At 37.1% G+C, this 140,159-nt stretch overlaps 16 protein-coding genes across 18 annotated transcripts; 8 read left to right on the top strand and 8 right to left on the bottom strand.

The window, feature by feature from the left end:
- Window positions 1-7,537: 7,537 nt before the first annotated feature.
- On the bottom strand, window positions 7,538-9,084 carry LOC141599350 (uncharacterized). Its single transcript, XM_074419336.1, has 2 exons — window positions 8,341-9,084; window positions 7,538-7,931 (listed from the first exon to the last, which is right to left on the bottom strand). Exons 1-2 carry the CDS (start codon window positions 8,996-8,998, stop codon window positions 7,774-7,776), a joined length of 816 nt encoding a protein of 271 aa, XP_074275437.1. The 5' UTR covers window positions 8,999-9,084; the 3' UTR covers window positions 7,538-7,773.
- A 3,308-nt stretch (window positions 9,085-12,392) lies between these two features.
- Window positions 12,393-15,311, bottom strand: LOC141599349 (uncharacterized). 2 transcript variants are annotated; one of them, XM_074419333.1, is made up of 6 exons: window positions 14,487-15,311; window positions 13,693-13,788; window positions 13,464-13,580; window positions 12,985-13,201; window positions 12,719-12,756; window positions 12,393-12,631 (listed from the first exon to the last, which is right to left on the bottom strand). In XM_074419333.1, the coding sequence occupies exons 1-6, from the start codon at window positions 15,123-15,125 to the stop codon at window positions 12,536-12,538; spliced, it is 1,203 nt and encodes a 400-aa protein (XP_074275434.1). In that variant the 5' UTR covers window positions 15,126-15,311; the 3' UTR covers window positions 12,393-12,535. The 2 variants fall into 2 exon arrangements, with proteins under 2 accessions (XP_074275434.1, XP_074275435.1); XM_074419334.1 differs by having other exon boundaries at window positions 12,985-13,195; window positions 14,487-15,251.
- Window positions 15,312-37,017: 21,706 nt separating this feature from the next.
- LOC141599344 (DNA replication licensing factor MCM4) lies at window positions 37,018-44,060 on the top strand. The gene is made up of 18 exons (XM_074419328.1): window positions 37,018-37,144; window positions 37,670-38,338; window positions 38,427-38,555; window positions 38,649-38,730; window positions 39,383-39,515; window positions 39,605-39,676; window positions 39,769-39,894; window positions 39,985-40,098; window positions 40,192-40,404; window positions 40,716-40,814; window positions 40,971-41,131; window positions 41,396-41,492; window positions 41,754-41,915; window positions 42,375-42,455; window positions 42,543-42,621; window positions 43,087-43,223; window positions 43,320-43,373; window positions 43,744-44,060. The coding sequence occupies exons 1-18, from the start codon at window positions 37,108-37,110 to the stop codon at window positions 43,816-43,818; spliced, it is 2,520 nt and encodes an 839-aa protein (XP_074275429.1). The 5' UTR covers window positions 37,018-37,107; the 3' UTR covers window positions 43,819-44,060.
- Window positions 44,061-44,357: 297 nt separating this feature from the next.
- On the bottom strand, window positions 44,358-46,489 carry LOC141599346 (pentatricopeptide repeat-containing protein At4g21065-like). The gene has a single exon (XM_074419330.1). The coding sequence runs from the start codon at window positions 46,405-46,407 to the stop codon at window positions 44,695-44,697; it is 1,713 nt and encodes a 570-aa protein (XP_074275431.1). The 5' UTR covers window positions 46,408-46,489; the 3' UTR covers window positions 44,358-44,694.
- Window positions 46,490-47,476: 987 nt separating this feature from the next.
- On the top strand, window positions 47,477-57,056 carry LOC141599345 (V-type proton ATPase subunit a3-like). Its single transcript, XM_074419329.1, has 18 exons — window positions 47,477-47,811; window positions 49,518-49,562; window positions 49,994-50,116; window positions 50,262-50,369; window positions 50,630-50,737; window positions 50,821-50,994; window positions 51,142-51,279; window positions 52,303-52,410; window positions 52,528-52,635; window positions 52,730-52,878; window positions 53,474-53,627; window positions 54,547-54,707; window positions 54,791-54,997; window positions 55,212-55,395; window positions 55,518-55,601; window positions 55,691-55,884; window positions 56,059-56,118; window positions 56,574-57,056. Exons 1-18 carry the CDS (start codon window positions 47,665-47,667, stop codon window positions 56,776-56,778), a joined length of 2,457 nt encoding a protein of 818 aa, XP_074275430.1. The 5' UTR covers window positions 47,477-47,664; the 3' UTR covers window positions 56,779-57,056.
- A 548-nt stretch (window positions 57,057-57,604) lies between these two features.
- Window positions 57,605-61,755, top strand: LOC141599347 (purple acid phosphatase 2). The gene is made up of 8 exons (XM_074419331.1): window positions 57,605-58,171; window positions 59,458-59,658; window positions 59,815-59,926; window positions 60,031-60,260; window positions 60,412-60,550; window positions 60,652-60,872; window positions 61,130-61,251; window positions 61,341-61,755. Exons 1-8 carry the CDS (start codon window positions 57,989-57,991, stop codon window positions 61,537-61,539), a joined length of 1,407 nt encoding a protein of 468 aa, XP_074275432.1. The 5' UTR covers window positions 57,605-57,988; the 3' UTR covers window positions 61,540-61,755.
- Window positions 61,756-61,808: 53 nt separating this feature from the next.
- On the bottom strand, window positions 61,809-65,827 carry LOC141599348 (uncharacterized). The gene is made up of 3 exons (XM_074419332.1): window positions 65,107-65,827; window positions 64,169-64,295; window positions 61,809-62,141 (listed from the first exon to the last, which is right to left on the bottom strand). The coding sequence occupies exons 1-3, from the start codon at window positions 65,797-65,799 to the stop codon at window positions 62,068-62,070; spliced, it is 894 nt and encodes a 297-aa protein (XP_074275433.1). The 5' UTR covers window positions 65,800-65,827; the 3' UTR covers window positions 61,809-62,067.
- A 1,460-nt stretch (window positions 65,828-67,287) lies between these two features.
- On the bottom strand, window positions 67,288-71,941 carry LOC141599339 (uncharacterized). Its single transcript, XM_074419321.1, has 12 exons — window positions 71,506-71,941; window positions 70,569-70,678; window positions 70,009-70,078; window positions 69,618-69,762; window positions 69,394-69,531; window positions 68,952-69,091; window positions 68,753-68,800; window positions 68,523-68,633; window positions 68,265-68,446; window positions 68,045-68,166; window positions 67,876-67,952; window positions 67,288-67,793 (listed from the first exon to the last, which is right to left on the bottom strand). Exons 1-12 carry the CDS (start codon window positions 71,788-71,790, stop codon window positions 67,683-67,685), a joined length of 1,539 nt encoding a protein of 512 aa, XP_074275422.1. The 5' UTR covers window positions 71,791-71,941; the 3' UTR covers window positions 67,288-67,682.
- A 1,937-nt stretch (window positions 71,942-73,878) lies between these two features.
- On the top strand, window positions 73,879-80,826 carry LOC141599336 (SUMO-activating enzyme subunit 2-like). Its single transcript, XM_074419317.1, has 11 exons — window positions 73,879-74,099; window positions 74,292-74,381; window positions 75,483-75,566; window positions 75,642-75,860; window positions 76,571-76,672; window positions 76,754-77,224; window positions 77,315-77,544; window positions 78,441-78,534; window positions 78,892-79,074; window positions 79,160-79,257; window positions 80,159-80,826. The coding sequence occupies exons 1-11, from the start codon at window positions 74,067-74,069 to the stop codon at window positions 80,478-80,480; spliced, it is 1,926 nt and encodes a 641-aa protein (XP_074275418.1). The 5' UTR covers window positions 73,879-74,066; the 3' UTR covers window positions 80,481-80,826.
- An 857-nt stretch (window positions 80,827-81,683) lies between these two features.
- On the bottom strand, window positions 81,684-85,647 carry LOC141599340 (bifunctional phosphatase IMPL2, chloroplastic). Its single transcript, XM_074419322.1, has 9 exons — window positions 85,240-85,647; window positions 84,096-84,174; window positions 83,788-83,882; window positions 83,660-83,709; window positions 83,110-83,234; window positions 82,914-82,980; window positions 82,174-82,263; window positions 81,983-82,094; window positions 81,684-81,860 (listed from the first exon to the last, which is right to left on the bottom strand). Exons 1-9 carry the CDS (start codon window positions 85,586-85,588, stop codon window positions 81,790-81,792), a joined length of 1,038 nt encoding a protein of 345 aa, XP_074275423.1. The 5' UTR covers window positions 85,589-85,647; the 3' UTR covers window positions 81,684-81,789.
- Window positions 85,648-90,512: 4,865 nt separating this feature from the next.
- Window positions 90,513-97,137, top strand: LOC141599337 (phosphatidylinositol/phosphatidylcholine transfer protein SFH8-like). The gene is made up of 15 exons (XM_074419318.1): window positions 90,513-90,937; window positions 91,061-91,168; window positions 92,180-92,483; window positions 92,569-92,668; window positions 92,842-93,108; window positions 93,223-93,300; window positions 93,410-93,511; window positions 93,613-93,662; window positions 93,865-93,964; window positions 94,095-94,193; window positions 94,286-94,399; window positions 94,517-94,634; window positions 95,146-95,546; window positions 96,453-96,527; window positions 96,826-97,137. Exons 2-15 carry the CDS (start codon window positions 91,135-91,137, stop codon window positions 96,844-96,846), a joined length of 1,863 nt encoding a protein of 620 aa, XP_074275419.1. The 5' UTR covers window positions 90,513-90,937; window positions 91,061-91,134; the 3' UTR covers window positions 96,847-97,137.
- A 175-nt stretch (window positions 97,138-97,312) lies between these two features.
- On the bottom strand, window positions 97,313-102,611 carry LOC141599338 (phosphatidylinositol/phosphatidylcholine transfer protein SFH3). Its single transcript, XM_074419320.1, has 15 exons — window positions 102,471-102,611; window positions 101,503-101,573; window positions 101,042-101,282; window positions 100,656-100,755; window positions 100,159-100,425; window positions 99,834-99,911; window positions 99,643-99,744; window positions 99,493-99,542; window positions 99,122-99,221; window positions 98,940-99,035; window positions 98,802-98,840; window positions 98,576-98,702; window positions 97,899-98,266; window positions 97,602-97,676; window positions 97,313-97,509 (listed from the first exon to the last, which is right to left on the bottom strand). Exons 2-15 carry the CDS (start codon window positions 101,549-101,551, stop codon window positions 97,498-97,500), a joined length of 1,704 nt encoding a protein of 567 aa, XP_074275421.1. The 5' UTR covers window positions 101,552-101,573; window positions 102,471-102,611; the 3' UTR covers window positions 97,313-97,497.
- A 4,681-nt stretch (window positions 102,612-107,292) lies between these two features.
- LOC141599342 (diaminopimelate decarboxylase 1, chloroplastic-like) lies at window positions 107,293-112,275 on the top strand. The gene is made up of 8 exons (XM_074419325.1): window positions 107,293-107,884; window positions 109,183-109,357; window positions 109,943-110,092; window positions 110,505-110,666; window positions 110,883-111,068; window positions 111,157-111,279; window positions 111,751-111,840; window positions 111,989-112,275. Exons 1-8 carry the CDS (start codon window positions 107,370-107,372, stop codon window positions 112,067-112,069), a joined length of 1,482 nt encoding a protein of 493 aa, XP_074275426.1. The 5' UTR covers window positions 107,293-107,369; the 3' UTR covers window positions 112,070-112,275.
- A 623-nt stretch (window positions 112,276-112,898) lies between these two features.
- On the top strand, window positions 112,899-114,851 carry LOC141599343 (bifunctional dihydrofolate reductase-thymidylate synthase-like). Its single transcript, XM_074419326.1, has 4 exons — window positions 112,899-113,006; window positions 113,200-113,696; window positions 114,282-114,371; window positions 114,540-114,851. The coding sequence occupies exons 2-3, from the start codon at window positions 113,272-113,274 to the stop codon at window positions 114,295-114,297; spliced, it is 441 nt and encodes a 146-aa protein (XP_074275427.1). The 5' UTR covers window positions 112,899-113,006; window positions 113,200-113,271; the 3' UTR covers window positions 114,298-114,371; window positions 114,540-114,851.
- Window positions 114,852-120,133: 5,282 nt separating this feature from the next.
- Window positions 120,134-124,681, top strand: LOC141599341 (putative bifunctional dihydrofolate reductase-thymidylate synthase). 2 transcript variants are annotated; one of them, XM_074419323.1, is made up of 11 exons: window positions 120,134-120,287; window positions 120,481-120,977; window positions 121,416-121,803; window positions 121,888-121,932; window positions 122,159-122,224; window positions 122,712-122,773; window positions 122,867-122,941; window positions 123,275-123,440; window positions 123,529-123,652; window positions 124,198-124,304; window positions 124,375-124,681. In XM_074419323.1, exons 2-11 carry the CDS (start codon window positions 120,553-120,555, stop codon window positions 124,483-124,485), a joined length of 1,569 nt encoding a protein of 522 aa, XP_074275424.1. In that variant the 5' UTR covers window positions 120,134-120,287; window positions 120,481-120,552; the 3' UTR covers window positions 124,486-124,681. The 2 variants fall into 2 exon arrangements, with proteins under 2 accessions (XP_074275424.1, XP_074275425.1); XM_074419324.1 differs by having other exon boundaries at window positions 120,179-120,287; window positions 120,543-120,977.
- A 2,655-nt stretch (window positions 124,682-127,336) lies between these two features.
- Window positions 127,337-128,588, bottom strand: LOC141600681 (uncharacterized). Its single transcript, XM_074420925.1, has 3 exons — window positions 128,553-128,588; window positions 128,265-128,459; window positions 127,337-128,197 (listed from the first exon to the last, which is right to left on the bottom strand). The coding sequence occupies exons 1-3, from the start codon at window positions 128,586-128,588 to the stop codon at window positions 127,337-127,339; spliced, it is 1,092 nt and encodes a 363-aa protein (XP_074277026.1).
- Between the last annotated feature and the right edge of the window lie 11,571 nt (window positions 128,589-140,159).

Below are 140,159 nucleotides of genomic sequence, written 5' to 3'. Positions count from 1 at the left end.
TAGCGACGGAAATTCCGTCGCAGACCTTCCCGCCATGTCAGAAAATTTGGCGGTATGGGAAAATAGGCTGCAACGGAATTTCCGTCGCAAGTCCGTCGCAGCTTATAAGGCCCGTCGCAGCGTCCGTCGCAGGTTTAAATTTGCTACGGATTATTATTCCGTCGCATCGTGTCCGTCGCATCGAGACGTTTTTTTTGTAGTGTATTTAAATCAAATTAAGTGACAATTCCTCAATTAATCACATTAATTTCATTCTTAATCCATATTAAACTTGTAATATGAATTCAATCCGTCAAAATTTTAAACTGATTTAAAATAATTCGGTATCTTATAATTGTGAACCGTTTCACAATAACTAATTGGCCAAAAACAAAACAAAACAAAATCCTTTTTTTTATTAGGTCTCGGCTGGAAAAATAAACAAATTTTTTTTTTTTTAAATCCCAGCTGCTCACGGCTGAAATAAAAAAAACAACCCCTTTTGTTTTTTTTTCTCAATTCGGCAATTAGGCAAAACAAAAGAAAAAACTTTCCAAATTTTCTTTCTTTCGGCAATTCAAAGAAAAAACCAAAAAAAAAACAGAAAACCCTTTTTTTTTAATCCCACGGCAAACCCTAAAAAAAATTAGCCGTCAAATTTAATTCCCTTTTGCGGCAAAAAGCCCTAATTCAAAAACGATGAAGAAAGTGTTTACAGTTGCTATTTAGAACATGATTTAGCAAATAAATTAAAGAACATGATTAATCTTATATCCTAAAACTATATAGCAAAAACAAGTTCTTGAATCATCGACATGACTATTCCAAATACAATTCAATTTAAACCGAATTAAATCAAGGTATCTACAAATTCATTTTATTATCATCTTAACTGATTAAAACAATAATTTGTATGAATCAAATGGAAATTAAATCATCAACAATAAGAGGGAAAAACGAAAAAAAAAACAGACGGTAAAAAAAAATTTACCTCACGGCCCGAAAAAAATTTTACTGCCGAAATTTTTTTTTCTCTCTTTTCGAAATTCCTTATGTTGTTTACATACACTTTCTTTCTTATACTGACCGAAAATTAGGAAGAATAAATCTTTCCTAATTTCGGCCCATCTGACCGAAATAAGGAGTATAATCTCCTTATTTTTGGTCTTTCCAAAAATGTATAAAATGTGTTAAATGGTCATCTAGTGAGGATCGAACCCCTGACCTCTTGGTTTGTGTACCCGCACTATTACCACTATGACACATTCATCTTGTTGATATTAAATATAACTGATTACATTTAATTACGAATTAACAGATTAATTCGTCCAAGCTAACATTACATACATTTAATTAAATATAACTTATTATATTTAATTTACGAATTGACAGATTAATTAAATCTCAACTAATATTATTTAATTTTCATTAAATAATTATCTCATCAACACATTGACTAACTTTTTAGTCATATTGGGCATCAATGTGATTATATTTCTATAACCACATTTCCCAAATACATCCTATAGGTGTGACCTTTAGGGACCAGTTGATCACCGCCATCTGTATGATAATAACTTCAAACTTTCTAGCAAGCCAACCGTTATTAGGTAAACGTTAATCAACTGATTAAATATACGAAGTATACCCTTGTGAACCCGTAAGAGATTTACAAATGTTATCACACTAATTTGTGGAGGACACAAACTCCAACATAGTCCTACAACAAGCAGATAAAATGAAATAACTGGAAGAAAAAACTTGCAAACAGTAGCTACAAGAATAGGGGCATTCTGCAACCTGCTTGGAACATAACTAGTTATTGCTCAACAAGAGAAAGGTGATCAGGAGCCAGGCTGTTTTGCATGCCCTCCACAAATGGGCCGAGCAAGACATGCGGGGGCAAGAGCCTCCCCAACAATTCGCCAACAGACCGCATATTTTGGTACATAGTCTACCGGATGGAACTCCGTCGATTCCGTGGTTTCAGGCTTTATCGCCAAGACCTCTCAACTTTTAAGACGACATATGTTGGTACACGTCTACCGTGATACAACTCGCTAGTGAAGCGTGGGCACGTGGATCGAGTACCCATAGATCGGACGAACGAGGCTCTTGTAGTACTCAGCACCCACGCAAGCGGGGCCCCTCTGAACAGAGTAGGCAATTGAATCCTAGAGGCTCCAATCAACGAAGGCCGGCAACAAAACAACGAAAAAAGGTGCATGCACGATAAAACAAAAGTACGCCAGAAAACGGCAGAATACAAAACAAAAGTACGCCAGAAACGGCAGAATACAAAACAAACGATAGACAACTCGCGACATTATAACACACGCTCAAACTTGATCATTCTCACGACACATTGATAGACATTGCATTCAAAGCATATAAAGGTCACACCGTGTCTAGCCACCATATAGAGTGGATCATGCATTAGTATATCGTCGCATACACCTATGTTGCATCACTGACATTTTTCAGGTACCAGCTGCATACTAATTGCAGGAGCAAGTTCTGCTCGAGGTTCTCACTGCTAGAATCACCCTTGACATACAGAGGCAGAATGGTAAAGTCATGAGGAGGCTGGTCCCAACGGGACCCTGCATCAACCAGTTCCATCCGCTGGACCCAACGTCCATCAGCATCCTTCAGCATCTACTGGCTCGGCCAACATCCATAGGCTTTCATGAGCAGGACTCAGCGTCCATCAGCGTCTACCGGCTGGAATCCATAGGACTTGATGTTACTTCCGGAGTAGGAGAACCGTAGAGAGCCTGGAAGAAGATCCTGTAGGAGGCAGCTTTGCCTACCTGTCAACCTCACTCCACTGAGAATCTACCAGCAGCGCTCCGCCTGGGTACTTACATAGCCTTACTTCCAAACCAACACAAACAAAGAGACCCAGAAATCAGTCTGCCAGAGCAATATACTATGGTCCAGCAAGAGCGAGCAAATTAGACTACCAGGGGCCTGGAGTAAAAATCTCGAGAACAAGTCTGGGTATAGAGAGGGGGTTCAGAACTAAGCCCGGTGTATCCAGCAGACAGCTATTTGTTCTAAGAAAATGACGACCACATCCAGAACCTGAAAGACTAATTTCCCTCCTCATCTTGAGGCTGAGGAGGAAAATTGGGGGCAATTGTTATGGGCAAAATTCACATTTCCATATCGGTACACGTGACAAGCAACGAATGGACAATCAAGGCTTGAGAGGATCAATACCGTGGACGAATCTGAGTCATATGATGGTTTAAGGGAAGATGCGAGTGGGATATTAAAACAAGCGCAGTCAAAGAGGTTAAGGGTCAACTCACCTACTTCCTATTTTTGGGCGACTGGACCTAGAAGTCGGGAAACAAATTCTAGAGGAGCCTGATTCTGGAAGAGCGAGCTTGATTCTGGAAGAGCCTAATTCCAGAGGAGCCTGATTCTAGAGTGACTCGAGTCTAGAGGAGCCTAATTCCAGAAGAGCCTGATTCTAGAGTGACTCGAGTATAGAGGAGCCTGATTCTAGAGTGAATCGACTCTAAAGGAGCCTGATTCTAGAGGAGCCTGATTCTAGAGTGACTCGACTCTAGAGGAGCCTGATTCTGGAGGAGCCTGATTCCGGAGGAGCCTGACTCCGGAGGAGCCTAATTCCGGAGGAGCCTGACTATGGAGGAGCCTGAGGAAACGACACTCTAGAGGCAGTATTAGAGGAATAAAGATTAGCAATAAATGGAGGAGATTTACAACACACTTAATTGACACGTGGCAGGCGCCGGTTGGTGGAGATCAAATAAAAGGGGATTGATGACTTGGCAAAACTAGGACCACAAGATCAGAATAAAGAAAGCACACTTGAATGATAGTAAAAGGGGCAGTCAAAGAAGAAAAAGTCAGCACATTTAATTCCTAAAAATCAGGTAACTGACCCCTAAAAAATTGGTAACGACTCCTGAAAGCTAGGGAGCTGACCCGGAGGAACCAGGAGGAGTAAAACCCTAGGAGGATCAAATTATAAAAGGGGAAAAAAGATCAGTAAAAAGGGGGCATTCCATCTGAGCATAACACACAACAACAAGTCCACAATATCTTCGTCCCAAGAAATATTTTTGTCAATTACTAGAGTAAACATCGTTGTATTTCCTTATTTGCTAAAATATTCCGATCATAGTGCTAATATTGGCGGGATTCCGACTCCCCCCGCGGTTGTTCCCACACCGGATTTTCCGCGTCACCGAAAACTACTTGCGTCGATCTTTCTTTCATTGTCTTTTACTTTGTTTTGCGCCATGATTCCTTGATTCGCTCATAGTTATAGACGATCACTTTGACTCACCAATCTAAACAACTAACCGGTAAATTTTTACCAAAACAGAAATCAACTGAATATCATTGATTGTATAATATGTACCATATTTCAGTCATTTGTTATTTATTCATTATCGGATAATGACTAAGAAAATGACAAAAATGAGAGAAAAATAACGATAAACTAATAAAGACTTCTCGAGTTCCGTCACATATTCAGCTGTCCACTTCTAATATTTATTTCGTTATTTATTTAAATTTATCAAAAATATAAATAGATAGCAATTGAATTATAATACACTCAAAAAACAAATACATAATAATTTATCGAGACTAAAGAAGTATCAAACTTCACTACATTCATTTCAGTCTTGTTGAACCAAACAACTCCATCCATTAATACTGATTAGCGATAGTAATGGATCGGATTCGGTTCGAGTGAAAATTAATAAATAAGGGGGTGGATAGATGGCCGGTAAAATTTCATCATTCATCATTCATCATTCATTCATTTCAATCGAGTTTTTATCCGTCTTTTAGAATTAGGTGGATCAAATTTTGATCGGCCGCGGGTAAAATTGACTTACTAAGTAGTGACGCACTTGATTACTTAAAATTTAAGGAAAATGATAAATACAACCCACCGGGTTGTATAAATATTTAATACCCTTCTATATTTAACATTAATTTAAAAATTAAAGAGCAAACAATTGGTCTCCCTTGTGACGGGTTACCATTTGTGACGGATAATTTGTGAGTAAAAATGGTAACAAAATGGGTTAGTGGAGAAAGGGGACCACATGAACAGTGTTGCAGAGAGAGAAAAAGTGGGTACTTTGTGAGGTAAAATGGTATCCGTCACTCCAAAGTGACGGATATTTCATGTCACAAATGAGAATTTGTGAAAATTAAAATGGTGGAACATGTGAACACAAAGATCTCGAGATCTTGATTGGACTACTTAGACAGTCACTACAAGACAAAATACACCTTTTTGCGTTGAATGAATGAGATTAGGCGTTGAATTCTTAATTGAGTGCTAAATAAAATAGAAATAAAAATGATAATTGTCTAATTATCAATTGTGAAATGCTGATATTCTTTCAAAAAAAAAAAGGATTATCTTCTCCGAAAGAGGCTGTTAGTGCAGCGGTGGTCGGCAGCCACTATACGACAAACCTTGCCTTTTTGAGTAAGCAATTGAATCTTGTTGAACCAACACAAATCAAAGGAAATCCTTAAGAAGGCTTAGAGCCTTAAATGCTCCCAAATGGGAAAGTCTTAACATATTTTGTTGATATTGTGATTTGTGATTAGTACCCTTAGATTAACGTAACACACTCTATTTTAGTAAATTTGTTTGTTAAGTTTAAAGTAAGACATAAATATACAAAATGATCTTTACTTTTTCACTTCTGATTTTTAAGAACACTAAAACTTAGAAGTAGAGTTGTCAAAACTCGACCCGACCCGTTTTTAGGGTTTCAAACCCAGTTTTTTCGACCCGCGGCCCGTTTGATCCGAACCCGAAATGACCCGTTATTTTAGGGTCGAGACCCGACCCGAACGGGTCGACCCGTTGGGTCAAGGAAAAATCATGAATTTTATTAAAAATATTGATATTTAGGTATTATATTTGAAAATATAGTTAAAAAATTATTTTTTTATTACTTAAAATTAAAATGTCAACTAAAAAGTCAATTTTATATAACTTTTATAATATTTAATAATAAAAAAATTATTAAAAAAATTATTTTAATAATTATATCAATATAATTATTGTATATGATGAATATGATTAAAATAATAATTTTAAATATATTTTACTTTTTAAAAAAAAATATTTTAAATTAAAAAAATCGTTTAAAAAAGACGTTAAAAATTATTTCTTGACCCGTATTCTGACCCAAACCCGACCCGTGACCCGTATGACCCGGCCCGTATTCTAACCGGACCCGTATGACCCGACCCGAGACCCAACCCGTTTGACAGGTCTACTTAGAAGAGATGGTCTTTCAATAAATTATTGAGAGACCAATCTTCCGTACTCTTTTATTTGTATTTCGTAACCCTTTTGTCATTGATCGTCACATAGTAATTTCGTATCTATTTACGTAATAAATGTACCCATTTTATTTTTGATCATGATTTGTACCTATTTTATTAGGTTCGGTACCATTTTTTCTTAAAATTGTAAAATAGTCTCTCAATAAACTTATTAAGAGGCTGTCTTTCAGAAGACCTACCTTTTTAAGAATTCACCCGTAGATGGATTTTGTAGGATACTTTTCCGTTATATAATAAAGTAAAATTATGTTGAAAATAATAAAGGGAACTAGGATATTAAATGAGACACCTATGAATAAAAAAACGTAAAAAAAATTATGAGGCAAAAAGAATATATGTCCTTGATTCAATGTTATGAGTTATGACGTTATGTCAATTATTATATCACACTTATTAGTGGAGATGTTAATTTAATGGTTAAGACGGAGGTGATGTGGACTTTAGATTCGAAGTTCGAATTCCCTCTTGGCCTTTCCTTCTATTGTAATGCAGCTGAATCTGCTCTTCATTAGACCAAAAAAAATTATATCTTACTCATAGTCTAATATAAACAGTTGATTTGGGTTAATGGGCAAAAATACAGGTACCGTGACGAACTAGTGTTTTAAAAGAGTTTTAGAGAGGAGGGGAATTTGTGTATGGGTTACGACTTATAAAGTAGAGAAAGGAGGAGGGAGAATCTGGAGTTTTGAGAAGGGAGAATAGTTTCCGATGACCAGAGTTAGTGAAAGATGAGGGTTTTGGGGTTGGCTTAAAGTTGGAAGGAGAGTGTTTCTAACATCGGAATCAGTTTTGGACATTGGAGTGGGAGTGTTCAAGGATGCCTAGAGCCTAGAGGCTCGTATATTCTTTCATTGATTCGTCCCTGGTCCCTGGATAACATGAATATTTACGTTCATTGTTATGTACTATTGTAATCGTAAGTTTTGTGGGGTGTAGCGCACATCTAGCATTCCCTACACCACACACATAAAATGATGATATAAAAGCAAATGTAAATTATTCACTGTTTCCGGGGACAGACAATCTACTACTTATCTAAGGGGTCCAGCTTCGACACAGCATATAGGAGAACCTACACAGGTCAGATGTGCAGTTCCTTACACATCCGCTAGAAATACGGAGGACATGCTTCTGGTATTCTGAACGACACATAATTAAAATCGCAGAGTAAAATGCATTGACAGGCAACAACTTTACGAAGTTGCAGTAGATACGACAAAATATGTGTACTAGCTGCACCAGATACCTGATGGAGTTTCCTGCAGAACTCAATGAAAGGGAAAAATACAACAGTGATCATACAACAATGTCTCGTGTCAGCAATTTTTCGCACAAAGTGGGATGTACCTGCTCCTTAAGCTGTGCCTCTTAAATATAACATCAAAATTCCATCAGAGAAAAATAAAAGTTGTAGACGTGTAGTGGAGTTTACCGATGCCTGTATATTGGAACTTCGTTTTTGATAGTGACATTATTGGTCTGAGTTCCAGAGCCATTGGAGTTGTTGCCAGCATTAATAATTGTGGAGATAGTCGGAGCTTTGGAACTGGAACTCGGGCTCAACGTAGCATAACCAGCCTCTGTGACTGCACAGGCACACCACCAATGATAGGGATCATATGCATAACCAGAAAATGGGGAAAAAATTCCACATTTTCTTTTCTTTTCTTTTTTTGGTTAAATTGCGGTAATCATACAAGAAATTGTGGATCATCAAGAAGACTTCATGTTAAAAATAAATTTTGAGAAACAAACAAATTCCCTCGCCAGTCGCCTCGAAATCCCTTCCATCCCCATTATGTTGCTTTTGGGGTTAGGGAAAAGGGAAGGCTGGGGTTGGTAGGATTGTGACTGGGAGATGGGGGGAGGTCGAATAAGAGGAAGCTTGTACTTATTTCGAAAAAATTGGGGAAATAGGTTGGGTATAGATGAACTAAAGTGAAATGCGTAAACAAACGATTCAAATAAAAGAGAATCAAAGTCGGAGATACGGACCTGAAAATTTGTTTTCAATTTTAACATCTCCAATGTTCTGATTTCCAGAGCCATTAGAGTTCTTGCCGGCGACGAATTGCTGGGAATAATCGGGAGCTCGCCACTTATAACTGGTGCTTTCCTGATAGTGAATTGGAGGAATCAAATTACCTTGCTGCTGTTCTGATGCACTCTTCTCCACAACCTCGATGAACCACCAAGCCCCGGGGTCTTCCAAAGTGTCATCAAACGATGGTTTGGTAGTGATGGTTCCATCTTGAGTTGCACAAAGTTTGTGAAAATCGGAGATCCAATCTTGACTATCACAATCACATGACAGATAGACCCCACCCGTGAGGGGCAGCTGACTATTATCAACTCTCCAGCAGAAAGGTCTGTCTGAACCAGGGTTTTTTTGATAGACCACGATTTCCCCATTCTCTGTTTTTTGAGCAGCGAGCTCTTTGCCATAGACACTCCGTAGATTGAACTCGGTAAACTTTGAAGTACCTGAGCTCAACTTTACAGTCCATTCTGTACTTTTGGGTATGGACCCAGCTCCTATGTGACTTACCAGGTTGAGCGACCTCCCATCGTCGCTCGCCGCAAGGTAAGTATCATGATTGTTCCTTAGATTTGCAGTGAATTTGGATTCTCTCTTCTGGAAGGAGGCCTCCATTCACTTACAAGGTTTGGTGTGGAAACAACAATGGTAGAGAATACATTTTTATATAATATATGAAAAGCAAGGTGAGAATTTCAAAAATTTAGTGCTACTACTTTTTACCCTTTTCATCTTTTCACCGTAAAAAACACTATTTTATGTCGCAAAATCTCATTGAAGACGGGCGATATCCGTCACAAGCTTGTGACGGATACTATTTTCTCTTACAAAATACCCATGAGAGGTGAGTGGGGAAGCACATGGGGGGCGCCCCACCTTGTCCCCTCTCCCTTTTTGTGAGAGAGCTTGTGACGGGATTAGCCCGTCATAAGCAAGACGCTTTGATTTTATGTAGACGTTGAATTAGGCCCTGTTTCTTTTACGGCTTTTTAGAGCCGAATCGAATCGAGCCGAATAATAACCGAATGGAGCCAAAATCGAATCAATGGAGCCGAGCCGACTGAAATGAATAGAGTTGAATCGAATCAATAAAGTCAATCAACTAAAATAATCATATTAATATTAATAATATTAATAATAATAATAATATTTAATATTATTGTTATTATCAACTATAATAATACTAATATTCATAGTATAATACTATTTATACTAATACTAAAAATTTTAAGAAAAAAATTATAATATTATATATGAATAATCATAAATTATAATAATGAAAAAATAGTAATTTTTTACTAATAATATTCTTAATAACAATAATAAATAATAATGTCAATATTAATTGATGGGGCATATTCTGCACCCGCTGACCGAGTCAACATATTGAACAAGGTCAAAGTCAAAAGACAGCAAGTCAACGTATTAGAACCCCTAACCCGACGCACTGTCGGCTGTCATGGGTCTCGGGTCTCGGCTAGGCAACTAACCAGCCGGGAGGCATATCCGCGTACTCACATCGAGTCCCCTCGGCATGGAGTCAACCAGGCCAGCCGGCCTGCCATGGGTCCCTCGGCCGAGGGTAGAACAGTCTTTCCACCTGCTAGCCACTTGGCCACTTGGCCACTACGTGACAAAAGGTGAAAGTCTATAAATACTCCTCAATCCTCATTGAGAAAACGATCCACAATTCATCCAAAAACTCACTATTAATCTGGTATAAACTCCCTTATCTCTCTACAATATACTTGGCCAAGTAACAAGCAACTTAATCTCTTTAAGTTTACTGACTTGAGCGTCGGAGTGAGTACGCTTGGTACCAAGCCGAGCCATCAGTTTGTTCATCTTAAACAGGAAAGAGCGAAAGGAAGAGACAAGCAAAGACATCATTCTACAAGCTTACGTGGTCACAAATCCTGCTCCGGAATCACACCCGGAACATTAATAATGATATTAGTAAAAATAGTTGTTTCGAATAAAAACACTCAAGTAAGAGTTGCTCGAATCCGGGTCGGGTCAACGCGCTCCTCACAGACGATGGCACCTCGAACCTATGCTTGCTCTCTCCGGATGGATCTTTTACGCGTAACAAATAGGGCCTCGAAGGGTTCGCAATAGGTCCTTCTCTGATGCCTTACGGTACTGGTGGATAGTTGAGACCTTGCTTGAAGCTAAGGTTTCCGTGCCCTCTCATAGTACCTCGAGTAGTCTTACTTCTAGAGAGACGAAGTTGTTGGTGAGAAGTATTTTACCATTGATTGGTCAATAATGAGGTATTTATAGGTTTCTATGTGTACCTCAAATGATGGCTTGGAAAGCATGGTTACCATATTCGCTATGAATACGCCTTACCGATTCGCGATTCGCTTATAGAAAATGTGTTATATGTATTTTCAGTAATCAATTTGATAGAATTCGCTTTTAACGATTCGTGATTCGTAGGGTATCAAGCGAATCCGTAACCATGTTTGCAAGCGTGTTGACTTGTATGACCCCGTATTGGCTAGTGGGTCAAGTCGGTTGAGCGTGCCCCACAACAACAACAACAACAACAATAATAATAATAATAATAATAATATTAAAAAAATAGTATTATTGATGACAAAATTAATAATAACTATTAAATTTAAGATGAGTAAAGCTGAAATGAGCTGAACTTAATGGAGCTGAGCTGAACTGAATGGAGCTAAACTAAATTGAACTGAGCTGAACTGAATTGAACTGAGCTGAACTGAATAGAGCTGAACTCAAATGGGCTGAAAATAAGCCAGAAAGAACAGGGCCTAAATCCACTCTTCTGGACTTCACGACAGACCTTTGTGACTCAGAAAGCAAAATAGTTGTGGACTCTGTTAGATTAGGTGGGTCATTGTTGAGGCGAGGTACTTTGTTTAGTCAAGCAAAGACTGGTCCGGTTAGATTTTTCAAACACTGGCTGAGTATATAAATGTGTTCCAGTGTCCCTCAAAAGAAAATCAGTAGTGATGCTGTGATGGGTATACTACCATGAGCTATTAAGCTGTGATGAGACATTGTGAGGATTTGGAATTTTGGATACACTTTTGAAGATTTCAAGTTAAAAATTCACGTCATATCAAAGACGAGTCATAAGCATACCATCCACATGCAACAAATTGAGATGCCAAACTAAAAGAATTTTAATGGAGCGATACAGCAAATCAGGTAATCGAGAAACAGGTTCGTAAATAATTTTCTTTAACTAAAATATGTCTCCCTCAAAGATTATATACAATCGAAATTACTGATCACAATATGAACCGGTTCATCAATATGGCAATAGAAGTCAGCATGGAAATTGTGAAGTTTCCAAAGTTGGTGTTCCAACAGTTCACACTTCCAACTAATGTCATCAGGTTTTAAGTTTATCAGGCCTATCTATATCTATAGAAAGCACTGGTAGAAGTACAGTTGATTTACAATATCAGAAATACAGCGAGTGTAACCGAAGCATTTTCCCTCATCTTAGTGCCATGAACTTTAATACAAAGTTCATCACTTACTGATGCTAATTGCTAAGCATCTTTGCAATGTTAATCCAGCTCTGCATTTCACCAAACATATCCATCTCGGATGCTACGCACTTAAGGGTATGGACACTCGAGTGGAATTCGGGAAACATGTACTGATATTGTAAGTTTTCCTTTGTAACTTCACTTGGGAGCAGTGAAGCAGTCGACTACTAGCCGCAAGATTTCTATCATGTTGTGTCATAAATACGAAGGTTGCTAGAAGACTGGAGGACAATATGAGCATGTATGCAATGCATGCTTAACCACTTAACCATGTCATTATAGGGTTAAAGGAGTTGTTTACATCTATAACAAGCTTGAGAATTACAAATCACAAAGTAAACTAGGCTTTCTACACTAGCTTAAAGTTGGAGCATCTGCAATTAAGGAGTCTCTAAATTGACAAGTCAGATGTTATTTTCATTGTGACACTAGGATTCTAAGATTATTACTAAGTGAGAATGGAGGGGAAAAGAACGTTGACGACAAAGGCTTCTATATTAAATTTAGAATTTATCAGTAGAACACACGATTGATAGGACAAATAAGATGTACAAGTACCTGGTAAAAGAGAACAGTTGAGAAAAGAAATATACTCTAATCTCCACCCTCCAGACCATGACTATAGAACAAGTGTCCCGTGGCAAACGTCACAAACATTATATCCAAGACCTTCACAGTAGGGGCAATTTGCTCCTTCCTCCACCCAATCCAAGAACTGCAATAGATTGTAAAGCTGAACATAAGTTTAAGGAAGAACACGGGAAAAACCGAAAACCATATAGAACAAAGAAATTCAAACCACCTGTTCCTCAACATTTGGTTCCCCAGTCCCGTCACATTCTGCAGTAGAAAGGAGTCTTGATATTAACAAAAGTGAAAATATTTGCATAAGACAAAGTTCAAATACAGAACTAAAGTACTAAAAAGGCAACTTTGTTTGCCATGCACTAATCCAGCCACCATCCCAAAATGCAAGTCATGCGAGAGATGGACATCGTGCTTCAGGATCAGATAACAAAATTGAACGCCTTTGGTTAGTTAAGGTAAGCTTAATAAATTTACACATACCCATGCACAGCAATCGACCCTCCCCTTTACAGGTAAGACATTTTCCAGCAGAAATTTGAGTGTTCCCCTTGGTCTTGTTTAGCCTTGAAGGCTCCTCCCACCTGTTCTCACCAAGTAGAAATACACGGTGTTCGGATACATACACATCGGTCGGCTCTTTCTTCACTACTGTCTCCCGAACTTCTCTGACTTCAGTTACAGCTCCATTTGCCTGATCCTTGCACATAAATACATAAAGTGAGACATTTGCATATAACTTCTCTAATGAATGCTAAGAATAGCCATCACACGCGTAAATTCGACAACAATCTACTTGTTGGTCCAAAATGCTGTGAATATGAAAGGTTAGGAGAAGACAAAGCCAGAACGTGAATTCACTACACAATTGCTCGGGCAGCATGACAATCTTCTGATAGACAACAGCTAAACATCAACGATGTAGATAGCAATGTCGTAAAACATGCACAAGCAACACTTACTATTTTTCGGATATCAGCTTCGAAGGACAATTCAGAGCTCTGAAGTTCCTGAGAGCCATATAATCTTTCAAGAAGCTCAGCAGTCATAACCCCATCCTCGCGAACACCTATTGAGGCCTATAATCCAAATTAATGTATAAATATGAGTTTCCATAGCTTTCTTATTTATTGGCATAACAAATGCAGCATTTAGCCTAGATGTTGATAGAAATACAAGCCGCCAACATACTTGCCAGGTCTTTACAGCACGCGAAGTGCCTTCTGAGAAACTTGAGTACTCCATATCCTCCTCACCCGAGTAAAATCCTAAACTCATCAATGCTTCCTATCCAAACAGACAACAGTATCAGCAACAACTCAAAACAAATCCTGCTATGATAGCATTATTTCTCAGAGACGAGATCTTATCATGTTTACAACGAGCCCTAACGCAATATCACGAAATTCAGATTCGATGTCCAATCAAAATAAGATGACCCTCAAGCCTTATAAAATAAAGTTGCAATATATGAAGATGAAGTTGAATTTAATCGTATCAGATGCAAACATTTTTTACACTTTTGTTTTTAACATAAACATATCGTTTCTACATTACCTTGAAAGAATATTTAGCCGAAAATTGCATAATTGCATTAATTTATATACTCCAAATCAAGACAAAGAATAGCGAATACAAACTAAATGAATTTAATTTTAACAAAGCTTACTTCATGCTCAGATTACATTTTTTTTTTCTACCAACAAACAAAATTAACGAAGCTTAACTAATTAGAACTAAATAATAGACTTAAACTACACTAAACTGAGCTAAACTGACTAGATTGAAACTAACCTAACAACTGAACTTGAAACTTCGAATTCTAGCACCGCTACAAAATTTAATGGAAATTACCAACTATAACTACACAACGATTACTCTTTCTGTCTCAGTTATTTGTTTAACTTTTATATTCATTGTGAGACGTATTTTAATCAAAGTTAAACAAATGATCAGAACGCGGAAAAGCTAATCTCCAATACTACCTGCAAAATGCGAACTTCGTCTCCTTCAGCTCCCATCCTCAAACTCGAGCTCGCCTTCGGTTTAACCTTCGCCTTCGTCTTCTCTTTCTCCTCCACCTTCTTCTCAACCTTCTCATCACTCCGACTTTCCGGCGGTCTCACCGGCGGCGCAACCACCTCCGACACCACCTCCTTATCAAAAACCTCCGGAATTCGCTTAGAATCATCACCACTCTTCAAACCTTTCAACAAATCCACCGTTTTATCCAAAGTTCGAGAAACTAACGAATCATCATCAACAACACAATCAACATCAACATTAACGCAATTAATCCTCGCTTGAATCCTATCTAATTCCGATTGTAACCGCTGAATTTGAAGTAATAGCGAATTCCGTTCAGAATTCCACCGAGATTCTTCGCGAAGCCATCGCTGTTCTTCACGAAGCCACCGCTGTTCTTCCCGAAGCCACCGTGACTCCTCAATTCCTTCGTAATCGCTTTCTTTCGCGTTAGATGATGCTTTAATGGTGAATAATCGCGTGTATCGATTCAAATTATGGTAAGACAACCTAGTATTATGATGATTGTGTGTTACTGTGCGAAATAATGGTGATAATGGTGGTGTATTTAGAAATGTGTTGGATATTATTAGTGCCATTCTATCTCAATGAGATGATTTTGATTATTTTTGTTTAAGTTTGTAAGATTATGATGATGAACATGGCTGCTTGATTGAAGATGTGTTAAGGAAAAGAGCAGTGAAGTGTCAGTAATTTTGCAGATGTTCCTTCTATTTTGTTTGGCGGCAATTTGTGGCCAAAATCTTATCTACGGAATTGGGGACAGATTTTTTTGGGACTTGCTAAATTCCGCACACAATTTTACTAATTTTTGCACATTTTTCCGTCTTATTTTGAGTTTACCCCTCCCTTCCATTTCTTACCTTAATTCCTCACTCTCACCTAGGGAGAAATCCAAAACCCCAAAAAACCTCCCAACAGCTAACAACCCCTCCCCCACCCCCTACCACCGCCGACCACCCCTCACCACTCTATCCCCGCGCCGGTCTCTGCTCCCAGCCCCCATACCCACACCGACCACCCTCCCCGCGCCATGTTCGTTGTAACACCTCCATACTCCAAGTCTCCAAGTGCCTTACCAGAACCACTTAGGCATGGGAATGCTACCATCTCGGTTACCCGGGGCAAGGTATATCAAATAGACAATAAAGAAACATACTTTATTAAATATGTTTTAACGTGATACAAATCCAAAACCAAAACTGATAAAGTAAAATACAAATGTTCCTCAAAACTGTCAAGCCAACTAAAACAATATGAAAGAATGTTTTGACACAGCGGAAGACTTCTAAACAGCTCGTGGTGACTCAACCCAGCTATCCCATGCGGATCATCTCATACCTGCTCAATAACTGCTCACCATCCCCGAATGGATCACCACATTTTTTAAAACAATTAAACGGGGTTAGTACTGATTACACAAAACAACACAGCTGCAACAAAAGCAATACAACAATCCAATCCAACCAAACCAATCTCCATCATATCACCACACACCTGACTACACACTAAAGTGTGTAGTCCTGCCAGAATACTCATCGCAACAAGTATTCCACACCGCCAGTGGGGGACCGCAGCCGTTCCCACCTAAGCCCCGCTCATCTCATCTGAGCAATAAACCCAAGTTCCTTAATGTGCACATCTCTTCTGTGGCGTGTTCCACAGAAGGCAAATCAAGGTCGTGAAGCCACTCCCGCAAGTGACTCCACTCAGCCGAGGACGCACCTTGCAAATCACACACAGTTATACAACCAACAATACAATCAGCCATTATCCAATTCATTACCAATATGATATTCAACAACAACCACAACTACAACAATCAATTAATAACAATGTCATGTAAACAATACTGAGTAGGGAAACCCTACCTGGGAAAGCAATCACCAAGATCGTCACAATCAGCTAATCATTATCGTTCTTCAACGAAATCACCTCCTATAAACACACAATCATACAATCACAATCTAACATCAACAATACTCCCCAAAACCCCCAATTTACCCAATTAGGGTTTCAACTAAAATCAATGAAACGATATAAAAATCATACTAGAAGCTTACTCACAATGCGACGGTCTCAACGGCGTAAAGAACTCAATGATCTGACGACTCTAGCCCTTAAGATTTGATAGCAATGCGAAAGAGGAGAATAACGTAACTTGTTTTTATTTCTTATGAAACTTAGAATAGGGTAAAATGACAAGAAACTGACGAAAGATGTTTTTATATCCTTCTCGCGTTACTATCAAAACCCGGTAAAATAACCCGTAAGACTCACTTACTCGATCGAGTAAGTGACTTACTCGATCAAATGCCCCCTACTCGATCGAGTGTCACACGTACTCGATCGAGTACCCAACAGGCAGACTACTGTTTTGCGTAAAAACATACTTACTCGACAGAGTAAGCCCCACTCGATAGAGTACCCATAGACATAAAAAACCGTAGTATTACATTCGTTGCCTTGAATCAACCGCAATCATCATTCGATCCACCTTCAGCCGCAGCGAAAGTGTTTGATCGACGGCGGGGCTGGGATGGAGTTGATGGCGAGGGGGGCAGGAGGTTGGTGGCGAGGGCAGACGGCCGGTGCTGGTGGAAGGTGATTGTGGTTGTGGTAAGGGTTGTCGCCTGTTGGGGTTGGGTTGGGGTTTATTTTTATTTTTCAAATTTTTTGATTTTTTGATTTTTTTTAAATAAAGGCCGGTGATGGAAAAATATGGCAAAATGTGTTGGATTGAGTAAAACGGCGTGTTGGATTTAGCAATTACGATTTTTTTTACCACCGGTGGGGTTTAAGATTGTAGTATACGTTTTAATGATAAAAAAATAAATGAACTTGTTAAATCCCGTATACAAGTTTACTACTTTTTCCGTTTCATTGAGTTGTATACATTTGTTTTTTGGACACTATTCATAAGTGAGAAGAAGTTTCATTATAATTTCTAATATATAATATAAAAGATAGCCATGTGAGATCTTTTTGAAATTGTCTTATCGAGTATGTTATGAATATCAAATTTTTATAATTTTTAATATTGTATAGCTAAAGATATGAGCAAAAGAAAACGTGCATTAATGTACATGTATAAAACAAACGTATACAACTCATTGAAACGAATGAAGTACTTCCTAAGTTCCTGCACATTTTACCTCTATTGTTTCATTACTACCCTTCATAATAAAATCAAAATTAAAAAAAAAATATTCTCTCCCCTACCCACCATCCCTGACCACCCATGAGACCATGACTCATCCCCCACCCTCGACCACCCATCCCACACCTCCATGACCATGACCACTTTGTGTCGTTGACCAAACAACCCCGCGTTGTCGCCGCCATCGTCGTCGATCGGAACTGACCAATCCAAATGACCTAATCCCTAGCACGACCCAATCCCCTTCCCCATTCCTCAACATCCATGAACAACTGTCGACTTCCATCGCCGAAGTCCCCTTCCCCTATCTTTGTCGACGGTCAGAGGTGGAATCCCGGGTGGTGCGTTAGTGCTCCATCAGGGGTAGCTAATTGGGATTTCTTAGTTTTAGGTTTTGATTTGTCTCTCCCTTTGTGTGCGAGAATTGAGGGGAAAATTCGGAATAAAGCGGAAAAATGTGCTAGATATAGTAAATTTGTGTGTTAGATTTAACAAGTCGGAGATTTATCTACATAGTATAAAAGCTAAGTTTTTTCTTGGCTCCTGATTGGCTGCTGAGTTTTTACATGTGGGTCCCCCATTTTTTCTTAGTCTATTTAATTACCCTCCCTCCTCAACATAATTCATATTTGTTGGACCTTTAGTCCTTATTATTTGTTTTGATAATGATAGTAATGATTTGTATGTGGACTTAATATATAAACATATGCGTGTAATTGTGTGCTTAAGTTTTAATTTAGAAAGGAACAATTACAATGACGCAAGCTTGAAGTTTGGACCAAGGAGGTACAACTTCAAATATACTTGATCGATGTTTTCAAGCGAGATCAAGATTGGGAATCAACCACGAGACTCAAGATGAGAGACTTGTGAAGAGACGATTCGTTTACTGAAGATCTACTGAAGATTAGATAGTATAGGTCGTCATCCGGTAATGGTTTTACTTTGTTTGATTTAAAGGTTAGTGAAGTTATGACCTAATAGACATAACTTCATTGCTAGACAAAAATGATGCGTTAATTTTTGGAAAATATATTTTTAATGGTTTATAAAAATAAGAGAGTATTTATTTTAATTGGAATTAATTAATTAGAATTTAAGTTAAATAAACTATTGGTTTGTAACACGATATTTATATCGTCATGCAACCTAGGGCTTTAACTAAATTCTATCTCGATTTGTTGCGGGCTATAGAAGCAAGTAGTGGACCGAAGGAGCCCTAGAGGCCGGCCAAACCCTAGGTGGGCCGAACCCTAGGGAGGCCGAAACCCTAGGGAGGCCAAACTCCTCCTTCCCTTCTCTTCTTACTTGTTCATCAAGTTGTTAGGATTTATTCTTCCAGAACATTCCTATGATCTAATTCCAGAACATTCCAAACCCTAATTCACTCTACTATAAATACTCTCATTCATTCAACATTAATTGTTGACACACACATCTACAAATTTCAAGAGAGAAAAATATTTTAAGCAAAATCATTTGAGCTTTAATTCTTATTTTCCAAATTTGCTTATACAAAAATTACGCATCAAATTTGTCAATCACTCGAAGAAAAATCGTTATAGGATACTAAATACACAAGGATAGTATACTCACTCGCATAACGTGAGATTAGTATTTGTCGTTGTATTTTTCTTATTAACGTAAGAACAACCTAGAGTATTTAGCGATACTCAATCTGAGTTATAATCATATAGTTGATTATACGAGTGGATTGATAATTTTTGTAATCCGGAGAAAGGTACTAAAAATTATTAATCGAGAATAGTGGACGTAGGTTTCGACTTGTGAAACTGAACCACTTCAAAATCCTGTGTGTCTCTCTTTCTCTCTCTCTTTATTATTGTTATTTCGATTTTGCATTTATTGTTAATAATTTAATTAGTTGATTTTAATCAATAAAATCAAGTAATTAATTTATATCATATATTTCGAAAAAGCGGTCATCGTTTTTAATACTCAATTCACCCCCCCTCTTTCGTATTCGATCAATAGACTCCACAATTGGTATCAGAGCCTCGTGCTCTTGATAGCCTAACAGCTAGAGTTGATCGTTTTTTTGTAGTCTATTTATCGTTTTTTCCGCTGCATTTATTTTTTATCAAATGGATTCCAAACACCTAAAGTGTCCTATATTCAATGGGAAGAACTATGGTTTATGGAAAAATATGATGACCCACTTCATTAAGGGAAACGACTGGGAGTGTTGGTTGATTATCAAGAATGGTCCTAATAAGATCTTACTTGCAACCAGTAATGACACTACCGTCGAAAAGAAAGAAGAAGACTATATTGAGGCGGATTATAAAAAGGCTGAGAAGAATTCAAAAGCAATAAGCTTATTGCAAAACGGTATGATTGCCACTGAATTCGATCGTTTCTCAACCAATTCATCTGCCAAGGAAATATGGGATGGTCTAGAATTAGCCTATGAGGGAACCACTGTTGTCAAAAAGCAACGTATGGCATTACTAATGCGAAAATACGAGCTGTTTGCCATGGAGCAAAACGAGTCAGTTGATAACATGTCCTCTCGCTTTTCTAGCATCATCAATGAGCTAAAAAATTTAGGAAGAACTTTTGATTCCGAGGAAATTGCTAGAAAAATACTCAGAAGTATGTCTCGCAGATGGAGACATAAAGTATCTGTCATAGAAGAATGTAAGGACCTAACTTCATTATCCTATCAGGAGCTACTCGGAACCTTAATGGCTCACGAGATTACTCTTAATCAGGATGAGGAGGAAGTTGGCACAAGCAAAAAGATGGCCTTACAAGCTGAGTCTAGCAAAGTTGATGATTCTTCAGATATTGAAGATGAAACTGCGTTGCTTATTAAATGTCTTAAGAAAAGGTCTTTCTTTCAAAATCAAAATAAGACAAATAACAAATCAAAGCAAACTCCCAAGAAAAATTTTGAGTCAAAAGGGTCTTTCTCTAACCCTGGATGCTTCAAGTGTGGTGATAATGATCACATGATCAAAGATTGCCCAACATGGAAGAAAATTAAAGACAAAAATCAACGTGACAAAACAAAGAAGGAGTTCAAGCAAGTCTTGATGGCTTATTGTTGGGGAGACTTGGACGCTGAAAATGACGGGTCCGAAGAAGAAGAAGAAGAATAAGAAGAAGTCAATGTTTGTCTAAGTAGCGTCAGTCTTGACCTATTCTCCGAAAGCGACAATGAAAGCAATGCTTCAAATCTTTGAAGTGTCTTGTTGGAAATTGATTGATTCGAGGATGAAGAGGTAAGTCTTCTTGAACTTAAAAAGCAAGTTAATAAATTCTCTAAGAGTGCTTTAGTTAAGACCTTTGAACAAACCCTCGATGTTGTTCATGAACAGAAATTAGAATTAAAAGACCTTAGGGAACAAATTCTAGACATTGCTGAGGAAAACCAACTTCTGAAAGCCAAAGCCAAAAAGCTCAAATCTAAAGTTATGGCTACTCCAGCTATAACTTCAGACATGAGGAATGCTGAGAAGAACGCTCTTGAATTAAAAGTTAAGGCTAGTGATGCCATAACTTCAGAGCTTAAACTTAACATTAAGAATCTTCAAGCTAAAGTTACGGCTAGTGATGCCATAACTTCAGAGCTTAAACTCAACATTAAGCATCTTCAGGTTAAAGTTACAGCTAGTGATGCTATAACTTCTGAGTTGAAGAAAGTCAATGAGATTTTAAAAGATGAGCTTAATGGCAAAGATAGTGTGGTTTCCGAACACAAGAAAGAAATTGTATTTCTCTCTAAGCAATTGGATGAAACTAGCAAAAGTATGTCTCAAATCAAGGTACAACATGAAAAAGAGAAACGTATCTTGAATGAACGTTTTGATAAGTTTCATGAAGACTTTGAGAAAGGTAGCTTTTCCAAGGATTCAAATGTAGATCATTCAAAATGTGAAAAAGAAATTGAGTCCTTGAAAAAATTACTTTTACATGCTCGAAAAGTTCATGATAAGTGGGAAGGAAGCACAAAGGTTCTAAACTTCCTTACTGAACAATCTGACAATAACATGAAGATGGGACTTGGTCATGAATGCTATAGTCGTAGAGACCATGATAAATGCAAATCCAATCCTTCTGAAAATGATTTCAGAAAAAGAAAATACGTTAATCTTCCAGAATACTTGATTTGCAATTACTGCGGCTCTACTGGACATATACAAGTCAATTGTGTCAAACTCGCTTGGGATAAGAAAAGAATGTTGAAACTGTTAAGACTTGTGATTTCATAGTGGAAGATGATGTCTCTACTATAGATGAACCTAACGACAATGAAGAACGCAATAATGAGTTTAGATGGACTTGTGATATGGTTTTCGATTACTCATCTGTTCCTTCAAAATCAAACAAAATAAATGAGAATCAAAAGCATACATTCAAGCCTAAAGTTCATAACCCTAAACCTAAAGCGTCTCATGAAGGTACTAGACCTAAAGCTACTTTCGATAGAACAAAACCTAGAGTACCTTATGTTCCGATTGTTAGACAAAGACCAAGACAACCCAATGTTAAAGCCAAAAGAATAATTAGACAAGTATGGGTTAGAAAGGATCAAATATATAGAATTACTAACCATAAAGGACCCAACTTAGCTTGGGTACCTAAAAGTTGTATTTGATTCATTTGCAGGTAGAAGTGAAAGAACATAATCTATGGTATCTCGACAGTGGATGCTCGAGACACATGACAGGAGACAGAAATCTTTTTCTTTCACTAGAGCCCTTCCTTGGTGGCAAGGTTACCTTTGGAGATAATAAGAAGGGTACAATTATTGGAGTAGGAAAAATTGGAATTTCAACCTCTCATTCAATTGATAAAGTATATCTGGTAAGTGGTCTTAAACATAATTTACTTAGTATTTCTCAATTATGTGACAAAGGAAATAGAGTTGTTTTTCATGCCGATGTTTGTCGTATCATAATTGAAGGTACTAGTAATGTTTTACTTGAGGGTCACCGTATGAGGAATGTGTATATGATTGACTTAAATGCTGTCAATACAAATTCATTTGCGTGTATGAAAGTAACTTTCGATGAGTCTTGCTTGTGGCACAAGAGGTTTGCACACGTTAGTCCAACTATTTTAAAGAAACTTAAGTCCATGGATTTAGTTGAAGGCTTGCCCTCAATTAAATTCGAGCAAGAGACAATGTGTGACTCATGTGCCTGTTGCAAACATGTTAGATCCTCTTTTAAACCTAAAAGAATAGTTAGCACTAAACGACCACTTGAGATGGTACACATGGATTTATGTGGACCTATGAGAGTTAGAAGCCGTGGTGGATCAAAGTATGTATTTGTTCTTAGTCGATGATTACTCAAGGTATGTCTGGCCAATCTTTCTTTCCTCTAAAGATGAAACTTTCGATGAATTTGTGGTATTAATGAAGCTTGCCCAAAATAAATACGATAATAAGCTTATTTCGATTCGGATGGATCACGGCACATAATTTGATAATCAATTATTTATAAAATATTGTAGGGAAAATGGTGTGGGGCATAACTTCTCCGCACCACGTACCCCACAACAAAACGGTGTCGTGGAACGTATGAATCGAACCCTAGAGGATATGGCTCGTACTATGCTTTTGTGTAGTGGCCTTCAGCCCTTCCTAGAAGCTTTTGCGCAGAAGCTGTTAGTACTGCATGCTATGTGCATAATAGAGCTATGATCCGACCTATTTTGAAAAAGACTCCCTATGAACTTTTAAGAGGGAGAAAACCCAATATATCACATCTCCGTTGTTTCGGGAGCAAATGCTTTGTTCACATTAATGGAAAAGAAAATTTAGGAAAATTTGACCCCGAAGTGATGAAGTCGTTTTTTTAGGGATATTCGGATCATAGTAAAGCTTACAAAGTGTTCAATAAAAGAACCTTGCGCATAGAAGAATGTGTTCATGTTCGCTTTGACGAAGATAATGTGCTTGATAAAGTTGAACAGGGAAGAAGAGGATCCAGATGAGCCCGATTTCTTTCTAGCAAGAAATGAGCCTTTAAATGAAGATGAAGATATTCAAGGTATCAATGATGAACTAGAAAATTCTGCAAACAATCCTAAGAGAAGTGATGAGTCCATAGTTAATGATACTATCGACCCTTCCTTGGATAAAGAAAGAGATCTTGAAGTTATACCTAATGATGTTGTAACTTCCGATCCAAATCATGATATTTCTAATGAAGTTAGTGATGCTTCTGAAGAAAATCCCGAGTCCAACTCAGGAGGAACAAATCATGATTCTTCGTCTGCAGATGAAGCTAGTCCATCTAATGATAATGAGCCTAGAGTTCTCAAAAAATGGAAACATCAAATCTCCCACCCTTTGGACAAAATCCTAGGGGATCTAGAGCAAGGCATTAAAACTAGAAGGTCCTTGAATAATTTCTGCTCGTTCTTTTCGTTTCTATCAACTATTGAACGTACCAATATTAAAGAAGCTCTTGCTGAACCTGATTGGATAACCGCTATGCAAGATGAGCTTCAACAATTCGAACGCAATAAGGTATGGCACTTAGTGCCACGACCTAGTGATTGAACTGTTATTGGTACTAGATGGGTGTTTAGAAACAAATTGGACGATACAGGACTTATTACAAGAAACAAGGCACGACTAGTTGTCCAAGGGTACAATCAACAGGAAGGGATCGATTATGACGAGACCTTTGCACCTGTAGCAAGACTTGAGGCTATACGTCTCATTATTGCCTTTGCTGCTCATAAAGGAATGAAACTGTTCCAAATGGACGTTAAGACAGCATTTCTTAATGGTTATTTGGAGGAAGAAGTCTATGTAGAACAACCTCCTGGATTTTTAGATAGCAAGTTTCAAAACCATGTCTATAAATTAGACAAAGCTCTATATGGTTTGAAACAAGCTCCAAGGGCATGGTATGACAGATTATCCAAATTTTTGTTATAAAATAATTTTACAAGAGGATCTGTCGATAAAACCCTGTTCCTAAAATCCGAGGGTTCTAATTTACTTGTTGCACAAATTTATGTAGACGATATTATATTCGGTTCTACTAATGAAAAATTGTGCAAGTATTTTTCTGATCTAATGACTTCTGAGTTTGAAATGAGCATGATGGGAGAACTGAAGTACTTTCTAGGCTTACAAATTCAACAAACAAAGGATGGTATAAAGATACACCAACAGAAATATATCAAGGAACTAATCCGAAAGTTCGGTATGGAAAATGCAAAATCATACGATACACCTATGGTACCTGAAAAGAAGATGACTATAGATGAACATGGTAAGTGTGTCGATGAGACTACATATCGAGGTATGATTGGTTCACTTTTATATTTAATCGCAAGTCGTCCCGATATAATGTTTAGCATATGTGTCTGTGCTCGATTTCAATCGTGCCCTAAAGAATCACATATGATTGCAGTTAAACGTATTTTGAGATATTTAATTGGTACATCTAATTTATACTTATGGTATCCACTTGAGTGTAATTTCGATCTAGTAGGATATTCGAGATCAGATTATGCGGGACGTTCTTTAGATAGGAAAAGCACTTCTGGGTATGCAACGTTTGTTGGACCTTGTATTATCACATGGGGATCAAAGAAGCAAAATTCGGTTGCAATGTCTCTCTGCTTTAGTATGTATCTGCATGGGATCGGTATGTTCTCAATTACTTTGGTTAAAGCAACAACTATGTGATTATGGTATAAATGTAGGTCGTATGCCTATTATGTGTGACAATACGAGTGCTATAGTAATTTCTAAAAACCCTGCCCAGCACTCGAGGACCAAACATATAGATATTCGACACCATTTTCTACGGGATCATGTAGAGAAAGGCAACATTTCACTTGAATTTTGTAGTACTGAAAGGCAATGGGCTGATATCTTGACTAAGGCATTAGCTAGAAAACGCTTTGAGTTATTGAGACTTGAGATTGGTTTAATTAGTGATAATTAAATCCGTCATAATTATGTCCGGGAACTGAATGATCGGCTAGGAAGCTAAGATTGTACGATTGTGTCCGTATATTTTTGTTGCAAGTTTAATTATGTTAAATAATATTTATTTTACGTGTTATATCTTGCTTATGTGTATGGTAGTATTTTATATTCTGCATAATCACATTTCCTTACAAAAATCGACAAAATCTACAATAAACTGCCTTAATATAATAAAGATACTTCTATCTTATTATATTTCTACACAAATCCTGCCTAAACTCCATCACAAGATTTTCTTTCCTAATCTTACATCTAATAGGAAATAATGTCAAAAAAAAAAAAAAAAAAAAGGAAGTGCGAAAAAAAAAAAACGCACGAAAAAAAAAAAAAAAAAGTGCCGTGAAAAAAAAAAAAAAAAAAAAAGAGGCACGAAAAAAAAAGAAAAAAAAAAGGGAAAGATGCCGAAAAAAAAGAGGAAAGGCATTAAAAATAAAGAAATTGGAAGAATTGTTTGACCTAATTAAAAGGGAAAGGAGAGTTGATACTAGTGGACTAAGTGAAATCAGCCCGGCTCGCCTAAATACCGTGTTGTCACGGTTTGATACACGGCTCGAAAGTGTTTTTAAGGCCGCCGTACGAACTCACTCCGAGTCTACTCAAATAAAGGAAGGTATGGCTAGTTTGGCGATGTTCTTTTGCAATCTGGGAAGGAGATGAGGTCTGAGATGCAAACTATATATGAAGCAGTTAAAGCAATGACTTTGAGGATTGGTAACTTCGATACTCGATTAACCGCTCAAGTTGCACTTCTCGACCATTGTCATGCGCGACTCGAGGACTTGGAATACCGCACCCGACCTAGGTCCAACCCGCCAAGCCCACGATACCCTTGACCATTTTGCCCTAATCCATTCAACCTAGCCTTATCTTTTGAATTCCTTCGCTCACAATAAAAATCCATTCTTATGGATATTAGCTTTTTCAATTCCGCATAATTTCCTTTGTGATTGCACGTTTATATTATTATTATGCTAATTAAGAACTAGATTGCGTTTAATATAATATGTTTTTCATGATTATTTCTTGTCTCATAATATATTATTCTGGTCGTTTTATGTTTGTTCTTATCTTTTCAATGATGCCAAGAGGGGGAATTGTTTTTATGATTTGCGACCGTCTCAAAGATTAATTCTCTCATGGCGTTCTATAGTTATAACTTTGAAGAGATCATTAGTTTCTGCGCTCAACTGTTCTATAATTTGGGAAGTATTATGTTGAGGGGGAACTAGACTTAGACACAAATCATAGGAGACTTGTCATCATCAAAAAGGGGGAATTTGTTGGACCTTTAGTCCTTATTAATTGTTTTGATAATTGTTGTAACGGAGGCGTCCCGTTACCCAATAGTTAGTTAATTAGGGCGATAAGAACAAATAATAGCGAATAATAAATAAAGTGACACACAGATATACGTTGTTCACCAGTAAAATAACTGGCTACGTCCACCCTGAAGGAGAGCAAAATTCACTATTGTGGAGATAATAGTACAACAGCAGACCGGTATACACGCGCTCAATATGAGCCTAAAGTATACCCTATTCTACCAACAAAATAGTAATCTCAAAAGGACAAAAGAGACTACCCAAATGAGATGAAGGACAAACGATCTTGTGGCCACCAAGATCCGAACGGACTCTTTCGATCTCCAAATTCAGACGAACGCCAATCTACTTGAGCCCGGAACAAACTGAAGGTTCCTCCCGGAGGGAACCTCATAAATCGACTCTCATAAGATTGTGCTCTCAAATACTATCTCCACCTCCTTGATTAACCTAGACTAATACAAGGGTCTTTATATAAATTTATTCCACCTTAAATAAGAGATCTAGTCTAATTAGGAAACAAAGACACAATTAGAAAATATATAATTAATAATTTCCTAATAACTAAGAAAACCTACGTAGTAAACTAGGAAACCAAAACCTTAGTCAAATAGTCAAAGACTAAAAAAACTAGGAAACATCCAATTATAAAGGCTAAGTCACACGTAACAATAGTGCACCAAATTGACACCACTCACCCGCAATACGTGCGACTCGCTTTATTTCGAACCTACGAGGCTTCTTTTATTCTTCTTAGCTTAGTCCGTCTTCGACACAAATTCAAGGCAAAAATTTCTAACAATCTCCACCTTGACTTGAATTACCCAAACACAAACCCAAACAAGAAGAACAAAACCCATACCAGCTGCAATAGAGTCGATCCTCAAGTCACTACCTGTCCCGGTAGTCTCCACTCTGACTTGAACACAACCCAGAAAATGGACAAACGAACCAAGTGTGCAACAAATGTGACCAAATATATGAAGTACCAAATGTAGCAAGCTGCAACTACCAAACGTACCAAGTACCATATATCTTCATACCAATAGGAAGGCCAAACGTAGCAAACTCCGAAAAGGACAAAAGCTACTAAACGCCAACACAAATATATGAGATACCAAACGTCACTAATGATGGAACGGTGTACCAAAAACCACACACACTAGATTCCAGAACAAAATCTCCTCCAAACTTCATGGCCGAATGTACCGTCGTACCAAATTGCCCATATATGGACACAAACGCCATGATCAAAACAGATGTTTCACCTGGTACAAAAGAGTGTCGCGAACACCACAAACATGCCTACACCAAGGCAACAAATACCCAAGTCGAAACCAAAAACAACATTCTATGCGAGCACAAATCACCTCCATCAAAGATGCAAATTGTTAGACTACCAAGTCCAACCCAAAAGCTCCACAGAACAAACTCCCGTCGAAATTTCAGATGACCCCTTACGAGATCCCAACGACTCTTTTTCAAGAACTCAAATAGCTCCACCTAGAGCCTATACCGCCTCACTGAGACGCAAAAACAGATGTAAATTTGTCTTGAGGATCCATTAGCTTGACTTGTATAGTAGTAAACTCCACCTTACCGTCAACACTACCATCCTTACACAAACTCACTAAACCCAAAAGTATGTCAACTTTCAAAATATTCGCTCCCAAAATCTTTTCACCCAAAATTCAACAAACCCAAATTAACACCTAAAAGACAATTACAGCGGAAGCAGATCCCAAATCAGAACCTTAGCTCTGATACCAATTGTTGTGCGGAAGCGTGAATATCCCCGTGTTGGGCCTCTGCTGCATCTGTGTCCACAACCCATAATAGTACGATATTGTCCGCTTTGGGCCAAGCCCTCACGGATTTACTCTTGGGATCCTTCCCAAAAGGCCTCGTACTATTATATTTTCTGGACACTTATAAAGATGATCTTCCATCTTTATTCTACCGATGTGGGACAAGGGTTTGCACCCTAACAATTGGACACTTATAATGATAGTAATGATTTGTATGTGGACTTGATATATAAACATATGCGTGTAATTGTGTGCTTAAGTTTTAATTTAGAAAGGAACAATTACAATGACGCAAGCTTGAAGTTTGGACCAAGGAGGTACAACTTCAAATATACTTGATCGATGTTTTCAAGCGAGATCAAGATTGGGAATCAACCACGAGACTCAAGATGAGAGACTTGTGAAGAGACGATTCGTTTACTGAAGATCTACTGAAGATTAGATAGTATAGGTCGTCATCCGGTAATGGTTTTACTTTGTTTGATTTAAAGGTTAGTGAAGTTATGACCTAATAGACATAACTTCATTGCTAGACAAAAATGATGCGTTAATTTTTGGAAAATATATTTTTAATGGTTTATAAAAATAAGAGAGTATTTATTTTAATTGGAATTAATTAATTAGAATTTAAGTTAAATAAACTATTGGTTTGTAACACGATATTTATATCGTCATGCAACCTAGGGCTTTAACTAAATTCTATCTCGATTTGTTGCGGGCTATAGAAGCAAGTAGTGGACCGAAGGAGCCCTAGAGGCCGGCCAAACCCTAGGTGGGCCGAACCCTAGGGAGGCCGAAACCCTAGGGAGGCCAAACTCCTCCTTCCCTTCTCTTCTTACTTGTTCATCAAGTTGTTAGGATTTATTCTTCCGAACATTCCTATGATCTAATTCCAAACATTCCAAACCCTAATTCACTCTACTATAAATACTCTCATTCATTCAACATTAATTGTTGACACACACATCTACAAATTTCAAGAGAGAAAAATATTTTAAGCAAAATCATTTGAGCTTTAATTCTTATTTTCCAAATTTGCTTATACAAAAATTACGCATCAAATTTGTCAATCACTCGAAGAAAAATTGTTATAGGATACTAAATACACAAGGATAGTATACTCACTCGCATAACGTGAGATTAGTATTTGTCGTCGTATTTTTCTTATTAACGTAAGAACAACCTATAGTATTTAGCGATACTCAATCTGAGTTATAATCATATAGTTGATTATACGAGTGGATTGATAATTTTTGTAATCCGGAGAAAGGTACTAAAAATTATTAATCGAGAATAGTGGACGTAGGTTTCGACTTGTGAAACTGAACCACTTCAAAATCCTGTGTGTCTCTCTTTCTCTCTCTCTTTATTATTGTTATTTCGATTTTGCATTTATTGTTAATAATTTAATTAGTTGATTTTAATCAATAAAATCAAGTAATTAATTTATATCATATATTTCGAAAAAGCGGTCATCGTTTTTAATACTCAATTCACCCCCCCCCCCCCCCCCTCTTTCGTATTCGATCAATAGACTCCACAATATTCTTATCTCCTATTCCTATTTTAATTACTTACTAGTTTTGTGACCAGTGAAATTCACCGGATATTTTGTTTTTAGTGTTTTTAGAAATTGTAATTTTGTAAAATATCAAACCACATAGTAAGATCGCCTCATGAATAATTGATGATAGATCGTGTACTTAAATAACGGGCATTGACATGTTAACGTAAAGATCAAAAACGATAAATTAAATAAGTCAAGTAGGTGAAGAGTGCTATGTTTCAAAGGTAAAATGATGAAAAAACCCAACAAATACCAAAATAAATCATACATTTGAAAAAAAAAAATTATTAGTCATTCACGTTGATGTCGTCAATCTTGTAGTTAGTTTCCAATATATATTTGTTTAATCAATCCTATTATTTTACTTCTACATATCGTCTTTGTTCTCCGATGAATCGCCCCTATGAAAAAAAAATAACTTATAGTAATTAGTACGAATTAACCAACAAAATAATTATGTTTTATTAGAATTTTGACGTTTATTTTTAAACGTAAAATTTAACACCAATGTTTAACTTTGAGTATAAATGTGTAACAAATTGTTGCACAAATTACGATATATAGTACAAGACAATTACGTCTTTTTAAAAAAAATATAAATAGTTTGATTTACGAAGACAAATATTTTAATTTTTTGTATTAATTACGAAAACAAATACGGAGTATGAGACTATGAAATAAATTATCGTTATTTGAACAAAATTGATATCCAAAATTTGTTCAAGAAACTTTCCAACCCATTGACATTTGACACAAAATATGTGCTCTTTTATTTGAGATTATCTACTAATAAACAATACATTCATAACTTATGAGTTTATACCTTACATTTTCTTTACCTTTGATTTTACCTCAATTTTGTGCATTTTATATTTCTTACCTCATTTTTGTGCCTTTTATATTTCTTACCTCTTCAAATTACCCGCATAATGTTTTGCTTATCTGCAGTCACATACATTTCATGATACTATAAAGTTTATATAATAAAAATAATTATATTGACCAAAGGGTAAAACATTAACATGGCAAAAACTTGGCAAACGAATAATAACATTTTCACATGTAAATCATTTAATAACCAAATGGAAAACATAAATTCAGATATAAGCAAACAATTCATAAAAACTCAAACATAAAAATTAAAATATACCACCACCACCACCACCACAACAACAACAACAACAATATACAAATATATGTTCTCATCATAATCAAATAAATAAATTAAATCATAAAATATATAGCCCACAACTTAGAAACTGATGGGTAAATGGAAAATAGGTATTAAATAAATAAATGAATTGAATATAAACTATTATAGGTATTATTATAGCTTTTATAGTCATTACACAACCATAGATTCCAATATTTAAATTTTATTTTTAATTTATTATGTGTTATTGTTGAATAAGAAAATTGAATGCCGAGAAACCCAATAGGTAAATTAAATAAGAAAAAATGTTAATGAAAATGGTGGGGGTTAAGCAATATGAAGAGTTTTAATCAATTTATTAACATATTTTATTATAAAAAATAATTAAATAGGAAAAATTATTAATTAATTTGGTGGGTGTTAAGTATTATGAAGAGTTTTAATCAATTTATTAACATGTTTTATTAAAAAAATGAATTAAATAGGAAAAAACACTTAATAAAAATGATGGGTGTTAAATAATATGAAAGGTTTTAATTAATCTATTAACATGTTTTATTACAAAAATTTCAATTTTAATTATAAATTATGAAACTTTGATGTAAATTTGTAAGGGATACATAAATTTTGGAAAATAATATATTTAAATTAATGTCATGTAATAAAAAGTTGATAATTCATGTCATATTTATTCGTCATGTCACATTAAAATTTGTCATGTCATGTGTAGTAAGTGACGTGACTTTTTGTTAATGAGAGCTGGCATTGTACACATGGCATTTTAAATTCCCCTTTTAATAATATTGTAGAGATGTTAAAATATAAGTTAAAATATCACAATTTACATAAAATATTGCAATTTACATATATTCAACGGGTCTAATATGTCGAATACCTTCTAATAAAATACTGTTGTATATTATCTAATATTCAAATCTAATATTTATCCAATATTCGAATCTCCAAATATGGACTATTTATATTGTCATGGTATTGAACACTTAATCACGCTCAATTATATGTTCATGTATCTAATGATAGTGCCTACTATTACGACCCGTGCATTTTTTGCACGGGTATAAAACTAGTTTTCGGACTTTTCGCATTACAGCTTTTACCGTACCAGACTTTTCATTTGTCTACTCATTTCAAAAAAAAAAAAACATCAAACTTTTCTCTCCATTGTTAACTTTTTACCTCCTCAAACAATACACAAATTTATTCAATTATGAATGATAATTCGAGTGTAGAGCGGATATTTAATTCATTAATCCATTATTACTAACTAAATTGTTTCTTTGTTATAATTAAATTAATAGTGTACTACATTATGAAAAAAAAAGTAATTTAAAGAGGTGAATGATGTACTACGTAGTGAAACAACCCCACGTGAACTCCCGACCACCTTCACCCACCGTCGGAGACTTGGTCGGTCGGCGAACTCTCTCCCTTGTTGGCGACTCTCAAACTGACATTTAAGTGAATGCAAATGATTAATCAACCAAAATAAATCCTAACTTTATCTAAAGTGAAATTTATAAAGCTAGGTGATTGAGATTGAACATAGTGGAGTTAGTATCGATTGAGTTAGAAAGCGGGACGAGGGATGTTCGTCGACTGACTCAACGATGCCAAACTAAAGAAGGGTTCGTTGGCGGCACGGAGGGAGCCGAGTTCGGGTGAGGGGGGGGGGTTGAGATGGGGTTCGGCAGAAGTTGAGGGAGTCGGTCGTCTTTTCCGGCGATCGATCGGTGTGACAAAGTTACAGCTGCGTGGGCAGGGCTTAAAGGAGGTTGGGAGAGAAGTAGAAGATGAGATGTGAAAATTGCGGGGAAATGAGAGAGGTAAAATTGTCAAATGGGTACTGTAACGAGTAAAATGTGTATCAAGAAAATCAACACTCTAGATAAGAAGGATGTAATTTAAGCACTTATGAGTACGTCGTTCGGTTCGAGTAAAGGAAAGGGAATGAAATCGAGAAAGGATACAAGGGAAAAGGAATAGGATTACTCCATTTTATCTTATATGTTCTAATAGAAAGGGACTTAATATCCCTCCACCATCAAGCATCAACGACTCCTACAACCACCATCGTCCACAAGCACCACCACTTCTTACTTGTCAATATCCCATGTCGCAGAAAACAACCCCACCTTGCCGAAAACAACCCCACCTTGTTGTCGACAACCCCACAGTCCTGACGACCACGATGCCAATATTTGTTAGTACTTAAATATCTACCTTTATTACAAATTCGTTTGATCGTTACAACAGATGATATTTTCTTAAACAAGAATTTGCGGATTTTTTATCCCCCAACCAAGTTACTTTCTTTAAAAAATCGTTTTACAGGCAAACATTGTGAAATCAACTACTTATATAACATTAAGTCGCTAGAATACGTGTTAACCAAACGACATATACAATAATACTCCCTCCTATTCAGAATAACTGTCCCATTTGGACAATGACATGAAAATTAAGGAATGAAGTTACATAATGAAAAGTACTCCATTGTCTAAGGGTAAGAATATAGGAGATAACGATAGAATACGTGATGACTTCAATAACGATAGAATTGCGGAAGAAAGAAAGACCAAAGATTTAGGAAGGCTGCTGGGTTTTCGAGTTGGTGAAAGTTTGGACCTTGACGATTTGCTTAAGTAGTTTTGTTCATCAAATTCTGTTGTATGGCATGGATTGGAAGAGGAGGGGGGCTGGTAGCAGAGGTAAGCTTTACTGAGGGGGCTGGGAGCATAGGTAAGCCTTACTGATATTCAAGTATTGTGGCTGAATCATATATAGGATGCATTCTTAGCTTTGGTTTATTTAGACGGATTTGGAAAGGGCTTGCACCACCAAGGTATGCAATACTTTTATGGGTAACATTATGGGAAAGGGTAAACACAAGGGATATGATATGAATGGAATGTGATGACTTGGAAGGAAATGACCCGTAACTTTTATCGTAATGGTTTGGAAGATATTTTCGAGATCAAGATATCTTATTGGCCGTTTACAATGGATAAATTGCTTACGAGAGTTGGGCTGGGGTGCTAATCATGGAAGGACACTTTACCCTACATTTTGGCGGAATGGTTAAACAATTGGAAACATTAAGATCATAGAAGAAGAAAATGACTATGCAAAGTAGGGCTTTCTTAGTACGCAAGTTTTTCGCGTTGGAAAGGACATTGTTTTTATATTCGTTTTTATTGTTTTTCGGCTTCTTGCGAACTTTCTGGGACACTACCCGCTGTAGGTATCTGGGATTTTATCTCTTCTTACTAATAAAAAAAAAGAATATAGGAGATATGGTGTTAATCTAGATGGGTTAGGGGTGGTTGGGGTTGTAAATAAAGAAAAGAGCCAAGGGTAGGAAAGTCATTAAACATGATAAATGGGACAGTTATGTGAATAGACAAAAATGACAAATGCGTCAGTTATTCCGAATAGGAGGAAGTAATAAAAGATTTATGAAAATCATACTTTTATTGAAGGGAGAACTAGAAAAGCTATATCATTAATCCTCTTATGGAAAGTTAAATTTATTATGTTTTTTTTGTATTAAAACTTCATAGTATACCTAAGGAAAAATTACAAATAACCACCATGTATTTACGTGTTTTTACAAATAACCACCGCGTATTTGTTTTTTTTACAAATAACCCCCAAACTTTTATGTATACTCCCCAATCACCACCGTATATATGCCCCGAGACACATTTTTCTTATTTTCCGACTCGTTAATTAACGATTTTTGTCTAATACCCAAATTACCCTTTCCATTTACTCCCAAAATCATTGATCATTTGTAAAAATCGTCAAATTACTCCCAAATCACATGAATCCCTAAATTCCCCAAATCCCTATCTAAATCCCTAAATCTGTCTGATCAATTGATCAGCATATTCATAGTTCACACAATTAAATTATCTATAGCCAAGCTCCTAAATTAATCTCCTTCTTTATCACCACTCCATCATAATCCTCTATAATTAAATCGACACCCACCATCAAAGCTACCCTTATTTCACAAATCTGTACAACCATCAATGGCTTCCATTACTTTTTCGATTCCGATTCGATACTACCATCACCATGGCAGCAGCTCAGAAACGATGGTCAGCACCACTATCCATCGAGCTCCTCACCTCCGCCGCAACCCCGATACCAATTGACCACCGCTACTCCTTGTTCACGCCGCCATGGTCTCCCCTGCATCACACGCATACTCGGTACCGAACCCAGAATTGAATCGTGTATTGTCTCAGTGTTAAATCGATTTTCGACCGAGATGCTATATATAACCCGACTTACAGCTGATTTCTCGTCCCACATTTTTTGCACCCAATAACCTTCAACTTCTTCCCCTTCTACAGACCGAGGTTGAAAGATTGTGAGCATTTAGCAATGGTTTTGGGTTTCAATTGATTGTGAATAATTGATTGATATATTTGGGGATTTAGGGATTCAAGTGATTTGGGAGTAATTTGACGATTTTTACAAATGATGATTGAATGATTTGGAAAGTAAAGGGGTAATTTAGGGAAAGGGTAATTTGGGTATTAGACAAAAATCGCTAATTAACGAGTCGGAAAATAAGAAAAATGTATCTCGGGACAGATATACGGTGGTGATTGGGGAGTATACATAAAAGTTTGGTGGTTATTTGTAAAAAAACAAATACGCGGTGGTTATTTGTAAAAATACGTAAATACATGGTGGTTATTTGTAATTTTTCCTATACCTAACGATCTAGTGAAAATGCTCATTATGATTAATCATTGTTCTATGTTTACTAAAAGAAGAATAGAAGCGTAAGTATGATTGTTCTATAAGCTAGAAGTTTGCTCTAATTTTGAGGGCAATCAAACTATTATTTACAAAGAAGAGGAACTCTTACGTCTTTGACTAGGTTTGGACATCAACTCTAATATCCCAAATTAGATAGAGACACAAAACTCCCGCATCTGAACCTAGGTTTGGACGTGGATCTTCCACGTATCGACCTAGATTGGGACACGAGAGTTCCATTTCCAACTCTTTTTTTCCCCCTAAATAATTCGTTTAGTTTAACATTGTTTCGAGTAGTAATTTGTTGTTTCGATTAAGTTTTAGTAATTCAATTTTATTTGCGAATTTCGATTACTTTATTAGATTAATAACTCGTTGTTTCGATTAATTTGTTAGTAATTCGATCTTACTTATTAGTTTTGATTTGTTGATTAAATTGTTTGTTGATTAGGTTAATTGATTTACTTGGAATAGAAGAGTATTTTTAGCAGTTTATTAAAATTATCGATGATAATTAGTTATGGGTCGTACTTTTTCACATACAACAAATAACAATTGGGCTAACACGAGTACACGACCCATGTTGAAGACAAGACTCCAGTGAAAACGGCCCATGAGTTGGTCTGGCGGGAAATGCATATTTTCCCGCTAAAAATCATCCCCAAATCACCAACTTCCACTCTTGCACAACTCCTCATTTCATTTCTCATAAACCCTAATTTCCGATTTCTCTTTCTCTCTCTCATCTCATCTCAACACATCAATGGCTTCCGATTCTTCCCCTACACGCGTCAATGGAGGTATATCTCTCACCACCTCTCTCTTTCTTACTCATTTATTATTTCAATTTACTGTTTTGCTCCTTTTATTTCATTTCATTTACATAGCTGTTAGAAATCACTATTCTGTTAGTTTAATTCACTGTTTCGAAGCTTTATATTCATTGTTATAGTATTGATTCATAGGATTCAGTCATTTAGTAGTTTAATTTACTGTTTTCAAGCTTTTATATCGGTCACCTTAATCATAAGTTGCAAGATTCAATCATTAACTCCCCCCGGTTTTTCGCTTTCTTAGCGATTCTCAAATTATGCGAGGGGAAATTTGAAAAGTGGGAAGAAAACGGAAAAACGAAGGGAGTAGTAGTTTAGTTCACTGTTTTGAAGCTTTTATATCAATTATGGTATTCATCTGTTAGTTTGATTTACTGTTCTGAAGCTTTTATATCACTTATTTTCATCATAAATTGCAGGTTTTAATTACATATAAGTTTAATTTTACCGTTTTGGAGAATTTATATCAATTATTTTAATCATCATTTGCAGGCCCTTCGTCACCTGAGGATTTCACATCAAGTCCAATAGGGCCCACCAATTCCTCCCCTGGTACACGGAGGCGGACACGATCTTCTGCATCAAACTACTCTACCCCACCTCGTCAACGCTCAAGATTAAACCCTAATAATACTAATGAGACTCCTATAACAACCCCATCCTCCGTGTCCCGCAGAAGGGGCCGCCCTAGGCGGGACCCACAGTCCACAACCCCTGTGACTGCCACCCCGTCCTCAGATGCACCTCCCTCTTCGGAGGCCGGGGACGAGTTCATGGGAGATGATGCCCCTCCCATGTATGTGTGGGGGACTAATATTAGTGTTCAAGATGTGAATGCTTCAATTGTGAGGTTCCTGAAGAATTTTAGGGACGATGCGATTGATTTGGAGAGTGGAGATATTGAGGGGAAATATATGAGGTCGATTAGAAGGGTGATGGAAATTGAAGGAGATTGGCTTGATGTGGATGCACACCATGTGTTTGATTATGATCCTGATTTGTATAATAAGATGGTTAGGTATCCTCTTGAGGTTTTGGCGATTTTCGACATTGTTTTGATGGATATTGTTGCCAAAGTTGATCCTTTATTTGAGAAGCACATCCAAGCTAGGATTTTTAATCTCAAGACTTCCTTTTGCATGAGAAATTTGAACCCTTCTGGTACACTGTTGTTATTATTATTACTTTCTCTTCTCATTTGTGTTTTCCTATAGTTGAATGAAGAATTAAATTAGTGTGTGGATGCTAGATATTGAGAAGATGGTGTCTTTGAAGGGGATGATTATTCGGTGTAGTGGAATTATTCCTGAGATCAGGGAAGCAGTTTTCAAGTGCCTTGTTTGTGGATATTACTCTGATCCCATTGTCGTCGACCGAGGTTTGCATTTTGAATTAGTTTTTATTGTTAAAACTTTTGCAACTCTACAAGTGATTTGGTTATAATGTTGCATTTTCTAATTAATATTAACAGGAAGAGTAAGTGAGCCTCATGTTTGCATGAGGGAAGAGTGCAAGGCCAAAAACTCTATGACACTAGTTCACAATAGATGCAGGTACATGGTGTTACATGCAAATTTGCTTTTACAAAGTATTAGTATTTTTGCATTATCATGATCCCCGTGCCTGGAAAATGTTTTCGTTGCCTGCTTATTGATTCAGTAAAATGTTTGTGATTGGTTGTTATTAAGTCCTGACTCATGAAGTTCAAAAGATTTTCCGTTCTGTGAAGTTTTGTTTCATAGATAACATGTGAAGAGCTCCGATATATTTTGCACGTTAAGTTTGAGTATTTATACTTAGGCTAAGATTTTTAAGTTCAGTTGTTTCCCTAAAAGCCAAAGAGCTCCAGTTTATGCTTATGTGATTGTTCTTATTCTATAGTAGTACTATTTAATAATATATAAAAACTTGCAGCACATGCGATTTTAACCATAGCATGATAACTTTTCTAGATTGACACTTGAAGTGTCAAGGATGACTCAGTGTAAGTTTTCAATTTAGTTAAGCAAACATAGTTACAGCCGTTACATTGTTATGTGGAATGGCGTACTGTAGAGTTTCCATTGTCAAGGCGAGTGAAGCCCATTGTATTCTTCAATGTGATGTACTATCTGTAGCAGTGTTTTCATGAATAGATGTTACCTAATGTAGGATTATACTATGCATGTTCAGCTAAAATAAGTCAAATATATTTTGTTCGATCAGGTTTGCTGATAAGCAGATTGTGCGGCTCCAGGAGACACCTGATGAAATCCCCGAGGGAGGGACACCTCATACGGTGAGCTTGTTGTTGCACGATAAGTTGGTAGACTGTGGAAAGCCCGGTGACAGGGTTGAGGTAAGTCCATATTTAAAAATTATTTATTTCTATGACCCCATATATCATAGTATTATTGCTTACGTGTACTATTCCGTATTGTTTAATAGGTCACTGGAATTTATCGAGCAATGAGTGTCAGAGTTGGACCTGCACACAGAACTGTTAAGGCATTGTTCAAGGTATGTATCTGAGTATCTCTATGCAACACTTGCATGTTATTAAACACTCTAAAGTTTCGCATAAGTTGATGACATTTTGATGTTTATGGCAGACTTATATTGATTGTCTCCATATAAAGAAAACCGATAAATCAAGAATGCAAAATGAAGATCCTATGGAGTTTGAGACTAACTCTAGCAGAAATGAAGATGATACGAACCTTAATTTTCAAGAAAAGGTTAGTGAATGTTTCGTCTATATCACTTCGCCTAGTATTGAAGTCAAATGACTGGTTTACGAATTACGATGCACATTATCCTGTTTGCAGGTTGAGAAACTGAAGGAGTTATCAAAGCTTCCTGACATATATGACCGGTTAACAAGATCATTGGCACCAAATATTTGGGAGCTTGATGATGTCAAACGAGGCCTTCTTTGTCAGGTACGTGGAATTGACTAGGCCAACTGACACAATAGTTTCATCATTTTCGTATATTTTTTTTTGTGCTGATATTGATTAATGGTCATCATGTAGCTTTTTGGTGGTAGTGCTCTGAAGATGACATCTGGAGCTAGTTTCCGTGGTGACATCAACATTCTTATGGTTGGTGACCCAGGGACAAGCAAGTCACAATTACTTCAGTATATTCATAAGCTATCTCCTCGTGGGATTTATACAAGTGGAAGAGGAAGCTCTGCTGTTGGATTGACTGCCTATGTGGCAAAAGATCCCGAAACAGGGGAAACTGTATGTGTATTTAAGCATTAATCTAATTTTATGCCATGTCTATGGTCTATGGTCTATGGATATATAAGTGTAGGACATAGTTTTCTCTTTTTTTCCTTCCCACTTCTCAAATTATGTGAGGGAGAAGTTGAAAAGTGGTTAGAAAACAGAAAAACAGAGTGATTATGTATTTTGTCAAACAGGGTTTCCTGCCTCTCTGCGTTTTAATTCAGGGGTAAGGATGTGTAAGTCCGATTCCACCCTTACCCTGCTACGGGCAATAATCCTTGAGGGTTGACGCACTGGGTTAATGTTTTGTTGCTGCTGTGCAGGTTTTGGAAAGTGGTGCTCTTGTTTTGAGCGATAGAGGTATTTGTTGCATTGATGAATTTGACAAAATGTCAGAGAGTTCAAGAAGCATGTTGCATGAGGTGAGTATTTATCATTTTGTTCATCTTACCTGTGATGCCATTTTACTTCATACCTAATTTTGATTACCCAGTGTGGGGTTATTCTGAACACTTAAATTAACCTAGGTTTTTCTGTTGAATACTTAATAGTTCTGATTCAATGTCGACTTCTTTCAGGTAATGGAGCAACAAACGGTTTCCATTGCCAAGGCCGGTATCATTGCATCTCTTAATGCTAGGACCTCAGTATTGGCTTGTGCCAATCCAAGTGGTTCACGTTACAATCCTCGTTTGTCTGTGATCGACAACATACACCTACCCCCGACTCTATTGTCAAGGTAACGTTAACAAACAAGCATGATGATGCTCTCTTTAGCATTTATAAAGATGGACAACACCATGTGATTTCCATAACATAACATGAAATCAGCACTTGACTAAAATACACATTATATTAGGTTGTAGCTGTTTTTTTACTTAAAAATATGCAGTATTTCTCTATTGTGGATGTACAATGGTGAACTGCTAGTTTGCACTTTATATGTTTGAGAATAATCGATTATGTCAGGTTTTGCTGTAAAATGACACTTGATCGTACGCAGGTTTGATCTAATATATCTGATACTTGACAAGGCTGATGAACAAACAGATAGGCGTCTGGCAAAGCATATAGTTGCACTTCATTTTGAAGATGCAGAGGTATGATGAATACTCGATTAGTCGATTTTATTTTTTTGCCTTATTCTTCATATAAATTTTGAGGTATTAAATGCTTAGAGGTCAATACTTGTATCATTTTTTTTCGTTCACATTCTTTACACTCCCTACATAATAGTATAAAATTTGAACTTTTTTGCTTCCCTTGATAATAAAATTTTTGGCTCCGCCACTGGACTCCTGCAATAGAGCAATGTTTTGCTTTTTTTTTTTTTTTGCCTCAAGTTCTATTTTCACTTGCAGACTACACAGTCAGAAGCCTTTGACATTTCAACATTAACTTCCTATGTAAGTTATGCAAGAAAGCACATTCATCCAGAGTTATCTGATGAAGCTGCTGAAGAACTAACCCGTGGATATGTTGAGATGAGAAGAAGAGGAAACTTTCCAGGAAGTAGTAAAAAGGTAAACTAGCGAGCAAAACTAATTTGATTATGGTTCTATGGCATATGATCAGTTTCATGTAGACCTATCAAACTTTTGACTCAACCGACCCGCTTTTTAAGGGACATGAACTTGAAATTTTTTCTCATGACACAACCTGTAAAATTAGTTCTAGTGTAGAACACGACCCAATCCATTTTGCCAGAAATTAGATAAAATTATGCTGAAATCTTTTTTTTAACCCACTCGAACTGACCCAACCTGAATTTGTAAATCATGCCCATGACAACAAATAAGTTTAGGGTTAAGGTTGAACCCATCCGATCTGAAATGATCCTTATTTTTTCAGAAACTAGATAAAATCATGTCCAAATCCTTCCTGAACCCAATTGTATTGACCCACTGGAGACAACATGTTCTGTTTGACTAGTCTGGCTTCTAGGATCAACTGATGATGGCATTTGTATTTTCCTGAAACAGGTTATCACTGCAACACCTAGGCAACTTGAGAGTTTAATCCGACTTAGTGAAGCATTAGCAAGGATGCGTTTCTCCCAATGGGTAAGTAAATTGCCTGATATTGCATTTTTATTGTTCCTTAGAAATTACAGGACTTCAACTTCATATAACTTCACTTGATATGTTCAGGTTGAGAAGAACGATGTAATGGAAGCCATGCGTCTGTTAGAAGTCGCATTGCAACAGTCAGCCACTGATCATGCCACAGGTAATATGCTTAACCAACTAAAAATGCCTGTAATTGATAAAGGCAGTAAGGCCTTATGCATTCTTACATGAGGCTTGAGTAGAGAACCCGACCCAAAAAGAACATACTGTTGCAGAACTAAACTCGGTCCAAGAATAACAAAATTTATCCTGACCTATTACCACTGACCCTAAAGTGGCCTATACCCAAACTAATCTGTAACACAAATGGCCAAATAACAACGCACCCAAAATGACTCAAACTTGATGACTCAACCAGATCATAACCAGATAGACCGGTCTAGGGTTTAGTTAAGAAGTGTGCATATTCAACCCACTAATGATCTCTGGGCTTGCTTCGGTGCAGGATCAGCTTTGTCCTTTTTTACCCTATACATTTTTATTAACAATGTAAAATTAGTACAAAATTCAAGGTTTATTGTCATTATTAATGACCATTAACAAATTGAATTTTTTTATACTCCAGGAACCATTGATATGGATCTTATCACGACTGGAATTTCCTCTAGTGAAAGATTGAGAAGGGAACAGCTGCTGTCTGCAACCCGCAATGTAATCATGGAGAAAATGCAACTTGGTGGCCCATCAATGAGGACATTAGAGGTACATACTCTTAGGATCACTGCTAAGTTCATTTTACTGTGCAGTCCGCATACATGTGTTTTCAGACTTCTGACTTTTGTTTGGTATTTATTTCAGCTACTTGATGAGCTGAAAAAGCAAAGTTCTGGTGCTGAATTTCACCTTAATGATGTAAGTACTAGACTCTTTCTCTCATCTCTATTGTTTGCCACAAAATCTCATTTGTGACGGCACGTGTCCGTCACTTTGGAGTGACGGATACCATTTTCCCTCACAAATGACCCAAATAGAGGAGAGAGGGAAGCACATGGGGTGCCCCCACCTTGTCCCCCCTATCCGTTTTGTGAGTGATATTATCCGTCACTTGCTCCGACCTGTCTTCAGCAAGACTAATTGGTTGTTTGCTACTGTTGTATGCTTTGTATTTACGGTTTACACGGTACTTGTATATTAATTATAACGCTAATTGGTTGGTCCATGCTAGACAGTCTCTTCTAATTTTGTGACGGTATTTACTAATATTCACTTTTTAATGCATCAGCTTCGGAATGCACTAGCAACTCTATCAGGCGAGGGCTTTGTTTCTGTTCATGGTGACAGTGTAAAGAGAGTGTAGAACAACGGATTCTCAGCAGGAGACTAGACAACACAAGTAAAGGAAGATGAGTAAATCAAGTTAGTAATGCTTGAGAAAATTCGGGTGTCATTTTTTTGTTCTGCAATTATTAGGTCAAACAACCTTGTAACTTCTGAAAGTTGAGTTTGACAGTTCTTATTCTCGAATCGTCACCAGCATTGTTGTGTTCTGTTGTGTTTTTATAGAATTAAGAGATGTTAACTGATGGAATTGTTACTCAATAGATGTTTAGGGGTTGCCTGGAATCCATGGGTAATAATTATCGGGGAAGTTAATTACTTGAGTAATTAGTTCATTAATTATAGATTTGGCATATAGGGGTAATTATTATTGAGTAGATGTTTTATTCTCTTAATCATTACTCGGGGAGGGGTGGGTAATGTATTACCCTTTCATGAGGGTAATAGTTTCAGGAGGTGAATTATTACTCTCATGCCAAACAAGGAAAATGCACATTACATATCACTCTAATATTCATTCTCTTTTTTTTACCCTCAATCTAAGCAAGCCTTCAGAGCTGAAAAATCTCGACTAAAATAACATGCAAAGCTAAACAATTCTACAATTCATCAGGATTCGGAGCTTAGTGAACCAGGAGCAAAACCCTCGTTGAACTAGTAAAAGTGTAAATTTTATCGTGTAAAAGGGACTAGTACGGATTATGGTAGAGATAAACAGACAATTTCGAGTCTTCTAAGCACAACTTGATGATCAAGGTTGCAGACGCTTGATCATCTATCATCTGATGGTTAAACCGGCCTGGTGGCCATAGGAATTCACAACTTCTAATTAGATCAACTTGAAGATCCATCATAGCATTGACTAACACAATTTGGTCTCACTTGTAAAACCATCTCACCAGTAATCTCCACAAGAGCAATCTCCATTCCTAAAATGGTGGAAACGAATACGATCCCTCACCACTATCTCCCTTCCATAGATTCTAGAAACCAATTTCATAAAAGTATGACAGTCTCCACAAGATCTCAGATTCTTGACAATCCTAATTTCTGATCCCGGTTTCGTCTTTATCAATCCGAAAGCAACAGCAAGCTTCTCACTGTGATGAAGCAATTGAAAAGCTTTCTCCTCATCGTCTATTTCAAGTAACACCTCTGAAACTTCCGGCTTGTACCCTTCTTCTCTCAACCTCTCATCTATCTCCTCCAATTTTTTGAATATATCATGTGCTTCAATGTGATTAGAATCTCCTGCAATGAACTCGTGAACACGACAATCAACTTCAATCTTGCTTGAACCAGGTGGTTTCGAAAGCCCTTGTTTACTCATTGTCTCCCTCAAAACTGCCTTATCATGCCACTTACCAGAAGATGCATAGATATTACTGATAAGTACGAAATTACTAATGTCATCAAAATCTATGTTTAGTTCCTTTATCAAACGCTCTGCTCGGTTACAGTCTCCATGAAACTGACAAGCCCATATAAGAGTCCTCCAAAGAACTGCATCCGGCATAATGGGCATCTTCCGGATGAAATCTTCAGCCTCTTCCAACTGACCAGACCGCGCAAAAAGGTCAACAATACATCCATAATGTTGAAGATTAGGCCTTATTCCATATCTCTTCCTCATCTCCTTCAAGTACAAGCAACCTTCAGTCGTCCAACCTGCATTTCTACACGCTGCAAGAACCGCTGTCATGGTCCGTTCATCAGGATTTACACCAGCATTCACCATCTCATCGAAAAACCTGACGGCCTCTCTACTCATACCATGATTAGCAAGACCATGAATCATGGCAGTCCAAGAACACACATCCTTATCAACAATCATGTCGAAAACCTCCCTCGCACTATCAATACTACCACACTTACAATACATATCAATCAACCCTGTACTAACATTAACCCTTTCACCAATCCCTAATTCTTCAACAATCCCATGAACCCTCCTCCCCATTTCCAACGCACCCGTCTCAGCACACGCCCTCAAAACCGCCACAACCGTCGCATCATTAGGCACAATTCCACTCTCCACCATCTCACTAAACAACCCAATCCCCTCAACACACATCCCATTATCAACAAACCCATCAATCAAAGACGTCCAGGAAACAACATCTCTCTCAGACATTTCATCAAACACCTTCCGTGCATCCCCTAAAACCCCACATTTTCCATACAAATGTATCAGAGAATTCCACACATACTTATCACACCTAAACCCCACCTTCAAAACCAAACCATGAACTTGTTTCCCAATCTGGGCATCCTTCAATTTGCCGCAAGCCTTCAAAACAAAAGGATAAGTAAAATTATCGGGTTTCGGCACGGTTCGATGCGGTTCCTGAAGGTGCATTGCGAGGAAAAGAGAGATGGACTGAAATGGGTCGGATGAGTCGCAGTAGGATCGAACCATGGTGTTCCAGTAGTATGAGTTTGGTGTGCGAAGAGAGGAGAGTATGAGACGAGCATAGTTAGGGTCTCCTGAAGGTGAAAGAGCTGAGAAAGTGAAGAGTTTTGTGTAGTTTTGATGGTGTGGTTCGGAACCTAGTTTTAAGGCTTGTGCATGGAGTTGCATGGCTTGTGCCATGGTGGTGACCTCCATTGTAGTAGTGTTCTAGTTTGTCGTATGGACTTCTGCAAGTGAAATGATAGCTTCACTTAGTTAGAGCATCCACAGTGGTAAGCTAGTTCTTTCTAAACTTTTACCATCGCACCCAAGATTTTATTTCTGAACATTTTTAAAGTTTTAAACTAATACAATGGTAAATTACTAGTGTTGTGGGCTTAGATGGGCCCATATGCACAACAACATTTCGAAAATGCAATTGTCTTCATGCTTATTTCCACGTGTATTAGTTTAGTTGGCGATTTTTTTTAGGACCATTTGAGCTTTGAGCTACTACTCCATAGAGCTAGTTGCTTCAATTTAAAAACTAGTTGATATAGTCTTTCCAATGGTTAAGCAAGTAGATTGAAATTTTTTTTATTTGCAAGCAAGTCCTTTTGGGTAACCATTGGAGATGCTCTTACACTCATTGTCTCACTCTCCCAACTTCAAGAAAAGAAAGTTATACCGTAATAGACATGGTCTTGAGACCCAAAATATCAAAGTTGGCCGTTGTGAGTGGTAATGACGCTCATCTCTTAACTAAGTGGTCTGGGGTTCGATTTCTGACTCTTGCGAATAAAAAAACCAAATTTGGGAGAGATCAACCCATTAAATTGCCTTCAGTATCCCAAAAGAGACTGTCCCAACTGTCGGTAGGGATACTCCTGGTCAACACCAGAAAAAAAAACTAGATAGTACGATGTTGTTGGGCTCTTAGTGAGAGATCTATGTGCCGAATATGGTGAAACTCTTATTGATGTTAATCCATCTATACTGGAATGAACATTCACCCGGTAGTTGTGGTTTTAACGCATCCTATTTACGTGGAGAATATTCATTTCCAGTTAGATCACTGATCTACATTAAACATGTAGATCACTGATATAGAACTATTAAATAATTACAATAAAAATGTAAAAATAAAATATTGATCAAAAAATATTTATACCGTCCTAAACACAAACCCGTGCAATTTTGCACGGGTTTAAAACTAGTTTCTTGTATAACGAGGGACGTATAATCGAGTATCTATCTATATACAACCACAAAAATCGTAAACATTAAAAAAAAAAACACGGGGCAGTAAAAGCAAGCACGCAAGTAACTAGTGGACCACTGGTACGTGTATCTTGGCGTTCGCAATAATACAATAATACAATCATCAATCATAATCATTGTCATCCAAATAGATAAAACTAACAAAACACACAAGGTGAAGGGGAGGAGAGAGAAAGCTTCAATCATTCAACAATGGCGGGAGGAGGAGGAGGATGTTGCCCTCCCATGGATCTTATGAGGTCTGAACCAATGCATTTGGTTCAACTTATCATCCCTCTCGAATCTTCTCACCTCACCGTCTCTTATCTCGGCGACCTCGGCCTTATCCAATTCAAAGATGTTCGTTCTCTTTTCTCCTTTCTCAATTTCATATTTTTCATCTACTATCAATTACAGCATTTTTTACGTGCTTAATTTCGTTTACTGTGTGAAATTCCGCTGTTGATTGATCTTTTGTTCGAAATTTGGACGATTTTTTTATTGTTGAGATTATTCGAGTTATTTTCGAAGTAGGTTTGTTAATTAGGTGATGCTTAAAGTTGAAATTGTTCGTGAAATTGTTACTTTTGCGAAACAATCAACTTAATCATGGAGTACTTGTGGTGGAGTTTGTTCTGTCTTCTTTGATTGCAATTTCAAGTTTTGATCAATTTTTATCTATTTGAGCAGTGAATTTATGTGTTTAATTTCGTTTGCTCAGTGAATTTTCGTTATTGATTGATCTCTTGCTTAAAAATTGGACTGATATTAGTCCAATGTTTTTGATGGTTAGACAATGTTTTAGTTATTGAAGTAGGTTTATTGATTGAGTGATGCTTGAGATAGTTTATGGAATTGAGTTTGAGTTTAGTAAAGCAATCAGCTTGATTATGGTGAATATGCGTGTAACTGGTGTGCTTAATTCTTTTAACATTGATTAGTAGAGTTTGCCTTTTTCTCGTACAATTTGATCATGTGTAGAGTGCTAGAGGTTTTACTTAGGGTTTTGCTTGGATATCGGTTACGTGGAACTTCTTAGTGCAATTAGTCTATAGACTAGTTTTACGTCTGTTGCGCACAAGGTTGGATGTTAGTCTGATGAAAGTGGAAAAATTGTCTAGCCATTCTATTTGAATTGTCGATCCCCCCCCCCCCTAGTATGTTTGATTTTTGTTATGATTGAATATTTTGCTGCTCGAGAATAGATAGGTACTAGTTGTAAAAGGAAGTGCCGGAGAAGGCTGAAAACAGCTGTTTTATGTTGTATCTGAACTGATTTTCCTTATTTGTTATTTGGGAACAAATGTAGAGCTATGGTGGCGAAATGTATTCCTCTCTGCATTTCTTTGATTCCTTCCGCTTCCAAAGTGTCAGATTGCTTAAGAAAAATATTAAATTATACGGAGTACAAAAGTAGAGAAGAGATAAAGTATCTGAGCCACTTGGATGAGATAGAAACGAAATACCAAAAAGAGACCGTGAAAGAAATTAAAGAAATTGGCCAAAAAGGAAAAGTTAAAGAAATAAATGAAAAAAAGGGAGTAATGGAGTATCTCGTATGCTCATCGAGCGTTAATGTGTAATGCAACTGGCTGCTGGCAGATAACTTGCAGTCTTGCACAGTCAATTTGAATGAAGGCATGTCTGTTAGGAATTACGATTAAATGAAAGCCACTTAAAGTTTGTTTTTGATTCTTATTTGCTGGGGTTTGTAGGACACGGCTAAACGGGGCTTTGATTGCTGATTTTGTGGATACTTGAAATTTTTGTTTAGCAAAGGTTATGGCTTGCTGGCTTAGTGTGGCTGTGTGACTGTCAGCATCATAGGAGATCGTGAAGTTAGACTAAAGTTTTTATACTTTAATGGAGGTGTCTATGGACTAGTTATTCTCATGTTTCACCTAAAATACTGCCAAAGGATGGCTATTTGGATTTTGAACTTGACCGTTTCAAGTGCTTTCAGTTATGCAGACCATCAACCAACTCTATGATTATTTTTAAGTTCAGTTTTAAATTTTTTTGGTTTGTTGAAATGAGGCCTATCTGAAACATATTTTCCTTTTCAGTTGAACAGTGAGAAGAGCCCGTTCCAGCGAACTTACGCGAATCAGGTATGTCAGTATGTGCAATATGTGCTTGACTGTTCTTTATCTCCCTCCAATTTGATTCAAGTTTGTTACATTTCTTATATTTTTGAAAGCCTCTACCATCAGATTGAGTTGTTTGATATGTTTGTCGCTTGAGTATATCTCAGTAATCGCACTAGAATTGTTGAAAGAAAGGTTATAGTCCACTCTCAGTATGGCGCATATCCTGTCTACTGGGATCTGCCTATGTTACTTTGACCACTATATATAAGGTGTGTGTGTTTTGGTGTGTCCGACATGATGTAACACCCACACATTTTTTTAGGCTAGAACATGATTTTCTAGCAAAATAGTTGTGTCCGACACTCCAATACGGTTCTTTTGTCGCCACATGTCTACATCTCATATCTTGGTGTATAATTTGGCTAAACCTCATTTGCTTTTTCTTTGTGAAGATAAAAAAATGTGGAGAGATGTCGCGTAGATTACGATATTTCAAGGAACAAATGTCGAATGCTGGGATTTCAACGCCGCCAAAGTCTTTCACTAAGGGCGATATCAAAGTGGATGATTTGGAGGTATATCTAAATTTCTTTCTTTTTTTTTTCTTGTTCTTTTGCGTGTCACCTCATTAAATTTTTGGCATTTGTGACTGTGACTTCGACTACTTGAACACTATTTTTGATCTTCTGTTAAAGTTGGGCGCGATTTTATAATCAACAGGCAAAACTTGTAGATCTTGAAGCTGAGCTTACTGAGATGAATTCAAACAATGAGAAGTTACAGCGTACATACAATGAACTTGCCGAGTTTAAACTGGTTCTTCAGAAGGTAACCTGTTCTTGCTTCTCTGGTCTTTTTGAGAGTTAAAGTACGTCCCTGATTCATAATTTGTATGGAACAGAAGGCAGACAGTTAACGTTATTTGATATATAAAATATGATTTATCTTTCTTTATGAATGATCTCACTCTCATGTAGTGTTGAAGGTGAAATTTAGATTGTGTATTTGGAATTTTCAATTTCCTATTTCATGCTTTGTTTTGTCATTCAGTCAAGTATAACTAAAACTTTATTTACGTCTTTTTCCAGGCAGGAGAGTTCTTCTACACAGCTCAAAGTAGTGCAGCTGCTCAACAGGCGGAAATAGAATCAGGGCATATTGAAGAGTCCCTAGACACACCTCTACTTCGAGATCAAGTATATCAAATACTCTATTAATCAACCTTATTTATATTGCTTTTATTGTCCTCTAGGCATTCTCATGATGGACCTGCTTCCAGGATAAATCAGTCGATGCATCAAAGACAGTGCAGCTAGGGTTCTTTACTGGTCTTGTTCCCAGGGAAAAATCTATGGCATTTGAGAGGATTTTGTTTCGTGCTACCAGGGGAAATGTCTTTCTCAGGCAGGTCAGTGTAGAAAATCCGGTGATGGATCCTGCTTCTGGTGAGAAGGTGAACACCCGTACCCTTTCTGTGCATTGCTAACTTTCAATCATATTTATTACAGCTTATTATGAAACTGTTACTGTCTTTGATTTATATTGCTTGAATTAATGTTGTTCCCGCTACAATTTCTAACGTTTATTAATGATTTATCAGGTTGAAAAAAATGTCTTCATAATATTCTACTCTGGGGAAAGGGCAAAAACTAAGATACATAAGATATGCGAGGCGTTTGGAGCAAATCGTTACCCTTTTAGTGAGGATATCAGCAAACAAGCTCAAATGCTGAAAGACGTATACATTTTACTACTTCTAACTACTCGTATATTTTATCATCTTATCTGTCTGTAGGCTGAGTCATGGTTAACATCCAAACTCTTTTTCACCTGAAAATAAAGAAAATGAATAAATGAGAAGATACACCTCTTAAATTCTCATAAGACCAAATTTGCTCAGAGGAATAACATGTTACCTGAGCTGTCATATGACTTTGAGCCAGTTTGGCCAAGTTCCTTATCCTTGCTACCATGGTTTCTGTGTTAGAGAAACAGAAACTGGGCCAAAAAGGTTTGGTATAGGTAAGTTCCAACTATTTGAGGAGCCCAGAAATGCTCCTAAACATCCCCAAAAAGCAGAAGCTCCAATATGTTATCGTTTCTCTCAGAGCTATTTTAAAAGGGAGGGTGGTTCCTTTACTTATCAACATAATAAAATTTTCGTTGATTCCATTACGTATGCCTGCAACTCTAAAAAAACAATTATCCACCATACATTTCAAAAGGTCTAATTTTCTACAATTTGTTATCTTTTACCGCATGCCAAACTTCTCATAACTCAATTTTTTTGAAAGGTTGTTCTCTAAATCAATCAAAAAAATTTCAAGTGGGACTCTTAAGTGCTTTCTTGATTTATCTCTTTCTGTACGTCATGTTGTATACTGTTCTTGGATGTGTGATTAATTGATAAAATGTCTCTCCCGTCCCAAAGGAAGTGTCCACTATCTAAAGAAACAGTTTGAACCAAACTTGTGTAAATTGTTCCTGTTTCTCATTGCACCTTCTATTTTCCATAGACACTGTTTTTCAGAAAGAGACTGCTTTTGAGAAACAGAAACTGCTTTCTAGAAACTTTGCTAAACAGGCTTTTAATGCCTAGTACATCAAAAAAATCTATGAATTCACTAGTATGTTTTGTTGTTGATGTGTGCTGACATTCTCTGCGATTAACATAATATTATTAGCTTTCTATGAGCTTCATTTGTTATCAGTATCCCTTTACTGTGTGTAAATATACTGATTTTGCCTGATGGATTTACAGGTGTCGAGTAGAATCTCAGAGCTGAGGACGACAATTGATGCAGGACTTCTGCATCGTGGCAATTTATTGCAGACTATTGGTGATCAGTTTGAGCAGTGGAACCTTTTGGTGTGTTGAGCATCCTTACTTGTATACTCTTTAGATGATGCTAGAAAAGTTGTCACTTTTTCTCGATTACGGTTTTCTGTTAAAAGGTCTTAACATCTTTTGATTCTGTATGGGAAGGTGAGGAAGGAGAAATCTATTTACCACACATTAAACATGCTTAGCATGGATGTCACGAAGAAATGCCTTGTAGGAGAAGGGTGGTCCCCAGTTTTTGCAACAAATGAGGTAGGAAATTGACGATGTTAACCATGTAAAGTGTGACATCTGCTGTAATAGATATGCTATTTCATAGACGTCACAACCGTCCTTTTTTATGCAGATCCAGGATGCATTACACAGAGCAACATTCGACTCAAATTCTCAAGTTGAAGCTATAATTCAAGTTCTTCACACAAAGGAGTCACCGCCAACCTATTTCAGGACGAATAAATTTACTACTGCTTTCCAGGAAATTGTCGATGCATATGGGTAAGTTATGTGCCATGTTGACGTATGGTCTTCTACAGGTGCAATTTTGTTGTCATAATTGACGGCGAGTAGTATTATGTAGACTGTTTAAGATATGAGCCCTGCCTTCATCAAATTGTCTGTAGTTGTTGCTGTGTCCTTCAACAAATTTCATGTTTAGCATTTTCCACTCTCTAAAGCCGTGAATTAAATAATGCGGGATAAGCTCGCTAGATAAGGATAACGCATGCTATTCCTCTAAAGTGTTATTTACAATTTTTTTTATGAGAACAGGGGAATATGGGATTATAACTCCACACTATTCTTGTGTGAAGATAAGGAATAATAACTCCTATGGTTGGTGCATTTTGAGTATGACTTTTTTGCCTCATCTTTCTCATGATTCAATCTTCAATGATGCGATCAAATGATTAAGACTTCTTTCCATGCTTATCCTTATAGTAGGCATTTCCAAATTAGTGGTATCTTTGCTATATGCCATAGTGTTGCAGATCTCAAGTCGGATATTGGTGTTTAATTTTTTAAAGCCATTTTGAGAACTTTGCAATGTTTTTCAATTTCATGATCCCTTAATATGTATTCTTCATGTTTGCAGGATTGCCAAGTATCAAGAAGCAAATCCAACTGTATTTACAGTCGTCACTTTCCCATTTCTGTTTGCAGTCATGTTTGGTGATTGGGGACATGGTATATGCATATTACTTGCAACATTATTCCTTGTTGTCCGGGAGAAGAAGCTCGGTAGTCAGGTTGTTTGTCTATTGTTAATTATAAAATTTCAGCATCATTATGCATCCCTATATGTATTTCTCAGTCTCTTCTTAAGATATTATTGGTGTTCTTATTGTTCAACCATTCTACGTCGAAGAATTTCAAGTGTCAAACCATAGAATTTCACGCCTTCACGACCTGATCTCCGTTAAATGCGATTATGGCAACCCCCAAAATCTTGATCGGTCGCATATCAGTGTCACCACTGATTTTTAAAACCATTTGCTAGACCCTTGGGGCTCTAAGCTCTTCTGTTTCTTTACTAACTGGGGATTTAGTTCTTTGCTCTATTTTCTATAAATATAGAAGAGGCCCCATTAAAAAGAGACTGTCTTAACTTTGAGTTACGTTACACCATTTTTTAGCTAAGTGTGCACAGATCACCTCAGATCGAGTGGCATCTAACGTAGAAAGCATTTTCTCGCTTCTGTGGGTAGGCAATTATATAGGCTTGAATTATGTCAGATAGTTATGTCCTTTTTATGGATTTTACACTTGGAGTTTGGGGCCTACTAGAAAGAGGAAATACAACTTTGCCAACTATCACTGTTGAGGAATCCTAAATACGTGGCCGGTAATGTCCCGACTATGTAAAAGGGGTGATGGGTTACCCCAGAAATCATAATTGGATGATGCTTGATCTAGGTTTTAGGCTGTGTAGATCATAGGTATCAATCTCTCACTTTGTGCTAGGTGGTCTTATATACCCAGAAAATGGGAACTTAATTGAAAGAAACAAACAAAAAATACTTATCTTTGAAGCCACTTTGATTCAAGCGATTAAAGCTCTTGACAGACCCAACTGCTAATGTGATCATGTAGTCATTTTTTTCTTATGCATTCGTAGTTTCTTAAGTCTTACTGAAATAGTGCAATGCTCATGGTTTTTTGTTTCAGAAACTGGGAGATATCATGGAGATGATGTTTGGTGGCCGATATGTTATTTTGATGATGGCAATTTTCTCAATTTACACTGGTTTAATCTATAATGAGTTCTTTTCAGTCCCCTTTTCATTATTTGGTCAGTCAGCATATGATTGCCGTGATCTTTCCTGCAAGTATGTACTCAATTTTTGCTTACATTGGTTTTATAGTTTAGTGTTCTTGTCATGTTTGTTCATCCAGTTTTACCTCGTTGCAGGGATGCGACAACAGATGGCTTGATTAAAGTGAGGGATGCATACCCGTTTGGTGTAGATCCTGTATGGCATGGTTCTCGAAGTGAATTGCCTTTTCTCAACTCTTTAAAGATGAAGATGTCGATCCTTCTAGGGGTTGCTCAAATGAACCTTGGGATCATGATGAGTTTTTTCAATGCCAAGTTCTTCAGAAGTTGTGTAGATATATGGTATGTAATCAATTAGGCCATCTAAATTTCTGATTATGATGATCTTAGTTACAATTGTCAAAACTTCAAGTTGTAGTCAACTAGTTATCCTTCCCTAATTAATGTTCCATCATTTTAGATGATCAAAACTTACGAGTCACGAATATGCATTTTTTTAAACATTTTGTATATCCTGCCCTCTTCTTATTGCTGTGGTTGTATTTTACTGCCGCAGGTTCCAATTTATTCCCCAGATGATTTTCTTAAACGGTTTGTTTGGCTACCTTTCCATGCTTATAATTTTGAAGTGGTGCACTGGCTCAAAAGCTGATTTATACCACACTATGATCTATATGTTCTTGAGCCCTACTGATGAGCTGGGTGAAAACCAGCTTTTCTCTGGCCAGAAGACGGTCCAGGTCTTTTTCATTTTCCTTCTTGCTATTACAAAGAGATCTTTTTTCCCCTAAGGTATATTTTGATGCATTTCCCACTTAAGATCCCACGATTTAACATGTTTTTCTTTATTTTGGTGTTGCAGATGGTTCTGTTATTACTCGCCCTAGTGTCTGTACCTTGGATGCTACTCCCAAAGCCTTTCATTCTGAAATACCAACACCAAAGGGTACGTTTTGGAGGCATTTATTCCCCAGTTTTTGATTTGATGAATTTCAAGGTTTTTTTTACCCATTGTTTAATTTGGTGTTTCTACAGAGGCACCAAGATGAAACATACATGCCACTTCAAGGTGAAGAAAGCCTTCAAGTTGAAACAAACCATGATTCTCATGGTGGGCATGAGGAATTTGAATTTAGCGAAGTCCTGGTGCATCAGCTTATACATACTATAGAATTTGTACTTGGAGCTGTTTCAAACACCGCTTCATACCTTCGTTTATGGGCACTGAGGTACTTGTCATTTATGATTCCCATCCTTTGTTATGGCCACATGCTAGAGAAAACTAGACCATGGCTACAGCAAGTACATAACTAGAAAAGCAAAAGCCATGCATGATCTTTAGCCTCGTCACTTTTAAAATTCTTATGAAAGCCTAATAATATCTCTGGCTTTTTGTACTGCAGCTTGGCCCACTCAGAGCTATCTACTGTATTTTACGAGAAGGTTTTGCTACTAGCATGGGGGTAAGTTGAAGCACTGGCCTTTCTATTCTCTTTGTGTGGTCGTTGCCTTGTCGGTATTGACTTCTTGGCTCTAGCCTTCCAGTGTCTACAGTGGCGTAGCCAAAAACGTTTACGCGTGGGGTCAATTTTAATGTAATTATTCGTTTCTTTTATTACGGGATCATAAAGACAAAATTTTCAAATCAGACAAATTTTGATGATAAAAATATATCAATTGTCGGAAAGCCGTGGGGGTCTAAAGATCCCACTAGCTTTGTATGTGGCTACGCCATTGTGTGTCTGGGACTTGGAATGCTATAGTCTAAATCTGCCAATGGTCTTCCCTAAGCTTTATCTACTTTAAATTTAAGGGGAAAAATTCATGAGAAGATTTCCTTCCCTCGACCATTCTAATTCAGAGGTCATATATTTGATATTCCCCACCCAAAAGTTTGTAATTGCCCTTTCTGATACAGGTACAACAATGTAGCCATTCTAATTGTGGGTATTATCGTCTTCATCTTTGCTACTGTGGGCGTATTATTGGTCATGGAAACTTTGAGTGCTTTCCTACACGCACTCCGTCTACATTGGGTGGAATTCCAGAACAAGTTCTACTTGGGAGATGGTTACAAGTTCTTACCCTTCTCTTTCTCTTTTACCAGCGAAGAAGAAGAATGATGTAATCCCGAACAATCTCCTATTTCATTGTTACTCCCTCTATTTAATCGATTAAGCTGCATTTTATTGAATGCCTATTTGAGAGACACTTTGTAATTAGTTTGCAGTGGAGAAAAGTGAAAACTAGCCCTTGCATTTGTATTTGGAAAATAAATCATGGAGGCTGCAGAAGGATATTTAGGCCGTGTATCATAAATTATTCACGCAAATTTTCAGATGATTTTTTTTTTTTGTTTTTGTACAAATTAATAAAGTACGGAGTAATTTTTTTTTCCCCAGCTCATGGAGACCTGTGTTTTTACCTTAGGCCATGTATGTATTGTTCATCACTTCGTTCAACTTCAAATAAAATTTTATATCACGGAAGGGCTTATTGCCATTATCGCGGATTTAGGCCATGTATCATAAATTTTCTGATGCTGTTTTTTGTTTGTTTTTCAAAATAATAATATTGCAGTACCAGTAACTCTCTTTGAGAGATTTCCCTTTAAAAAAAAAAAAAAAAAAAAACTCTTGAGAGGTGGTTCTTACTGTGATCCTCTTGATTACTGTAAATTAAGTTCTTGAACAATATTTCTCTATTGTAATAAGGTCACAAACACGTTAACTACTTCGGCAGTTTTCCGAATTCATGTGATTTTGTATATAGGAAAATAATTCACATGAATTAAATTTTCCAATGTTTTATCTAATTTCTTGATGAACCAAACAAGGCCTTATGTAGTACTGTATAGTTTTGGAGTGTGTCATCTTCTGTTACATGCAATGCAATCATATTTAACCTCAATCATATATATATATAAAACCGTTTCAGTCTCATTTCATACAATTGTACAAGATTTCCATGAGTCAAACATTTCGATTTCCACGGTTTTATTAAGTCCAACAATTCGCTGAATCTTGTTATCTTGTCACATAATCCAAAGATGCTACGGCATCTAAAGTCAACTGTTGACTCACAATAACTGTATGTCTGTAACTGAGAGCGATCCCATACCTATTACCTAGTCCTATACTGCTAAGAATTCAATTAACCTCAAAACTCTATTTTTTAAAGTACACATTTTATTTTATATTTTATTAATATCATTCACATTGGCTGAACACAAATTAGCATATTCCCAGATTCTCCTAGTATTCTCAGAATTCTATTCTATATAAATACTAGTAATAAAATCAGGGAATTTTGTTAAACTTAGTTGCAGAAATAATGGCAATGCAATCTATTTTTGTTTATTTATTTGTTGTTATTGTGGGGTTGATATTGAATAAAGCAGTAATATGCAATGGAGGAACAACAAGTAAATTTACAAGAAAAGTTGAGAAAACTATTGATATGCCACTTTCTAGTGATGTCTTTGCTTCTCCTCCTGGCTACAATGCTCCTCAGCAGGTACTTTTTCACTTTTTTGTGCCTTTTCTGTTATGTTTGTTATTATTATCCTTTATAGTTTTCGTCGGTTTAATTTAACGAGTTTTGCTAAGGACCTTCTCTTTCTGAAATAGATTATATTTTGTCATCAACTAGTGATATAGCGGACGATTTTATACTTTTTGATTACTTTGTGAGAGGGGACGAGGAGTTAGAAAAGAGAAGGTGGGAGTAAGTGGATTATACATCTGATGTAGTACATCAGATGATATAGTTTTTGAGCATTAAGATAAAGTTTTTGAGTTTTAATCTAACATTTTTGAGTTTTATCATAAAGTTTTTGAGTTTATTTACTTAAACTTTAATCTCAAAAAGTTACATTATAACTCAAAAAAATTACATACAAGTTCAAAAAAATTTGATTTTTGACATCTTAAAACTAAAATGTAATTTATAAACTCTATAGTACTCGAAAAAAATACACAAAAACTCAAAAAGTCATTTAGTATGATGTACTACATCTGATTTACAATCTTATACAGGCGTGGGTAGCGATACTCTTATTTGCTACACAATTAAAGTTTGCATCCTTTTATGTACTGTGTTAATGTATAGTTACCAATTTATCATGAACATGGTTTTATAATTCGATTGTTTAGTATAACAATAACCCAAATACAAAAATTTATATAAGACCGTTATACATATACTCTGTTGTATCACCATTTAATTATAGAATTGATGCCTTAGTTGTGTACATGTAACAAATATTTTGCACAAGAAATGCTAACACACAGCTAAGAGCCAATTAGTTGCTTTTTCACAAATTCTCATTTGTTGCTTTTTAATGCCAACTAGTTGTGATTTGACTTTTAAGCTTAGTTTTAATTAATTTTTTAAACTTTAATAAGGTTATATTCTTTTCGGCTGAAACGAGCTGAATTGAATTAAATGGAGTAGAGTTGAATTGAAGTTAATGGAGTTGAAGTAAGAGTTAATTTTGTAAAGAGATGCTCTTAACAGAGCTAACTAAAGCTAAACAAAACCGAACGAAACAGAGGTGAGTTTAACTAAAATTAGCTGAAATTAAGCCAGAAAGAACAAGGCCTTAATGGTCTCTTAAGACCATTATAGGTGTGAAACGGATAAAAAAAACATAGTTCTAACACTAATTAATGCTCATTAGTCATTTCTAATAACCGGGTATACAAGTTGTCTTAGATCCGTTTCAAGCTTACAACTGTCTCAAAGAAGAATGTATTGATTTTTCGACTTTTGATGAAATATGATTCTTGGTGGTGTGAAAGGTTCATATAACACAAGGAGATCATGAGGGAAGAGCAGTGATAGTGTCATGGGTGACAATGGAGGAGGCCGGTTCGAGTAAGGTGGTGTACTGGGAGGAGAGCAAGAAAGAAAAGAAACATGCAGAAGGCAAAATAACCAAGTACAAGTATTATAATTACACCTCTGGGTACATTCATCACTGCACTCTCAAGCATTTGGAGGTTACTTTTCTACTATCCCTTTATCTGCTACAATTCTTGTTTCAGACGGACTATTTCCGTCTGAAATTACGACGGACCAAATGTAACCATGTTAAGATAAAATGTAAATATTTTCTGATAACAATACAACAATCAGATTTTTGGTGTGTTTTACAGTTTGATACAAAGTACTTCTATGCTCTTGGTACCGGACAAAGCCGGAGGAAATTCTGGTTTATGACTCCACCAAAACCTGGCCCTAATGTTCCTTATACTTTCGGTCTCATTGGTACATGTCTTTTCTATACCATGTATCGTCGAATACCCCTAGATGATATAAGGCTTTTCTGTGCTGTTTTTTCTGATGTTTCAATGCTTATATATTTTCTGCAGGAGATTTAGGACAAAGTTATGATTCAAACTCGACTCTCTTGCATTATGAACAAAACCCAACCAAAGGGCAAGCAATGCTGTTTATGGGGGATCTTTCCTATGCTGACAACTATCCTGATCATGATAATAGAAGATGGGATTCATGGGGAAGATTCGTCGAGAGAAGTACTGCCTATCAGCCTTGGATTTGGACTGTTGGCAACCATGAGATTGATTTTGCCCCTGAAATCGTAAGCTCTTTACCAAAATAGTTTTTCCTTGTTATCCCTAAATACGCAACATACGGCCAAATGAAGTGTTAGCAGTAATATGCTGTTCACACAAAAATACTGATGCTAAGATTTCAACCAAGTTACTGATCAACCTTGATGAAATATGCAGGGTGAAACCGAGCCCTTCAAACCATATAAGCATCGCTATCACACACCTTATAAATCATCAAACAGTACATCTCCTTTCTGGTACTCCATCAAGAGAGGCCCAGCTCACATCATCATCTTAGCATCCTACTCGGCATATGGTAAACCTGTTTATCTTTTCGCAATGTGGTTCAGAAGTTTACCAGTGAAGAAAACACTTGTGGCTATGACAAATATTTACCTAATGATATGTAATTTTCAGGTAAATATACTCCACAGTACAAATGGCTGGAGCAAGAGTTTCCGAGGGTTAACAGGAGCGAGACTCCATGGCTAATTGTTCTAATGCATTCTCCATGGTATAATAGCTACAATTACCATTATATGGAAGGCGAATCTATGAGGGTGATGTATGAGCCTTGGTTTGTTCAGAACAAAGTCGACGTTGTGTTCGCTGGTCATGTTCATGCCTATGAGAGATCTGTAAGTATATATCACTCCCTATTCACCTACAAATATTGGACCATACTATATAGTTGTATATATGAATTGTATCTGACACTCGACACTAGACGTGAATATAGCTGAGTCCGACATATATGGATACCAATATACAAAAAATCTTGTTAGGCCTGATCGTTTTGGGTCGATTGTGGTTTATTTTCTCAGATTAGATCTCTGATCATCTCAGGTTAGTTTAGTTCAAGTCGCTTTTAATGTTTCATATGCTAAATTTACAGAAACGTATATCAAATATAGCGTACAACATCGTCAATGGAGAATGCAGACCCGTGGCAGACCAGTCTGCTCCTGTTTACATTACAATTGGAGATGGAGGAAATCTAGAAGGTTTAGCAACCAAGTAAGATTACCGAACCTATCTAATCACTTTCGGACAGTATCATTCATGCTTCTCTATCTGTAACCCTAATATGCCATATTCAAATGCAGCATGACTGAACCACAACCAGATTACTCAGCATTCCGAGAAGCAAGCTTCGGACATGCCACTTTCGACATTAAAAATCACACGCACGCTTACTATAGCTGGCATCGCAATCAAGATGGTGCTGCTGTTAAAGCAGATTCAACCTGGTTTTTCAACAGGTATTGGCATCCAGTTGATGAAACCATGGGTGCCAGTGACTAGTGTTTATGAAATTCACACGGGTTCAAACTCGAAAATGAGTACGAGTACAGATTCATAGACGCTAGAGAATAACAAAGAGCAAATAGCATGTTTATCGGATTTTCAGCAGAATTGTGAATTTTTATCCGTACTTTTGTCATAAAAATTATGTTAAATTGGTTTTTGTTGGAAGCTCATAGACATCAAATAACAATTACCTTCTTTCAGAAACTATCGCCATCGAAGTTGACTTGATGGTGTTCCCTTCACAATAGCAAAAGGAAAAAAAATGCAAAGTGAACAATACCCATTATATCAAATAGTAATCCAAAGGCAAAAAATGGGTAAATGAATTTCGCGATAGAGCGCAAGGTCAAACTTTGGACTTGCTTTCTTTATTGTATCTACCAAAAAAATTAAGCTATTTCTCTGCATTGAGATTTTCAATTCAGTTTCTGTGATACACGGGTTGTACAAACGATTTCGTATAAACTTAAATCATAAGTCATACATGACTGTAAGGTGGATTAACAAGCTAACTTCTAATGATCACGGTGGTCTCTGGTCGTCCAGATTTTCCATCAGGTCAATGTCACTCCGAGCTGTTATCTTCCGAACATATCCTGAAGCCAAGATACGAAGCATATCCATTAAACTACTTGTATTGCTACTAGAAGCGTAATTGACTCTCGTCAAAATTAGGTGAGAAGCTAATTTCAACATAAAAAAACTCGTCAAATGCACAATGAACCAATAGTTTCAGTCAAAATAGAAACAATTAGACAATCCCTAAGAACACAAGCCCATATGAGAAAGAAGAGACCTAACTCAGTTGACCCTACAACAATGCTCATTAAGTGAGAAACAACTCGACTATGGAAGAAGCATATAACTCACGCAAGTCGTACGACTATAGGAGCATATAAGGTAAAATAGTTCATGGAAGTGAGGCCGGGTGTGTATAACTCACACCTGTTACGAGGTAGAGAAAATGGACCTTGACAACTAGAAAGATCAAATTTGGAAACTAGAAATTTCAAACAGAAGGCTGTAACTCAGTGAAAGGTTGGTAATGGGTACAAAAGCAAAGTTACTGGTTGAAATGAACAAGTAGCGAAAGTTTACACCAAGGAAGGAGGAAGGATCATCTTCATTTCCAAGGAAATGAATGGTCTATGTCCAGTTTTTCTAAAGTGACTCATTTAGTCATTTGTTTGTAAAATGTCAACTATACCCCTGCTTACCAATCTAATACCTCGCTAGCTCAACACCTCCTCTAGCCACCATCCCCCACCATCATTCACGCAAAGGCACTACCGTTCCAACCCATGGCCACCCCATATACAGTATCAGCCAAGACCACCTCATCACCAGTCACCACTCACCGCCAGCCGTGCCACATCACGTTCACCCCTTATTATCCCATGAGCAAATCTGCCAAGGTCCAACCACCCCAACAACTCCCCAACCAAATTGACCACCTATGTTGCTCGGACTCTTCAATATTACCTTGCGTAACTCGAATGTGGATAGAACACTCGGACACCTCTTATTAGACCAAAAACATGAATCTTAAAACAGACGAATCCGACACAAGGACACGCACCCGTGTCGCATACTTCCAAGTTCCAACCGAATCCGAGCAACACAGTTGACCACCCATGGCACGCCAAACTTGACCATTCAACCATAACCCAAAACAGAGATTCTGACCCCCAATCTTCGTGTCCACCTCAAGCCCCTGCTGAAGTAACGCCTTCATCGGCCCAGACTCACCCATATACTACCTCCGGCACCAGATGAGCGTGGTTGTATATGGGTTAAGAACTTAAGAGATCCCATTATTTGGTGAGGAAGTAGCGATAATTACAAAGAGGAAAGAGGTGAGGAAAGAGCATGGTTGCCTGATTGTTTCTGTTTATTTTGACAATCAGAAGAACGACTCTTTGTTGGATTCTTCTGTCCAAGTGAGGACAATTATAAGAAGATAGTGATGGAAATTTCCTTTATTGTTCTGTGTTAGTTGAGGAAAATGAATCAGTTGAAAGAGAGGAAGAAATGAAGTCAGAAAGGAGGATGAAACCAGCAGGTTGAGTGAGGGAGGGAGAAGAGCACGTGAGTCGTGACGACTCATAATGATAAAATCGAGAATTTACCTCTTCCCATGATCTTAGTGTATAAATCAAACGTACAAAATTCACCGGGACCGGGGGATTACCTATGAGTAACTGTGGACAATTAGATGGAAATGCACCATCCATCTAATTCCCTTACCCAGGGAATGATGTGTATTCTAATGGAGTAATGACTCTCAGTATCAAAATACAAAAGGAACAAGAACCAATTACTATGTCGTCACCTATAAATATCTAGCTTTAGTCACTTCAAACGTCTTACGTCCATGACTCCATAGCCTCATATTAAACATATCATGGTTAAATCATCCTTGTAAAACAATGCTACCTTTTGGAACTACTTGCTCTTCCCTCCTATCGTTAGGAGTTAAATTTTGCACTTTGGCAGACATCAAGGGAAGTGAAGCTTTTATGTGAAAACGATTTTGACTAATTGTAAAGAAATGGATCAGACAGAGGCGGTCACTAATTAGACAAACAAAAACAAATATAACGGCAAATTTTCAAAAACATACCAATTCCTTGACAAGGTACACACTTGCAAATTGTCTCCTTCCTTCTTTTGTTGAAATAGCTTACATAACCAGACCCTTGGCAACTCCGACATTTCCCAGTCCATTCGTAGACTACCGGCCTGCAATCCTACAATCCAAAACCCACGACTCAACTAAAGAAGGCTTGAAACTCAAACTGCCCACAAGTCAATTGTTTCCAAAGAGGACTTCAAGCATCAATAATTCATCAAATCACCAAAACGAGACACACACACGCGCGCGCGCTGAATAGTGATCATTTTGTTCTTCCAAATCGCGCGCGCACACACAAACACACACAAGCTGAATAGTGATCATTTTGTTCTTCCAAATCGTTCCTTTGATGGAAGGATTTTTACTTGCCTCGGAGTAAAGAAATGCAAGGATTCATTTTCCCTCCCCTAAAAATCTCTCCGTCTCTATTTTGCTAACCAAACAAAGGATATCCCCTCTATTTCCCTCACGTCCCTTTGCTTTCACTCTATCCAAACAAAGGGTTATGTCGTAATTGGATGTCTTCGTTTCCCTTCATCAAAAGTTGCCATAGCTCTAACTATTCAAACTTTTCTCACCCAAAAGTCTAAGCTAATTGACGATCAAGTCCAATCTAATACTACAATAGTTCGCTCAATAAAATGACAAATCAGAAGTGCATCAGATATTCAATTCAATCAGTGACGGAGCAAGAGGACTAGCAGCCCCCAAAACAACGAAAAACACGAACTTTCTCGTTAAAATTTTCGACTTTCTAAAATTACACTATTGCATTACTTATTCACCTCCAAAACTATTCAATCAATATTTTACTTTCCTAACTTCAAACCCGTGCTCCGCCACTAAGACCAATCTTCAATTAACAAAAAGAACATGAGCATTGTCAAATAAAAAGTCAAAGCAAGAAAAAAAAAGACGAAAATAACCTCAATGTTAGGATCACAACGAAGACGACGATCAATCTCGTCAGGAGAACAAGGGGTAGTATCGGGACAAGTCATAGGAAGAGGAAGCGCGTCGGAATTATCCATCAGGTAACTTTCTCTATCCCTTGACCATTTACCCTCTCTTTTACTGGTGTTACCATTATTATAATTACCACTATTATAATTATCGTTATTATTACTGTTACTATTACTATTAGTATTACTACTCCCGCCGAAAGCGGCGTCTTCTCGTCGTGTGCCGGGGTATCTGAACCAATTGGGTAAAGATGAAGAGGAGTTTGATGAAAAGGCGGCGGCGGAGAAATCGAGGCGGTGGTTGCGGCGGGTGGTGATGCGGTAATTTGGAGGAGAGAGAAAATTAGGGTTAGAAATAATTGAGGATAAAATTGGGGAAGAAGATGATGGGGTGGAGGTAGTTGGTGAAGTTGTTGGATTAGCTGACAACATTTGATGATTAATTAAGACAAATGAGTGATTAATGATAAATGAAGGGATTAAGTAGTCGTGATTAATTGGCGAGGAGGAGGAGGATAACAGTAGAAAGAGAAATGAAAGATGAAATAGGAAGGAGATAAAAATTGCGCCATTTTTCTGACGCTTGTTTTGTTTGGCAATAGATAAGACACGAGATGACAAACACGAACACGACGATGACAAGACGGACCGTTTCATCCAACTCCAACTGTCTAAAAAAAAAAAAATAGAAAAAAAAAAAAAACTGTCTAATGTTGTATGTTTGCGTAACGGAGCCGCAAATCTGCCCGCAATGGCAATTATGTTGCGGACGGAGTGACTTGGAATTCGATCTCGATTATGAGTACTATTTTTATAATTTGACCAACTTTTTTTAAGAAATGACTATATAGTTGAGTTGATTAACATTTACGAGTTAGTTAAATTAATTTCTTTCTTGCATTCTTTTGGACTTTTTTCTTCATTTAGGGTTTGTGATGATTATAAACTATTGTCATGGTGATAGGATGGCATCGTGGGTGGAGAAATGGCAAGGGGAAGAGCGGTGAGGGAGAGGACGGCGTTAATGTCGCCGGCGACGAGAAGATTTTGGTCGATTTGGTGGGTTAATTGTTTTCGGCATCAATGGTCGCTGGCAGTTGGAAGGGTGGTGGCCGGCGGTGGGAAGCAGCAATGGGGGTGTTTGCTTTTTAGGTTTTTTTTCTAATTCTTTCAATGTACTCGTAGTACACTAAGCTTGTGAAATGAGAAGGGTGGAATAGTCAAAAGTGTAACGATGAATAAAATGCCTACTAAGTAAATCAAGAGAAAAAGGATTACGCATCTGAGGTAGTACCTCAGACCTTATAGTTTTTGAGCTTATACACATTTTTCCTGAGCATATTACCATTTATAAATATAGTTTTTGAACAATATTATATTTTTTTAGTGAAATGTTTTAGTAAATGTGCTCAAAAAATTTATACTAAAGCATAACTCAAAAACTTTAAAATAAAACTCAGAAAATAAACTGATGGGGCGTATTCTCAGCATGCCGCCCGAAAGTCAACATATTGAGAAAGGTCAAAGATATCCACAACAAGTCAACGACTTAGATGCACTAGCCGATGATGCAACCCATCGGCCCGTCACCTGGGTCTCGGCCAGTAACCACCAATGGGACACATATCCGCGTACTCATATCCAAGACCCTCGGCCCCGCCCATAGGTCCATCGGTAGAGGGTAGAACTGTCTTTCCACTCGCTAGCCACTTGACCACTTCGCCACTACGTGACAAAAGGTGAAAGCCTATAAATACTCCTCAACCTTCATTGAGGAAAGGATCCATAAATTAACCCAAGAATCACTATTCATCTGGTAATATCTTCCTTATCTCTCTACAATATATCCTTAGCCAAGCAATAACAACTTATCCCACTAAGTTCACCGACTTGAGCGTCGGAGTGAAAGACGCTTGGCACAAAGCCAAGCCCTCAGTTCGTTCATTGTTGCAGGAGAGGCCGAAAGGAACGATAGAGACGTGAGGAATCCGATTCAAGACATCATTCTACAAGCCACGGGTGGTAACAATACTTGCTCTGGAATTACACCCGGAACATAAACAATAAGAGGTACTACCTCAGATGTATAGTCTATGAACTGGTAAATCAACACCCAAGTTATTGTCATGAATTTTAAGCTCGTATACTTTGTAAGTTGTTTTATAGAATGATCCTATGAATAAGATCTGCTTAATAAAAATAGAAATTTACTGTTCTCTTTAGAAATCAGTTTACGAGACAACGCCATTAGCCCATAAATCCATAATAACACACAAAAGAGCTTGAACATTGATTATACAGCCTTTGTATCACACTATGATGCTCTACATTATGCTATAGTCTATATAGCAAGGAGCAACAGTCTACACGGCAATGGCGCGTTGTTCTGTACACTCAAAAGCCAAAAATGCAGCCTTTTCACTTGAAGGGCACCCATGTCACTAACACCTTTCGGCGTAATTCATCATCCAACCACAAGAAATGGCTCCTTATGTACCACTTTTCCTTCGCTCATTCTACAATTGCTCAACGATCAAGTGTTAACTCGTCTTTGCCCTCTTCCATACTATAACTGTACCACTAGAATCAGAAGACGCCAAAAAGTTCTCTCCGGAGTTCCATGTAATGCCTATTACAGACGAACTATGACCCTGCAATTTCATATGGTTTGATCTTAGCATTTTGGATCTCTAGATGAGAAAGATGGAAAATTTGTTAGGGATACTAACTCACCTGCAACTTGTTGACACAAGTATGCCTTGGCCGAGTTAAGTCGTAGAAATATACATTTGAGTCCTCACTCCCAGCAACTTCATCAAAACACAAGAAAGTCAGCAACTTCACGGAGACGAGTTGACGAGAGTGTTATGTTATAAAAGGTGATGGAATCAGACCAACAAACCTATATACTCTCCTTTCTCAAGAGACAACAGAGGGCAGAAAGAAGCTTGGATTCTATGCACTCGTGGGGTCAATTTGAGAGAGCAGCGAAGTGTTAGATAACCCTGTACTTCTAAGGCAACACTGCAGGAAATCGCATCATCGAATTCACTCAGCCCAAAAGAACTAACTGGAGACAGAATAAATAAAATCATATACTCATAGACATCATCACTCCAAACCTGAAGAATGCCAAACTTCCATCTTGAGTGCATGTCAAGAGAACTGGACCTCGTGCAAGCAAAGAGAAAGTCCGATACTGCACAACTGTCACACGAGACTTGCGTTTGCTTCCGTTCCGATTACGGTGCACACGAGATAAAAGTCCTGAACGAGAGTCCATTCTAACAGTATATATACATCCCTGCAAAAACCAGCATGCTAGCTGAAGTATATTGATAAAGAAGACTTCTTTTAGCAGCAACAGAAAGTATGATCACCTGAGCATCACCACAAAAAAGTAGTTGGCCAGTATGGTCATGATCCATAGCAGTAACTTCATCATCCACAACCTGTTTATTAATTAGCCTCCCGGTACTGAAATTGTAGACCTACAAAAATCATACAAAATAATTATTAATTCCAAATCATAAAGCAACGTACTACATTCCAACAAGCCATTTACATTGCCTAGTTTATGAGCAAAGCTGCCGTTAAAGATAAAACTCACGTTAATTTCCTTACTTGAATTCCCCACGGAAAGGAAGTTATTGTTTACCTGCATTAAAAAATATGGAATAAGATAACGGCAATTTGATTATCATATACAGTACCTTCATAATAGAATCAGTAACTAATAATTATGCACTATAGTGAAGGAAAGATAGGACTTCTATGATGTATCGATACTTTAAACCTACAGCACTTACAGGATGAAATCGAATACACCATTGTGATGAGACCCCATAGATTACTCGAATACAGAGGCCTCTGGAAATGTCCCACACTCTCACAGTTTTATCGAGAGATGTTGATGCGATGTACTGGTTGTTGGTTGTGAAGTCAAAGTCTGGAAAAATGAAAACAGTAACACAAACTCTCAGTTTGATCTACTGTATATATCTAGCTGGAATTGAATCATCACTCTCTGACCTACATATTCAATCCTAAAAACACAATACATAAAGAGGATTTTGATAATTTGGTAAGAAATCACAAGAGAAAACAGAATCTCACTCTCAACACTGCTAATCAAGCAAATATAAACTTAAATAGTTAAGTAGGACTGCTATTTTATGCCAGCAAACACTGGAATAAGTGTAGTGTGTAGACCCAAGATGCAGCTATACAGACAGTGCAGGTTCACTTAACCTGTGACATCTTTAGAGTGCCCCAGCAATTGTTTGGTGACAGAAGGTGACTCGGAGACGGAGCACACAGTCAGAGATCCATCAGCAGCTCCATATGCAAGTAAATCAGAGCTCATGTGACCAAACTTCAATACAGTAACTGCACGCAAGCTAATTAAAATTAATACCACAGGTCCACAGTTAACTCCTACAAGACTCTTTAACTTAACCAAGATGAATTATCACCTGCAGCTTTGCACTGATCAAAAATACAGTGCATTCCTACAAATGAATATGCAGGTTCTGCTTTCTTTCGTGGTCGGTCATAGCGCTCATAGTCACTTGTACTGGAACTGAAACTAGTTCTTGCATTGTTGCTACCTCCGAAATTCTGCAATGACAGCAGGATGCAAGTATTATAAAAATGTGAACGAATTTGAATGAACATTTTTTGTCTTCTGGTTTCTGTTTGACAACATTTTGCTTTGTAAATCCTCATTGTTTATTATATATAGTACACTTTCTGAAAGTACCAGGCCAAGCAACTTAATTAATCTAGAAAGATACTTCTCCCGGACGAAAATTAATGGAATCACATATCAACAAATAACAGTAATGGGTGAAAATAGTCACGTACTCGGCTAGAATGGTAGCTATCCGCCTCGAACAAAAGGGAGAGTGGAGCTGGAGATGCAATCCATCGTCCACTGATGCATCAACCAGTAAATGAACCTGATGTCAGAACCGTGTAGAACGATGAATTCAAATTTGATAAATGCGTGAATTCAAATTTGATAAATTCACATTTATAGTGCTCGTATCACACAGGACCATGAAGTAATTAAGACTTAAGAGGGATGAGATAACATCAGAACTTCACAAAACAAAACAATTGAAAAAGGGAAAAAAAATCACTCTATATATGAAGCCAAATGTATATTCTTGATAGTGAAATGACTCATGTTCAACTACGAAACAAGAATGAAGACAAAGACGACACTACAAACATGCATGCACAAAATAACAACACCAGAAAAAACACAATCCAAATTAAAGGATTATGAGGAAGGGTGTGGGAAAAAGAACAGTTTCATAAAGCGTTAGGGTCTTGCCATTGTATAACATCGAGATCATGCAATCGAAGAAACAAGGCCCGGTGAATAAAAGAGAGTAGTATAGTGCTAGAAATTTGACAACCTTTGATTAGGAGTACTTGTCTGGCTTTGCAAAAGGAGATTCTCCCAATTCCGCGGTCTATTGATGAAATTGCGATATGCTACGTATCCTTTACCATTACATCTCCAATCCTACAATACACACGCAAAGAGACACCACTCATCACCACCAAAACAAATAAAACATAGGATACGACGTATCGACGATAGCATTTAGTAATATTATTAAAATTTCATTCCACCAAACCAGTGGCAAAAACAAAGCCGCCGGTTTTTAAACAATGACATGAACATCATTTTCCTGCCACTTGCCTATGTCCAACTAATTCATTTTAACCTTCAGTATTGGCATAAAACATCACTAACAAACCTAGAAATAATGAATATGGAGTACAGTGTAGAAAATGAACTATTACCGGAACATTACTCTCTCGATTCACAATACCTTCCACTCTCGTATTCATACACAAATGTGATAATGTCAAGAAAAACAAAAACCAAGTACTCCTATTGATAATTCTACCTAATAGTACTAATACTTATACCTAAAATGTTACTGTGTATGTATCGAATTCCGAAGGTATTTGTGAATCGGACGGAGTACTCTAGAGATAACTATTACCAAGGCACTACTCTCCGTATGGTGATGTAAAAAAAGAGCAAAAACAAGAACGCCTTTCGATAATTCTACTACCACGGATAGTTCCGTCTTAAACAAGAATGTGTGTTCTAATACTACTACATAAATTCTAATATGTACGGAATATGGAAGGTATTTGTGAATCGGATGAAGTGATTAATAACAAAACAATGTCAATTAGAGCAAAACGACGATCTAAAGACAGTAATTGAAACTATACGAAATCAAATCAAATCAAATCAAAATCATACGAGATGAAACGCATAATAATTATCAAACAAAATAAAATAAGGAAGAAAAATAGAGAAAATGATCATACAAATCTTTGATGAACACCAGAATTAGCTTTGCGATAGAGAAGAAAACGACGAATGCCGACGTAACGGAGATCGGAATCCGATGCGATAGGTTGTAGCAAACAACTGTAAACCTCCGGATCATATACATGTTCTTTATCTTCTTCTTTATGTTGTTGTTGTTGTTGAGCTGATGATGATGTTGCATCGCCATTGTTGTCGACCTCCATTTTCTCTCTCCTTTGACTTTGTTGTTCGTCGTCGGCGCCTAATTCTTGTACGATCTTCGACTCATTTTGGTCCGCCATACTTGCTCCTTAATTCACAAGCTTGATCATCTCACCATGAGTTAAGTGGCACAAGGTGGTAATTTTATTGTTATTAATTTATTTATTTATTTTCCTTGGTTTGATAATGTAAGGTTTGTTTAATTAAATTTCTAAAAAATAAGTTAATATTGTTTTTTTTTTTAAATCCCACAAAGTATATTATAGATTAACCAAATTCGCCTCCATCCACCTACGACTACGACGTCCCACAACTCACGAAGATACATGAGCAAATTCATGTGCTACCTTGTTTAAGTTTTTACGAACGGAAAAAAAAAAAAAACAGCACGATCAAAACGATTACATAATAATAAAATATCATCATAAATGAGGAATATATTACTTCAGCCTTTCTTCTCTTCCTTGAATCTTTCATGACCAGCTCACAATCTCCTTCAACCACCACGCTTCGAATACCGCACGCCCCAACTTCGTTAGGACCGTGTAGCACCGCCTCCGCCGTGATAGGATGTAACAGGCTAACAGCCCCTTAGACTAAACGGTTATTCCCCACATCAACTGCCCTTCCTCACCCCTACATGAAGCACCCCAACTCGTTCCACCACCCTCCCTAATTCCAACATCAACATTGATCTTCATCACTCCCCTTTCCGGCCTCACCCATATCATCTTAGCCCTCACACCTCCTGTCACTGCCACATCCATATTGGTCTCCCTCATCTCCCACAACAACTCCATCCTACGGTTGAATAACCATATCTGCCCGTCACTCTACGTCATCAAACAAAGCTTTGTTTCGCCTCTCCCATAACGCCCAACATTTGGTCATAAAACTTCGCCCAATCCCTCGCCCCCAAGTACTCCCTCATAACCTCTTCCACCGACTCCATCACCTGCTCATGCCCCATCGCCCACGGCACATCCAACCCCATCCCCTCCCAAAAATAATTACAAAATACATAATTTTTATATTTAAACTCTGTTTGAAATAATTTGCCTTGAGACCATGTTTTACTAAGGCAACAGGTGAGAGTTACATATTACTCGTATCACATATGCTACAAGTTTACAAGTTCCCTTATTATTCAAATAAAAAAAAATGCAAACAAGAAATTTGAGGATACAATATTACTAATTGGTTTTGACCACTATTTAGTATCTACCCATACCCCATAGGAGAATTGAGTGCCGTTGAATGCCTATCATACCAACCTACTACATTATCGGGCAGAATGTAAACATTTTTTTACTCATAAAGAAGTAAACAAGTACGGAGTAAGTAATAACCAACCAACGAGCAAATTGGGACCGATAATTACTCTATAATAATTTTTCAGTATAAATTGAGACATAAGCAAAATAAGATATATAACAAATTAAATTCAAACCCAAATAAGAGTGTTATCACTACTGAGTAGACCTTGTTCTTTTAGGTTGAAAAGAGGTGACTTGAACTGAATTGAGCTAAGCTGAATTGAACATAAGTAAGGATTAATTTGCGAAGAGATGAGTTGAATTGAACTAAACTGAACTGAATAGAGCTGAACTAAAATGTGTTGAAATTAAGTCCAAAAAACAGGCCTAAACTATTGTGGTGCACTCTGGTGCTACACTGCTATCACAATATGAAGCTGACTCAAATATTAATTCGTAGAGATCCACTATCATAATATGGACCCGACTCAAATTACTAAATTACGTGAATATCGTCGTCTATCACAAACTTTTGAGATCAGGTTAAGGTAATCACTAGTGGATAAATGCATTTTCTTAGAAACTAGTCGGTAAATCTGAATCTAAGTAGCCCACATGGGTGGAATTTAGTGATTAAAACTTGGGTGAAATTCTCAGGAGACCTAGGCTCAAGTCTCCCAAGAACAAAATATCGTGGAACATTCTTGGCTTGAGTTTATGCCTAATAGACTCCGAGCCTGTCACCATCGGGTGACTTACGTGGTTTACAGACTATCACATACACCCGAGGTTTACCCAGTGTACATCGAAAATAGCGACTGCGGGTTCCCTTGTCACAAAAAAAAAAAAAAAAAAAAAATCAAATCTGAATCTTAAGTCCAAATCTTACCGATTACGTCCTCAACTAACATTGACTGAAAGACTTTGGTGTTGACTTGTGAATAGAGCCAACTTTTTGTTTTCCTATTTCGCCTTTTGGCGCCCCGTTTAATCTCACTCATCGGAGAGATTAATTTGGGGAAAACCCCTTTCACATTAAAACCCTACTTTCCCTCTTCATTTAATTTTCCCCCATTTCTTCGCAAATTCACCAATCTCCAATGGCCTCTTCGCAACAATTGAACGACATCAAGGTAATTTCTCATCGATTTACTCTATTACATTTCATGCTTAACTTTTTTTTACTGATCTCAAAATGCATGGTTTAATGTTTGATTCAAGAGTTTTTTTTGTTTATATTTAGTGAATGTATTATTTATAGAATGCTAATTATTATTGTTGCTGTTGTTGTTGTTGTTGTTGTTGTTGTTAATGGTGGAAATTAGGGTTCGAAAGTGATGATGGTAGGTGCAGGTGGAATTGGGTGTGAGCTTCTCAAAACCCTAGCTCTTTCTGGTTTCAGAGACATTCATATTGTCAGTTTTCTCACTTTTTCTACGAATTTATTGTCACGTTATTTTTTAGTTTGGTTGAGTTTGTTAGGGGTTTAGTGTTTTATTATAGTGGAATTAACATCAATTGGTTAATTATTTATTTGCTGAAGTAGAACTAATTTGTTTATGGTTTGAAGTTGGGAAATGTAAAAAAAACCGATTTGGCGATTAGTTGATCAAATTTTAGGGGGAATTTTAAATGTTTTTAGACGGTTTCATACTTTCATGTGTTACTAGGGTTTTTATTATGTTAATGGTCAAGTTTGGCGGAGGGGGTTTCGGGTTTCTTCTTTAGTTTCTGTTAGAGCTTATTACATCAATATATATAGGGAAGTCTATGATTTTGAGTTGGCATACTGTCAACTTTTTGTGGAACCAATGAGATGTGAGTTTAATGGTGTAAAGAGCGGTAATTTGAATGATTTGAGGCGTGAGATGATTTACCTGTGTTACTTTCTCTTCCCATGTCAACTGTTCTTCAAGGTTCTTTGTTGTTTCCCCACTCTTTCCATGCGTGAATTTCCACTTGCGTGAGCACGATAGTTAAGGATAACCAGTAACAAGTGGTGGACAATGTGACTTGAGGATCCATGTGGGGTTACAAATAACACACAGAAAATGAAAGATTACTAGTAAGAACATTATTCTTGGTCAGCCAAAAAAAAGGGCAATAAAAACTTTATTGTTGGTCCGAGAAAGTATTTAGGAATAAAAAGTCACTAAACCGTTCTATTTTTTTAATTAGTGATAATGAACGCCTTAGATGGCTGCCACTCACTCTCATTTGCTTACTCTAGTAGTTTAGTCACTGTTGTTGTCGCTATGACAATGTTCTCTGAAATAATGATACTTTTACCCCTATTTTTAACCTACACTGTATGATCTTCAACTTTAACTTTTGTTCTAGTCTTCATTCATGACCAATATTTTTTTTTTATCATTGTCTTGTGGGATGGTCAAGAGACAGAGTGGTCTAGCTTTTTTTACTGGGTTTGAGGTTAATGTTTCTGAAATTTTCATTCATATGTTGCAGAAGATCATAAATTTATGTGATAAGTAATTTTATGCTCATTTTCGTTGCAGGTTGACATGGATACGATTGAAGTCAGCAACTTGAACAGACAATTTTTGTTTAGGAAGTCACATGTTGGACAATCTAAGGCAAAAGTATGTACTGTAGCACTATCTTATTTGTCTCATCACTAATTGTTTGGATACTGTTATTAATGAAATCTCAGCCAGGTTGCTCGAGATGCTGTGCTTAAGGTCAGACCTGATATAAGTATTACAGCTTACCATGCCAATGTGAAGAGCCCTGAATTCAATGTAGACTTTTTCAAGCAGTTCAATGTTGTTTTGAATGGCCTTGATAATCTAGACGCTAGGCGCCATGTCAACCGTCTCTGCTTGGCTGCTGGTGTCCCATTGATTGAGAGTGGGACTACTGGGTTCTTGGGACAGGTGATTTTCTCTATCTTTCAAAAAGTTATGATGAGAGAGGCATGTGGAAGTCTAAGAGTAGTCATTCATTTCTACTTATATCTCTCTTTCCCTCAAATGTACTACCTACTAGTCATTCATCTCTAATGACTGAGATTGACCTGGGCGTGAAATGTGGCCACCCGCAATTATTTTTTTCAGTGAGTTTACTTCTAATGTTTAGCTTGAGGCCATCATGATAATGGATTAAGAGTGCTTGAGCTTTTAAATGATTTGCTGTGTGTGTACATTGTACAAACATGGCAAAACTTTGATTGCTTGTTTATTGCTCAATGTGATTGCCTGTAAACTTTTCATCAATTTTGTTACTTCTATTTTAGAACTTTTTCATGGTCGTTAGAAACAGTTTTTAGCTCGTATGTCGCAGAAATTTGCTTAATTGAAGAGTTGTGAGTCGTGACATCAACTTTTGTCAATTAGATTTAATCTTTGCCACTTGTGTTAGTCGTGCACTCTAGAGTGGCCTTGTTTGCTTTGCTGTGTTACAAACAGAAGATAGTCTAGGAACCATTTCGAACATAAATGATTCCTTTTGTGTTTTTTTTTTTTGTTATTTCTGTAATCTGCTGCCAGATTTGAGTTTCCCGTGTTGGCTGGTTTTGGATTGAAAGTGTTTTGCGTTTTCTCTATATTCATGTATTTTCTATTGTTTAATGGGTTGGCGTAATCAGGTTGCTGTGCATCTAAAGGACAGAACAGAGTGCTATGAGTGCTATCCTAAGCCTGCTCCAAAAACTTATCCAGTTTGTACTATTACCAGTACTCCATCTAAGGTAGCTATTTGTTACATTTATAATTATTTGCTGCTGTTCTTAGTTTGCTGGCTAATTATTTCTCTGGCATGCCGCTTGCAGTTTGTTCACTGTATTGTGTGGGCCAAAGATCTTCTGTTTGCCAAGTTATTTGGTGATAAGAATCAGGATAATGATCTCAATGTGCGGTCAAATGATGGTGCTAGCTCCTCAGCAAATGCCGATGATGTATTTGAACGTAGGAATGATGAAGATATAATATGCTATAGTAGGAGAATATATGATCATGTTTTTGGCTACAATATTGAAATGGCTTTGTCAAATGAAGAGACCTGGAAAAACCGCACAAGACCAAAGCCAATATATGCTCAAGATGTGCTGTCTGACAACCACAAAAACGGAAATCTAGATACTAGTGGCAATCCAGATAATGGCTCTACTGATAGTGATTCAGCGTCAGTCTCAGCAATGGCTGTGCTTGGTCTGAAAAATCCGCAGGAATTGTGGAGCCTTGAAGAGAACTCTAAAGTTTTTTTCGAAGCTCTGAAACTATTCTTAGTTAAGAGAGTGAAGGTTTGATCCACTGCCTTCAGTCAGTCTTCCTTTGTAAACTTGAAGCTTCTTTTTGCCTTTGATGTTAATTTGTTATACTTATCTGAACAGGAAGTTGGGAGTTTGATTTTCGATAAAGATGACCAATTAGCTGTTGAGTTTGTCACTGCTGCAGCAAATATACGAGCTGCTTCTTTTGGTATTCCTATGCACAGCCTTTTTGAAGCTAAAGGAATTGCTGGAAATATCATTCATGCTGTGGCAACGACAAATGCTGTTGTTGCCGGGTTGATTGTTATTGAGGCCATTAAGGTGCTGAGGCAGGAATTTGAAAACTTAAGGTATGTTGTGAACTTGTTGGTCCTTTTTTTATACTGATGGCTTGATCCTCTTAGGCGTTTTGCACTGTCACCCTCATTTTTGAATACTGATTGTCTTCTCTATAAGCTAATCTGTAATATATTTTTGTAGTTGGACACTCGATTCTGAAACTTTTCATACCATCGTTTAGACAAATTATTATTTTTGGTTATTCTGAATGTGAAGAACTGCTTGGGGTGAATGTCCCAGTTGGGCGAGCAGCCATATAGGTCATTTTTAGGGTGTTTTTTGAATATTGGATGTCACGGTGTCGTCCCCATGGTGTTTTCTAGATGGCCGTCAAATATCTTTGTGGACATGGGCGTCACTACTCACTACCTTTGTGTCCCATAAGCTAGGTAGCACGGACACTCCTCCAAACTAGCCGTCCCGTGTCCGACACCGTGTCGGACACCCGGACACCCGACACTCGTCGGACACACGCTTAATCATAGTATAGTTTACACGAGGAATAAATTCTCAAAAGAGATTGACTAGAAGATTGGTTTGGGTGCGAAATTAGAATTAGTTATAGTTAAAGTCGACTTTTACCTTCAGTTACCTAAATTTAGTATCAAATACATTAAATTTAGAATCAAATACATTACAAAATAAAATCATACGTTATTTATAACCATAAAATATGTTTTTTTTATTAAATTTAAATAGCGTGTCCCGTGTCCTAAATTTCATGGGATGCCGTATCACGTGTCCGTGTCGTGTCCGTGTCCGTGTCCGTGTCTGTTTTGGTGCTACCTAGCCCATAAGTAACATAATATTCTGTCAAAAAATTACGCATGTTTTCTATCTTGTTGTCATCATTTGTTTGTTACTCCGTTCTTTTCATATATTATATATCCCTGCAACTTCAATCCAGGATGACTTACTGCAATGAACATCCAAAAAGAAAGATGCTTCTCATGCCAGTTGAGCCATTTGAACCAAATAAAGCTTGCTTTGTCTGCTCCAAGGTAAATCAATCCCCTTCCCATTATTTTTCCTCGCACTTGAAACTGCTATTTGGACCTTTACCCATTGTTTGGATACCAAAAAAAATGGAGGGAACGGAAGGAGGAAAGAGGGAAGGGATTGGGCGGAGGGGGGGGGGGGAGGAATGAAGGGCGTGAGTTCTCTCTCCAAATTGTTTCTTTGTTGGAGGGAAACAATTTGCCTTGTGGGAGTGAAATGAAGAGATTCTTTTACCCTCCCGTCCAAATCCTAATTGCCTCCCTCCAAATCTCTCCCCACCCTTTCCCTCCCTTTTTTATATCCAAACAAAAGGGTTATTTATGTTGATAAATAATTTTTTATTCGTGCTACCTATGTAGACCCCATTGACTCTGGAGGTAGATACTTCACGGACAAAGTTCCGGGAGTTCATTGAAAAGATTGTCCGAGCAAAATTGGGCATGAATCTACCATTGGTTATGCATGGTTTGTCTCTTCTTTATGAGGTTGGTGATGATCTTGATGAAGATATGATCCAGAATTATGAAGCGAACCTTGATAAGGTACCTTGCTTACAGTTCTTGTATAGCATTTGATTTGGCATGCACAGTGTGGCATCTGGGTTTTCTTACTTTTTGTTTGCTTCAGGTGTTTTCTGAGCTTCCATCTTCTATTACTGGTGGTACAATGATCACAGTTGAGGATCTACAGCAGGAGCTCTCCTGCAACATCAACATAAAGCACAGGTGTTTATTTTCATATTGATTTGGCTATATAGGGTCTGGCTGACCTTCACGTCTGCTTAGCTATATAGTGTCTAGCTGTAAGGAAAATAGATCCCTTATTTTTAGTTTGGCTTTCGAAGGGGAAAACGGATCCTTTAATTTTCCTCAAACCCAAAATGAAAAATATCTTTCCCTTCTCTCCCTCTCTTCAAATCCCTTAATGCATATAAAGGGTTGTATTCACACAAGTATATGGCAGAGTTGTTGGTGAGTCCTCATGTTCGAGAACCTTCTTGTCTATTTTGGGTGCTTTTCACTGAGCCTCAAACTGAGCTACTACTGGGAGAACTTGCTTTTCACTATTAAGGGAGTCGTGTGTAATTTTAACCTGATTGAGCTGTGATAGTTGATGGCTTGACGCTTGGCAAATGCAACATCGGTTTTTAGTATCCAGACAGCTACGGATGGTGTTGATGTATAGATGTATCCATATGGAAATTCTTTGGGCATTGTCAGGTTGATAGTCCAGTATTTTCACAAATTATTGCAGATGCCAATTGTCGCAGGCTCATAAATTTATGCACAACCACCTACAAGTTGTTGGCCTTATATGAGCCAACTTTTTATGCCTGGTAGTCACCTATCTTACGTCGACCGGTCATTTGTCATACCCCTATCCAACAACACTCAAGGATATGGGTGTGGATCCTTGCCCGACACTTACAAATCCAATACTTGTCCTAGTGGAGACAAAGTAGAGGACGAGAGTATCAATATGAATCGCATAGTATGATTTAAAATCCGGCATTAAGGCTTATGTCTCGAGCATCTTTCAGTTTCACCACAAAAATTTTGATTATTTTTTTAATACTGACAACAGATTATGAGTAAAATGTCACACTTTGCATTTAATGTATTTCAGAGAGGAGTTTGATGAGGAGAATGAGCCTGATCGTATGGTTCTTATCGGATGGTCATTATCTCCTTCCTTGGAAACAGAGAAAGCTACATCTCTTGATAATGGTGAGATTACAATAGAACAAGTTGAGGAAGCTGAAATCAATTCCATGTCCAAGAAAAGGAAATCAGATGAGGTTTCAGATTCATCCAACTCACTTCCCTCGAGTGAAATTGATGATAAAATAAGCAAGAAAAAAGGTATATTGCTGCAAGATGACAGCGATGACCTTATTGTCCTTGATAATTTGAATTCGGACACGAGCAAGAAGGCTAGACTGGTATAAAACCAATGTGGATATATTGGCTGAAATCATTGCTCTCCCAAGCTTCAGGCATCAGGTAATGATGCAGGTGCCTAACACGGAGCCGTGGAAGGCGGCTTTGCCTCGTGAATTTTCGGGCACCCAGTATTTGTTCTGTTAGATAGACTCTTAGATTCTAGTGTTTGACTCTTACTTAGGTAGCCATTCGTATGAAATTAATGTCTTTTTTTTTTTTTTGGCTAGGAGAAGGGTTAGCTGATAAACATTGTAAGTAATCTGATATCAGAATCTTGTATATCAGACAGACGGAGTTTACTTTCCTTTAGTTGAAAACCTGAAATGCTAGTGTTGAGTTTTTTCTTTATTATATTTGTTTCTTTTTGTACAAAGAAAGCCACGATGGCACTTATTGTGCAAGTAATCTGATGTTCGAAAATTCTTGTTGGGTTGGAACGATTTTCATTTGGGAGTGTCACCTTCTCAAAGTTTCCACAAGCACTGTAGACGTTTTCTTTCAGAGTAAAGGCGGTGGCTGGCTAGAGTGGTGTTTGAGAGGAGAAGGGCGAGTGTGAGAAGAGGAAGTATAGGCATGGATGGAAATATGGGGGAGAGAAGGTTGACGGTGACCGGGAGGAGTAATAAGTGTGAGTGGGTGTCTTGTTGTGTGTCATTATCCCTCCTATCCCTGGAGTTGAAGTGACTTGGGTAAGAGGGAGATGCAAAAAAGAAGCAAGACATTGGAAAACGAGAACAATAGTCACAGTAATTGTCACTCGGTTTTCAATCCATTATTTCCTGCTTGAAAATCGAGGATGATTTTGACATTCTAAACGTCTACATCTCAGTTTGGTGTTTTGTGTTTACGTTGATGTATGAGTGGTTACGATATTTAGAAGAAAAAAATGCTCCTATAATTCAAGCAAGAGTGTCAGAGTGACAATGACTCAATGAGAAAAGGAGCTGTCCTGATATTTATCTTTGACGAGTAAGTCTTGCTTAAAACGGGTCGGATTTTAAGACGGGTCATTGTGTGAGAGGAAATGGGTAGAGGGGACAAAGGTGGGACCCTCCATGTGCTTCTCCACTCACCCTAAATGGGTATTTTGTGAGAGAATATGGTATCCGTCTTATTAATAAGACGGATATCTTGGTCTGAAATAAGAATTGGTGATCTTTGACATCGTCATTCACAAATAACCCGTTCTACACTAAAACAAAAATATCTAGCGTAAAATGGTGAATGGGATTAAATAACACATTCCAAATACAGGTTAGTTGGTGGTACTGAATTGAGCTTCAAATTTGCATTGCATTGGGAGCTTAGAAAAACTCATTGCCATTCCAGAGATTCAACAGCTTGCTGGTGAAGCTTGGCATCTCCAGCCGCAACTACATTAAAACCTAACACCATTCACGGAATAGGAAAAAAAAGAGTTAGTTGGAATCCGTGGTTCTATTTTCAGGCAAAGACATCTTTGGTTATATATTTCAAATGTTAACTAATACGGAGTATGGAGTAGTACCTGCTGGATGAGATTCCGGAGAAGCTTCCCAGCACAGTTCCTTGCCTGCCCAATCAGATATAGATCCACCCGCTCCTTTTATGACGGGTATCAATGCCAAGAAGTCATAGGGCTGATGCCACAAAAAAATCAGATTAGTTCACTAAAAGAAACATAGACGACAAAACAAAATTACAGGCTAAAAACCTCACCTTGAGGCCAGATTCAATTACAAGATCTACAAACCCAGAAGCGAGAAGAGCATACGCATAGCAATCACAGCCATAAAGTGGCACCTTGACCTATTTTAATAACCAAGGAAATGACATCATAAGTAAAAACATAAATAGGTGTATACGGCAGTTCTACTTATTCAAAGAACCGCAAGTTATTTATTCAATACCCCCACTAAAAAGGTAGTCTTTGCGTCAACACAAATTCTCATTTAAGACGGATACTCCGTCTTAAGCTTAAGACGGGTCAAATAATGACCCATTTGCATAGATAGGACAAATTCTCATTTAAGACGGATAGGATATATCCGTCTTAAGGGAGACTTATTGTTGCGTCAATGTGTCTCCAAAAAGTCCACATTTGCTTTTAAAAAATCGGTTCTATATAATATAAGCAAATGCAAGTGGGATAAATAGGCTTAACATTCTCCACCACCCATCTAAACAATGGTAGAGGGAGAGGGGATATGAAAATTGAATTTAATGGTTAAAAATTTTAAAATCTTGAAAGTGCAAAGTTGTTTTACACTAATATTATTGTTACAACTTATAAGCCGCAACTCTATATCTTTTAGGACAAATTAACGGTTGAAGTTGACATTAGTTGACCACCAAAATGAAATGGGAAAAACAAATTTAGGATGTTGTATCAACTATCAACCCAACCAAAATAGCCATCGGATGAAGAAGCATGAAACTTTAACTAGATAAGTGCCAACCTTATTTCTCACACGTATGAATGCGTCTTCTGCAGCTCCGGCAAAGAGATGGGGACTCGTAGTGTACCTTAACATATGTTAGCAGATCACAGGTCAAATCATTGTTAAATGTCCTAAAACTAGTTGTAAACAGGGCAGCTCAAAGATGATTATATACTTGATCTACAAGGAATAGAAATGTTGAATATAGACGTACAAATACGCTTGTGACAGAGCTGCACAACTTCTTGTGGACACTTCCTGCCCGTTCAATGTAGTCCTCCTCCCAACAATTCCAATCCACCTTTCTTCCAGAATAGGTTGATTAATTATGCCAAGAATCTATGATAAATTGGTCAATGATGTCAAGAACTACGATAGTAGAAACCATGTCCATAGCTCATATAAAGATCCCAGCATGAGATAAATCAGAAAATATTGCAGTCATTCATGGGCTCATTATGTAAATTAGAGAGAAACCAGAAGCGAGCCCTAATCTTAAAATAATTTTGGGTTGAATAATATGAACAATCACTCGAACATACAATAACTAGTAAAAAACCAAAAAAAAAAAGGAGAAAAGAAAAGACCATAATGTAAAAGTGCATAAATAATTGTGAAATCAAGTAATCCACCAGGTAAGAAATGGATAAATTAAACGAAACAACAAGTATCTTTTCCAAGTGCTGTATTCTCATGAAGAAACTGTCAAACTAAAGATGTTATTCATTCGCATTTATTTCATACACATGACAATTGATCCGTACCGGCTGACCTTTGTACAGAAGGGCGATGAGGGTGCCAAACAATGGTTTTCCTAGAGACAGTGAAAGTCAAATGAGTTCTAAAAATTATCAAAGAATTCAACTTTTGATGAGAATTTAAAGGGAAATACCAGTAATAAAACTCTTTGTGCCATCAATAGGATCCAAAACCCATACGTAATCTGAATGCTTTTCTTTGCATCTCCAACCATTTTCCTCCCCAAAACTGCAAACAAATTAGAATTTATTTCGAATACCGAGATACAGAATTTTTTGGGATTAAGGCTCTGATGTTGTTGTTGTACCGAGATACAGAATAACAGGCTAGTAAAAGCGGAAACTCCAACCTATAATGTGAAACACCCCTTTTTTTTTCTAATTCAGTTAGCAATTATCACTATGAACCTAGTGACACTGAGACCATAGCTCAATAACTTACATTGCGTGTGATGGAAATTTTTCCATAAGTATGGCGACCATAGATTCCTCGGCTGTCCGATCAGCAATTGTCACAGGACCTGGATCACAACACGAACATTGAAGAGTATTAGTATCTCGTGAAGAAAGGAAAGAATAAATGACAGAAACTAGAAAATGCACATCATAACCCAATCAGACGCCCTTATCATTATGTACATACAATACAAAAATGTACTTGAAGGCTTGAAGCTAACTAGTGAAATTGTTCCACATCAATAGTATCCCGCATATTACTGTGGGAACAAACATTACTGTTACATACGATATATGCTTTTTATACGCCAAAGTTGGAAATTTATCACAGGGCATAAACAGAAGAGGAACATAGATATCAAACTTAAAACACAGAATACAGTGATGCATCAGTGACCTCAAAATTCCACACATTCAAATTGCATGTAACTCGACAAATCTACAACACCTAACATTAAACAAACATCACACACTACAGATTAAAAACTATCAAAATCTCCAAACAGCTAAAATATCTGAAATCCTAAACCGTAAGTTAGCTCCGCTAACTAATCAAACAACTGAACACTAAACTGAGCTAACAAACAAATCAAAAGCCAATGTTAAACTGCAACCTAAAGGCACGCTAGCCAAAATTCTTCACACATACACAGTTGCACGCTATACTCCTAATCAGAGAGCTGTCTAAATTGCTTGAATTCGACCGAAGTGATAAAACTAACTTCAGTCGTCTTCATTTACGACTTCGAGCTCAGTGAACTAAACGAATAACTGATAGCCGCATTGAGCTAATAAACACAAAACATAAACTACAGTTAATTTGCGACGAAAACACATACTCCGTAAACATTACTAATGAAAATGCTTCACACACTCAGTTGCATACTTGCATTCTATAGTAGAACCAAAACTAAACAAGAACGAACAATTAATTAACAAGAATTAAACTTCAATTAACAAATACTACAAGTAAATTGCTTGATTGAATTCAACCGCATTAAAATTCAATTTGTTCCGGAAAAAAACTCAATATAATTCTAAAATCAAGAGAAGCCGATTAAATTAAGCTTAATAATAACAATATGTAAATTAAATTGCTTGAATTCAACAGCGTCGATTCGAATACTCACTAAGATCATCTTTATCAACGATATCGAATTTGTTCCGAAAAAACTTGCGAATGACAACGCCGGCGGCATCGGCGAGCTGATTAGCGACGTCAGCAAAACGAACAAGATCATCATCGGTAAGTTCCGATTGTAGAGAAATGTTTGAGTTGGAAGGTACCGCCATTGCCGCCGCCATTGGAGGAGAAAGGAGCTTAGTAGTTGAAAGAGAGAGATTGAATTGAGAGGAGAAAGAAGAAGCGCGAAACTGGTTAGGGTTTAAGGTAGGGATGGGAAAAGAAGGTTTGGAGGGAGAACGGAAGGTGGAAGTGCGAGGTGATGGTAGGGAGAGAAAGTGTGTTTGGGTGTGCATTGTTTTGTTTGAAGGTGAAGAACAAGAGGGTTGGCCGGTTGGGGAATAAATGGTTGTTCGCGAGGTTGTCTGCGTTATGGGAGGTAGGGACTTGCAGCTGTTTTTTTCGAATCGAAATTATCTTCAATCGAATCAATTGAATCAATTTAATGGAAATCAATCGAATCGAATCGAACTTAATGGAGTTGAATCAATCAATCAATCAAATAATAATAAAAAGATTATATTAATAATAATAATAATAATAATAAATATTATAATAAAAATAATACCAATAATAATAATAAATATTATTATAATATTATTCATTAATAATAATAATATATTAATATAATCTAATAATAGTAATCTAATAAGATATATAAAAAATAAAATATTAATATAATAATAAATAAATTAATAATAATAATATATTAGTAATATAAATAATAACATTATTATTAATAATATAATATAATATATTAATAATAATAACTAAAAAATAAATAATAATAATAATATAATGATAATAATAATAATAATTGATGGGGCATATTCTGCACCCGCTGACCAAGTCAACATATTGAGCAAGGTCAAAGATATCCACAAACAAGTCAACGACTTAGACAGCCTAACCGACGCAGCCCGTCGGCCTGTCTCTCGGGTCCCGGCCCAGGGCAACTAGCCAATAGGGGCACATATCCGCGAACTCATATCCAAGACCCCTCGGCGGCGAGTCAACAGGCTCGCCCAGGCACGCTACGGGGTCCCTCGGCCGAGGGTAGATCAGTCTTTCCACCTGCTAGCCACTTGGCCACTACGTGACAAAAGGTGAGAGTCTATAAATACTCTTCAACTCTCATTGAGGAAAAGATCCACAATTTAACCTAAGAATCACTATTCATCTGGTAATATCTTCCTTATCTCTCTACAATATATACTTCGCCAAGTAACGACAACTTCTCTCTAAGTTACTGACTTGAGCGTCGGAGTGAGTTCGCTCGGTCCAAAGCCGAGCCCTCAGTTTGTTCATTGTTTCAGGAGACCGAGAGGAGGATTCAACTAAGGACGTCATTCTACAAGCACGGGTGGTAACAAATAACTGCTCTGGAATTACCCCCGGAACAATAATAATAATAATAATAGGTCTAATATAATAACTTATTAACATAATAATATTAAATATAATAATAATAAATATGTGTTTAATAATATTAATAATGAGTATATTAATAAAATAATAAATAATAAATAATAACTTATTAATATAATAATATTAAATATAATAATAATAATAAATATGTTATGAATAATATTAATAATAATAAATATATTAATAAAATAATAAATATAATAATAATAATGATAATAATAATAATAATAATAATAATAATAATAATAATAAATGTATTAAATATAAATATAATAATATAAACAATACGAATTAATTATTAATAAATATAATAGTAATATAATAAATATAAATATAATATAATAATAATAATAATAATAATAATAATAACAATAGTAAATACATTAATATAAAAATAATAATAAGAATATCAATAAGAATAATAATAGTAATGTTGAAATAAATCAATCAATCAATCAATCAATCAATCTGATCAATCAATCTGATCTAAATCAATCAATCAATCAATCAATTGAATGAGTGGTGAATCGAATCGAATCAATGGAGTGAATCAATCAATCAATCGATTAGAATCGAAATTAAGTCCAAAAGAACAGGGCCTTAGGGTGGTTCGGATTGAAGATCTACCTCCTAATTTAGTCCCGTTTCCGACCTACCTATTTACGTTAGTTTGGTATTGGTTTCATCGGAGGCCAAAAAACATGTGTCATCTCTCGTGGGTAATAGACCACCCCAAATAATAAAGTTTGGGTGAAATTCACTAAGTGAGAGAAATTCCGTAAGTTTTATTCATTAGAATTGTTGATATTAGCTAATTGACCTTTATAACTAACTATATAAGGAGAAAGAGACAATATAAGTTAAAATTACTACGCTTGCACACATAATTGGTGTGTACCGCTTATATCGAATTAAAAGTACAATTTGGTACACATACTTCTACAGTTCCACCGTTCCACCTACTTAATTCAAAGGATATAAAAAGTCTTAATGCCAAAGAACCTGCCGACATTGTTTCCAAAACAAAGGAGTAGGGTAAACAAGAGATATTTGTACAAGGTGTTGCCCCGCCATTTATTAGTCGGACATAAATATCGATGAAGTATCTAAAGGTATTCCTGGCGTTTCGGAAGCGGGTGTATTCTTCGTGACTTGACTGGGCGCTTGTAGAGAAGTTGGGCTTAGCCACGATTGACTCGAACAGACTCAGAGATTATCAAGACTTTCATGAATGTGGATATTATATCATCCTTTATTCAGGACTCGGCTTGGAAAGTTGAAATTCAAGTATTTATTGGAGGCTAACTCATATGCGGATTGGCTAGCGAATCTTGGAGTTACTCAAAATCAGTGTTAAGTTGTTTCGATCATTATAACATGCTTGACAAGCTTTTTCGGTTGATGCACTAAGACATTGTTGGCGTGATCTTGGCCCCGTGTGTAGGGGTATACAAATTCTAGTCTGAGCCGGAACCGAAATCAAATATTCCAGTTCGGCCTCCGGTCAAACATTTTTAAAAAAAATCCGGTTTCCGATCCGGACCAGAATTATTATTATTTGATTTTTTTTCTTGAAATATTATTTAAAAAAATATTGTAAGCCTACTTAGTTCGGTCCGATCCGGATTTTGGATTGGAATTAAAAAATAATAATTCTGGTTCAACCGGCCCAATCCAGAATTTTTATTGATTATGGTTCATGTCCAAACCGTTTCCGATCCGATCTGATCCAAATTTGGACCGGCGCATATCCCTACTCGTGTGGTCCCATTTTACGCATTTTAACTAGCTTATAGTAGTTCACAGTTTTTATTTATTGGATCTGTTCCTACTCGTCCTCACAAAAAAAAAACGATTCTTTTGTGATGTACTCTCGTACCAAGAACTTCATCCATTTTAGTTAAAATTTATCAATTATTATTTTTATGTGTATTAGTCAAATCTTTTTTTTTTAATAATAATTCTTAAAAACCCCTCTTATATGATTAGATAGGGTGGTCAACAAAAATTAGGGAGTAGGTAAATTAGGTGTAACAACCACCGCCAAATAGTGTAACCTCCACTCCACCGCCGCCCCTAACACAAAACCGCCGTCCGTTGTTTACGACAAAATTAAAGCATAAAATTACTTATTTTTCTGCAAGTGTTTGACAATTAACTTATTTGTCAAATAAGCTACTTGAAATTAAATTCTACCTAGTTAAGATTTGAGATTCCAGATACCTGATCCTAGTTTATATTCCTTCTTTACCCTTCAATCTATAATACTCCGTATTAAATTCTCCATCCGTCTTAACAAATTGTTTACATTTGTTTTTTTAACACTATTTACTAGAGTTGGCGTTGGATCGTGCTATACCGACCCATCGTGCCTTTCCCCAAAAGTGTCACCGCCCAGACACGTATATTGGGCTGCCTGTGCCGTGACTGACCCACTCACCTCAACCCTTGCCGCGGCCTGTTCCTGGAACGCCCAATATCGTGCTCGGGCCGTGCCTGGCATGTGGGCCGGACAAATAGTCTTAGAATTTTGTTCCTAAATACTGTTTGATTTATATAATTAAAAAGAATCTTAATGATTTAAATATTGTACTTGATGTCTTGATTAGTTGATTACTTGTATTTTTAATGTACTCGATTTAATTAATTAATTAAGAAACAATATTAGAAAAAAAAGAATTTAATTAAAAAATTAAGAAACGGGCCAAATCTTGGGCCGTGCCGTGTCAGACCTCGACCGTGCCTAGTTCGTGCCGGACCCTTCGTGCTTGGGCACGGGAATTCCCAAAAAACGCAACTGCGGCCCGCCTCCAACCCGTTCGTGTCGTGCCCTTGCCGTCTGTACTGTTCATCCGTACCAGACTCGTGCCGTGCCCATGCCGCCCACCTTAGCCCGGCCCGAATTGCCATGTCTACTATTTACAGCTCAATATAATCTTTAATATTCTCGACAATCTATAAGGGTTTTTGTTTGGTTCGTCTTTGTGAGTACATTAAGAATATCAGTGTTATAATTTTTATCAATGCAAAATGAAAGATATTAATAATGTAAAATCCGCCTCGACAAATGTGAAAAAGCAAAGATAGAAAATTTGTTGAGACAGAAGGAGTACTATTATATCTATTTACATCATTTCACAAAAATAAGTTATCTTTTTGATTAGTTTACTAAACATTTAGGGGTCGTTTGGTTCAATGCGTAGGAATGGAATGGATTGGAATGAGAAACCATAGTAGTATGAGGTTCTAATTCCATTCCTTTAAAAACGTGTTTGGTTCATTTTAATAATAAGCACGAAGGAATGAAGTTGGAATACAAGGAGAAGAGGTGGGTATGAGATTCCAAGGAGTTGAGGTGGAGTTAGAATCCATTGGGTATCTAACTCGATTCCAAAATCACCCAACCAAACACTTGAATGGACTCCATCCATTCCATTCCATTCCAAAGTAGCCAACCAAACACTCCCTTACTTCCTCCATTCAACTCCACTCTACCATATTTCCTTTTTCATCCATTCAATTCCACCCTACCACTTTCCATAAAAAGCAAGTAAAATAACCCTTTTATCCTCATGGCAAACAATTATTTACACAAAATGCCACTACTTGGCCCATATAATTTCCCACTTTATGGACAAATTAATCATCCATCTCATTTCCCATTGTACTTTTATTACTATTTTATTACAGTATTTTCTTAATATTTGTGCAAATTGTACTATGATAGAGTAGAGTTGAAGGGAGGAAGTATCATATAATCACCTCTTAATTTACCGTTATCTTATCCGCTAAACTAAATCACAATACAGTAATTAATGATTGCATCTACAGTCTCTACTCTCTATGGTCGCTTTTCAGGTCTTCACATTCTTTTCTACTATCGTTCTCTCTCTCTCCTTTGAATACGCCGTTAATATAGGCCGAAAAAATCAATTAATTAAAACTCATACGACCAACCTCTTACAATAATCATAATCAATCATTCATACGAATACAATACAATACAATATTCTATCTATCTATTTCATTTTCTTCCATATATAGATTATCAATCGTACACGATACACGGTACATCTCAATCATTATTATTATATTCTATTTTAAATTAGTAATTTTGGATCATTTCATTTCGGAATTTAGGAATTTTCAGCTCTGAATTTACTCCCTTTTATTCTCCACCGACATCGAAGATCATGACCTGATCTTCTTCCCTAAAGGTATAATCTCTAGGGTTTCCAATTCCGAATTCATTTTTGCAATTTCAATTTATGCTGGAATTCTTCATCTATGATTTGGGGAAAAATTGATGAAATTAGGTTTTTTTTTTGTGATCAATGCAGGGTTAAAGGAGGAGAACAAAAAGGAGAGTGCTTTATATTTTCTGCTCATTTAATCAACTATTATTTTTATTATTATGTCAGGACCTCTTGATCGTTTTGCTCGCCCTTGTAAGTTTCCTTTTTTTTTTTTTTTTTTTTTTTTGGTAATTTAAAGTATTTTCTCTTAATTTTTGTAAATTATGTTTGATTACATGCTAAATAATTTAGGGTTTTGCTTAGATTTTTATGATTAATTTTCCCTTATTTTTTAGCTAAATCAAGTTCAAACCACATATTATATGGGGATAAAGGATATTAGCTGCTCAATTTAGTCATGATTATTTTTTTAAAAAAATGTTGTGTTCCTATAATAATGTGTATTGTATATGATTCTTTTAGCTATGCATAAAGATCCGCATTATAGAGCAGTTTCGAAAATTTAGATACTTTGATAACTGAGTGGTTGAGCTATGTATTTTTTTCCTGTACTCTTAGCTTAGAAAAGCACGCCTCCAGCATGCCTTGGATGAGGCACTAGCCAAAACGTCTCGGTGCATTTTAGGTGCGCCTTTTAGAATTTTAGATAAGGCTCACCAAACGAGGCTAACTAGTAAGCATTTTCGAAATCTTTTCTTCTAAAACTTCGGTTATGTCATTTATTTTCCCCGTTATTCCTAAGTTTTACTCTTTTACATGTTAGCCAACTTGAAAACTCCTAAAGAGGTATTGTTGCCCGGAATTTTATTTGGAAAATACAAATTTGTTTCTAAAAATAAGGAGCGCGCCTAGTTGCCACGGCCTCGTAGTGGCCTCGGTGTGCCTTCAAACTAAGCCTATACTTCTTTTTGTATTTTTCAAAACGCGGCGATTGGTGAACATTTTTTAAAAATGCTGGAGTGAAGTAGAATATGTAGAAATGTATGTCTTAGGATGCTATCTAAATGCCTCCTGTCAACCTTTGTTGCTTACATAGCTACATGTAAGATAGAGTTTTCGGCAGTTGGTCTCATGCTAAAATAATTCCTGATGTTTGTTATTGTGTTTCTATTAACCTTAATGATTTAATGAGAAAAGGTCAATTTTGCCATAAGTAACTTGCCCTTGTTAGTACTATTATAATTTAGATTATGGATTGTCTAGGTTTCGAGGGTTTTTCTGGGCATGATGAGAGAAGAGAAAGAAAATCGGATTTTGAGAACTCAGAGGATGAAAGGAGGTCAAAAAATTGGTCTCTGAAGAAGAAAGCTATTAATGCATCTACAAAGTTAAAACATTCTCTTAAGAAAAAGAGTAGTCGTAGGAAAAGTGATGGCCGTGTCAGCTCAGTCTCCATAGAAGATATCCGAGATGTAGAGGAATTGCAGGCAGTTGATTCTTTTCGACAAGCATTAATTCTGGATGAGCTTTTACCTGACAAACATGATGACTATCATATGATGCTGAGGTGTGGCATGCTACTTTGATAATTTATTTATCGTCTTTGTAGCAACAAGGTGGCATCGTATGCTGAAGTAATCAATATGTTTCAGGTTTCTTAAAGCAAGAAAATTTGATCTTGAAAAGGCTAAGCACATGTGGGCTGATATGATAAAATGGAGGACAGATTTTGGTGTTGATGCTCTTGTACAGGTATTTAGCTGCATAAACGCCGGGCTTTTAGATTTCTATACCTTCAAATAACTTTGTTTCAAACTATTGCCCATGAATTACCTGTATCCGTTTTTTTTTTTTTAAAAATTTTTGCGGGTTTTTTTGTATCGTTCTGCCATTTGTGATATATTTGTTTGTTATCTTGTCCTCAGGAATTTGAATTTAAAGAGAAAGATGAAGTCATGAACTATTATCCACAAGGTTATCATGGTGTGGATAAAGAAGGTAGACCTATTTACATTGAGAGGCTTGGCAAGGTTGATCCAAACAAACTTATGCAAGTGACCACTATTGACCGCTACTTAAAGTACCACGTACGAGAATTTGAAAAGAGCTTTGCAGTCAAGTTTCCAGCGTGCAGCATTGCTGCAAAACGTCACATAGATTCAAGCACAACCATATTAGATGTCCAGGGTGTGGTATGTTTTCTGAACTATTTATATCGAATAATGTTGTGCTGAGTAGTGAGTACTGAGTTGGTCTTTGACACATTGGTCAGTTTTTGATTATATATTGTTGTTTGGTGTGTGAAGGGTTTGAAAAACTTCACAAAGTCTGCCAGGAGTCTGATACAGGAGCTTCAGAAGATTGATGGTGATAATTATCCTGAGGTATGCATCAGACTTCAATTACTTTTGTTCAGTGAGTTTAACTTATAGACCAAATGATCAGCGTCTTGCCGTCTACTGACTGTCATTGTGGTGGTTTTATAATGTGCAGACACTTTACCAAATGTTTATTGTCAACGCGGGCCCTGGATTTAGGCTTCTATGGAACTCTATAAAGAATTTCCTAGATCCAAAAACCACCTCAAAGATTCATGTATTATAAAGTTTCACCTTTCCATCACTTTCTTGACTTGAATATCCATTATTTGGCTGAAGCAACTTACTAATTCATAATCATGTGAAAATATGTTGTAGGTTCTTGGCACCAAGTTCCAAAGTAGGCTACTTGAAGTGATTGATGCCAGGTAATTTGTTTATAGTTTGTCCTCTGGAGGGTTGATTTCAATCCCGTATCTGTCAGACCTCACAATTTCTATTACATTCTCTTAATTTTTTAATTGTTGAAAATTTAAGCAACATTTTGTAGTAGTCACTGTATAGACACGGCTTTGTATTTTCTTGGTTTAAAGGCAGCTTGTCTAAGAATTTGGTAACTGTCATATGCAGTGAGTTGCCCGAGTTTCTTGGAGGTACATGCTCTTGTTCTGACCACGGAGGGTGTCTTATGTCTGATAAGGGACCCTGGAAGAATCCTGAGATATTGAAGGTTTGTCATCTGTTTAATGAATTCATTGTCTTCTGTCTTTCTTTTAAGGTTTTATTTTTGCTTCATCACATATCCCTGAATCCTTTTATTTATTTTTTTTTTGCTATTTTTTACATTTATGTTCATGCAGATGGTTCTTCATGGGGAGCCACGACGTGCAAGACAAGTTGTCAAAGTCCTGAATAGTGATGGAAAGGTTGTTGCTTATGCTAAGCCACAGTTGCCAACGGTGAGCCCATTCATAAGCTTGGGATTGTGTACCTTCCTTGATGTGAATTTGCTTATTATTTTTTGTTATGTGATGCTTTTGTTATGAAGCAGTTAAAAGGAAGTGACACATCTACTGCTGAGTCAGGATCCGATGCCGAAGATATTGCTTCTCCAAAGGCGTCAGTTAATTACTCAAATTTGACATTGACTCCTGTGCATGAAGAGGTAGATTTGGAACCATATTATATTTTAATTGCTGGTGTTACTACATAATCTATTTCTGTTTATGTTGATAACTTGCTGGGTACCTTAATATATCAATACTGTTGTTGGGCCATGCAGGCTAAGATCAATGGACAGGCGAGCTATGCTCCTGGCTTTTCAGGTTATGATGAGTATGTACCAATGGTGGATAAGCCTGTGGATGCTGGTTGGAAAAAGCAGTCATTTGTCCCCAAAGGTAAGCAATTACATAGCTTTCTAAAAAAATAATACCAGGTGTGATTTGTAGCTTTATATGTATGGAGTACTCCCTCTGGCCTAGATTAGGGTTCACACTTTTCGCTTTAGGTCGTCCCACCACAAGGTTCACACTTTGCTTTAACCCGTTTCATGTAACTTTTTTGTCTGTTTTGTTCTAATGTAAGCGTGACACTTGTAATAAATCTCACTCGTTTCTGTCCACTTGCATACCCCTTAAATCACTATTTTACAAGATACGCCACTCATTTTTTTCTCCTTTCTTTTTAAATTGTCTCCACTTGCATATCCCTTCTCGTGTCGAGATGGGTGCGAACCCTGCTGGGGAACGGAGTAATATGTTAGTATTATGATATTATCTAATTTACGGCGATCAACTCAATTAGGTGTCACTATTACGTTTTTGTATTGCTTTTAGTTTTTGAATCTACCTTGTTGACATAAGTTTGTTATAATGAATTAATTAATAATTTAATTGGTTGTCTAAGCAGTTGCAGTATCTGTGGGTGATACAAAGAAAACATCTGAAGGAATTCTAGCTCGTTTGTTGACGATGATCATGGCCTTTTTCGCGACTCTAGTTATGCTTTATCGCTCACTCGTAGGCAGAGTAACCAATAAGTTACCTGATGCATCTCCTAGTAATGAGCTAAATGCTGCTGATGTCACAGTGGACTCGGTTCCATTGGAAACTCGGCCACCTTCACCGGCTCCAACATTCACTGAGGCTGATCTTCTATCCAACGTATTGAAAAGGCTAGGTGAGCTTGAGGAGAAAGTTGATACACTTCAATCAAAGCCTTCTGAAATGCCATATGAGAAGGAAGAATTGCTGAATGCGGCTGTGTATCGTGTGGATGCTCTGGAAGCTGAGTTGATAGCTACCAAAAAGGTAAACTGTCTCAATGTCATACTCCCTCCATGGCTCCATTCCATTACATAATTTATATTTGCTTCTGTAACCGAGTTTTAGGGTAGGAAATGCAATTGGGGTTGATGGTATATCTTAAAATTTATTTACTCTTACACCCTTAGATTAATATGGGACTACTTGCCAAACATGGGCTTGTGATGGGTGGAAATGTCTATTTTGTGAACATAACTTTCCCAAACTAAGTGTTCTGAACTGTAAAGAACCTAATGAAGTAATGAGATGGACTAAAAATAAGGGGGTGTTTGGTTCGCGAAGGGGTAAGGAAAAGGAATCAAGAAAGAGAAACAAGTGGAAACCACCTTGTTTGTTATGGAAAACCTCATCACATTCAACAACCATTGGAATAGAATTAGTTGGCCGCTGATTGTGAATCATAGTCATACTATAATTATCATGTTGCTTGTTCATAGCGGTGTTCATTGCCCGGCCTGCTAGAAAAGGGCGAGTAAGGGCACCGTAATTGGCCTGAATGAAGAGGATGAGTGGCGTATCTGGCCCATTGGGCTAAATAAATCACTTGGCCTGACCCATGTCTGGCCCTAGTGCACCGGGGCCCTTTGATCAGGTAGCGCCCTCAGGACAAATAATCGTGTAGTTATACTCGACTGCTTGTTCATGATTAAATTCTGTACAATGTGTCCTCAACTTCTGTGAAATTCTGGATTGTGTTTGTGTTAGTTCTTAAGTTAAATTCTGTACAATGTGTCCTCAACTTTTGTGAAATTCTGGATTGTGTTTGTATTAGTTTTTAAGAATCATTTTGCAGAAGTTTCTGAAATCAGAGGTCCGGTTCTTCTTGTCATGTTCAATTTTTAGTTTGAGATTTAGAATGTTTTCTTTAATTCATATTATTGGTTTCTTCAGGCGCTGCATGAAGCTCTGATGAGGCAAGAAGAGCTACTTGCCTACATTGACCGTCAAGAAGAAGCCAAGTTCCGGGTAAGCATTTTAATTAAACTCAAATTCTAATACGGAGTATGAGATAGTCGCATGTTAAGTATTATGTGGCCAACTCAAATATTATGGGAACTGTACTTTTGCTAGCTTAGGCGGGAAACGCATTGAGGTATAAAGGTGACACACTGGCACTCATGATTTGGGTTCGGACACAATAAAATTAAAATATTATTACATCTCCTTATAACTTTTTTTTTTTTTTTTTTTTTTTTTTTTTTTTTTTTTGACAAGTCCATCTCCTTATATTGAGCCTCACTTTTGACACTCTAATTTGGAGCAGAAAAAGAAGTTTTGCTGGTGAATGGATGATTAACATTCAAGAGTCAAGACTATTCAGAAGACAGTGAGCTGCCGGCTTCTGAACCATGTCTTTTCCAAACACGGCCTTTGTTATTCTATAACTACCTCGTATTTCACAAAGAGCTACTGCTCGTTATGTTGTAAAGAGATGCTGTCAAAACCTATGTATTTGGCTTATAGTTAATCTCCAATGCCAATGTGGAAGGAGAAGAATTGCAATTATCAACCTTCATCATTGTTGTACTTTCAAACGTTTTCCGTTTGAATGTGTTCATTTATACTGTTTCGTTTATTTTGGCTCTAGTTAAATGAAAGCGCGTCTATTCTAACTTCTACGACAACAATAACATTAACCCGATGCCTCTAATTTTCCCCAAATGTGGGGTTATATTCTTGTAGTCTTAACCCTGCACCGAAAACACTGATTGTTTCTGAGCTATGATCTGTAAAATCGTGATGTTTGACCGTTGATCACAAGGGGTTTAATTTCTCCGACAAAAGTTATTAGTTCAAGTAATCTTCACTCAAGATGTACAAGATTTAAGATTGAAGGGGGAACAAAATACAGGGAGGCAAGCTGTAGTAGTAATGTACAATAGCAACCGGCGTTCATCCCGAAAACTAAGCATTCGTTTGATGCGAACTGATGCAATCAGAAAAGGAACTGCATTTGCAAAAAAAAAAAAAAAAAAAATTCAAGACGGATTTTCTGAATGTAGTAATGAAGGTAGAAGCAGATAAAGGAAAGAGCATTACCATCTTCTTCTTTTTCTTCTTCTTTTCAACGTATGCCAGGAGCTCTTCCTGTTTTTGCAGTGCCTCGTCAAGAGCCTGTCATAGGCGTCAAAAGTCAAAAAGTTTGTTAGCATTAAAACTTGCCGGACTTGTATCAGAATTTTTCACAGGATCAGCAAAAACCGAAAACAACATCATAGTGCAAATTCCCTCAAAAGTCTTCAGTTAGGACATAGAATTTAGACAAATACAGTAAAAATAAGTTCAGCAGAAATAAGAGGAAAAGAACAAATCCTTAGTTAGGGGGAGCAAATATACCTTCTGTGTCGTAGAAAGAGCCTGCTCAAGGGCACCTACACGACTCAAAGCAGCATTGAGAAGCTCCTCTTTGTCGAAGGCAATAGTAACTGGTTTTTCACTAAGGGAAATAACTTTGCCTTCAAGTTCACCTAAACGCTTCATCATTGAGAAGTACTCAACCTCAGAAATGGCAGGTGCTGGCAGCTTGTGGGAGTCGTCGCTGTGATTTGCAGTTGAATACAAGGTGGCATCAGTGATTTTCTTTGGCATATTGCGTGTCAAGCGAATCATGGTTACAATACCCATGGCAACGGTCATCATCCCGGAAACAAGGTGGTTGCTTATTCCTTGGTCGCCTTTAAAACTTTTCTTTGACGGAAAACAACCTGAAGAAAATTTGAGAAAAACATTGGTAGACAATAGATATTGTGAAACTGACTCGATTGATACTTCCTAGGCTCAACCGTGAGTATTGTTGGTTTTGGACCATCTAATAACAAGTTTTGATGAGATGTGATGAAAATTCGACTGTTCTAGTGAATTTTATACAGGACCGTCTCTCATACGAGTCCAATCCAAGCTTAATACTCACTCCGAAACCTTAAATCCTCACTGCGTCTTACTAAACTTGCTGTAAAACGATCTGACCCTCGACTTGCTAAAAAAAACTTGGTCAGGACTCAGGAAGGTAATACCTTTAGACATGACCATATCATTTTGAACTGCCTTCGTGATCCACAGATTACCCATATCATTGTTATTTATCAATGGGTTGAATTTGTCGCTCTGGAAGTCATTTACTGTATCTTTGCAGCATTTCTCCTGTAAAGTTCATGTAGAAGCTTTTGTTATGAGTTTGTTACTTAATTGTTTGCTTTATTTGAACATGTTTATGCTCTCGGTTTGCGTACAAATACTTACTTTGACAGGATCTGACAGGTAGTCTTCTGATTCGCATTTCTGCAGGTTATTTGAAACAAAGACATGAAATCAGTAAACAAAACAGAACATTAATGGAATTTTTTGATTGTCAGGCCATTATATCACCAGAAATATTACCGTGGTGTATGAGTTTTCGTGCTCAGAAATCGTCTTCTCATCTATAACTGGGAATGGACCTTTTACTGTACATTTGGCTTCACCGTTTAGAACCATCTGTGAAACAATAAGAGATAGGGACATTATGAACACATGATTTCCTATAGTAATTCTGTGATAGCATAGGTTTTCAGAAGGCTAACCTTCATTATATCAGGATCGTTCCACGGTCCCTTGTCAGAAAGCATACATCCACCTTTATCTGAACAGGTGCAGGTACCACCCAAAAATTCTGGCAGTTCACTGGCGCATAGAGACATATAGTTTCAGCTACTGACAAGATTAGAAAACCATACCGTTTTGGCTTATCATAGATTCTCATATGAGACGGTCTCATCATAAGATTATCTCGAGACTGACCCATTTTATTGATAGTTATTAGATTATAGTTTTCAGCGAGTTAATGGAATAAGGTATATGTGCGTGGGTATTTCAGCGGAATTGGATTAGTCTCGCCTAAACATAGAATGATCAGTAAGAAGGTTAGAAGGTAGGGAAAACAAAAGATAAGTACCTTGCATCAATGATTTCAAGCAGCTTACTTTGGTACTTGTTGCCAAGAACCTTCACAAGGAAATCAGTAGGTCTCAGAAGCTCTATCGAAAGACAGTAAAATGCTATTAAATGCCTTAATGGAGATTAGTATTACTGATTGAATGCTTACATGAATTTTCTGAGTGGTCTTTGGGTCGAGGAATGACTTAACAGTGCTCCATAACAGCCTGAATCCCGAACCTGCATTGATGATGTACATCCTACACAGGGTCTGTAAGAAAACAATTTTACAAAGTTAGAATTATGGTTCTAGGGATAACTACAAGTAAATCAAGCTAGGAAATATTAAAAAACATGTACCTCAGGGTAGTTGTCTCCGTCAACCTTCTGAAGGCGCTGAATTAGTTCCCTTGCTGCCTTGTTAAAGTTCTTAAGCCCCTGCAAATCATGGAATAGCCACAATTATATTCCACATCACCTGTTATATTAAGTCATATGGAAACACCATGTGTTTTAAGAATGCATACATTCGACCCCCTTGTTATGCCACTGGCGGAAACCTTTTAAGGCACATTGCCATGGCAATGTTACCCGTCTAGGAGTTTTATAGGACTGAAATTTTATTTTAGGAGAGGGGAGGGCAAAGTAATATGAAACATGAAAAGTACGAGATAGTATAGCATACCACTCCCTGAACATCCAAAATAGTGGTGCTCTGATCGATATGCCTTTTAGCAGCAAGTGAGCAAGCCGGGAACTTAGTTGCGAAAGTCCTCTCAAATTCTTGAACATGATACTTTACATATTTGTCCATAGAAGTGACTTGCATCAGCTTGGTTGAATCAACCTGACCTAGTTTCTCAATGTACACAGGCCGGCCTTCCTTATCTACTCCATGGTTTCCTTGCGGATAATATTTCTTGACTTCATCTACTTCCTCAAACTGAAAATCCTGCAAGCCAAATCGTCTGTGGCGGTGAGGACTACATGATATAGGCACAATTGCACAGTTTTGGTGCTGGCAGGTTTCGAACTCACCAAAGGAGTATTATCACTAAATAAAGTAACCAACAAAGCTAGTTGACAGGTTTCGAACTTATGTCATGAAAGCACCCATCATTTACAAATTACAACGAGGCCGTTTCGTGACAGAGTAGCTGAATAGCCAAAACATGAATATACCTCCATAATTGTGTCAGTACCGAAATCTTTCCTCCACTGGAGCATATCAGACCACATCTGCTTTGCTTTCTCAATATCGAATTTTCTGGCTTTCAAAAACCTGTCAAATGGAGTAACACATTTCCTGTAAATTGTTTTGACTGAAAGATTTGTTATTGAAAATTTCCAACAAAATCATTGTCTAAATCTAATCCATGAAATTTAGTTTAAATTCCGAAAAGAAACAGAAATACTGTTTTTGTTTTAGCTTAAAAGGAGTTACAAGGACGAATTTATTGCTGATGGATCTCGAACACATGTTATGAGTTCCGCAACTCATTTTACCAATTAAACTAGCTGACATATGCGTAAACAGGATTTCTAATTTTCTAGCATTAGACTAGTACCTGAGCAACATGTGATAATCATCATGCTTTGAAGGGAGTAATTCTTCCAAGATAAGTGCCTGGCGAAAAGCGTCTACAGCCTGCATTTCCTCAAAATCATGCTCATCATCAAAAGCAACAGACATTACTCTGCTGTTCCTTCTTCCTTTCTTGGTCAAAGAGTTTCTGAACTTGGCTGAGACATTGTTCGCCACCTTCTTGAAAGACCCCAACGTTGTCTCAGTCTCAGTTTTCTCGATCCCTGAATTCAAATTTTCATATGAGACAATCTTATGACAAGATTATCAGAAGACCATTTTACTCACAATGCATAAGTTAAGGTGTTGTATTTATTCTGACAACAGTTAATAAGTTACTGTAAAACCGTTTCACCTAAGACTAACCGATCAATATATTAACCCCGTTAATTACTTAAAAAAGAAGCAGAAATAAATTGGAAAGAATTAAAGAAAAAAACTTACCAGGTTTAGAAACCATGGCATCTGTGATTGCTACTGACTGTACACTCATAACTCTAGGAAAAAAATAAACTCTGCAAAGGCAAAACAAGCACCCAGGTCATAAATCATAATGCTGTAATTAACAATGCCCTTTTGCCAAAATCATACATATATAAATATATAATGATTCCTTTCCATCTTTATCAGGATACAAATGCTCCAATAAGACCATTGTACGATGTACAGCGCGGTCCCATCTTATATTGTAAAGCTCATGTAATATTACACTACACGAACGAAATGTTTTATTCAAGCATAAGGAAATAAGGAATGATAGTCACATACATGAATCGGGATATGATACATATCGCGATGATGATATGATCAGTCAATCGATCCAACAATATCGTCAATCTTTGTTTAAACAACAACATAATAATCACACTCACAGTGCCTCAAATCTCAATGGCTCCCGCAAATTCATAATTAATCTTTTCTTATTCATTGATAACTAACCAAATCATCACTAGATCCAACAGTTTTAAGAAGAAAAGGGCTCCTTTAGAAACAAATGAAACAATATAACTTTCTAATCTTTAGGCCTTTGACCCAAGACAATGTAGTAATCATATTTACTAAATATCACATGTACAATTTAAAATTAGTGTAAGTTATACTTCCTTTTATAAAAATGTACCAGCTTAATAGAACTTCATCAACAACCTACTAAATCACAAAAAAAAAAGTGTCGAGGTCGACTAACATTAACGTACTTTCCAAACTATTATCCTACTGTCTGTCTGTCTGTCTTATATTAAAGGCTTTACGTCTATGATGATAAGTTAAAATGTGTTGAGTGTTACGCAACATATCTCTAAACTTGTACGTTAAAAATGTAACGATGATACTGTATTTAGATGACTTGTAATGAAAATAAATTTACGATTAAAATGTGCATATAGACAAAAATGAAAAAGATAGAGAAATACCTGAAAACAAAAATAGTAAGGAAGCAAAAATGAGGGAAGGCAAAATGTTGTTTATTTTTTTTTTGTTTTTTAGAAAAGGAAGGAAGAATGTATTGAAGGGTGTTATAGAGAGTTAAAGAAGGTGATCAAAAATCAGCATTGACATAGTCTTGAATTGAATATGTAACCACTTTTTGCGATTATGAAAGGACTAATTAGGGACGGCAAACCAAATGCATGCATGCCACTCCCTTAATAATAATTTCAATACTCATTATAAAATTTTATCCTGATAAAATTTGATTTTCACCTATACAACTGTATTCTTTACTATTACGATTATAATTATTGGTCATATGAAAATACTGAAATATTTACTTTTACTTTTGTTTGGTGATATCGGAGAAATCTTAATAATTTAGTGGTTAATACGAAGATTAAGTGTTGTGAAGTATATGATAAATTCTAGGTTCAATCAGAACTCTCTTTGTTTTACGAGTATTAATTTATTTTGCGCTTATACTTCCTCTTATCGTGGAAAACTTCTTATCACTAGTAATAGACAGTCTTAACTTACCATGCTGATAAAGCTTAATTATATAGGAGTATTAAATCAGATTTATTGTAATTTGAATCCAAATTGTCGTTGACTCGTTGATATTCCTATTTAATTTGACATTAAACTGGTAATCGGGTTAGTCTTATAATAAGATATGTAAATCGTACAAGCTCATAAATGAGGGTAACTTCATATAATTACCTTACACAAACCCTGATTCACACTAGAAGCAAAGACCATAATTAGCTTATTAACTGCATGCATGCATAATTGCATATACAATTAATTAAAGAAGAAATAGAAAGGTTAGTTTGATAATGACAATTTCAACTCTCTCTACAATTGAGGTCTTCCACTAAGTATTAAGTAAGGAGTATCATTGTTTACAAATTCTATATATGGCCTGCTTACAGAGTCAAAGGGGTTGGATGCCGGATGCATGTCAGATTCTACTAATATTTGTCTATAATAATCATTCAATGCTTGGCTCCTCCTAACCTACCAATCAACATTTTTTTATGAAAACAAAAATCGATGCAAATTTGTTAGTTTGGTATATACTCGTATTAAAAAAGTTAGATAGACTATGTTAATTTTCGGCTAAAAGAAGTGGTGGCGGAGCCAGGATTCCCTGTTGGGTTGGTGGGGGGAGGAAATTTCAGCGGGGCCGAACGAGTAATTTTATAAGGCAAATTTGAAAAAAGCTCGAAAATTTAACTAAAAACTTCGGGTTTTTTCAACTTCAGCAGGGGCGACCGCCTCTGCTAGCCCCCCTCGCTCCACCACTGAGTGGAGTTGAGTTAAGCTGACTGAACTGAAGATGATGAAATTAAGAATTAAGTTAAAGTTAACTAAATTGAATGAAATTGAGTTGAATTGAAATGAGCAGAAATTAAGTAAAAAAGAACATAATTACTCTATGAGTCTCTTCTAGTTAAAAGATCGTTTGATTTGATCTTTCATGGTGTTTAAGATTATACTTTAATTATATTTATCTATATATTAATTATTTAATAAAGCCCGCTAGCTTAAAGTGGGCGGACTTAGACAATACTTGTATGCCTGCTTTAACCGACTTGGACAAGGCATAGTAGGGTTGTTGGACACATTTTCAAAGACATGCCCAATCCATGTCCGCCCAAACCCGCAAACTATCCTCCACTTATGTACTTATGTTAAAGATAAATGCCATTTGTTTTTGGTACCTATGATCCCTGAACTAACTAGCTATATATTAAGCTGAGGATAATCACCCCAAAAATATATTCTCGAAGTATTGGACAAAGATCGAAAGGCGGATAATCCGAATTACTAGCTGAATGAGTGCTTGAGTAACCCCATAATTTGCGAGCCAAACACTTGCTCGATCAGTTAGCTTTCCTGTCAGCTTGACGGTCCAACTACCGTATTTTATCATATCTTTGCATTTGTTAAGGAAAAAAACTTATTTTCGAGAATAAATGATTCTTCACTTAGAAAGAACTAGTTTCAGTTAACACCATTTTTACAAAATGATCCTTCACTCGGAAAAAGTAACCAATGTTAAGAAAAACTGTAATTACTATATATGAATGTTCATATCTTAGTAAGGGGAACGGCAACGGTTGGCCTTTGATCGAGCAATCTCTCAGCGAGATGGTCTTAAAAGCGCTTGAAGGTAAGAGCATGCCGGCTGGCCTAAACGATACTTATCTCGTTCTAATACCTAAGGTTGATGCTCCTGAGTACATTATACAATTTCGTTCCATAAGTCTGTGCAATGTAGCTTATAAAATCATAAGCAAGACGCTTGCTAATCGCATAAAAAAAGTCCTACCTCGACTCATATACGAAACCCAAAGTGGTTTTGTGCCTGGTAGACAAATAACTGATAACATAGTGGTTTTCCAAGAAGTTATTCATTCTATGAGAAAGAAGAAAGGGTCGAAGGGTATAATGACAATCAAAATTGATCTCGAAAAAGCATACGATCGGCTTAGATGGAGCTTCATCTACGACACATTGAGTGACATGGGTTTCCCTAGATTAATTATTGACGTGGTGATGGAATGTGTAACCTCGGCGAGGATGCAAATTTTATGGAACGGGGAGCCAACGGAACAATTCACACCAACTAGGGGAGTGCGTCAAGGGGATCCGTTATCTTCATATTTGTTTGTCATGTGTTTGGAAAAGTTGCAGCAGGCCATTGATCAGGAGGTCCGAAACAACAACTGGAAGCCCATCATTATTTGTAGAAATGGTCCTCAAATTACTAATCTTTTCTTTGCAGACGATATGGTCTTATTTGGTGAGGCTACAGAAGAATAGGCCGTAGTCATGAAACATGTACTTGATAATTTCTGTATGGCCTCAGGACAGAAGATTAGTAATGCCAAATCCCGAGTTTTTTTCTCTAACAACACGGAGCAAACAAGCAGAGAGGAGGTGTGTGCAGCTCTTGGGTTTGAAGAAACGGATGATTTAGGAACCTACCTAGGTATGCCGACAATCAACGGACGGGTTACCCGTCAAACATTCAGCCATCTTGAGGAAAAAATTAATAGAAGGCTAGCCGGGTGGTCCACAAAAAGATTGTCGCTTGCGGGAAGAACTACTCTCGTTCAATCAACTTTCACGACTATTGCAAATTATAGTATGCAAACGGCAAAAATTCCCAGGACTGTTTGTGACTCGATAGACAGGAAAACAAGAAGATTTCTTTGGGGCGGTGATGAATTAAAGAAACCAATACATTTAATCTCATGGGAAAATTTACAAAAGCCTAAGTCACTCGGGGGACTCGGCCTACCTTCAGCTAGGCAATCAAACACCGCTTTTCTAACTAAGCTAGGATGGAGAGTGTTGGTGGAACCGACTAGCCTATGGTCAAGATTTTTACGAGCCAAGTATTGTAATAATAGATGCGACATTGACATTTTCCAGGCTAAGAGGAGCATGTCTAACGTATGGGCTGGAATTTCATCACAAGCAAGAACTATAGTAAGGGGAACGACAACGGTTGTGGGAAACGGGAGAAGGACCCTATTCTGGGACCATGCTTGGGTCGATGGAATTTGCCCGAGTGACCACGCCTTAGCTCCAATTCCGGAAGCGATCCTTGGAAATACAGTGAGTGAAATGTGGAGCGAAAGTTCGGGATGGAATTGGGACTGCTTCGCTAATTTCTTACCACAAGAAATTCTTCAAAAAATTGCTTCAATTTCGCTAACAGAGGACCCTGAAATGGAAGATTCGTTATACTGGAACGGAACGTCTTCGGAAAATTTTTCTCTAAAGTCCGCGCAGGGATTTCTTCGAGGACATGATACTTCCAGCGAGCCCGAGTCCATCATGTGGAGGACGATTTGGCGTTTACCAGTCCAGCAGAGAGTGCGTATGTTTATCTGGTTGGCGGCCCATGGTAGGGTTATGGTGAATGTTAACAGGGTAATTAGAAATATGGGGGATGACCCTCGTTGTCCACGCTGTGAAGGAGACGAAGAAACAACGAAGCACCTTCTTCGCTCCTGTCCCGTTTCAAAACAAATTTGGAATCTGATAGGTATTGATTCCTCCAATATATACTTTTTTAACTCCCCCTTTATTGAATGGTTAACAAGATGTGCGAGTAATGACGTCTCCACTAATGAAGCGAATTGGCCTATGATGTTTGCGATCACTTGTTGGTGGATTTGGAGATGGCGCAATAACGTGGTTTTTGGTCGCGAGAATGAGAACCCAACTGAGCCTCGACAATTCTTTATCCAGCAATTTGAAATGAGTAAAAAAGCTTTTGATCGGTATGATTTGTTCATTCCTATGAGATTTGTCCAAAAATGTCAAGAAATGATCCGGGATAGCTCATAGATGGTCAAAGTGGAGCATACGTATCGAGAGGCAAATCGAGCTACCGATTTGTTAGCAAACAAGGGCGTGAATGCTAGTAACACGCCTATCTATTTAGATGATCCCCTAGTTGAGCTTCGTCCTATCCTACGGGAGGACATATTTGAGGTGGCTATTCCCCGTGTAATAGCGAATAATTAGTTAAAGGGTTTATCCCCTCATTAGCACAAAAAAAAAATGTTCATATCTTAGTAGAAATTTAGATTCTATTATCATATACCCTTGTAATGAAATAAAAAGATAGTTTTATCTCCCTTATTTTTCTCCATATTTTTTTTTAGTCTATACCTTTATTTCACAAGTAACAGTCAACATAAATCCGTTAACTGTGCAAACGAAGATCCCATGTTCGAATCTTCCCACCTACAAAAACCGCATATTTTCCTACCATATAAAACTGAGTGCACACTGCACAGTGTACTGTTACAACTTACAAGTAACCTACCTATCTTTGTCCTGAAATCTCTGCAACAATGGCGGCTACACACCTACTCTCTCAACCAACAACCTTAAACCCTAAAACCCATCTCTCCAAAACCCCATTTCTCCCCAAAACACCCTTCATCTCCTTCCCCAATAAACCCTACAATTTATCCCCAAATCAATTAACCCTAAAAGCAATTACCTCAAAGACTCAAACTTTAGATACCCAGAAAACAACAACAACAACAAACCCTAATAATTTCAACCATTGTTTCACAAAAAAAGAAGATGGGTATTTGTATTGTGAAGGAATTAAGGTGGGTGATGTTATGGAAAGTGTTGAAAAAAGACCCTTTTATTTGTATAGTAAACCTCAGATTACTAGAAATGTTGAAGCTTATAAAGATGCTTTATTAGGGTTGAAATCTCCTATTATCGGATATGCTATTAAAGCTAATAATAATTTCAAGATTTTGGAGCATTTGAGGGGTTTGGGTTGTGGTGCTGTTCTTGTTAGTGGTAATGAGCTCCGTCTCGCTTTAGCTGCTGGTTTTGATCCTACTCAGTAAGCTTCAATCTTTCTTATTTAGTGTATGTTGTTTAATATTTCAGATATTGAATCAATTGGGTTTTGTTTATGTTTGATTAAAATACCGCTCATAGAGAATATAAAAGGTAAACAAATGATTGGGATGGAAGGAGTAGTGTGTTTAGTGTGATTGCCATAAGCGAGTGTTCGTTTAGTGTATGTTATATGTGATATTGAATCAATTGGATGGTTTTGTTTACGTTTGATTAAAATACCGCTCATAGAGAATAGAAAAGGTAAACAAATGATTGGAATGGAGGGAGTAGTGTGTTTAGTGTGATTGCCATAAGTGAGTGTTAGTTTAGTGTATGTTATTTGACATTTGTGATATTGAATCAATTGGGTTTTGTTGGTTTATTGATCTATTGATGTATACTTCCTCCGTCCCTATCATTTGTTTACGTTTGTTTGAAATACTGCTCACTGAAAATAGTAAAGGTAAACTAATGATTGGGATGGTGGAGTAGTGTGTTTGAGTACTTGAGTGATCAGTTGGATTATAGTGTATGGTATGATTTACATAAGTGGTTGTTAGCTTTGGATGGAGAATACATGGATTTTTGAGTTGTTTAGTTGATTAATAGTTTGATTAAGTATTTAAGTGATCAGTTTTGTTAGAATGTAGGGTGTGGTTGCTATAAGTGAGTGTAGGTTCGTGGAGAATACATTGGGTTTAGGTGTTTGATCACATTGTTATTTAAGTTTATTGTAAGAGAGTGTGTGTGATAGTAGGCTGGCTGGTTGAGTCTGACATGAAAGCTTGTTTGAGCTCATTTTCGTCCCAAGAACTTGTCAATTTTGATTCATAGGTGAAGTTTTGGAAATGGTAGTAACTTGTTCGGTGGGACATGGATTTGTAGTTGATATTGTGTTGGTTAATTGCCTTCTCATGTGTTAATTTTAAATTTATGCAACGAGTGGAAGCTATCGACAAGAAAAATTGTAGTTGATTGGGGAGGTTACAACACATAAGATTCATAACCGCACCAAAACGCACAAAATTGTATACATGATGAATTTTTAAATAGGGTAGAGTAATTGTGCCATTCTATCGTAGATATCAAATGAGATTGTTAGCTTACAATATCCGTTCATGATCAGTAGTTCTTGTCTGAATGTTCATCATTTGGAGTTTTGAGTGTGAACTGTTATGTTGGGAAGGTATAACTTAACGACAACTGTTTACTTGGCATCTTATGCTTGTTGGGATCAGAGTTGACTGTAGTCTGAATCGTTGCATGTCCAGCTTACCGAATTGATATCTTGATGGACAGATGTATCTTCAATGGAAATGGGAAGCTGTTGGATGATTTGGTTTTAGCTGCTGAAAGTGGTGTTTTTGTGAATGTTGATAGTGAGTTTGACTTGGACAACATTGTTTCGGCTGCTAGAATTTCTGGGAAGAAAGTTAATGTCTTGCTCCGTATTAACCCTGACGTTGATCCTCAGGTGGGATATTTTGCCATCGTGGTGGTTTATATATAGTTTTAAAACCCACATAGCTGGCAGTCATCACTTAGCCCGTTCTCCGTATTTCTGTCTTTACCATGTTCTCCATATTTCTTCTTTCTGCTTTATGAAAGTGGTAGTTTTTTTTTTTTTTTTTTTTTTTTTTTTTTTTTTCTGAGCTGAGAATTTCTGTCTCCAAACTTTGGGGGCATGCTTGATTTGTTGTTGATGAGAATTATGTTACTTCAACTTGGTTGCAAGCATTTGGTGCGACATTGTGTCCAGGTTGGACTAGACAAATTTTCTTAAAGTTTCATGTTTCTGGCCTAAAATGAATTGTCAAAACACCATCGTGATTTGTCGAGGGTGTCATATACACAAAACCTTGCCTATATGGAATGTCGAATTATCATTGGCTAGGAATAAGTTTCTGGTAAGAAGTTGGTACTCACTTCATTCCATTTGGTTCTTCACACTTTCCAAATTATGTTTAGCGGAAATTTGAAGAGTAACGCCCGCTGGAACGGAAGAAGTACCTTTTTATCGGTTTTGTTAAATAATGTGAGTGTTGCTTGACATACCTAGGTCCATCCTTATGTTGCCACTGGGAACAAAAGCTCGAAGTTTGGAATCAGAAATGAGAAATTACAGTGGTTTTTAGATGCTGTGAAGGCACATCCTAATGAGCTTAAGCTGGTTGGAGCACATTGCCATCTTGGGTCTACAATTACCAAGGTATTGACATGAAACCTTGTCTTGGTAGATATGTTTGGAGGTTTTATCTTGCAAAATCTACACGCAATATACTTCTGGTTGATATTGCTTTTGCTGATGTTTTAGTACTTTGACTATCTTAGTTTTCATGGCCATGTTGTCATGTAACTAATTCTTCGATTGTCATCTCTCTCTGTCACTCGTTCGTTGAGATTTTGGGAGGACACTGATGTTAGGATGTATTAAACTATGAATGATTAACTTTTACTTTCTTTATCCTCCGTCTAATACTCCCTCAATTCATTGGGTTTAAAATTTTCAAAATAATGGATTTTTGAAACAATCTATTTGAATTGAAGAGTAATGATTTTAAAAACTTCTCTCTATTGCTCTATAATTTTTATTCCCCTTTCGTCTTATTGCATGTTTACAGGTTGATATATTCAGGGATGCAGCTGTCCTTATGGTGAACTACATTGATCAAATACGAGAGCAAGGTTTTGAGATCAGTTACTTGAATATTGGAGGTGGTTTGGGAATAGATTACTACCATGCAGGTGCTGTTCTTCCAACCCCAAGAGATCTCATTGACACGGTGAGGACCATAGCTGGCTATATCAACACATTTCATATGATATGCTGTTAAGGTTGTTTCCGTGAAACCAAAATATGATGTTCTAGGCCATAATATATGAAGAGGTGTACACAAAAATGTAATCCAGGATAGAACTGATGTTACTGATCCTCTATTTAGTTACCTACTGAATTGATGATTTGTGTCGCTTGATCATGATCTGTAAGCTTGTTGCAGGTTCGAGAACTGGTCCTATCACGAGATCTGAACCTCATCATTGAACCTGGAAGATCACTTATTGCAAACACTTGTTGCCTTGTCAATCGTGTCACCGGTGTCAAGACTAATGGCACCAAGAATTTTATCGTTATTGATGGGAGCATGGCAGAACTTATTCGTCCAAGTCTTTATGATGCCTATCAAGTAAGACTTCTTTACGACAGGTCTTTTCGTTTTATGCACAACTTGTGATTTTGCGGGGGTGTTATGACACTGTTATTGATGTTTGCAGCATATAGAGCTAGTATCTCCAGTTCCAGCAGATGCCGAAGTGTCCACCTTTGATGTGGTGGGCCCAGTCTGTGAATCCGCAGATTTTTTGGGAAAGGAGCGCAAGCTACCCACTCCACCTAGTGTAATTTTCTTGACACTTGCTCATATACGATGGTTTTGCATATGTATTATAAGTAGCAAATAATGTGTTATTTGATCCAATGCCTTTATAAAATCAATTAGTCCGTATCAGATAAAATCGTGATTTATGGTATTAGTGGTCACGGAGCGAGGGCAGGGGGTGGGTAGCAGACTAGCAGGGCTGCCGCTGCCGCCCATCCAAAGAAATTACAAATATGAATTTTTACTTATTTTTCTCCTACACACTACTGTTTCACCACTCTAAAATTCTTGATCTATACTTCTAGTCTTCCGTCCTAAAACCTAAAGGCATTCTTCAATGGATCATTTTACAATATCTTTATGTAAAACCACCTTACAAGAGATGTATTTACATGACTTGAAGGCTTGAATCCCTAGTAGAAGTGTACTAGCTCCCTTAATAAAAGAAGATTCAGATTCAGATTCTTTTGTTTCATTTTCTGGCTTGCAGGGGACGGGATTGGTAGTTCACGATGCAGGCGCCTATTGCATGAGCATGGCCTCCACGTACAATCTCAAGATGCGCCCAGCCGAATACTGGGTATGCGTTCTTCACTATTTTCTGTTATGTGACTTCTGTCATTTTCCGGGGTTCCCTCAGTAACTTGATAACTGTTCTGTTTTGAAATGTGAATGCTTCGTGCTCATATGGTTAAAGTTTAAGCCCCTTTTATCTCCTATTTCCTCAGGTCAAGGAAGACGGATCAATTGCCAAAATCAGGCATGCTGAAACATTTGATGACCATATGAGATACTTCACTGGTCTGTAATCTGGAGCTTTGCCTGCAATAATGGTGTGCTCTATCATCTAATCACCACCGATCTAGAATTGAGCATCCAAACAGATTTATTTGCCCAAATCTTGTTAGAGTTCTTATGTGGGTTCATTCTTACGTAGAACACACTGACATAACTATGTATTTCTGCAGAATTCACGTTCATTTCAGATTTGTGTTTAAGATTTTTCTCCTCAACATCTGTTGTGTATCCTTCTGTTAACCCGCTTTTGCTCATCTTGCTAATTACAGTATTTTTAGGATAATGCGATATTACCTCAAGTCTGTAACTAGCAAATTCAGCACCAACAGTTGACACCATGTCCTTTGTCGAGACTAAGTTTTAATACGACTATGATACATGTTCAATATAAAAATTGCAATCACGACATGAAAAAAATGGTTGCAAACTAGAGATTGTACTTCGAACATTTAATTGGGAGATTTCCTCTTTTTTTCCAAAAATCGTTTACAAAGATCCATTTTCTGCCAATATCAATTCATTATACCTCGATATAATGTATACGAAAATCGTACAAGTATTTGGGTACAAATTTCAAATATTCGTGTTATCAATGGAAAAGTTAAAATTTACAATTTTTAATGTACATTTTTTTTTCCAAATTGACTATCGTTAAAATTTTTTCTAACCTGACCCGTTTTGACCTGAATTCTTGCAAAACCAATTTTACGCTGACCGGAACCCGACCCCGTTTAAATCGTTTGCCGCGTCTACCTAGGCTAAAATTACTACGAGTAGCTTTGGCGCGAAATGCCACACCAGTTTCCCTCTTTTCTCAATTGAAATTGAATCCCTAAAATATTTGCTTCATTTTCCATACAACTCTACTTTACTTATTGCAACCTAATTCTCCGCAAAATTGCGTCAATCATAACACTCAAATCGATCATCTCCTTCGGATTCCGATCGGTAATTACCTCTTTCCTACTCCTGTTCACAATTATTTCAGTTGTTCTGCTTGATTTATAGTATTTCATGCGTAACCCTAATTTTTTCAATTTGCTTCTTTTAATACTATTCTTGATTAAATTACAGTTTGATTTGTATATGATAGTGAATTATTTTGATGTTAATACACTTGGATGATTGATTTCATGCCCAGGCTGCTTTACAATTGCATAGAACACAGCTATTGAATAGTGTTCTGCGATTTACCTGGATTAGGGGAGTTTCAATGGCTTCGGGTATCGAAAACAGTTCGAATGGAATAGTGAATGAGGAAATGGGGTTTCTTAGAACATATCAAGTAGTTGTTGCTGCTACTAGGGAGATGGGTATTGGTAAAGATGGGAAATTGCCATGGAAATTACCATCTGATTTGAAATTCTTCAAGGAAGTGACTTTACATACATCAAAACCCGAGAAAAAGAATGCGGTTATTATGGGAAGAAAGACATGGGAAAGTATTCCTCCTAGGTATCGCCCGTTGCCTGGGAGGCTTAATGTCGTTTTAACTCGTTCCAAGGAAAATGAGTTTGGGGATTTGGAGGATGTTTTGGCATGTGGGAGCATGGAATCTGCAATCAAGTTGTTGGGTGCGGATCCTTACATTGATTTGGTTGAGAGAGTGTTTGTTATTGGCGGCGGCCAAATACTCAGGTGAAATTTGGGTTCATTTATGTGTTTTGATGTTGTTAGAGTTGGAGTTTTTATAAATGGCAGGAGCTCGGATGTATGCATCCTTACCCGCTTTGATAAAACACATATTATAGGCTGTTTTTGGATGACACGTGATGAAAACTAAGATGTAATACACATTATCATGTCAGACCGTTGTAAGTTAAGATCACATTCACAAATCACAACCTAGTTAAATAAGGTTAAAAATAGAGTTTATGAAAAGAGTATTGCGAGAGGTCTTAAATTTGCTACGGTCTTATGAGAGACCTACTAAAGTTGTAAAATACACAAGACTTTTTGTTACTTCAAAATACTAAACTTATTTTTCTCCTACACTCTACTGTTTCACCACCCTAAAATTCTTGATCTATATTTCTAGTCTTCCGTCCTAAAACCTAAAAGCATTTTTCAATGGATCATTTTACAATATCTTTATGTAAAACCACCTTACAAGAGATGTATTCACATGACTTGAAGGCTTGAAGCCCTAGTAGAAGTGTACTAGCTCCCTTAATAATAGAAGATTCAGATTCAGATTCTTTTGTTTCATTTTCTGGCTTGCAGGGGACGGGATTGGTAGTTCACGACGCAGGCGCCTATTGCATGAGCATGGCCTCCACGTACAATCTCAAGATGCGCCCAGCCGAATACTGGGTATGCATTCTTCACTATTTTCTGTCATGTGACTTCTGTCATTTTCCGGGGGTTAAAGTTAATTATCCTTGACCTCAGTAACTTGATAACTGATCTGTTTTGAAATGTGAATGCTTCTTGCTCATATGGTTAAAGTTAAGCAAGCCCCTTTATCTCCTATTTCCTCAGGTCAAGGAAGACGGATCAATTGCCAAAATCCGGCATGCTGAAACATTTGATGACCATATGAGATATTTTACTGGTCTGTAATCTGGAGCTTTGCCTGCAATAATGGTGTGCTCTATCATCTAATCGCCACCGATATAGAATTGAGCATCCAAACAGATTTATTTGCTCCAATCTTGTTAGAGTTCTTATGCGGGTTCATTCTTCCGAAGAACACTTTGAAATATCTACTGTATTTCTGCAGAATTCACGTTCATTTTAAATTTGAGTTTAAGATCTTTTCTCCTCAACATCTGTTGTGTATCCTTCTGTTAAGTCTGTAACTAGCAAATTCAGCGCCAACAGTTGACACCATGTCCTTTTGCCGAGACTAAGTTTTACTACGACTATGATACATGTTCAATATTCATACGATACAATATTCATAATCTAAAATTGCAATTACGACGTGAAAAAAATGGTTGCAAACTAGAGTTTGTACTTCGAACATTTAGTTGGGAGATTTTTTTTCCCCAAAAATCGTTTACAAAGATCCATATTTAGCCAATATCAATACATTAAAGAGTTTTTTGTCAAAAACTACCTTATATTTAGGGATATTTGTAAAAAACTACCTTATACTCCCTCCTATTCTCTATTTTCTTCCCTATTTCCTAAAACGGATTATTCAGGTTTTCTTCCCCTTTCCTATTTTTGTAAGTTTTTCACCTATACAATTACCATTCTATCCTTACTTCTTTTTAGTATTTACAATTTATGCCATCAACTTATTTCCTAATCCAACTACTAACCCAACTACTTAACCCACCCATTAACACTAATCCCAGCCCAAATAGTAATCCGGCCCAACTAATCATAAAACCCTAATGACACCCGCCATATTTAGCCCCCCCTAATCAGAAACCCTAAGAACTCCTCTCTCTCTCTTCCGCCATCGCCTCTCACATTCTCTCTGTAAATCTCACTCATTTTCTCTCATTTCTTCCTTTGATTCTCATCAAACCTTATTCCTCGTCACTGATCCATACTTTCCCACTCTCCTTTCTCTCAATCAATCACCATGTCAATGGATTTATACCTAAATCGCCATAAATTTGAAAACTTTTCGAAGTTTACAAAGAGATCCGAGTTTTGTTGACTCGGATTATGAAGACGGTCCTTGTTTATTCAACAACACTGTTGATTTTGTTCGAGTTGATGATGATTTTGTTCGAGTTGATGATGATTTTGTTCGAGTTGATGAAGATTTGGAGGGTGTGATTCGAAATGATGTTGATGGGAATATTGTGACTGATTGTGGTGTTGTGGTGCTTGAATCTGAGATCGATGATGATTTTCAGAAACGTAGGGAAGAAATGGCGGAGTTTGTTCGGGTTGATTCTGAGAGAAGAATGAAGAAGATGGTGGAGAGGCGTGAAACCAAAGAGCATCGTCGTTGGTTTTTGATGGAATTGTCAAAATATTGGCCTATGTTTGCCCTAGAACTTGAAGATGACGATGATGTGAAGGGAGATGGAGTTACTGCAGATGACGATGATGTTGATGTTGCTGGCTATAGTCAGGACATACCTGAATCTGTTGATATTGTTCTTGACACCTATGGGGAATGGGATACTATTGTCCCCGATTCTCAAATCGTTACCTTTGTTTGGGGAGGTCTAATTCTGTTTCCCGATTCTTTTAACTTTTTTTTTTTTTTTTTTTTTTTTTCATATGGACTAGTGATGATATAAGTTGCCTAATATGGGTTTTATACTCCTTTTATTGACCTTGTTATTGCTCAATGATCTTATTTGAGAGCATAAAACACATTCCATGCATTACGCCGCCACAATAATTTGTGATGCAGGCTATGCAAAGAGTGTTGTTGGTTATGTCCACATCCGATTCCAAATCATTGAAGTCTTACCGAATTAGCACGCCCATTTACATTTCATTAAACTTAATGTGCCCAAAAGTTCATACAAACTTATGCAAAGTTCAAAACAACCTAAAATTTACTACTGCATGCTTCATATGCTTCATTTATGCTTTTGTTTACTCCAAAAAACTTGCTTCATCTCGCTTTCGATTTACTACTGCATGCTTATCTTCACTTGTTCAAAACTTGTCTCGCTTCCGCTTCATAGTTGGATGCTTCATATGCTTCTGTTATGCTTTTGTTTACTCCAAAAAACTTGCTTCATCTGCTTCTGATTTATGCACGCATGTCAATGTCCATTTGTTGTTGTAAATTTTCAACCTGCACTGCATTACTAATAACACCCTCTTCAAGAATGTTACCAACAGGATCATTTTCACCTGTTGGGCCATTACTGGAACCTGCATGTTCTGTTAGTTATGAAATATTTTCTGCAGCACTAATTGATTCCAACAATTCACTTATTGAGCTTGCATAACCAAGATTTTGTACATATGTGATGCACTCTTTCACTAGTTCTGCATCAGCAGTTAGATATTCAGGTAGTATACCTTGTCTTTGCCGATTTTGACTTGTGCATATGAGGCAATCGATAATCAATCCCACCTTTTAGCTTCATAATTTCTAGCATACATGCCTCGCAATGTAATGAACACATAGTTCGGTTTCGATTCTAACTCAAATGCTTTCATTGTGTTTTCAACAAGCTCGTCAACTTTCTTGGACTTTTTCTTTTCTTTGAAGAGCTTGAATGGCTCTAAAAAGCCCAAATCCAAGACATTTAAATCGGAGAATTAGGAGGCTGATAACTAAATTGAATATTCCACCCATCTGCTTGTCCATGCTTCTTGAAATCTGCATCTTTGTTAGTTAGATGAGGTCTTGCATTATCCTGTTTGACGTAATATTTTTGCTTTGTAGTTAGCTGCCCATTTTGCCTTAATAGTAGGCAACACATTGGTAATCAACATCTCCTTGGTGACTTGCTTAGTTATTGAGTCTATAGACTTTGTTTCTAATGTCCCCGCACTTCTGTTTTTGATTTTCTCTTAGCTGGTACCTCCATTACAAAAGGCCATATACCAAGTTTTCCATCACAAATTACTTCCTTGTTTGGACCATATTTAGGTCTTGATACACAACACATGAACATGACTTTAGTTATGAATCTTTTTGATTGAACACATCTATGGGGTCTTTTTTCTTTTTTGCCTACATAAAACCTTTGAGATGGTTTTGTTATAAAAAACCATTTCTCATCCATGTGCACTACATTACTTTGGTCTTTAAAAACAAATTGTTTGGTAAGCTTATCATATTGAAGTTGTGAAAGACAATAAATTAATCTATCAAGTTTGTTCTTATCTCATAGAGGCTTGACTGCATTTGTATGTGAGTCAATCACTTTGCTTTCACCCATCTGTTCTCTTGTTGATTGACTAACACCCAGCCCTTCACTAACTCCATGTTGAGTTGTCCTACTACCCATCTCCATATTCTCTAGTTTGGTAGTGTCAAATGTGAGTCTGCTTGGCATTCTTCTACCTTTCAGCTTGCTGTTGACATTGATACCATCCCCTCAATATCTTTGCTTCTTGGCTTGATTCCAAATGTCGGTCACTTGTCTTTCTACAAACCCCAAATTGTCTTTGCTATTTCGACATTGAACCATGCTTTGGTTTACCACCACTGCTTTTTCTAGTAAAAGATCACATATTCTTGATCTTTCTAAATTATCCAGATTTTTGGTCTTCATTTATTGAGAATGTTTTTGTTGTGTTTCTGAAATGGTAAGAAAGTTGTTGTTTGGCTCTATGCATATAAATGAATTTAGTTGATCATCCTTTCTATTTATATCATCCTTGAACTTTGCATCATGTTTGAAAACATTTGGGCGCATAAAATGAAATGTTAGTGAAATTTGGCTCCTTATTTGAAATTTGGTGCCAAATTTGGAGCCAAATTTTCATAATCAAGGCCATTTGCGATCAGTACTTACTTTGACACTTGGGTTTTGTGTGAAGGACAACCAACTTGGTTGAAAATAATGGAGAAACCCATCATCAAATCTGAAGTCCAGATTAATCACCCGTTTTTTTTTTTTTTTTTTGGTTTCGTGTTGCCTAATTAGCTGTAATTAGTGTAAGAAGACACTAATCTTACGTCCAGATTTATTAAAACGTTTATTATTGTTAAATGGAGGCATGTCTCCATATGTAATGGTTGTTAAACAACCTTGTTTTGTATAATTATCACTAATGATGTACTAAATGGGATAGTTTAATCCCATTCTTAAACATGTACTAATGTTGTTCTATTTTTTGGAGGGAGCAATTAAATTTATGCTTTATCTTATTTAACTACTAATTATTCAACACTCTCTCCACTCAACAAACCCCACCAAAGTCCTTTATTCATTCTTTATTCACTTCCTTAAATATTGTGCCCCATCCAAAGGGGAAGAAAAAGAAGAATAGGAGGGAGTATTATTTTTCTTGTTTTAAACTACCTTTGTTTTCTCATTTTTTGGTCAAAAACTACATATGCTGAAAATATGACGAGATTTGGTCGATTTAGTGACATTAACCTATCTCACATGACTTTTTAACATCAAACAACAATGATCAATTGCGTCCAAACCAAAATTTAACTTCAGATAATCAAAATTAATGAATTTCACATTTCAATAATAACTACAAACATCTACTAAAGTTTAGCGTAAGTACTTTATGACTTCCCAAAATCGGGCCTTAGTAAGATTAAAACATAAAAGAATCATGTGAGATATGTTAAAGCCGGAAAATAGACCAAATATGTCTAGATTCTTAGCGTAGGTAGTTATTGACCAAAAATAAAGAAAACAAAGGTAGTTGAAAACAAAAAAAAATAATATAAGGTAGTATTTTTACAAATACATCTAAATATAAGGTAGTTTTTGACAAAAAAACCCTACAATAAACCTCAATGTAGTGTATACGAGAATTCGTCTTTGGGTAGAAATATCCGTGTTATCATGGAAAAATTAAAATTTACAGTATTTTATATTTTTATTATGTATACTCCCCCCCCCAAATTTACTACATCTAAATTTTTTGGGATATTCTTTCGTGTACCCCCGAATTTTTTCGTTTTCTATGGTGTACCCCTCTTCTTTCGCAAAAAAACTTTGACCGACAATAATTCTCTGTTACGAGTTCAGAAAACGGTTATTTTTTTTTTCAAACCAATTATCTCGTCTGGCCTTCAATTTGAAAAAAAAATTCGGCGCTTTTTGAACTCGTAGCCGGTAGTTATGGTTGGTCAAATATTTTTTAACGAATAAACTTTGACCGACCATAATTCCCGTCTACGAGTTGAGACGTCGGTGAATTTTTTTTCAAACGGAAGACCTTTTAAAGACGGTCAATTTGGAAAAAAAGTTTATCGTATTCTGAACTTGTAGCCCAGAGTTATCGACAGTCAAATTTTTTTTGCATGAAAAGAGAAGTATATCATAAAAAATGAAAAAGTTGAGGGGTACACGAGAGAATATCCCAAATTTTTTTCTAACTCGACCCGTTTCAACCCGAATTCTTGCAAAACTAATTTTACACTGACCGGAACCCGACCCCGTTAAACCGTTTGCCGCGTCTACCAAGGCTAAAATTACGAGTGAGTAGCTTTGGCGCGAAATCCCACACCAGTTTCCCTCTTTTCTCAATTGAAATTGAATCCCTAAAATATTTGCTTCATTTTCCATACAACTCTACTTTACTTATTGCAACCTAATTCTCCGCAAAATTGCGTCAATCATAACACTCAAATCGATCATCTCCTTCGGATTCCGATCGGTAATTACCTCTTTCCTACTCCTGTTCACAATTATTTCAGTTGTTCTGCTTGATTTATAGTATTTCATGCGTAACCCTAATTTTTTCAATTTGCTTCTTTTAATACTATTCTTGATTAAATTACAGTTTGATTTGTATATGATAGTGAATTATTTTGATGTTAATACACTTGGATGATTGATTTCATGCCCAGGCTGCTTTACAATTGCATAGAACACAGCTATTGAATAGTGTTCTGCGATTTACCTGGATTAGGGGAGTTTCAATGGCTTCGGGTATCGAAAACAGTTCGAATGGAATAGTGAATGAGGAAATGGGGTTTCTTAGAACATATCAAGTAGTTGTTGCTGCTACTAGGGAGATGGGTATTGGTAAAGATGGGAAATTGCCATGGAAATTACCATCTGATTTGAAATTCTTCAAGGAAGTGACTTTACATACATCAAAACCCGAGAAAAAGAATGCGGTTATTATGGGAAGAAAGACATGGGAAAGTATTCCTCCTAGGTATCGCCCGTTGCCTGGGAGGCTTAATGTCGTTTTAACTCGTTCCAAGGAAAATGAGTTTGGGGATTTGGAGGATGTTTTGGCATGTGGGAGCATGGAATCTGCAATCAAGTTGTTGGGTGCGGATCCTTACATTGATTTGGTTGAGAGAGTGTTTGTTATTGGCGGCGGCCAAATACTCAGGTGAAATTTGGGTTCATTTATGTGTTTTGATGTTGTTAGAGTTGGAGTTTTTATAAATGGCAGGAGCTCGGATGTATGCATCCTTACCCGCTTTGATAAAACACATATTATAGGCTGTTTTTGGATGACACGTGATGAAAACTAAGATGTAATACACATTATCATGTCAGACCGTTGTAAGTTAAGATCACATTCACAAATCACAACCTAGTTAAATAAGGTTAAAAATAGAGTTTATGAAAAGAGTATTGCGAGAGGTCTTAAATTTGCTACGGTCTTATGAGAGACCTACTAAAGTTGTAAAATACACAAGACTTTTTGTTACTTCAAAATACTAAATGTATAGAGTGTACTGCGTCTGTGGCGCCATTAGGCATGGGAACATTCTGAAGTTTCTGCTTTTTGCATAAATGAACCACTGTTATATGTTTTGTGTAGGGAAACAATTAATGCACGAGCTTGTGATGCAATTCACATTACAGAGATTGACAGCAGCATAGACTGTGACACATTTATACCATCCGTGGATACTTCATTGTTTCGGCCTTGGTATTCATCATTGCCTTTGGTTGAGAATGATACTCGATACTCTTTTGTGACATATGTTCGTGTTAGGAAAGATGTGTCTGATAATGGTACAATAACTAACGGTAACAAGTCCTGTTCTAGCAAGTTTGAAATACATGACTTCTCTGTGTTGCCTCCAATAATACTTGAAAGACATGGAGAGTTTATGTATCTGCGGCTTGTTCAAGAGATCATATCAAGTGGCAATCTTAAGAATGACAGGACGGGGACTGGCACTGTATCCAAATTTGGTTGCCAGGTTCGGAAGAAGCCTTATAGTTTTAAAAGCATATTGTTATTGTTTCCGCTTTTTAGTTATTGATGGCGTGGTTCTGGCTCGCAGATGCGGTTCAACTTGCGCAAATCTTTTCCCCTTCTTACAACCAAGGTATTTCTATCTGGCACAATTATCTCTGAACTTTTGTCAATGTGTTAGATTTTGATTTCTAAATATGATTTGCCTGACTACTTATACACATGCTATTCAGTTCGGTTTTCTATTGTTATTTACATGTGGTCTAAAATTGTGAGTTAGATTTTGAATTTCTCATTTAGCTTTGTATTTGGTGCCCAAGTATGATGGTTGATGGATTTCATTTTCTCTTTTATTGCAGAGAGTGTTTTGGCGTGGTGTTGTAGAGGAGCTATTGTGGTTCATCAGTGGTTCAACTAATGCGAAGGTATGATATCAAATGCGATCGTTTCACTTCTCACAGTCAAAAAAGTTTTCGACTGTGAGCTCTATTTCTCTGGATTATTTTGTTTATCATTACAAATGAGATTTCTTTCCAGTGTCAAAGAAAATATTTTAACAAGGATTCATCTTTTTGCCAGTAACATGAGAATTTGAATGCTAAATTTAATATAAAATATGCATCTTTTTTGGAAACTACTTTCTACCTCTAACTGTGTGTTTTTTTCCCTTGCTGAGTTGTTGACGACGTACTTTGTGAATTAGACTGTATGCAGCTTTCATATCAGCAACCAGACTCTCTTAGCTTAGGTTACTATTTTGCTGTCTTTTGCATGCTAGCTATATTCTAATTGTGCACCTTTTTTTCTGCATTATTGTGTATCCCTGTTACCGTATTTGATAAGATATCTGTAAAATCAGCTAAACAATTGTTTATTCATTTTGGGATGTAATTAGATGTGTCAAACTTTCAGGTTTTACAAGAGAAAGGCATACATATATGGGATGGCAATGCGTCCAGAACTTTTTTAGATAGGTCATACCACTGGCACATTCTTTCTTATATCTGATGAATGATGATAAGAGACTGTCTATCATAATTTTCTGACACCATTCACTACCTGCACAGTCTTGGGTTGACACAACGAGAAGAAGGCGACTTGGGGCCTGTTTATGGATTTCAGTGGCGGCACTTTGGAGCCAGGTTGACTTTTCTCTAACAATTTAAGCACGTCATTGCTCAAGGTTGCCTAAATTATAACGAATATATATTGGATGCGCAATATGCACTCAATAGTCAATATAATATCCAATACATATAGTTTAATCAAATGCCATGTTTCAACTACATGCTAAACAATCCTGTTGAGAATGTTTAAACCAAGTAGTATTAGAAAGGTGAGACTTTTTATTATTATTTAGTACACAAAATGAGCAGAATGCACAAAAAAATTAGTATTCCTATGTCCAAGGACCCTGTGTCATTTAAGGTCAACCGCCAGTGGCTATTTTAGTCTTTACTTTGTTACCTCTACAGATATACGGACATGCATGTGGACTATACTGGGCAAGGATTTGATCAGTTGTCAGATGTTATTTACAAGATTAAGAATAACCCAGATGACAGGCGTATAGTTCTATCGGCTTGGAATCCTTCTGACTTGAAATTGATGGCATTACCTCCATGCCACATGTTTTCCCAGGTTAGTTTGTGAACCTTCTTTTCTGCCACTAACTTCTTTTTCGTGTCACAAAAATTGTAAATGATGTGTTGATGATTACCTGTATCAGTTCTATGTAGCAAACGGAGAACTCTCTTGTCTGATGTATCAACGTTCAGCAGATATGGGCCTTGGTGTACCCTTTAACATTGCATCTTATGCTCTTTTGACATGCATGATTGCTCATGTTTGTGGTAAGTTGGTATTATATCCTGTTTCTTTTTTCAACCCCAAGCTTTCTTGGCTTTGACCTGTGCCCTGTGGGTGTATAAATTATACTCCGTAGCTTTGTATTTTGAATGTCAATTGGGATACAATGGAGCTTAGCAAAGTGATTAGCTTAATTGTCTTGTGCTTGTATGTAATGTAATAATAAGCCAATGCAATTATCCACACAGCTTTATAGTAGATCATTTCGAAAACATATTTTGAACCTAGTGGTAAGGTTGCTAGTTGCTACGCGTACATCCAACCTTGGTAAATATGTGGGATGGCGGTATGTATGACATGAGTTAGATTGTTTAAGCATCAAAGCTGTCCAAACCAAAAAGAGCTTTCAAGTGATTACCTTGCCATATGCGGGCACCTTTGATGCATTTCGGTAATGTATCATAGAAAAGACGGGGTAATGTATGAAATTATGAATCCTTATGTGTAATATTCTTGTAGTGTTCACTTCCTCTCTTTAAGAGATCCTGCTAGTATATTTTTATAATAGAACGCACACACTATATTGCAGATCTTCGTCCTGGGGATTTCATACATGACATTGGAGATGCTCATGTGTATCGCAATCATATCGAGCCTCTTCAAGAACAACTAAGGAATCAGCCTAGGCCTTTTCCTGTAAGTAGAAACAAAACCTTTTGTTCATTTTTGTTCATTCGAGTTGAAATTCTAATCCTTTAACAAATAGGTTTTGGAGATCAATCCTGAGAAGAAGAATATAGATTGTTTCGAAGCAGCTGATTTCAAGCTTATCGGCTATGATCCACACCAGAAAATTGAAATGAAGATGGCAGTTTAAGACTTGCTCTGTTTGCAAATTATCTGGCGCAAGCTAATATGCATTATCTTTGGGTTAGTGAGCGCGGTTGTGGTTTCTTATATATTTGTATCACTATTTGTAGTTTGTACTAATTCACTGAACATGCAAAAATAGCTGCAACTATTTGGCACTTAAAGTTTAATGAAGAACAATCCATTTTTTTCCCATGGTAAAAGAAGATTGAAGAAAGTTACAAAATACTTGTCTTGCTTGGTAACGAGAATGCATTAACCTCGTCTGGTAACGAGAGTTCATTGCAACTCCTTTCCCACCCGTTTATCTTCCCTTTCCCTCTGTTACTAATCATTCTATTTGCTTAATTAGAGTTTTGTTACATTATTAACAATTAACCTTTGGATTCTTAATGAAAGTAAGGCTTTAAAGTTTTAATATCATTTGCCTTATAAATCGAAAATGTTATTGTGCGAAATTTTCTTCTTCCCTTAAGAGCCTTTGTTGCTTGGCAATGAAGTCCTCTATGGTCCTTCTAAACTCTCCATTACTCATATGATCTTCAGGGTAATGCCCTTCTTTACCACCCTTACAACCACAACACTTCCTCACCTTAATCTCGGTGTTGGAATGTCCCAAATTGTAACAATGCCCCTCCATGTTTTCATTCCTTAAGTTCTCTGACTTAGTTTTGTGATAAATCTTTATTACTTGATGTTTTGGTGTTGAGAAGATGGTCGCCGTGATTGTGGAATTCTGGTCTATTATCCCCTGGTTCTTCTTCTTCGACTTGGTGTTTTTCGCGGTATTATAACCCGACATCTTGTAGGATTTCATGGTGCAATGGCTATAGAAATGTAGATGGTTAACAAAAATAAGTGCTCTTTAGTTATTGTTAGATATTTAATCTCAATTAAAGTTTATGGAGATTTGTTTTATGAAATCATATTGGAGAATTGATTAAAGAAATTTGCATGATTTGAGTGTTTGGATGTTATAGGATAGTGAGTGAGTGATGAAATATATATAGAGGCCAATCTACTAAAAGCAAAGTAAGGAAATGCACTATTTATGGTTTAAATTGATTTTACCAATTTTAAGTATGTAGAAAGTAACTTTTTTTTGCCTTTAAATTTGTGGTATTCTCCTTTAGAGATTATTAACACTTTAAAATAAAGCTAAAAATTTATTAAAGAAATAGTTCCAAACTCAAGTACCTCAATTTATATTAAACAAAATGTTTATGATATTTTGATAAACACAATTACGAAATTTTAGTTATACTTTTTGCTTTACTTTTGTCAAGTTACTATCGGTTTCTAAAGTAAGAAATCTGTTTTATATTAGATTAAAGAGAGCGAAAGGGGACAACAATAAGAAGTTTCATGTGATGATTGTTATAGTAAAAAAAAAAGTTTGGTCTAACAAAACGCGTGTCAAGAAACTATTTCAACCAAAACTTTAAGGCGATAGTTGAGACTCAATCGATATTTTAACATCATAATACGCCCCTTCACTCGAATGCTTATTGGCTTGATGAGTGGTAAATGGACACGCTCCTCCATACCATGTGCTAAAACTCACTTATGAGATATCGGAGTCATTGTGACCGAGAGGTCACGAGTTTAAATCTTACCACCCCTCCTTTCAATCCTAAAGTGGAATATTAGCACTAGGTGTGAGAAAGTCGATATGGTATCAGAGACCAAAGTTTTGTCCTAGGTTTCGGATTTAATTGGGCCCAAATTATGCCACGGTGAAGGCCTCTTTGAGGATTTGATAATTCCACTCCGGGGAGCAATTGCTGGAGAAAGAGAGATCGTACCACATTATAACTAAGACGGTTACTCCTCTTATTGCCAATTAGTTTCAAGATAAAAACCTTTCTTGTGTTATCGAGTGGTCCGTCTCTCCTCCGTTTGGGTAAGGGCCAGACCCAGTTGCATGTTCTAACAGCGCACACTTAGTCGCATTATAATAGAAAGGAGATGGATTCGAACATTAGACCTATTGTCCATAATATCTTCCTCTTAACCGCTAGACTAAGACACGTTCGGTATAAAAAAACGTATGAAACTATAACAATTGCTTTGTCCTGAGTGAGCAAGTGCATCGTTCACCTTTCAAATAGACCTACCAAAATTAACCCCAACTCAAATTGACCCAACTCAATATAACTCGACCCGAATATTTATTGTTGCACAATATAATTATTATCCATGAAATAACATGCCAATAATTGACCCAAAAATAACCGGTCCAACCTAACTCGAAGTCCGCAAACCCGAAGTTAACACGACCCAAACCTCCGATTTTGTTGACCCGTTTACCAGGTCTACATTCAAGTCTAATGAATAAGGATATATGTGTGAGGTTTATATAAAGTACGAACCATTAATTAAATGTTAATCATTGACTTAAACATTTAGTTAGAAATGGTTTTCTCACAATAACTAATAGGGCCCATTACTAACTAGATTAATCTTGAGTTAGGTTTTTAACCATATAACATTGCCACGATTAAAAATGTAATGCCATGATTGGCCAATCTTATCTTTCTTACTTGCTAAGAAACTGCCATGTAAGTTAGCAGCCATAGAAAATGGCACTATTGTCCACTCAGCTCGACAATTTTCACTTTAATTATAAAATTAAACTCTACATCAAAGGTCCACCAACTTATAAAGATTTTTCCTAAAGAGCTACGGAGTACAACACCACGGAATAGAGGTGAGTTTTTCTCCATTTTCTAAAAAGAAATGGAGAGAACATTTCCTATTGGTAGTTCAGATCGTTTTTTTTTTGGGAAAATGTAAATTGATATTAATCTCAAAATCCATCATACAAACCTCAAGCTTCCAACTACTTAGACGTGGACTTATTGCAAGCCCTCCATCCAAACAGTGGTTGCTCGACACTTACTGACTATGTTAATACACCGTAATCTATCACTGATTTGGCTTTTAAGCCGCCTACATAACACTTCAGGCCTGATTAAACTATTTTCTATTCTGCACTTGTTTCGGCAGTCCCAAATAGAGTACATCAGACTGCACACCACTGTTGCTATCACCTGCTTCTTCAATAAAGAACGATCCCTTAGCCTGAGCCACCATTGAATCACACTCTGCTCAGGTATTTGGACCCCTACCCACATTGAGATCAAACACAAGCACTGGGAACTGTACACACATTCAAAAAACAGGTGCTTATGAGACTCCTCCTGTAAACTGCATAAGTAGCACTGATTTTCTGAAATAATCTGCATCTTAATCAACCTGTCCTGAGTGAGTAACCTTTGCTGAGAAACAAGCCAAGCAAAGAACTTATGCTTAGGTAGCATAAGCTTAATTCCCACCCACGGAGCCCATCTGACATTTGCAAGAGCAGGCTGCAACCACCTATAACCATCCCTGATAGAATAAGAAGCAATACCAGAAGTAATAAAAGGCTTCAGAATAGATTTAGTTTGACATATCTTCCTCCAAGCCCAGCTAGAGGAGATAGTAGGTTCATAGCTCATCCAATCCTTAGCTTTTATATACACAGCATGCACCCATTTAACCCATAGATGATCAGCTTTGCTCTCAATCCACCAAACAGAAGTGATCAACACCAGACGCCCAGCATACGAAAGCTTCCTGGTACCAAGCCCTCTAATTCTCTCCACAACTTTCTCAACAAGGCGATTCTGATCCATGACCGATAATCTTTTAGGGAAACTGTCACCCCCGGATATCTAAAAGGAATAACACCCCTTTTCATACTGCATAATGCTTCTATATCTCATAAATCCCTTCACTTACTCCATTAAAGTATATGTTAGACTTGCCTTTGTTCATCACAAGACCAGAGGCCCTAGAAAACAGCTCATAAGCATGAATCATAAGCTCCACAGACCCCTTATCTCCTTTACAAAACATAATTAAGTCATCTGCAAAACACAGATGACTCAACTGGACACTCTTGCAAAGAGGATGATATCTGAACCTGGCATGTTTCTGAGTCACCCATAAAATTCTACTTAAATAATCCAAGCATAAGGTAAAGAGGAGGGGGGGGGGGGGAGAATAAGGGATCACCCTGCCTCAAACCTCTCCTGCCTTTGAAAAAACCAAAAACCTCCCCATTTAAGGCAATGGAATACGATGGAGAAGTCACACAGTTCATAACTAGCTTGATAAATTGTGCTGGGAAGCCTAGTGCATTCAACATATCACCCACAAAAGCCCATTCAACCGAATCATAAGCTTTTTACAAATCAATCTTCATGAGCACTCTAGGAGAACACGTCTTCCTTTTGTACAATCTAACCAAGTCCTGACAGATAAGAATGTTTCCCACTATATCCCTTCCTTTGATGAAGGCTCCTTGAGAAGGACTCACAATATCAGGTAAAATTGTACTCAGTCTATTACAGATAACCTTGGAAATACATTTGTATAATGTATTGCAACAAGCAATAGGTCGGTACTGCATCACATTATCAGGAATATCAACCTTTGGCACCAGAGTAATTATGGTATTATTACTCTGCTTAAGTAAATTTCCAGTATGATACACATCTTTCACAACATTAATGACTGACTGCCCAGTGATATGCCAAGTATCCTTATAGAATTGACTACTAAACCCATCAGGTCCAGGAGCCTTGTCTCCTGGTATATCAAACATAGCAGCCTTAATTTCTGAATCAGTTAAAGGAGCAAACAGGGAAGAAATATGTTGTGGCTCCAGACAATTCCCAGCTCTAACAATGCCTGCATTCAACCTCTGCACAGGTTTGGACGACCCCAAAATATGCTGATAATACAGCTCAAAAGCTTTTTTAATCTCCTCATAGGAAGTACATAAATTATTATGCATATCCCTAATCTGGTACACCCTATTCCTGGCCCTTCTCCTCTTAGTACTTGTATGGAAATAGGCAGAGTTCTCATCCCCATCTTTTATCCATTTATCTTTAGATTTCTGATTAAGAAACTTGGCTCCAGCTTCCCTCAGAAACCTCAGTTCCTGAGAACATTCCTTCTCAGCAATAATAAGATCCTCATTTAAAGGATCAGTACTTAGAAAGAAATGGAGAGGATCCATTTCCCACAGAATATACCCATAAATTTCTCATTTAAGATCGCATTATCCCTAGTAAGTTTAAAATGAAATAGCATATTATTTGCATAAATATGACAAAAAAAAAAATATTTAAATAAACATTAGTAAAAGATTTATCTTATCTATGCATGTGTCATGCTATTTGAGCCGTTTTAACCTTATATCCGTCTTAACTATTAATTTAAACTAAATTACAGATGTAAATTTGGAATTTGGAAGACAAATTGTACATCACGTTCTTATTATAAGACTTCTTGTAAGGATTATAACAAGTGAACAACAGGTACATATTTAACAATATAATGTATATTTACTACTGTAACTAGATTTAAAGCACGTGCATTACACACGTTAATTAACTTAATTAATCTAATACAAAGTAATAATTCAAAATCATTTCATTATATGTATTATTTTTGAATAAATGATTATTCCCCAACTTACAAACTTAAAATTCAATTAAACTGTATCGTTATTAATGAGCTTGATGATTACGTACTATCAATTCTAACTTTTTTATCGCCCTATATATCCCCGAGTCCGAATTTCAATAAAAAAATAAATAAATAAATTAAACTGTAAAATTTGTTGGAATATGTGTCCTCCGACAATAATGCGATCACAACTGTCGATCATGATGATCACATGTTTAAGTCTCATTTCAAGAATACAATTGGGAAGTAATATTTTACTGTCAACTGGTCCACACATATCGGTAATGATTGGCTGACTAGAGTTTGACATTACTGTCGTGCGACGGTGGTGATCAGTTGATCCCCTTAGGTCATACCTAAAGGGTAACACTCTTAATTGATTATTTAATTGATCGTAAAACGATACGGGTTAATTAAATTACTTAAAATTGATGGACGATTTTGGAAGTAATATTTACGTATCTCATTATAATTTGATTAAATAAGATACGGTCTAAGTAATCGAATTGTTTTATTGCTTAGATGTAATTATTGTTTACGGAAACAAATTGAATCGGAATGAATAAATTATTATAAATACAGAATGTTGTAGTTTATAATTCGGAAACACTTTTTGGTACAAGTAATTATGAATTACTAGGTTAAATTTTATAAGTGACATATTTTATTAATATGTTGATTTTTAATTGTTAAAAATACATTTTATACACATAATGTCTTGGAACATGTTACATGTGACAAATTGACAAAATAATGTGTAAAAATGGACTTTCCATTTTACACTATATGTACCGAAAATAAGGAGGAGTATTATACTTAATTATGTTAATTATGTTGAGTGGAAAGCATAATCATAATACCTAGCTAGTAGCCATGCATGCCTATGTTTTCTTGAGAAGAATAACTTGCCCATGCATTGGCTCTCTCTCCTTCTCCCAACCGGTTTTCTAGAGCACATTAGAGGGCTTTTCCTCAATAAATTTTTTGATTCACAACTTGAGAAAATTTCTAGTGTAAGAAATAGAAAATACTCTCTACATCTTATGAAATTAGAGAGATAAAAACTCCAAAATTCCTTCCTCTATTTACCTTTGGGTCAATTTTATTAAGATTAATATTGTTCTAGTATTAATAATATTAGTCTTTTAGGAGGTTATCTTGGGTATAATTGTAACACCCTCATATTCAGAGGAGCCTTAACTAGGCCTTCCTTAGCATATAAGGGCATTACCATCTCGGTTGCCCGAGGACAGTAATAATCAAATGTCGATAAGAGAACTATTGTGTTATATTACAAGTGATTTAAAGCCAACAACGATATAAAAGATACAACTCAAAGGCTACTCTCTAAAGCTATCAAATCTCGTGAATACTCATCCCTGCCCGGACTCCAGCTATCAACAACATCAACACCTGCTAAGACCGACTGCTCACCATAAGGGGTCACGGCAGACACATAACAAACAAAACAACCACACAAGGTCAGTACTGAGATAAGATACGACAACAACAACATAGCTATCAACACGACACAACGCTATCAATCTCACACACAATCACGCTAAACCGATCAACCTCTGTCACTGACTGTCCACTGGACCAGCCCTGCCAGTGGGGGACCGCAGCCGTACCCACCAAATCCCCGCTCATCATACCGAGCGATAACCCTGTCCATTAATGTGCACATCCCCTTCCGTGGCGGGTTCCACGAAGGGCGAAACTAGGGCGTGAAGCCACTCCCGCAAGTGACCCCACTCAGCCGAAGACACGCCTCGCGAACCAGAGACAAACATTCACAGACAGCTGCAACGTAACAACCAACAAACTATATATACTAACCGACTACAGCATAAATGCTGCCACACAACGCAGCCACAACACAACAACAATGATACGATAATCGACACACTAGACTATCCACAGAGACTGAGTAGGCGAACCTACCTTTAAGCAACTGCAACCAATCCATGCCAACATATGACATATCCAGAAATCAAGCAAAGCCTATAACCACAACACAACATCTATTACTACCAAGCAAACCCTAACTGCAAAGATGAGGATACGGATGATGATTATGACATACCTATAAGGAGAAACCCGGCAAAAGATCGCTACCCGACTCAAGTGACGCTCTCCTAAGGCACAAGGATCTTCAAAAGGCTTCCCTGGAGGTTTTATGGTGAAGGGAAGGGAAAGAGGCGATTAAAGGATAGGAGAAAAGTGGCGGAAATGATTTGCGGATTTAACAAAACGCGATTAAAAACCCTCGCTGAAAACTCGATACTCGATCGAGTACCCCACATACTCGATCAAGTGACCCCCCCTACTCGATCGAGTAACCACGCTACTCGATCGAGTAGCCTCTACTCTATCGAGTACCTCGCGTAACTCGTAACCTAAGACAGCTTTGGCACGCACTTCTAAGAACTACTCCCGCTCCCAAGGTCAGTCAACGCTGGTCAAAGGGTCCCTAAAAGGGCGGGTATTACAATAATTCTTTGGGAGGGATTCCATACTTGAATCCTTATGTTCATCCATTATTTGAAAGCTCAAGAACAAGTAAGAAGGAGATCTTACTTGTGCCCAATAATCCGAAATATCAATGTAAGGGTTGATGATCTCTTCCTTTTTATTATTGTTTGTATGCATAAGATCAATGTTTAATTTTATGACTAAATTAAATCTTCACATATATGAATATGTTAAAATATGAGATATAGATTTATAACAAAATTAACATTTAATTTTACTTTACTATTAAAGTCTCAAATTCTAAAAATCAAAATACTCCATTTATAAGTACATTATTGATCTTCTGCGTTACGGGTTAGGAGGGGGAAGGGTGGTAGATTTGAGACGTATGTCGAGGGTTCTAGTAGTTTGGGGATTGAGCCGAGGAGAAAATTAGAGCTAGAGGAAAGATATCAGTTGGCTATTGACAGGCCTAGGTTTATTTTTTTTTTGTTCACTTGTTTCAATTAGTAAGTATTTAATTACAGTCTGTCTCATTATATGGAGTAAAATGTCAAGGACTCGATTTTGGGACAGAGTTGGACTCGAAATCAGATTGTAATTGTGACTGAAATGGACACGAAACAAGGAAATAAACAAGGATATGACTTAGACGAGATCACGAAGCAAGTCTAAGCCTAGGAATCTCGTCCAAGATAACGAAGCAAGGACTAAATTCCGCCCCAAAGCACTAAGCAAATGGAGGGTTTTCCGCACTAAGCAAGAAGAAAGCAAGTAGAAAACTCAGTTTTCAAACTCATAATTTAATTCAACTCAATCTGATTTTTACACAAGTTTAGAGCTCCTTATATAGAGGCTCCAATCTAATTCTAGCCATACATCCAATATTACATCCAAGGGTCACAAAATGGCAGGTTGTGAGGTACAAAAACGGCAGCAATAAGGTCCTACAAGCCTTACACAAACTGAAAATGAAAAGGACATAAAGCATAAAGCAAAACAAAGTAAACTAATGAGACAATCATCCTTGACTCCTTATTTAATGACAGCTGAGGCTTCTTGGGAGCTTCAAGGGGACCGGCCATGAGTAGTATAAGAGCCATAGAGCAACAAAAAAGGGTCCTTGGAGTTGGTTTGGACAATTTAAGAAACTTGAAAATGACTTGTGAGTTACCCTTGTAAAACCGTGCATTATGGACCTCAGTTTTAGTTTGCTCTTTATCTCTTGATATGTGTCCTTCCAAGACAAAAGTCCCTAGACAAAAATGCTCTAAACTCATCCCAGATGAGAATATGACCGATTTTTGACACCAATTCTGTTGGGGTTGGTGTCCTTAACAGTTAGTGCAAGGACTTATAAATCTCTAAAAGGATCAAAGGGCATACTTTTGGTATTATTATCAGTTGATCCACGTTTATCAATAACGGTTGGCTTGCTAGATAAGTTTGACGTTATTGTCATACAGATGGCGGTGATCAACTGGTCCCTAAAAGTCACACCTATAGGATACGTTTGAGAGACGTGACAGTATGAAAATACAGTCATGTAGATGCCAAATTTGACTAACCAGTTAGTCCGAGTTATTTGACTAATAATAAGTCAAAATGTGATGTTGAGATATTTTATTTAATACGGATTAAATAAAAATGGCTAAGGCGAATTAAGCAGTTAATTCGTAAATTGAATATAATCGTTTTATATTTAATCAAATGTATATTGAATATTATTATACAATATTGTCTTTGTCGGACATGTATTAATAATTCAACTAATCCGTATTATTAGTTGATGCTTTAATACCCGATAACCAATGACAGTTTATAATGAAACCGCGTCATATACATTTAGAATTTAACAAACCGGACCACGAGTTAAAACCAAGAGGAAGTGGAAGCCCACTTCCCCTTGAGGGTTTCGGTCTTGCCGAATGAGAGGGAACAAAAGGGAGGGTTTCTCCTCCCTTCTAACCTAATCATTTCATTTTGTAAAAATTCTAGGGTTTTTGAGAAAGTGCCTCTCAAAAATTCGGATCTCTCATCCAACAAAACCTCACAAAACAATCCTCTCAATATTGCAAGGCAATTAGAGGATTCTTTCTAGCACAAGGGCATTTCTCGGACAATCTTGGGTGCATCATTTAGGAGGAGGTCTACTTTGATCTCTCATTGCCATATTGCACTAGGACCGAAGGTTATTTCTAATGCTTTATTGTCTTTCTCATGTTTTCGTTTTATGACTATAATCACGTATTAAATTTACGTTATAATCCCTAAATTTAAAGGGTCTTATACGGATATAACCCTACAAGTGGTATCAGAGCGAGGCCACGTAAATTTTCTTTGTGATTTTTCATAAATCGTTTTGAAACGATTTTGTTTTGGCTTAAAAACCGTGCGGCATCAGTTTTTTTCTCACGGCAGAAATTTTTTTTTCGGCTGTTGCGTTTTTATGCTTTGTAAACCGTGTCATGTGTTTACACGGTTGATACGTTTTTTGTCCGTTGCATTTTGTTATTTTACACGATCATTATAGCAATATGTTAATGTTTTGCAATTTGTTGATTTAATTTTACACGATTTTGATCAAAATTGCAATAGGTTTTGCTTTGTCAAACTGTTTTTACGAGGGTTTTAAGTTTTCAGAACTTGTTTGGTCTCGATCGAGTGAATTTCTACTCGATCGAGAGCTTTTTCTGTCTTGTTTTTGCTCGATCGAGTCCTTGCTGTACTCGATCGACCTCTGTTTAAAACCCCACTGCTCGATCGAGAAGTCCTCGTACTCGATCGAGCAGATTTGCTGATAAAAGCCCTCGATCGACCTCCAGTATTGTCGATCGAGTACTTTCTGTTTGGCAATCCTCTCGATCGACTAGCAGTCCAGTCGATCGAGCTCTTTTATTCCTCGATCGAGCACTTATGTCCCTGGATCGAGTGATTTTTGGTTTGCCAGCTTTGAAAATTTATTTCTTTTGTTTTAAATTTTCTTTTGGCCTTAATATGTACTTTATACGGATATTGTACACTCGCTATGATTGTGAAACGGTTCACACACGTACCATTAAGTTATTTTAAAGCGTATTTAAAATAACGGATTGTATTCGTTTAAAATTAAATTGATAGAAGCGGTTTTATCACATGAATTTTAATCATTAAAAGGTGGTTTGGATAAATTTAACATAATTACGGAATTATGTCACGAATGAATTTGTTTTTAGTTGATGCATTTTTATTTATCGTTAATTTTGAATGCTTGTGAATGCCTTTTATTACGTAGTTATTTATTTTACAAACGGTTGTAACTTAGTGTGGCCTTAGTAGAACGTGTTACCGTAATGATGGAACACGGTCTTGGTTGTATTTTGAGATCTCGTATCTCCGTTTTGGATTTTTCACTTGTAATTACAGGTTTTAATTAGAATGTAAATAGGTTATATTTTGTAATTTTAATTGTAATTTTTGAGAAGACCAAAGATGGAGACCGGATGCTCACTCCCGCTACATGGATCAAGATGGAACATCAAGACAAGCTTCTCGGGTCCAACGGTGGATTCCAAAGTTGTTTTATGTTCTTTTTATTAGGATAGGCCACACTAGGAATTTTTATTTACGTATTGCATTTTTTTATTTATTTTTCGCAACGATAATATGCATCATATTCCGCCTAAAAACCAAACCACCTATTTATTGCATGAAAACTGACACATATAGAGGTCACGAGTTAGTTTTCTTTGACATTCTCATGTCACATGTTTTTAAGCCATCACCCAAATTAATTCATTCACGCAGACGCTAGTTATTCGTTCACTTAAAATGAATTATAATTTAGTTGATGGGATCTTCCTCGTATAAACAAAAATTGAGAACGGTCTTTATAGGTCAAACTCCAATGAGTCCCTTCTTCGTCGGTAGGCATAATATGACCCCTTCTACGTCGGGTAAGTTGGAACCGATTGACCTATTTTATCTCAACACTATGGTCACTCGTACGATCCTGTGATCATGGTGGACTATAGATAGGATTTACGGAAATCTATCGACCAAGAATTCTTACGGAAGAATTAGCTAAACAGTTGGCTTATCAATTTACGGAAATTGAGTCTTGGGATCACTTGTATTATTCTTGAGGGAGATCAATTATGCAAGTGCCATGAGTCTACACGTCAAAATGAATTTTAAATAGACTTAAATCACCTCGATGAGTTGCTTATTTCGTTTTTGTTTTTCTTTCTTTTTCAGTGTAGATCACGAACTTTTAAACTGCTATTAACAAATGGCTGGTCACTTGAACGACCCAATGCCAAGTGCCACATTGGACCGTGAGTCCTGGCTTCGGATCTTCATGAATCAGATGAATCAGTCAACTCGACTGAAGAATGATGGATCAAACTTCGCGGACTGGGAGGCAGCATTACGGAATGCTTGCCGCTGCGACGGAAGCTCAAATATCTGCTTGAGCCCATGCCGTTAAACCCCAGGCCCCACGGGCCGGAATTAACGAGATCGACAAGTATAACGATTTCGCCTTGGAAGCGGGTGCGATTAAAAACGTAATCATTTTTGCAATGGAACCCAAATTGCAGAAACGCTTCATAGCCCAAGGTGCAAACAAGATTTTCACCACGCTCACCAAGGAATTCTCGAAAGCACCGAGAATCGTGACCTATGAGCATACCACTCGCTTCTTTGATGCGAGACTCCAGAAGGGTCAACCGGTTAGCCCACACATTCTCAGCATGATTGAGAATGTCGAGAACCTGGAGACGCTTGATTGTAAAATCAGCGAGAACATCGTGATTGACCGCATGCTTCATTCACTCCACGATGGTTTTTCGCAATTTAGAGCGAATTACTATATGAATGATTTGAAGAAAAGTCCCCACGAACTGCACTCCCTTCTCGTACAGACCGAGAAGGACATGAAGTTCAGTGGGAGCATGAAACAAGATGTTCTCGTTGTGTCAAACAAGGGCAAGGGTAAGGGCAAGGTTCAGCCAGGCCTAGCAGTAGGCAAACCGAAGTTTAAGAAGTCGGGTTCAGGTAAGAGTGGGCCTGGTGAGTCGAGCACCTCATCGGGCGCGACAAAGAGCAAGAATGAAAACATGGAGTGCCATCATTGCCACAAGACTGGGCATTTGAGGCGTACATGTCCTGTTTATCATGAGGACTTAAAGGCAGGTCGTGTTAAACCTGTTGGTATGTCTTCTCTCTCTTCTACTTTTATTCATATGATTGAGATTAACCACGCAAGTTACGGAACTTGGGTACTTGATACTGGTTGTGGTTCTCATCTGTGTAATCATGTGCAGGGGCTCCGAAACATCGAACCCCTCGTAAAGGGTGAGGTGGACCTGCGTGTTGGGAATGGAGCAAGAGTGGCTGCCATCTCAAAGGGGACATATGTGATCCAACTTCCTAGCGGATTTGAGTTATCATTATATGATTGCTATTATGTACCTAGTCTTTCCAAAAACATTATTTCGGTTTACGCACTTGACAAACTTGGTTTTTCATTTGTAATAGAGAATAATACTTGCATTTTCTCTTTACACGATATGATTTATGGCAAGGCAGTCTCCATGAACGGAATTTATGTTTTAGATCAGACCACCGAAATATTACACGTAATGAATAAAAGGTTAAAGGTTGGTGACAAAGATCAAACGTATCTATGGCACTGCCGTATGGGTCACATTAATGAGAAACGCGTTAAACAGCTCATCAAGAAAGGAGCTATCTCGGCCTTTGATTTTCAATCATTTGGCACGTGTGAATCATGTCTCATCGGTAAGATGACTCGGATTTCCTTCAAAGGTGTTGGAATGCGCGCTGCTGACCTATTAGGGCTCATACACACGGATGTATGTGGTCCTATGTCAATCACCGCACGAGAAGGCTATAGGTATTTCATCACTTTCACGGATGATTTAAGTAGATATGGCTATGTCTACTTAATGAAGCACAAAAGTGAATCCTTTGAGAAATTCAAGGAATACCAGAATAGGGTACAGAACCTATTGGGTAGAAAGATAAAAACACTGCGTTCGGATCGTGGTGGCGAGTATCTTTCTCACGAGTTTGATCAACACCTTAAGGACTGTGGGATTGCCCTACAGTTAACTCCACCTGGAACACCTCAGTTGAATGGTGTGTCCGAACGGAGAAATCGAACACTACTTGATATGGTTCGATCCATGATGAGTCACACCGTGTTGCCTCGACTCATTGTGGGGTTATGCTCTTCATCGTCACCGCTCTAATACTTAACCGAAGTCCGTCTAAAGTGTTGACAAGACTCCATATGAACTATGGAAGGGAACGGTCCCTAACTTGTCCTTTATACGGGTTTGGGGCTGCGAGGCTTATGTCAAGTGGAGACACGAGGATAAGGTCGGCCCGCGATCGGTCAAGACATACTTTATAGGTTATCCTAAAGGAACACTTGGTCATTACTTCTATTCGCCAACCGAACAACGTGTTTTTGTTGCGGCTAGTGCGACATTCTTAGAGAAGGAATTTCTCGAGAATGCAAAGAGTGATAGAACCTTCGAATCGCGTCGGAGATTCCAGAACCAAGTACCGAGCAATCATTGGAGGAATCTATTCCTTCAATCCCGGCTGCGGTAAACATTCCTGAGGAACCTAGGAGGTCGGGTAGAGTCTCTATTCCTCCGGACAGATACATTGGTATGGTCGAGGAACATGACATAGATGACGTTCTACTCTTAACGAGTAGTGAACCCGCAACCTATAAAGGTGCCATGACTAGTTCTGACTCAAAGCTATGGCTTGAGGCCATGCAATCCGAGATGGACTCCATGTACGAGAACAACGTGTGGGATCTTGTTGACTTACCTGCTAAGGTTCGTCCCCTTCAATGCAAATGGCTTTACAAGATAAAGCATTCTGTGGAAGGTCAACAAGATATCTACAAAGCACGACTAGTTGCTAAAGGTTTCACCCAAGTGCCAGGTTTGCACTACGATGAAATTTTTGCACCCGTAGTCATGCTGCGTTCCATTCGGATTATCTTAGCGATTGCCGCTTTTCATGACTATGAAATTTGGCAAATGGACGTGAAAACCGCCTTCTTAAACGGCTTTTTGGAGGAAGAGTTGTACATGGTACAACCCGAAGGTTTCATCGATCCAGAACACCCTAAGAAAGTGTGCAAGCTTAAGCGTTCCATTTATGGACTTAAGCAAGCATCAAGGAGTTGGAATCATCGCTTCGACCAAGTGATAAAAGAAAATGGATTCACTCGATCGGTCGAGGAACCATGTCTATATATCAAGTCGAGTGGGAGCAAGATTGTCTTCCTAATATTGTATGTTGACGACATACTCCTGATTGGGAATGACATACCTCTCTTAACTTCGGTGAAAGTATGGTTGAAAAACCATTTCCAGATGAAAGATCTGGGAGAGGCACAAAGAATTCTAGGCATCCGTATCTATCGAGATAGATCACGACGGATGCTATCTCTCGATCGAGTCTTACATAGACAAAGTCCTAGAGAGATTCAGCATGACTAACTCCAAGAAGGGGTTCCTTCCTATGGCTCCAGGGGTGCATTTGAGCAAGTCTCAGGCACCAGAGACACCGGAAGAGAAAGAGCGCATGACACGGATTCCTTATGCTTCGGCAATAGGATCTATCATGTATGCCATGATATGCACACGT

This window comes from Silene latifolia, chromosome 9 (assembly GCF_048544455.1).
Source record: "Silene latifolia isolate original U9 population chromosome 9, ASM4854445v1, whole genome shotgun sequence".
NCBI lineage: Eukaryota > Viridiplantae > Streptophyta > Magnoliopsida > Caryophyllales > Caryophyllaceae > Silene > Silene latifolia.
Note: the sequence above shows the minus strand (reverse complement) of the source record. Positions and strands in the feature narration are given on the sequence as shown.

Excerpts from the sequence above, each read along its gene's own strand:
- LOC141599346 (XM_074419330.1), bottom strand. The coding sequence starts at position 46,407 with ATGGAGGTCACCACCATGGCACAAGCCATGCAACTCCATGCACAAGCC.
- LOC141599344 (XM_074419328.1), top strand. The coding sequence starts at position 37,108 with ATGGCTTCCGATTCTTCCCCTACACGCGTCAATGGAG. Across the intron at positions 40,405-40,715 it reads ATCCCGAAACAGGGGAAACT|GTTTTGGAAAGTGGTGCTCT; the intron begins GTATGTGTATTT and ends GCTGCTGTGCAG. Across the intron at positions 42,456-42,542 it reads GGATGCGTTTCTCCCAATGG|GTTGAGAAGAACGATGTAAT; the intron begins GTAAGTAAATTG and ends TGATATGTTCAG.
- LOC141599347 (XM_074419331.1), top strand. The coding sequence starts at position 57,989 with ATGGCAATGCAATCTATTTTTGTTTATTTATTTGTTGTTATTGTGGGG. Across the intron at positions 59,659-59,814 it reads GCACTCTCAAGCATTTGGAG|TTTGATACAAAGTACTTCTA; the intron begins GTTACTTTTCTA and ends TGTGTTTTACAG. Across the intron at positions 59,927-60,030 it reads TTATACTTTCGGTCTCATTG|GAGATTTAGGACAAAGTTAT; the intron begins GTACATGTCTTT and ends TATTTTCTGCAG.
- LOC141599349 (XM_074419333.1), bottom strand. The coding sequence starts at position 15,125 with ATGGCACTAATAATATCCAACACATTTCTAAATACACCACCATTATCA. Across the intron at positions 13,581-13,692 it reads GTGCTGTAAAGACCTGGCAA|GCCTCAATAGGTGTTCGCGA; the intron begins GTATGTTGGCGG and ends TTTGGATTATAG. Across the intron at positions 12,632-12,718 it reads AACCAAATGTTGAGGAACAG|TTCTTGGATTGGGTGGAGGA; the intron begins GTGGTTTGAATT and ends AATCTATTGCAG.
- LOC141599341 (XM_074419323.1), top strand. The coding sequence starts at position 120,553 with ATGGCTTCGGGTATCGAAAACAGTTCGAATGGAATAGTGAATGAGGAA. Across the intron at positions 122,225-122,711 it reads GTGGTTCAACTAATGCGAAG|GTTTTACAAGAGAAAGGCAT; the intron begins GTATGATATCAA and ends TCAAACTTTCAG. Across the intron at positions 123,653-124,197 it reads CATGATTGCTCATGTTTGTG|ATCTTCGTCCTGGGGATTTC; the intron begins GTAAGTTGGTAT and ends ACTATATTGCAG.
- LOC141599348 (XM_074419332.1), bottom strand. The coding sequence starts at position 65,799 with ATGAAACGGTCCGTCTTGTCATCGTCGTGTTCGTGTTTGTCATCTCGT. Across the intron at positions 64,296-65,106 it reads GTTGTGATCCTAACATTGAG|GATTGCAGGCCGGTAGTCTA; the intron begins GTTATTTTCGTC and ends TTTGGATTGTAG. Across the intron at positions 62,142-64,168 it reads TGTACCTTGTCAAGGAATTG|GATATGTTCGGAAGATAACA; the intron begins GTATGTTTTTGA and ends TCTTGGCTTCAG.
- LOC141599339 (XM_074419321.1), bottom strand. The coding sequence starts at position 71,790 with ATGGCGGACCAAAATGAGTCGAAGATCGTACAAGAATTAGGCGCCGAC. Across the intron at positions 70,079-70,568 it reads ACAAGTACTCCTAATCAAAG|TGGACGATGGATTGCATCTC; the intron begins GTTGTCAAATTT and ends TTGATGCATCAG. Across the intron at positions 69,763-70,008 it reads ATAGCTACCATTCTAGCCGA|AATTTCGGAGGTAGCAACAA; the intron begins GTACGTGACTAT and ends CTGTCATTGCAG.
- LOC141599340 (XM_074419322.1), bottom strand. The coding sequence starts at position 85,588 with ATGCACACCCAAACACACTTTCTCTCCCTACCATCACCTCGCACTTCC. Across the intron at positions 83,235-83,659 it reads TTCTGTACAAAGGTCAGCCG|ATTCTTGGCATAATTAATCA; the intron begins GTACGGATCAAT and ends AATTTATCATAG. Across the intron at positions 81,861-81,982 it reads TCCGGAATCTCATCCAGCAG|GTTTTAATGTAGTTGCGGCT; the intron begins GTACTACTCCAT and ends GAATGGTGTTAG.
- LOC141600681 (XM_074420925.1), bottom strand. The coding sequence starts at position 128,588 with ATGGGGAGGTTTTTGGTTTTTTCAAAGGCAGGAGAG. Across the intron at positions 128,460-128,552 it reads TTTTTTCAAAGGCAGGAGAG|AAACATGCCAGGTTCAGATA; the intron begins GTTTGAGGCAGG and ends TGGGTGACTCAG. Across the intron at positions 128,198-128,264 it reads CTAACATATACTTTAATGGA|ATATCCGGGGGTGACAGTTT; the intron begins GTAAGTGAAGGG and ends TATTCCTTTTAG.
- LOC141599336 (XM_074419317.1), top strand. The coding sequence starts at position 74,067 with ATGGCCTCTTCGCAACAATTGAACGACATCAAG. Across the intron at positions 74,382-75,482 it reads GTTTCAGAGACATTCATATT|GTTGACATGGATACGATTGA; the intron begins GTCAGTTTTCTC and ends TTTTCGTTGCAG. Across the intron at positions 77,225-77,314 it reads TCTTAGTTAAGAGAGTGAAG|GAAGTTGGGAGTTTGATTTT; the intron begins GTTTGATCCACT and ends TTATCTGAACAG.
- LOC141599337 (XM_074419318.1), top strand. The coding sequence starts at position 91,135 with ATGTCAGGACCTCTTGATCGTTTTGCTCGCCCTT. Across the intron at positions 92,669-92,841 it reads GTGTTGATGCTCTTGTACAG|GAATTTGAATTTAAAGAGAA; the intron begins GTATTTAGCTGC and ends TCTTGTCCTCAG. Across the intron at positions 95,547-96,452 it reads AGTTGATAGCTACCAAAAAG|GCGCTGCATGAAGCTCTGAT; the intron begins GTAAACTGTCTC and ends TGGTTTCTTCAG.
- LOC141599342 (XM_074419325.1), top strand. The coding sequence starts at position 107,370 with ATGGCGGCTACACACCTACTCTCTCAACCAACAACCTTAAACCCTAAA. Across the intron at positions 111,069-111,156 it reads GTCTTTATGATGCCTATCAA|CATATAGAGCTAGTATCTCC; the intron begins GTAAGACTTCTT and ends TGATGTTTGCAG. Across the intron at positions 111,280-111,750 it reads AGCTACCCACTCCACCTAGT|GGGACGGGATTGGTAGTTCA; the intron begins GTAATTTTCTTG and ends TCTGGCTTGCAG.
- LOC141599338 (XM_074419320.1), bottom strand. The coding sequence starts at position 101,551 with ATGAGTGTACAGTCAGTAGCAATCACAGATGCCATGGTTTCTAAACCT. Across the intron at positions 100,756-101,041 it reads GATTATCACATGTTGCTCAG|GTTTTTGAAAGCCAGAAAAT; the intron begins GTACTAGTCTAA and ends TCCATTTGACAG. Across the intron at positions 99,745-99,833 it reads ACGGAGACAACTACCCTGAG|ACCCTGTGTAGGATGTACAT; the intron begins GTACATGTTTTT and ends GTTTTCTTACAG.
- LOC141599345 (XM_074419329.1), top strand. The coding sequence starts at position 47,665 with ATGGCGGGAGGAGGAGGAGGATGTTGCCCTCCCATGGATCTTATGAGG. Across the intron at positions 50,117-50,261 it reads TCAAAGTGGATGATTTGGAG|GCAAAACTTGTAGATCTTGA; the intron begins GTATATCTAAAT and ends TATAATCAACAG. Across the intron at positions 54,708-54,790 it reads TGCCGTGATCTTTCCTGCAA|GGATGCGACAACAGATGGCT; the intron begins GTATGTACTCAA and ends ACCTCGTTGCAG.
- LOC141599350 (XM_074419336.1), bottom strand. The coding sequence starts at position 8,998 with ATGGAGGCCTCCTTCCAGAAGAGAGAATCCAAATTCACTGCAAATCTA. Across the intron at positions 7,932-8,340 it reads AATTGAAAACAAATTTTCAG|TCACAGAGGCTGGTTATGCT; the intron begins GTCCGTATCTCC and ends GTGCCTGTGCAG.
- LOC141599343 (XM_074419326.1), top strand. The coding sequence starts at position 113,272 with ATGGCTTCGGGTATCGAAAACAGTTCGAATGGAATAGTGAATGAGGAA.